Source organism: Anoplolepis gracilipes, chromosome 14, assembly GCF_047496725.1.
Source record: "Anoplolepis gracilipes chromosome 14, ASM4749672v1, whole genome shotgun sequence".
Taxonomy (NCBI): Eukaryota; Metazoa; Arthropoda; class Insecta; order Hymenoptera; family Formicidae; genus Anoplolepis; species Anoplolepis gracilipes.
Window position 1 is genome coordinate 1,898,532 of NC_132983.1, and position 139,860 is coordinate 2,038,391.

The 139,860-nt window shown below is 36.6% G+C and overlaps 15 protein-coding genes and 1 long non-coding RNA gene across 53 annotated transcripts in view; 8 read left to right on the forward strand and 8 right to left on the reverse strand.

The window, feature by feature from the left end:
- Window positions 1-1,248: 1,248 nt before the first annotated feature.
- On the reverse strand, window positions 1,249-13,679 carry Nclb (PWP1 homolog no child left behind). 2 transcript variants are annotated; one of them, XM_072906280.1, is made up of 13 exons: window positions 13,486-13,679; window positions 13,037-13,165; window positions 12,789-12,974; window positions 12,469-12,626; window positions 12,039-12,387; window positions 11,824-11,947; window positions 11,554-11,745; window positions 11,141-11,472; window positions 10,324-10,637; window positions 5,706-6,277; window positions 4,720-5,598; window positions 4,441-4,562; window positions 1,249-3,813 (listed from the first exon to the last, which is right to left on the reverse strand). In XM_072906280.1, the coding sequence occupies exons 1-13, from the start codon at window positions 13,486-13,488 to the stop codon at window positions 2,314-2,316; spliced, it is 4,860 nt and encodes a 1,619-aa protein (XP_072762381.1). In that variant the 5' UTR covers window positions 13,489-13,679; the 3' UTR covers window positions 1,249-2,313. The 2 variants fall into 2 exon arrangements, with proteins under 2 accessions (XP_072762381.1, XP_072762382.1); XM_072906281.1 differs by having other exon boundaries at window positions 12,469-12,623; window positions 13,486-13,678.
- LOC140673401 (uncharacterized) lies at window positions 7,431-9,315 on the forward strand. Its single transcript, XM_072906370.1, has 3 exons — window positions 7,431-7,556; window positions 7,876-7,975; window positions 8,678-9,315. The coding sequence occupies exons 1-3, from the start codon at window positions 7,490-7,492 to the stop codon at window positions 8,781-8,783; spliced, it is 273 nt and encodes a 90-aa protein (XP_072762471.1). The 5' UTR covers window positions 7,431-7,489; the 3' UTR covers window positions 8,784-9,315.
- Window positions 13,680-14,298: 619 nt separating the features above from the next.
- On the forward strand, window positions 14,299-18,981 carry Rybp (ring and YY1 binding protein). 3 transcript variants are annotated; one of them, XM_072906358.1, is made up of 3 exons: window positions 14,299-15,187; window positions 15,638-16,103; window positions 16,806-18,981. In XM_072906358.1, exons 2-3 carry the CDS (start codon window positions 15,927-15,929, stop codon window positions 17,133-17,135), a joined length of 507 nt encoding a protein of 168 aa, XP_072762459.1. In that variant the 5' UTR covers window positions 14,299-15,187; window positions 15,638-15,926; the 3' UTR covers window positions 17,136-18,981. The 3 variants fall into 3 exon arrangements, with proteins under 3 accessions (XP_072762459.1, XP_072762460.1, XP_072762458.1); XM_072906359.1 differs by lacking the exon at window positions 14,299-15,187 and adding an exon at window positions 15,211-15,330; XM_072906357.1 differs by lacking the exon at window positions 14,299-15,187 and adding an exon at window positions 15,223-15,419.
- Window positions 18,697-21,819, reverse strand: LOC140673370 (periodic tryptophan protein 1 homolog). The gene is made up of 11 exons (XM_072906314.1): window positions 21,631-21,819; window positions 21,482-21,540; window positions 21,304-21,416; window positions 21,039-21,218; window positions 20,851-20,958; window positions 20,517-20,691; window positions 20,285-20,443; window positions 20,111-20,219; window positions 19,950-20,040; window positions 19,602-19,838; window positions 18,697-19,526 (listed from the first exon to the last, which is right to left on the reverse strand). Exons 1-11 carry the CDS (start codon window positions 21,691-21,693, stop codon window positions 19,315-19,317), a joined length of 1,506 nt encoding a protein of 501 aa, XP_072762415.1. The 5' UTR covers window positions 21,694-21,819; the 3' UTR covers window positions 18,697-19,314.
- A 46-nt stretch (window positions 21,820-21,865) lies between these two features.
- Window positions 21,866-25,422, forward strand: LOC140673368 (uncharacterized). 3 transcript variants are annotated; one of them, XM_072906309.1, is made up of 10 exons: window positions 21,866-22,009; window positions 22,325-22,585; window positions 22,661-22,971; window positions 23,052-23,283; window positions 23,392-23,489; window positions 23,562-23,753; window positions 23,836-23,963; window positions 24,045-24,288; window positions 24,369-24,649; window positions 24,723-25,422. In XM_072906309.1, the coding sequence occupies exons 3-10, from the start codon at window positions 22,732-22,734 to the stop codon at window positions 24,913-24,915; spliced, it is 1,608 nt and encodes a 535-aa protein (XP_072762410.1). In that variant the 5' UTR covers window positions 21,866-22,009; window positions 22,325-22,585; window positions 22,661-22,731; the 3' UTR covers window positions 24,916-25,422. The 3 variants fall into 3 exon arrangements, with proteins under 3 accessions (XP_072762410.1, XP_072762409.1, XP_072762411.1); XM_072906308.1 differs by having other exon boundaries at window positions 21,956-22,235; XM_072906310.1 differs by having other exon boundaries at window positions 21,956-22,235; window positions 22,325-22,581.
- LOC140673364 (uncharacterized) lies at window positions 25,250-29,897 on the reverse strand. Of its 2 annotated transcripts, none has more exons than XM_072906296.1 (13): window positions 29,576-29,897; window positions 29,230-29,459; window positions 28,807-29,136; window positions 28,455-28,722; window positions 28,053-28,313; window positions 27,740-27,972; window positions 27,147-27,323; window positions 26,815-27,017; window positions 26,602-26,747; window positions 26,336-26,524; window positions 25,623-26,119; window positions 25,465-25,545; window positions 25,250-25,389 (listed from the first exon to the last, which is right to left on the reverse strand). In XM_072906296.1, exons 1-13 carry the CDS (start codon window positions 29,607-29,609, stop codon window positions 25,294-25,296), a joined length of 2,745 nt encoding a protein of 914 aa, XP_072762397.1. In that variant the 5' UTR covers window positions 29,610-29,897; the 3' UTR covers window positions 25,250-25,293. The 2 variants fall into 2 exon arrangements, with proteins under 2 accessions (XP_072762397.1, XP_072762396.1); XM_072906295.1 differs by having other exon boundaries at window positions 29,230-29,465.
- A 122-nt stretch (window positions 29,898-30,019) lies between these two features.
- LOC140673361 (uncharacterized) lies at window positions 30,020-66,264 on the reverse strand. Of its 9 annotated transcripts, none has more exons than XM_072906286.1 (14): window positions 62,736-63,178; window positions 62,078-62,135; window positions 58,927-59,058; window positions 49,070-50,882; window positions 48,672-48,834; window positions 48,332-48,538; window positions 35,984-36,101; window positions 35,759-35,890; window positions 35,471-35,491; window positions 35,093-35,125; window positions 34,780-34,977; window positions 34,493-34,612; window positions 34,197-34,270; window positions 30,020-32,914 (listed from the first exon to the last, which is right to left on the reverse strand). In XM_072906286.1, exons 3-14 carry the CDS (start codon window positions 59,023-59,025, stop codon window positions 32,605-32,607), a joined length of 3,288 nt encoding a protein of 1,095 aa, XP_072762387.1. In that variant the 5' UTR covers window positions 59,026-59,058; window positions 62,078-62,135; window positions 62,736-63,178; the 3' UTR covers window positions 30,020-32,604. The 9 variants fall into 9 exon arrangements, with proteins under 9 accessions (XP_072762387.1, XP_072762388.1, XP_072762385.1 ...); XM_072906292.1 differs by lacking the exon at window positions 62,078-62,135 and adding an exon at window positions 33,882-33,897 and having other exon boundaries at window positions 32,773-32,914; window positions 62,736-63,179; XM_072906287.1 differs by lacking the exons at window positions 62,078-62,135; window positions 62,736-63,178 and adding an exon at window positions 66,246-66,264.
- LOC140673397 (cytochrome c oxidase assembly protein COX20, mitochondrial-like) lies at window positions 63,250-64,269 on the forward strand. Of its 2 annotated transcripts, none has more exons than XM_072906362.1 (2): window positions 63,250-63,351; window positions 63,576-64,269. In XM_072906362.1, the coding sequence occupies exon 2, from the start codon at window positions 63,588-63,590 to the stop codon at window positions 63,936-63,938; it is 351 nt and encodes a 116-aa protein (XP_072762463.1). In that variant the 5' UTR covers window positions 63,250-63,351; window positions 63,576-63,587; the 3' UTR covers window positions 63,939-64,269. The 2 variants fall into 2 exon arrangements, with proteins under 2 accessions (XP_072762463.1, XP_072762462.1); XM_072906361.1 differs by having other exon boundaries at window positions 63,303-63,464.
- Window positions 64,836-69,459, forward strand: LOC140673365 (P protein). 2 transcript variants are annotated; one of them, XM_072906297.1, is made up of 17 exons: window positions 64,836-65,107; window positions 65,201-65,366; window positions 65,426-65,494; window positions 65,572-65,707; window positions 65,795-65,867; window positions 66,005-66,180; window positions 66,372-66,475; window positions 66,554-66,713; window positions 66,802-66,873; window positions 66,956-67,087; window positions 67,177-67,431; window positions 67,508-67,642; window positions 67,760-67,954; window positions 68,087-68,320; window positions 68,460-68,718; window positions 68,975-69,068; window positions 69,160-69,458. In XM_072906297.1, the coding sequence occupies exons 1-17, from the start codon at window positions 65,002-65,004 to the stop codon at window positions 69,248-69,250; spliced, it is 2,457 nt and encodes an 818-aa protein (XP_072762398.1). In that variant the 5' UTR covers window positions 64,836-65,001; the 3' UTR covers window positions 69,251-69,458. The 2 variants fall into 2 exon arrangements, with proteins under 2 accessions (XP_072762398.1, XP_072762399.1); XM_072906298.1 differs by lacking the exon at window positions 65,426-65,494 and having other exon boundaries at window positions 69,160-69,459.
- Art4 (arginine methyltransferase 4) lies at window positions 66,263-79,419 on the reverse strand. Of its 6 annotated transcripts, none has more exons than XR_012048050.1 (9): window positions 79,194-79,418; window positions 78,324-78,464; window positions 77,677-78,171; window positions 77,301-77,567; window positions 76,983-77,205; window positions 76,587-76,873; window positions 75,238-75,278; window positions 74,827-74,963; window positions 66,263-66,281 (listed from the first exon to the last, which is right to left on the reverse strand). XR_012048050.1 is itself a non-coding variant. In XM_072906300.1 (8 exons), exons 1-8 carry the CDS (start codon window positions 79,324-79,326, stop codon window positions 74,471-74,473), a joined length of 1,812 nt encoding a protein of 603 aa, XP_072762401.1. In that variant the 5' UTR covers window positions 79,327-79,419; the 3' UTR covers window positions 69,783-74,470. The 6 variants fall into 6 exon arrangements, 3 of the variants coding, with proteins under 3 accessions (XP_072762401.1, XP_072762402.1, XP_072762403.1); XR_012048048.1 differs by lacking the exon at window positions 66,263-66,281 and adding an exon at window positions 69,783-74,581; XR_012048049.1 differs by lacking the exon at window positions 66,263-66,281 and adding an exon at window positions 74,462-74,599.
- Window positions 79,420-81,750: 2,331 nt separating this feature from the next.
- Glcat-p (Glucuronyltransferase P) lies at window positions 81,751-98,458 on the forward strand. 6 transcript variants are annotated; one of them, XM_072906339.1, is made up of 7 exons: window positions 81,751-81,868; window positions 88,298-89,115; window positions 94,079-94,148; window positions 94,857-95,068; window positions 95,258-95,654; window positions 95,960-96,117; window positions 96,236-98,458. In XM_072906339.1, the coding sequence occupies exons 4-7, from the start codon at window positions 94,868-94,870 to the stop codon at window positions 96,632-96,634; spliced, it is 1,155 nt and encodes a 384-aa protein (XP_072762440.1). In that variant the 5' UTR covers window positions 81,751-81,868; window positions 88,298-89,115; window positions 94,079-94,148; window positions 94,857-94,867; the 3' UTR covers window positions 96,635-98,458. The 6 variants fall into 6 exon arrangements, with proteins under 6 accessions (XP_072762440.1, XP_072762438.1, XP_072762439.1 ...); XM_072906337.1 differs by having other exon boundaries at window positions 88,298-89,096; XM_072906338.1 differs by having other exon boundaries at window positions 88,298-88,933.
- A 1,989-nt stretch (window positions 98,459-100,447) lies between these two features.
- Alg10 (alpha-1,2-glucosyltransferase Alg10) lies at window positions 100,448-103,136 on the reverse strand. The gene is made up of 4 exons (XM_072906319.1): window positions 101,975-103,136; window positions 101,549-101,894; window positions 101,320-101,459; window positions 100,448-101,234 (listed from the first exon to the last, which is right to left on the reverse strand). The coding sequence occupies exons 1-4, from the start codon at window positions 102,164-102,166 to the stop codon at window positions 100,497-100,499; spliced, it is 1,416 nt and encodes a 471-aa protein (XP_072762420.1). The 5' UTR covers window positions 102,167-103,136; the 3' UTR covers window positions 100,448-100,496.
- Window positions 103,137-104,787: 1,651 nt separating this feature from the next.
- LOC140673369 (excitatory amino acid transporter 1) lies at window positions 104,788-113,525 on the reverse strand. 3 transcript variants are annotated; one of them, XM_072906313.1, is made up of 7 exons: window positions 111,337-113,525; window positions 109,061-109,458; window positions 107,827-108,018; window positions 107,505-107,688; window positions 106,877-107,305; window positions 106,652-106,786; window positions 104,788-106,570 (listed from the first exon to the last, which is right to left on the reverse strand). In XM_072906313.1, exons 2-7 carry the CDS (start codon window positions 109,236-109,238, stop codon window positions 106,420-106,422), a joined length of 1,269 nt encoding a protein of 422 aa, XP_072762414.1. In that variant the 5' UTR covers window positions 109,239-109,458; window positions 111,337-113,525; the 3' UTR covers window positions 104,788-106,419. The 3 variants fall into 3 exon arrangements, with proteins under 3 accessions (XP_072762414.1, XP_072762412.1, XP_072762413.1); XM_072906311.1 differs by lacking the exon at window positions 111,337-113,525 and adding an exon at window positions 110,393-111,289; XM_072906312.1 differs by lacking the exon at window positions 111,337-113,525 and adding an exon at window positions 109,714-110,021.
- A 2,858-nt stretch (window positions 113,526-116,383) lies between these two features.
- Atg10 (Autophagy-related 10) lies at window positions 116,384-127,816 on the reverse strand. Of its 3 annotated transcripts, XM_072906353.1 has the most exons (8): window positions 126,057-127,816; window positions 125,336-125,468; window positions 124,762-124,999; window positions 123,992-124,157; window positions 123,651-123,857; window positions 120,875-121,121; window positions 120,599-120,801; window positions 119,847-120,497 (listed from the first exon to the last, which is right to left on the reverse strand). In XM_072906353.1, exons 2-5 carry the CDS (start codon window positions 125,441-125,443, stop codon window positions 123,758-123,760), a joined length of 612 nt encoding a protein of 203 aa, XP_072762454.1. In that variant the 5' UTR covers window positions 125,444-125,468; window positions 126,057-127,816; the 3' UTR covers window positions 119,847-120,497; window positions 120,599-120,801; window positions 120,875-121,121; window positions 123,651-123,757. The 3 variants fall into 3 exon arrangements, with proteins under 3 accessions (XP_072762453.1, XP_072762454.1, XP_072762455.1); XM_072906352.1 differs by lacking the exons at window positions 119,847-120,497; window positions 120,599-120,801; window positions 120,875-121,121 and adding an exon at window positions 116,384-117,099; XM_072906354.1 differs by lacking the exons at window positions 119,847-120,497; window positions 120,599-120,801; window positions 120,875-121,121 and having other exon boundaries at window positions 123,654-123,857; window positions 123,985-124,157.
- A 382-nt stretch (window positions 127,817-128,198) lies between these two features.
- Ssdp (Sequence-specific single-stranded DNA-binding protein) overlaps window positions 128,199-139,860 on the forward strand; it is a 20,997-nt gene continuing 9,335 nt past the window's right edge. Inside the window, exons 1-14 of one of the 8 annotated variants that reach the window (XM_072906326.1) lie at window positions 128,199-129,340; window positions 131,183-131,273; window positions 131,380-131,441; window positions 131,637-131,721; window positions 131,894-131,935; window positions 132,182-132,268; window positions 134,534-134,641; window positions 135,125-135,199; window positions 135,458-135,506; window positions 136,208-136,237; window positions 137,370-137,581; window positions 137,693-137,863; window positions 138,032-138,232; window positions 139,609-139,860. The exon at window positions 139,609-139,860 is cut by the window's right edge and continues 1,231 nt beyond it. In XM_072906326.1, coding sequence (XP_072762427.1) covers window positions 129,285-129,340; window positions 131,183-131,273; window positions 131,380-131,441; window positions 131,637-131,721; window positions 131,894-131,935; window positions 132,182-132,268; window positions 134,534-134,641; window positions 135,125-135,199; window positions 135,458-135,506; window positions 136,208-136,237; window positions 137,370-137,581; window positions 137,693-137,863; window positions 138,032-138,232; window positions 139,609-139,617 — 1,278 coding nt within the window. In that variant the 5' untranslated portion in view covers window positions 128,199-129,284 and the 3' untranslated portion in view covers window positions 139,618-139,860. The remainder of the gene's footprint in view (window positions 129,341-131,182; window positions 131,274-131,379; window positions 131,442-131,636; window positions 131,722-131,893; window positions 131,936-132,181; window positions 132,269-134,533; window positions 134,642-135,124; window positions 135,200-135,457; window positions 135,507-136,207; window positions 136,238-137,369; window positions 137,582-137,692; window positions 137,864-138,031; window positions 138,233-139,608) is intronic. The other 7 variants (XM_072906321.1, XM_072906322.1, XM_072906327.1 and 4 more) reach the window with 7 other exon arrangements.
- On the forward strand, window positions 129,419-130,469 carry LOC140673402 (uncharacterized). The gene is made up of 2 exons (XR_012048054.1): window positions 129,419-130,360; window positions 130,434-130,469. It is a non-coding gene; the product is annotated as an uncharacterized lncRNA (long non-coding RNA).

Sequence of the window (139,860 nt, forward strand, 5' to 3'; positions counted from 1 at the left end):
AATCACCTTGATAATTAACAATCACTTTGGTAATTAAGAACTTTCTTCTCGAGGATGACTCAAGGTGTTAATAAATAAACGTAATCGTAGAGTTTATCATCGTAATATAAGACATTTGTGTAAGTCGTCAAGTTTCGATTACAGAAATGTATCAGAGGATCTTTCTTTCGAAAAATCTTTAGTAAATCGTTCGGCTGAATTAAAGAAGAGATGAGGATAAACGTAGAGGACTATTTCTTCCTGAGGGACCCTCCATACCTTCGTGCGTCCCCGGGGACTCTCATTTTTCACTTTTCGAGAATCCTTTTTCTTTTTATTATACACTATTAATATACACATCTCTTTAATGAAACACGCGTCATCTTGACGATTTTATGGTACAAGTACAAAATATCGAAACTTTCCGATGTCTATTAAAATTTTCTACGGATAAATTTCTATCTTTTTTTTTATGAGTATTTTTTTAGTGATACTTTTTTTTTTTTTTTTTAATTTGGAATACAGTTTTCCAAGCATATATAATCTTAATTTGTGTTGGTCCTCTTTGACAAGTTGTTTATTTCAAGTTGTCACGCGGTTGTAGACTAATTATTACTTTCTTGCATTAGGACTTAATTTGCAGAATGCAATTTTGATTAAATATTGTGTTCGACGAATTGTATAATTATTATTTGCAAGTTATTGTAATATTTTTTATAATTTTCTTTCTATTTTATATTTAATATCGAACGAGATAAGCGAAGAAGAAATGTGAATTTTTTCAGAAGTATTAATATATATTCGTTCTCAAATATTAAACGTCCAGTGAGAAATGCAGATCGAAAAAATCTTTCCGCTTGTCATTTCTCACTGTAATTCTTTGATAATGATTCATTTTAAACGCATAATAACGTAATATGCGTTTACATCTTACTCTCGCAACGAAATATGTTTATATATATATATATATATATATATATATATATATATATAAAATATTATGTATTTATCGAGAACGTCTAATAAATCGAATATGTCTAATGCATATATAGTGATTGATATTTTCCAATTAAATAATTACTTGATCTTCGAAATATATTTGTATGCAGAAAATTGATTTCATTAAATATAAATTATTTCATTTATTTAAAAAATTTTTAAAACAATTTTATTACACAAAAGCTCAAATTATACAATATTTAGGATCTTTAGATATTATTTAGGATTAAAAGGATCACACTGGATTGTCAATGACTAAATTATACGAGAGATCATCAAATAAATTTTATTGTACTAACGTATGACTCATCGGGATGATATATACATGACGTAAATCACAAGCGCGCGCGAGCCTAATTTATTTCACGGGATGAAAAAGAGCGATGATAGAGAGAAAAATATACATCTATTGCACGAATAAAGTGAAGCTTTCTTATTTAATTACGATACGAGTGTAAACTAATTATGTTCGTTGTGTATCGAATTAACATTAAGAATTAGAATACTTGCACATTTTATTGCAATCTTTGACAGTGAATAAAATAAAACAATCTATAATGTGGCACATGTAAAAAAAAAAAAAAAAAAAAAAAAATAATTCAGATCTGGCTAGCAAAATAAATACAGCCGAGAGTGAGAAGCAAAATTCTCCATTTCTCACAAATTGCACGCTACCCATATTTATCAATATAGGGTTCTTTATATTATAGAACAACTTTGATGTAACAAAATATAAATAAAAAAAATATATATGTATATACGTACATGCCTAAGCCACAAAAATCTATTTGATGATTAAAATATTATGCATGTTCGATTCAACACAATTAAAGCGAATAAAATAATTTGAAGATGTAAAGCATTTATCGTTATCAATATCACATCATAATCAGTATCATATTAAGTGTTTATCAAATATATGGCAAGTTATTAAAAATAGCTAAAAAATGAAAATAGAGAATAATTGCTTTGAAGAAATACATTTAAAGTCAATTTCTAAAATGTAATTAATTATACAAAGCATTCCAAGATACGTATTATTCAGGTTAATCAGAACAAGATTTTCTCCCGATTATTTTATCAATTAAATCATTCAATTTCCTAATTAGGAACCTGAATAATATGTATCTTGGAATGCTTTGTATAATTAATTACATTTTAGAAATAGACTTTAAATATATTTCTTCAAAGCAATTATTCTCTATTTTTTTATTTTTTAGCTATTTTTAATAACTTGCCATATATTTGATAAACACATCTAGGAAGATGTGTTTATAAACTTTTGTGGCTGAGCATGTAGGAAATCTCACGGGTATTTATCTCGAGGAAACAGATTTAGTCATCTTGAAGGAGACTCAGTGGATCCTCGACGATCTTCTCGGCCGTTTTCTTCAGGTCTCTAGTGACCGATTTCTTCATGGCCGGTTTTGAACTCTGCGTGATCGTTGTCGTATTTATCTTCGACTCTGTCGACGTAGACGACTGTTTGCCGAAGATATGACCGTCGTCGTCGTCGTTCTCATCATCTGACGCAAACAGGGACTTGACGACTTTCTTAGGAACAACTTTTCTCGTGGCGAAGAGATTGGCATCGTCGTCATCGTTGGACGCCACGTCGCCAAAAATATCCTTCAAGTTCGAGCTCTTGACTTGAGAATCGGCAAGATCGTGTTTGGGCTCCGAAAACGATGTGCTATCCGATTTCTGTGACTGCCCGGACGATTCAACAAACAGACTGGAATCGTCGTCATCGTCGTCATCGAAAATGTTGTTCTTCTTTCGTCCAGGTTGAGCAAGATTTGATTTTTGATTGTCCTGCTTTGTTTTGCTGGATACGCTGCCGAAAAGACTGTTATCCTCGTGACGTGCATCGTCATCGTCACCAAAGAGACCAATCTTTGTGTCTCGCAACGGTTTCTTCACCGTTTTCTTCAGCGGCGCTGAGGAAAACAGATCGCCGCCCACATCGTCGTCCGCGAATAGATCCAAGATCTTTTTCTTCGGCTCACTCGATTTTTTTGCTGAGCCACTAGAGAACAGACTATCGTCCGATTCGGAAAACAACAATCCTTTGCTTTTCTCCGGCGACGGCGTCTTCGTGACAAATGCGAACAATTGACTAGGATCCTTCAGTGGGTCGTGGCTGTTGTCGCGCAGAGGATCGCTCGGCTCTTCGCTGGACTCTCTACTCGTTTCACCTCGCTCTTCGTTGATTGTACTCTTATCATCCTTCTTCTCAGAGTTTTTTAAAGTGTCCGACTTGGTATCAACATCCGATCGCATTAATTCGCTAGAATCTAGTTTAAGACTTTTTTTGTTATTCACAGTGTTTATGTCGATATCGTCGATATTTCTAATCACGGTATCGATTAGAGGTTTGACAGCGACAGGTGTTATGTCGGACTGTCCATCGTCGATCGGCGAAAGTATCGGTGCCCTACCGAACAACGTATCCTCTCTTTGTGGATCCTCTGGCAGATCTGGCGGCACGTCGAACAGATCTTCTTCGTCGGTGGATGGCGACAACAAAGTGTTCTTGTTCACACTCATCGAGCTTTCCTTGCTGATGCTACCTAGTTCGGACTTGTCGTCTGTGGAAGAAGGATCGACTGTCGAGCGTTGAGCGTTGTTGGCAGTTAAACGATCAGCTGCGCTGATTGCCGGAGCGCCAGACAAATCTTTGGTGGACGAGAAGGTACTAGTATGACTTTCGTCCAAAGAGTTATCGTTGTCCGCACTGTCGACTGTGTCGAAATCAATCCCACTGTGTCGTAATGCGGACTTTCGGGCGTGTCGACTCTGAGGACGACGTTTTGCTTGAATCCTTACTCGGCTCTAAAAAAGAAAATTAACAAATTATTCATAATATTTCAAATAAACAGGCATGTCTTAATTAATATTAACGAAACATCTGCTCAGATGTGTTAAAAAAAATATATTGTAAAAGACTTATAGCCGGATAAGCATAGAAATAGTGCCCCGGGTGAGTTTTTAAATAATACTTGGCCGGTCATTTCCTTATTTTTTTACTATGCTGCAACTCGAAAAAATTGAAAAAATTTGAGAGTATTGAAACATATAAAAAATATTCTCTAAAAGTTTGATGACTGAATCTCGAAAAAAACATGTTAAAAAAGCCATTTCTTAATTTCAATCTTTTTTTTCAAATATTTACAGAAAAGAAAAATAAAAACTGAAAATGATGTTTTTCTCGATAACTCAGAAAATAATAGAGTTAGGGAGCTGAAATTTTGAGGAAAATTTTTTTTACAGTGAAAACATGACAGGCTAAATGTTATCTGAAAATTCGTCGGGGGCATTTTTAGTATACTTACCCGGCTATAGCCTTTCATTGAATTTCATTAAAAGCTACTTTTCTTCTTTTTATTCTAAGAAACTTTTGTAAAATATTATGTAAGATTTAACAAATAAATAAAATTTATGTTTCAGTTTAATAAGTACCTTAGACGCGGTAGTAGACAACGTTTCTACTTGAGCTAGATCGTCAAAATTTATAGCCACTTCAACGTTACTAGCAGTGGAGATTGTTGTGGAATAAGAAGACTCTTTGCGCGCGCTACCTTCTGTAAAAGTAATTTCTTAAATTATTTCACAATTCACAAACTTTTAGTTAATTTAATAAATATTAATAATATTATAAATATTAATTTAATAAATATTAAAAACCCAAAGTATATTAAAATTATATTACAAGTAGAAATCTTGTTAAAGAATAATCACCCGATACACTAGGAGGCGAAACGTATCCGCTGGTACCCTGCTCTTCATTGTCTCTATCCACGATGTCTTCATCTTCATCCGCCTTGTCTTCGCTCTTCCTCCATAATGGCGGCGCATCCATCGGCGAGAGTATCTTCAAGTCGCTCATCTTCTCCATTAGATTCTTTATCTTACCAGACACCGATTTTCGGGGAACTTGTTGGCCGTTCTGTTCCTCGGATGGTGGCGAAGAAGTTGTCCGAATGCTCAGTGTCTTCGGCGGTGAATTCTTTTTTGTCCTGCCATCTTCTTCAGCTTTGGAGGACGTTTCTCCGACTTCAGCTTTATTTTTTTCCTCATTTATATTACTCTTTGCGACTACGTTTTTGGATTCCGTAGTCGTTTTGATATCACGATTTGAAGTTGAAAATTCCGCGTCTTTATTTTGCTCAAGTTCCTGCAGCTTCTCGATAATGTTTTTTTTTACTTCTTTGGATTCAGCTTTCAATCGCTCGTCCTCGCGTGGCACTGGGTCCTTTTTGCTGAACAGATCGTCGTAATCGTCGTTCTCAAACAGAAGGTTTCGGTTTTTCGTTGCTTTCGAAAACAACCCATCCGTATAATCCGAAGAATCATTTTTGTTCTTTTCAGCTTCCAGACTAGAAACATTTTTGGAGACATCGATCTTTGGTTCAACTGATGCGCCTTTCTCTACTACCGAAGAGTGTCTGTTATCGCTCGTCTTGTTCGACAAAAACAAATCATCCTCGTCCTCGAAGAGGACATCAGTCTTACGGTCGCTCTTCGGTTTCGTCGGCTTCGCGCCGGTGAACAAATCGCCATCGTCGTCGTCGAAAAGACTGATCCTCTTTGACTCCATTTTCGTGTTTTGTAAATTATCTAACGAATTACAAAAGCAAAAATAATGAAATCGTGAATAAAGTCTTGTCAGAATAAAATGTTATTCGAAGAATCAAAGAAATCAAAAACACGTGGTCTATACTCACCGACGTTACTGCTCTTCGACGTTACTGAATATTGCTCCCGGCCACGACTGTCGAACAAATCATCCGAAGGAGCATCCTTTGACTTTGATGTCACGCCGAATATATCAATATCCGGTGCGTCCTTGCCACCGAATATGTTGTTGTCGTCAAACAGACCGCCACTCCTCGCAGGTGTCTTGGTCGTCCTATCGCTTGACGAGACCGCGGCGAAGAAGTCTGTGCTTTTTTGCGATCTGGAACCGGAACTCGCGGCGGAAAAGAGCTCGTCGCCGGAATCGGAATCATCAAAGAGCAAAGAGATCTTCGATTTTGGACCTCGCTTCGAGTCCGACTTGGTGGGCAACGGCGGGGGCCCGAAAAGATCGTCGTTCTCGAACACGTCGTCCTGCAGCAACGACAAGTTGTCTTGCTGCTCCTGTCGTGATTGCTGCTGATGGTTATTGCCGTTGTTATTCACCGGGTTAGCGGGAGAGCGTGTTTGGGCCGTGAAAAGACTGTCGCTGGTAACACGCTCGCGGTAGATTTCCTCGGACTTGAGCCTCGTCGAGGTCATCTCCGGTTGGAAGTTCATCCTGAGGAAAGAAAAAGATGAGTATTTTAAATTACTTTGGAAAAGCAAGAAATATTAATATTTATCTTTCAACGGCAAAAACCAGAGAAAGAGATATAAGATATAAATAATAATAATAATAAAAGTATATTTAATTAATGCCTGAGATTATTGTGCGAAGGTTGTAAAATTTTATCTTACATGTGTAAAATGTAATGATCTATTAATGCGATCTGTAATCAAATCTCTTACTCCGCATTGAAGCAAACGTATTCGCGCCAACGAAAATTTGTCTTTGCTCAAAAATTCGTCGTCTAAACTTTATCGAGCGTCGCGATAAATAATGACCTATGACTTAGATACTATTTGATGTTAAGTATAATCTGCCTGTGTGAACACATACATTGCGGATAATTGATGAAACGTCTCTATTTAATAGGTGATTTTATCTCGGGATAATTTATTTTACATTTTAAATCAAGCTTTTCTTGCGGATGTTTGTGCTCATTAATGTACATATTTATAAAGCATTTCGATTTACGTCATTTTTTTTTACAAGAATAAAGAGGTAAATGATCATATGATCATGTAAATATTGTTAGCTTATCAACTTATTCGCTGCAAATTGTCTTATAAATATAAATACTTATATCTGTTTGTCGATTAGACATTTGTCGTAATTCTTGTCTCAAAACTATATAATGTTGACGCTTGTTTTTTGTCATAAAAATAAATTACAATATATATATGTAAAAATCCTGTCTTTCTGCGACTTAAATTTCCATCCGGGAAAGATCAACGAGAAACTTTTGCCTTATTACACGCCTATTTCGAAACAAACTAAACACTCGAGTGTATAATTAGCGGAGGTCCTCTCTATCAGACGTGTAAGTCCAAACGTAAACATTCACGAATTTTAATTGACATTTAACGCGCCGTTTGAAACAAAGAGTGATAAACACGGTCAGACGACAAAAATGAGACTACGACGTGGCCGAGTACGTTATCGTTGATTAACGGCTTAGCACTCTGATTCGACACCTTCTTTCCTTTCTTTTTATTTTATCCTGTTGCTATGTCTCTCCGCGTATTGCGTTCTTTCGAGTTGTTCTCTTAGAGGTCACACCGTCGTTTAAGAGAGGAGGGAGAAACGATATATAAAAGAGCTGGAAGAGTATTTTAGCCTAATTGACGTCTCCACTTCCTGGTGTCTTTCTAAGCAAGAGAGAAGACGATGAAGGGTTGTTGCGCGATATTTTTGCTGATGGTATGCGTCTTTGCGCACGCTGCTCGCTTGCCAGGTAAGTTTGCGTAACTTGACTTGATTAGAAGAGTACTTAGGATGCCGAGAGAAAGAGATCCGGATACTGCGAAAAAATAAACACAGTGAAGCGGCTTAAGATCTTGCGAATATATATATATATATATATATATATATATATATATATATGTGAATATATAAATATATATATGAATATATATATTGGAAGCGAGACTCTGTCTTCGATGACAGATCATCTTCGGTGTAAACAAAATAAAATAACTACTCTGAAAACGAATAAAACGTTCAATGCATCAATGAATAAAATTGATCTATATAATATGATTTTATTTACGTAGACAGCTGCTCGTATGAAGACGAAACTCTAAGTGTGGGTGAACATATTCGTCAATGCTTACGGATCACTTGCCACGCGAATGGTAATATTTCAGCGCTCGGGTGAGTCCAAGATTTATTTTTCAAATTAATTAATTTTGCTTAAAATGTATCTCTTCGTTACACCTAAAAAAATTTGCATTTACAATACTGATGCTTGATCGTTTAAATCTCTATTCAAGGAAACCGGTGATTATATAAAGAGTTTTTGATAACCGGTTATCCCGACCTTTGGCTGTAATGCAAATCGATTTTTCGACCAAAATGCACGGTAGTGATAATTGATACACTAGTAATCATTCGAATTAAAAAAATAATTAGAAAAGCCTCCTTGAGATTTTGACCGAGGGATCTTGTCTTTTTTTTTTTTTTTTTTTTTTTTTTTTTTTTGTAACGTTGAATGATTACTTTTTTGTCAAAGCTTTTGAATCCGCAAAATCGGTTACGAGAGAGAAAGAACTATTTATAGTTTTACGTATGTGACTTCCACTCTATTTGCGATGCAGAGAAAGTACGTGATTTCTGGAGCACGATACACTTGCCAACAAATCAAAGAGACTATTGGCTTACTTTAGTTATACTGCAACAAAATATCTATGAAATAAGAATGATATTTTATATTACACATTTAAATTTGTAAATTTCTTTCTTTGTGACAATAAATAATACTTTCGCTAATTAATAATAAATAAAACTTTCTTTGTAAAATTTTATCTTCTGATCTCAGCAATATTTAATTCTTATATATTTTGTTTCTTTTTCCAGATGTCCTCTTGTCCAGTGTCTGGAAGAGAAGCAAATCGGTTATCAAAAGATGGACAATAGCAAGCCTTATCCAGAGTGTTGTGAAAGACCAATTTGCAAGGAGTAGGGAGAATCCTAAAGGAATCGAACCCTTTCTATACCAAGTATTTTCTTAAAAAAAAAAGACAATAAAAAAAAATAATAAAAAGATCGCTCTCATCTAAATCTGAAGAGATCCAAGATCACTTCTTGTCTATTACATATTTATCTGGACCAACTGGATAGAAATCGAGGTGTCTCGCGCGCACGATATCGCCAAAACCGAATTTATCTACTTGCGTCCTGGTTGCTTCTCGTCGCTCATACTATTTTTAGTTCGCATCACCGTCGCATTTCGCGATTCTTTACGTGCGATTCCTTCGTGCGACGAGAAACGCAAAAACACTTTCCTCCCTTAAATTCCGCAAAGTTAACAATAAGTAAAAAATTTCCAAAACGCCATTAATTCAAATAAACGCTTGAACTAAACTTCCGCCCAAATCCCCGCTTTATACGTCTTTCAAAGAAATAAAATAAATTATGACAATAATACTAATAATAATAAAATTATGTTTTCATAACAATAAAAGTTCTTGTCTCTCGCAAAGAGAAAGCAATATTTATTCCATGAATAAATTTTGATTTTAATTCGAATCAGTCGGAGAGTGCGTCGACTTTATTTTTTTTACTTGCCTTTCATTTTTCTCGGAGATGAGTCAGTCAGTTTCTGGAACGACAGTTTGCGTACAATGAGTTCTTTTCATTAAAATCACCTCGGACCGAGTCACTTGGGAATTTTTCTACCCGGTCGTCGTCGTTTCGCGAGATTGGACGGTGAGAGAGTCAACAACTGGCGACAGGCAACGCATATTCGGTCGAACTGAAGAGGCTTGCCTTGGACGCCCGCGTGGTATTTACTCGCCGCGAGATAGCGGCGTAATGGAACGTAACGTAAGGCGAGTGACTAAGGTTCGGGTCATCGATTCAATGACACTGTAAAGTACTTGGCACGCTTAGTTGTCCTGAGAGAGAGAGAGAGAAAGAGAGAGAGAGAATGGGCTGGCACGCACATCCGATTTACCGGTCCGAGGAGAACCGAGAGACTGTCTAAATAAATAATATTCCTCGAAAATCAAGCAGCTTCAGGTGTTGTTGACGCAGTTGACCTCGACGACAATTCTCATTCCGCGTGTATTCTGGACACAACGTTAGCGTCCGTGAATACGCAATAAAGCCGCAATCTCTTTGTTTTAGATGCTGACCTCGACGAACGTCAGTATCATGTGTCATCGGATACAAGTTTCTATGCGTCAAATGTAACTGGAGATTCTCAGAGAATCGTCTAGTTCAGCATTTGATACGAGTAAGTGCACGCGATCGGTGATGATAGTCTAGATCTAATTTGAGATAAAGTTTTCATATCTACGATTTAATTGAAAATTTTAACGCGATAGAAATTAATTTAAGATATGTAACGCAGTTGTTTAGTCAGCTTTTAAGTGAAAAAAAAAAAAAAAAAAAAAAAAAAATTTCTTTCAACGTAATTTTATCGAACGGGATATATTCAGCCAAAAGATGTTTATAAAACGCTGTAAAAAATTATTAAGTAGAAAAGAATGGCAACTTACCACAAACCAGATCCGGCCGTGTTATCGATGCTAAGACTATTATATATCCCGCTACTGTTGGTGTTTTCGATCGCATTCTCCGCGGAATTTTCGGCGGGCGTGATCTGCAAACGGCGGTCCGCGATCGCGGCGTTATCGTTGGAAATGTCTCTCTCCGCAGACGCCAGCTCAGTGTTGTTTTTCGTCGCGTCATCACTGTTTCCTGGCTCACTATCGGACGTTGAGCCAGATGATTCCTGCCGTCGTTGCATTATCCGACTCGACAGTTTGCTCTCGATGTCTGACGACAAAACACTCTTGCCGAGTACCGATTCCTGTAATTTATTTTAAAATAAATTACAACAAATCTCTATCAGTCAAGTGTGTGAATTTTATTGTGATATATAATTGCAATTTTAATTTTAATTATCAGTGTAATCATGTAAAAATATTAATGCGCGCATATAATTAATCCTTAAATCCTTAATTAATACCTCATGTATGAATTATCTTGACCCTATTGATATTTAAAAAAAAAATATTAAAAAATGACTTTTTAACTTTTGTTATATGATCATTTTCTATAGATATTACGGAATATATATAAATTTTGTAGATTTTTTTTTAAATATTCTAAGCAGCTAAAACTGCAACAAGACATTGTGACAAGAGCAAGAAATGTGACCTAGAGGAGTTAACATTATATATAATAACATACATAACTTTGAAAATTAAAATTAAGTAAATTAAATTGCAAAAAAAAAGTTGATGAAAAATCATGTTCGAATATGCATATGAATATTGTCAAAAAGATGTACAAATTATATCAACAACTTACCTTCTTACTCGACTCCTGAATCGTATTTGTAAAAGATGGCATACCCGCAGCTTTATGAGATTCCTTCTTGGGGCTTCCGAACAGATTCGCATCATCGTTTTCATCATCGTTGAACAGACCCGAGGCGTTGACATTAGATTCCGGCGTGCTAGTTGCGATGTTACCGGTAGTCTTCATGACGTTTAAAAATCCCTTCGCTGTGGGACGAATATTATCACCGACGGGCTCTTTCGCGTGTTTCTTGATGATGTTTATCGATGAAAAGATATCCGAATCTTCGTCTGAATCGGCATCGGCAAACAGATCGTCGATCGCTGATTTTGGCTTCGTTGCTGAAAGCATAATTAAAAGAAAAATAAATCTGAATTATGAAACGAGAGAGTTTAACAAAAATAAAAACTAAAAAGCCTTACAAACTATATTAATCGGTGGCGGCACGTCAATACTGGGTGGTATAATATTGCTCCTCTTATAAGATTTGATCGGTTTCTCTTTCCACAAGTTTGCAGACACCTGATCATCGAAAAGGCCCTTCTTGTTGCTGAACAAATTATCTGAACTATCGCTAAATACATTTTCATCCTTCTCCGATGTAAATAAATCACCTATAGAGAGATAAAGATCATTAGAAAGTCATGTAAATAGATTTTATTTTCTTGATAAAGATTGTTAAATACACGTACTTTTAAATCGATTGATCGACGATTCACTGGCCTCATCCACAATGACAGGATTCTGCGCTTGGCGAACAGTACCTAATCGTTTGGCCAATTCCTCTGCAAAATTTGGCTCTGTTTCATTCGATGTCTGCAATAGAAAATAATATTCATAATAGATTCATTTGAAAAGTTTTTGAAGATTAAAATATCTATAGAGAATTTTACAAGCGATCAATTACCTTTGATACATTGTTAGGGGTGACAGATTCAGAGGCAGAATTTATATTATTTTGAGAAATTGTATCCGCCTTATAAGGTGCATTATTTGAATCATTATAATTGTCCGAATCACTAGAGGACGATGACAATCTCGCTATATTTACATCCGGATTATGTCGGCTGTTAAATATCTTTTGTACACTTGTGTCCTCTTTTTCACTTTCTGATTCGTCCCTTTCTTCGTCAGCTTGTTCGGACTCGCTGCTACTGCTTTCCAAACCTATCTTATTCGACGCCATCCACTTGTCAGAACCAATAACGTATGGTAGAGGCCGATCTTGATAGGGATCATTGGGCCCAACAATGACACTGTACACCGATGATATTTTAGAATGGAAGAAAATATAGAATTTTATATGGCAATGAAAATAAAGACACAGCGTGATATACCTGAACACTACTGCACCGCCTTCATCTTCCTCTTCGCTGTCGCTACAAGCTACATCCATTACTTTGTACTTTTCATCCATAATATTTAAACCTTGCTTAACACTCTTGCTTATGCTAGCTAGGAGACTCTCTGGTACTAAATCCTGAGTCTTTGTCTTCTCATGAAAATTAAGAAAAATTTATTTTATTTGAATATATTAAAAAATGGATTTTTCAGATATTTTAGATATTTATCAAAGAGTAGTATTATATATTTATCGTAAAGTATATACTGAAATATATTGATAAATATTAATTCTTTGAAACATACATATACTTACTTCTTGTTTCTCAGAATTTTCCTTAAGTTCTATATCATCTTCTTGAACACGGCTTTCAATAAATTGAGTATTGGCTAAAGCCAAAGATGTATTAGTAACATTGTCTACTAATATCCCTGTTTCTTTTAATTGTGTCGTTAATGTGTCTAAAGCAGCTTGAGTCTTGTTGGTTCTAGTCATCAGATTCTAAAATTTTATACAAAATAATATAAGTACATCATGATAATACATTATAAAATAAACCATACCTCAGAGAATTGTTGAAGATGCTTGAGAAGTCCAACATCACCCGCCAGACTCCACTCCCTCCTCTTCTTCCTCATCTCTTCTGTAGTCCAGGGATAATCCCATGATTTATCTATACCATCTGACGGTTCCTATCACAATAAAATAACTAATCAAAAAGTTCATTCTGTTTACTTCTTGTCACAATAAAAAAAAATCTAAAGAAAAAACAAATTATCAAATACTGAATATAATATGTACCAACAAATAAATGTATATCGATTTATGAATATCAAACTTAGTTCAATTAGAAAAAAAGAGGATTTTTCGACAGTAGAAAAGGAAGCTGTACAATTGGACCGATCTCGCGAAATGAATATAATTTCGCATGAAAGTCGCATACAACACGTCCCTTTATTTATACCTGCTAACCTAAACGAGAGCAAATGTCAGCGTAATATATCTCACTCACCATGTCGAGCAGCTCGCGCCCGCCTATCCAGCACACGGAGAAAGCACAAGAAACTTTCCCTCTCGCGATCACATTTAAGCGGATCGGCGGAAGAAAACCGTGCCCGGAACACTCTCCTTATCGAAATTCGCACTGTACGGGAGGGAGGAAAAAAAAAAAGAAACGCCCGCACCGCGAGCGGATTATCGGAGCAATGTGAGCTTGGCGCTGTCAGACGTCGACGCCAAGGGCGGGTGACAATCTCAAATATAAACATCTTTATCTTGTGATATATATACGTTACGTATACATATACGACGAGAATGTAAATAATACTGTCATCCTGGACGATGGAAAAAAGTAATATATCTACAAGACAGATAATATATACTCTTTTATATAAATGTCGATATATATATATATATATACTACACGTGATCAAATTTAACGCTCTAAAATATTAAATGTAAATTATATTAAATGTAAATCGAAAAATATGTAGAAATTTACTGTGTATAAATACACTTACTGAATATTTATAACTTGATGCTAGTATAGAATATAAATAAATAAATAAATAAATAAATAATATACATTATATAATTGTGGATCTAGCACGGACACGAACCAATCGGTCATCGTTTTACCATGGCATCGAAAAATAAATCCAGCCATGTAGTTCCGCCGGTTATAAAATGGATGTAGTTAGCGCCACTGTCCTGTGGGGAAAAAGCGTCTCGAGAAAAACGGGCTCGTGGCGTCTCTCAGCTTTCTTTCTGCCAGTTTCTGCTGTGCTCTTGTGCAGCGCAAAGGGAGGGCAGGGGGGTGGACATTATTTTGTTCCGCGTTCCGGAAAATGTGACGGCGAGGAACGAGCGGATCGCGAACGGCGCCGCCGTCAACGGGGCAGAGGAGCCGCACGCAATCGACTCCCCCCCCCGTCGGATTGTTTGTCAATATCATCCTCCTCCTCCTCCTCCTCCTCCGCCATCTCCTTCTCTTAGCCGTCTCGGGTACGCGTTGCTTCGAGTACGCCCCGTCGCTCGCCAGGTCGTCGGCGACCTCGGCTGGCAGCAGCAACGGTGACAGTACGGCCTCAACGAGTTCATCTTATTTTCTCTATCACTCTCTCTCTCTCTCTCTCTCTCTCTCTCTCTCTCTTTGTCTCTGTCTTTCCCTTTCGGTCGAGATCCCCGGAATTTTTTCCCCTCGTCGTCGCCGACAGACGCTGGAATGCGCGAACGAATCCTGCGGACGCTCGTCGTGTGCGTGTAATATCCACACATATATATACACACGTGCACGCATATATGTCTGTCCATCTGTTTCGCCGAAGGGAAAAGGATGCGTCCCGTAACCGCGTCACCGGCGTGACTCCGGAATCGAAATCGCTGCTCCGAAGGAGACGTTTCGCATAGTTGGGAGATATTCGGCGTCGGACACGCGCTGGATTATTTCACGCATATCGGACGAAAGTGCGTTCCAAGTTGAGTTACTGGGGACGTGAAACGAAGCGAGAGAGTTTCCTGGTCGAGTGAAAATATAAAAGTGGAATATATAAGACATATATATATATATATATATATATATATATATATATATATATATATATATATATATATATATATATATAATCGTGCTACGACGACTTCAACGGGAGGAGCAAAAAGCGCGCCGTGTGCGCGAGCGAATTCGCTATCAGTGAACGTCAAGTGTAAATAATGTGAGTTGTCGCTCTGGACAGATGACAAGGTCAATTCCGTTATCGATAAATAAAGGCAACGGCGCGTCGATTGTTCAATTATTTAAGTCGAGGAAGTCCTCGAAGAAGTCGATGAATTTTTTTTGTGGAAATAATTTAAGCTGGTTTGAAATTTAATTATATTTTATTAGTTACGTAAATTTGGAGAAAAATAATTATTTCTTGAGGAAGAGATGCATGTTATGTCTCAAAGGTGTTTATTAATTTTTTTTTCTTCCGCCAGTTTGTCATTGCTTTCCTGGTTTTATTGAACAATCTGAATATGTACCGATAAAAATGCTGATGCCTCTACAAACGACACATTTATTGTTAAATAGAACAATTATTTTTATATATATTAATATATATTAAATATAAATTTGTAATGTCGCTAATTCTGTATTACGCACAATGAGAATTTTTCTGTTGCAGATACACTGGAAGAAAATGTGTAATGTCAGAGTGATACAAGGTAGAGACATAGGTGGTCAATACAGAGCAATCGAGCATAACAGACTCTTGTGTATCTCGCTTAGTTGATGTATGGAACACTGTCTTAGAGATTTATCTAGCACTTTTATTGCATATCCTTAGTCTCGCTCTGTCGAAAAATATCCAGTGTTCATAAAACCGCAAAATTTAATGAGGCCAAAGGTGCCTCAAAAGAGGGGAAACTTTCTTTTGAGAAGGTACAGCGTTCTACAATTGACTGCAACGAACAATGAACCATTCGGGAAGCGGAAAACGTCAGGCGAAGGTTTTGGAAGAAAATTATTGGGACTGCAGTGTTTGCACTTTTAGGAATACAGCGGAAGCATTTAAGTGCCTCATGTGTGACGTCCGCAAGGGAACCTCTACGCGGAAACCCCGCATAAACCCCCAATTAGTAGCTCAACAGGTTGGTCTGCAATAATATTTTTATAACATTAATATATTACGTTTATTTTCAAAAGAATTTCTATATAGATAGACATTTTATCTCGGTGCAATTATCTTTTTAACTGGGTGTCTACTTAATCTGGTTAAAAACTCAAATCTTTGAAAAAAATTCCCTGAAAATTCTTTACGAGGTATTTTTGGTCAAAATTCCAGATAAAAAGAATATTTGCAAGATTTTTTGGTGCAATTTTCTAAAATAAGTTTTTTTTTCAAATACTTTTCACTCATACGAAGGAAAAACATTCAAGTTTCAAGTACTAGATTTGCAAATGTATTGAAGAAAATTGAATAGCATTCAAAAGTTAAATATTTTTCAATTAAGTATATATAATTTTTGTTCATTTTTCTTTTCTCACTTAAACTTAAATAAAATGAATATATACTGCTTATATATATTCAATATTTTGTTAAGATATTAAATGTATAAACAAAAGATGAATATGTATATTAATAATATTTTAAACACACATAATTCATAACTTGACTTTTATTAGAGATTGCATGTAATATAAAAGTATTATCAAAAAGAATTTTTTAAAAATTCCACGTTTTCCATGTTTTTCCAGAGACTAGACGCCCTGTTTAATCTTTTTTCTGTCAATTCAAAGTCATTGAAGATATTAGTACAATTAATCAACTTGTACCATGTACATTTGTACAGGTTGCGCAGCAACAATATGTGCCGCTTTTAAAACCAGGCAAGAAGGAAGGGAGCGGTGGTGGTGGCACGACCAGCGGTGTTAAGGAAAAGGAACGCAAAATGGATAAACCGAGACGTAAGAACAGGCATCCGCCACGTCTGAAAAATATCGACCGTAGTACCGCGCAAACGAATGAAGTGACAGTCAACAATGTCACCGTCACGATCACGGAGTACAAGCCCAAGGTGAAGAAGGGCTCGGACCAATCGAGCAACGCTAGTTCCGAAGGCGGGAGCCAGCACGATTCCAGTCAGGACTCGAGAAACCTCGATGTAGGAACCGATGCCTAGTTCAATGTGTTAATGTTACATATGTGTGTACGAATTATTCTAATTAATATATTGTACGACGTATGTATATCAATCTTTATGGTCAACCGTCATCATCCTCTAGATCAAAAGCGACCATTGTTGACTTTCACTTCTCGCTCGTTTGTCGTATGCATCGTCAGATTATCTGATGAACCCAATGAGGTCAGACATTTTATGCTATCAATGGGGAATATTATTGACTACACATGATTTATATATCACTGATCAACAATGAAAGAAAAACAAGAATACATTGTATACATATACATTGTATATTGCACCGATTTGATTGTTTGCGCGAAGTGAATGGATTGAATAATTCGCGTCGTTAGCGAAAAAAAATTGTACTTAAAAGCGCTTATTTTAATCGTAATCCTTTATTTTTTAATATTTATTAAACTTATTTAAAATATATATCAATGTGACATAGATTCTAGATTTATAAATGTAAAAAGGAAGGAAAACGGAAAAACAAAGTGTAAATATCTGACGTAACATTGTCAGTCAAAAGTGGAATTTTACGAGCCATTGTTGACATAATAATGTCCTCGACTGTCATTGAATTTTTACGAGACCACTGCCAGAAAGCGTGTCGTATTATATTCGAAATTCGTTAACAAATCTAACAACAGTGATTGTGTATTTTATTAATTTTGTTTATTAAAATAATTACCAGCGTTACTGGCACTGGTACACATATGTATCTTTTACCCCATTCCAATTTGTCTATGTGAGATAAATTTTCTTTAAATATACATATTTCATCAGGTTCCTCGATTGATTTATTGTGTTTTTCATTTCGCGCAGTTGGATTTGTTAGCTGATTGTCTGAAAACGTTTACTGTTTCTGAAAATGTACAGATTTAATATCAATTTTCAACAATGTAATATACATATACTATCGTATCTTGTACTGAATATCTAAGAAAACGACGCTTCCTGAAAGAAATTATTTAAAATGAGACATCTTGTTTCTAATAAATAAGCGATTTAAAATTGCGATGTAAAAAAAAATGTGTTAACACATCCATTGTTCGAAAATATGGATATATATGTGTGCAGACATAAAAAGGAGCTTTGATTATCATTATATTTGTGTAACTGTCTGAAAACGAAATCGCTCGTAAAAAACTTTTGTTACATTTATTCAAAATTAAATTGCAGTTGCAAAGACCATAAGAAAAGTTTACAGTCCAAATGTATAAAATAAAAAAGGAAGTGTTGTGTAAAAGAATTTGTTAATAATTATATGCCACCGTGATCATTGTAATATGATTCTGCATTAAGAAATGAAAGTAACTATAGGACTTTGTCAGTATCAGATTAAGAGATATAATTAATAGACGAATCCGGAAATTGTGTATATTCGAACGAATAATATCATCTAAAGATACATTGTAAAAAGAATTCTCACGATTGCCCGTTTCCCCTTCGCTGGCCAAACTTGCTTTGAATTCTTAATTAAACAAGTCACGTTACAACTTATAGCTTTTGCAGATATCTAATTGTCAGATAACTACAATAAAAATCAGATAATCACTTTTACAAAGAGAAACTCGCAGCACAAATGATATTTTTACAAATTGTGGATTCATACATGAGTTTTACAGTTTCCATCTTATACATATAACCAGCTTATCTCTATACGCAAATATATTCTGTATTTTAAATGGAACATGAGAGAATTCAAAGTAGAGAGTTGTTTTCCACAAAAAGTTTGTACTAAATTTTTAAATTCTATATAATGTTTTTAAATAATCTTTCAGAATCTCTGTAAGTCTCCCCAAGAGATTAAATAAATGTTTTTGTCTGTATAATCATATATCATATATGGCATCATAAATCAAGGACCTATTTCATTAAAAATAATTTCTTTTAATAAATACGTGAGCTCCATATAATGTTACATCGATTAATCATATTGTATGATATGAAAATTTTGATCAATGGTCGAAAAAAAAGTACTGTCAGTTATTCTCAACAAAATATTACAGTGTACAAGACGTAATATTCTTGAGAAATAATCATCGAGTTAACATTATATCGTTAACAGGAAAACAATAAATCACATTTGTTTTGAGAAACAAACACGAGTTTTTAGTTTTAATAATTAGCTTTAGTGTTTTACCTAACATATATATATATAAATCCTAATATGTTAGGGATATATTTCATATTTTATTTTCGTTTTTTCAGCTTGCGTACTTGACGATCCTAGACTTTCAATTTCCATTTCTTCCACATTGTCGGCAATGTCCATTATTTCCTGTTTGACTTCTATTATCTCCTGTTTGACTTCTGTTATCTCTTGTTTGATTTCCTTTACCAAACTATTCGACGCATGCCCCGCATCCGCGAATTTCTCCCGTACTATCAATCAGTGAATTTATCAATGCTAATAATAATATCCAAAATTTATATCAAAATATTTATATCTATACATACATGCAGGAATTTCCCTGAGATCTAGCACTTGAAAATTGTGTTCTTTATTATCTCCGCCAGCGGCAAATATGAATCCGTTGTCTGGATTTGCCGCGAGGCATTGAATAGCACCTAAATTATTCGTCTGTTCCCATATAAGAGTAGGGCCTGCTTGGTCAAGAAGATCCCATACTTTAGTTACACCGTCGTTTGAACAAGAAACTAACAGACCTCGGCATGATGTGCTGAGAGAAAGACCTGCAAAAAATATTAGATGGCTATATTAGATAAGATTTATGAAACTTATAAAAAACTATATAAAACAAATTTTCTTTTTCTTTTTTTGTAAAACAAGAAAAAATTATTTACCCGTAACTTCTTTTTCGTGAGCCTTGATTTGCCATAATGGCTTGTCTTCTCTCACATCAAAGTATTCTATACAACCATTATCTGTGCTGGCCTACAAACAAATATGATTAAAGATTACAGATGTAAAGAAAATTGTTAAGAGAGACATGTGTAAAACATACAATGCAATAATTTGGATCATAATGATTCCACAACACCCTCTCCACTTCTCCCGATACATTCCAGCTTCGTACAAGCCTTTCCTCTTTGCAATCGAATAATCTTACTAATCTAAAAGAAAATTACATATTGATAATTATATCTAGATAAATATTTATAATAATAATCAAACATACTTGTCTGCACATCCTGTCAATAATTGATGGGTTTCCTGTGGATGCCACTTTAATGTTTGTATTTTTTCATTAAACGAATTCAGTTTAGTCACAGGCTTACAATTTTCCAAGTCCCATAATAAGACCGTTTCGTCAACCGAACCGCTAGCAAGCACATGCCTGGAGCGAGATGTAATTTTTATTATGAAATTAAGAATTTCATTAAATGCATTTTTGAAAATTAAGAACTAACGTGTAATTCTGGTTCCATGCTACATCTAGAACTGCGTCCCTGTGTCCAACGCGCCTTTGCTTCTTCTTTTTATTCGGTTTACAGCCTAATTTGTAAGCTGGCTCTAAACAATCTATCAAATCCAAGTCCCATACCTCGATTATAGGAGTCATGTTGCCAATTGCACATAAATTGCCTGTAAAAAGAAGTTGAATATAATTATATATATTTACATAAATATTAAATAATTATATATATTTATATTGTTAATTAAATATTAATAAATACTTATAGTCTAAATGTTTCTCATGCTTTTTTTTTAATATGTTTAAAGTATTATATTGTTATTACTCGCCTGGTTTTGTATCTGCAGGATCATAATTGAGCCATTCCATACACAATGGAAATGAAGGCAATAATATATCGTGATGGCAATAAAAGGAACCTTCTCTTTCGTTATATACTATAATTATAAATTATCATAAATCAGCAAATCTATGTAAAATTATCTAGCTTCGAAATATTTTATATTTTTATACAAACCAAATACTTCCAAGATGCTAGCATCTCCTTCAACATGACCAATTAGAACTAGATTATCATCAGCTTTGATAATGTCATCTTCTTTTTCCGAATCCTCATCATTATCATTTGTTATAAAAGGATCTTTTCCATCTGCCTCAAAACTGGCTAGAGTGGTGATGTTGCAATACATATTGCCACCTGCAAAACCGAAATGAACATTGTTATTTAATTAATTAACTTAATTATAAGCATTAATCAATGTCTTCTAGTTTTTTATTTTTACTTTCGTCATCATAGGCTTGAAAATTGTATTCGTCAATGCCAGTTGCAAGAAATTCTTCTGTATTTTTTGTACTCGATTGCGGTACAGTTGCATCTTCATCAGAAGCTTCATCTCTGTAAAAATTGTTGTAAATAAATAAATAAAATTTATTATTACGAGATATTATTTGATTACATACTCTAAAGTGGATTGTGTCTCCCTTATAATCTCTTCAAGTTCGTCGGCCTTTAATTCGAGCTAAATAATCGTGCAAAATAAAATTATATTAATATAAAATTTTTACATTAACAAGTGACGTAACCTAAAACATGCTTGAACCATAATAACCTTTTCAGGAACAGCTGCGGCAACACCTTTTTTAACCCACGTGGTACAGGATATAACATTCATTTTTTTTTTTTTTTTTTTTTTTTTTAAATTCTTATCAAATGTTTCTTATCAAATGAAGTATTGTTTAAAATCGAAAGACAAATCTTTTATCGAGCCTTCGTCCGATCCCCACAGATCACATCAGGTTAAGTGACAGCTCGCTTCGCACGCACGTGGTTTTGAGTGGAGGTGGTTCGTGGTCCGTTCGAAAATCTATTTCTCGAGCAGAGTAGCATTTGATTGGTCAAAACAAAATGCAAGGATGCACAGGATGCATTTTCTGTAAAAATCTGTCCAAAAAAATCATCATTACTAAGGGAATGTAATTTGACGAGAGGTAAAGCAAATTGAATGAAGTGAATCTCAAATAAATTTCGCGGCTAAGTTTATGATAATTTGCTTAAAATTCGCGACCCTTTTGATTTGTGGTTCCCTGTTCGCATACTTTCTGTCGAAGTATATTCTCCTGATAATAACTCGGGCGATTTTTCAAAGATACTTACATATCGAAGCAAGCGTATTTCAATCCTTGAGGCCCTCAAGATCGCGGAATTATTTTTATTGTATGTACATGTTACATTGAATATAAATCTTTTTTTCTTCATTTTTAGATTTTAATAAATCGACAATTAATAAATTAAATATTCGACAGGAAATCTAGTTATTCTTCGACGGAAGTCTCTCGCTTGGCTACTTGTCAGAGTTGTCAGCTACCAATCAGTACGCGTTCAACATTCGGCAATGATGTATTGTGACTAAAATATTAATGTGTTTCGAATATCAAGAGGAAAAAATATATTTAAGTTCAACGTTTCTTTTATCAATGTTATTATTGACAATAATTGCCACGATAAATTCAAGCTAGAATAACTTTATTTATACATGAAAATACGTCATCGTGTGTTACGAGTATGTATGTACACAGTTTATAATATTATGTTGCACATTCAGTTTGTATAGTTTGTAAACACTCCACTTTGATTGATAGCTGATGCCAAGACGCACGTTTGATAAACGTGTAAGCCAAGTTATTATATCGACATTGAAAGGGTGTAGATCATGAAAGAGATGTTGGCAAATCAAACCACTATGGGATACAGTAATTCTTTTGTCAATTCTAACAATAAAGATGCAGGCACCAGCAGTATTACAAATGATAATAATTCAAGGAGATATGCCATGCTCAGTATCGAATGGATCTCTACCATCGGTGAGGAATTGGGTATGCATCCATTGCCGGATCCACTGTTAAAGAGATTAGCTGAAGATGCCTCCTATCGCTTGAGAGAAGTCCTACATGTAAGTGAATAATACATTTCTTACTTGTACATTACAACACATGTATATAATTGTAATATCTATTTATTCTGATATTTCAGAAATGTGTTACAAGACTGAGACATAGTAAAAGAAAACGCCTAACATCTATGGATGTTAATGCAGTGATCACCAACTTGTGTGACGCTGATCCGATTCTTGGTGCGCCAGAATCCATGCCAGAGTATCATACAGAAGCTAAGGTGTATGTGCCTAGCGAATCTGTCATTAATCTTGCTCACCAACTAAACGACCCGTTGAATTTTTCTCAACCTAATGTGCCATTTCTGCAAGGTAGACTCTTTAAAAGTTTATACTATTTTTCTAGCCTTTTGTCGCTCTCCAACCTTTAATATTGTACATTTGATGTTGAAAGATAATATTTATTTTTTTTTTCTATAGATAATAAAATATGCAACAAGAAGTTGACAGAAGCACGTGACCATTATGCCAAATGTGCATTGAAAACTTTATTTAATGGCTCGCAGAAAACTTTTCAAGTATATAGAAATAAAACTTATTTTTTAATATTATTATAATTAAATAAATGTAGCACTTTTGATATCTCTTAGGTTTTCCTTAACGATTGCGCTACCAATGTGCATTTAGGTGACGAGGGAGTCATAGATAAATTGATATCTATCGCTAGGTCTACATTAATCTCAAATAATGCACAGTATACGCGCGTTTCTACACGTACCTGCAAGCTCATAATAGCCATTGCTAGTAACAGCGAAGCTGTCTACCCTTATCATCTAATATCGGTAGTTAATCTCAGAAAGATTACACATTTGTACATTTTTCTCGAACGCTTGCAAATATCTCGTTTGATTTGCTTGTTCTCAGGTGGATAAAATGACTGATTTATTATTGGAGTTATTGCTGAGTGAGAGTATTATACATCCGAATTTAAAAGTACTTTTTAAAGAATGCGCGCTCAAATTGATGCTTCGCTGGCCGTCGATCGCTGACAAGTAAGACGAGACCTATAAAATACCCCTTTTTAATTTAAGAAAAAAAGATTGATCTTTTCGAATTGATTTTTATCTCGACAGATATATACCGACATTGCAGAGTGTCCTTTTAAAGAAAGAAGAAAATTATGGGGATGAATACAAAAATCCAGAGAAGAAAAGGAAAAGAGAGGATGTTTGTAAAAGGAAGATAATGGTGACGGAATTATTAATGAACCTCCAACCACTTATATTTTTCCAGCACGAGGCCGAGCACATTCTTTCCATACAAAATATTTTACATTATTACGCTTCATCTGGTTCGATTATTTGGGGACAAATAGCTGTTAGTACTGCCTCTTTTACGTTATTCTAATTCCCCTGATATATGTTGCCTCTATACATTATCCATATTTATAATCATAGCTGGCTGTTTGCGCCCTCGTGAGATCGCAGGGTTACTCTTTTGATCTTGCCCCTTTGCTCGAACATTACGGAGATTCGTTATTACCTTATCTACCTGCTAATAATTTACCCGACAATGATACAAGAGGGAGAAGCAATAAGAAGACTGGCACGTTGCCTATCATCCTCAAAAGCAAGATGAAATACGTCAAAATCAGACCGTTACTTAATAATAAAAAGCTGTGGGATCGACAAACCGCATTTCCGTATTCCACTCTGAGAGGACCGAGACGGGAGATAAGGTAGGCATCTAATAAAAATTTGATAAAGCTAATGTGAGGGCGTAGAATGTATTATATAATTTCAACGTTACAGATTTGCGTTCGCTGGTGGTCGTCCAGTTCCTCCCAGCAACCTGAGACGTGTCTGTCTAAGAGCTAATTATCATATTCTGAGGAGCGATCTTCAAGCCACTCTCGCTCTGGTCGCATCGCACAGACTGCTCGTGGTTAAGGATAGAAAGAAAGATCCCTATAATTTTTATAATTTGGCACATGTTTGTTTATAGATTAATATAAGTTTAATTTATTCAAACATCACTATTATTACATACACAGCAAGAGCTGTCATTGATTATTTCAATATTTTGTATTACATTAATCGTGATTCTAGATTATTTTCGTTAACTACAAGTATCAAAAAATTATTATCATTATGTCTCTTTTATGAAATTTCTGATAGGTTTTTCCAGTCTACAAATTTATATTCTTTATGGCGCGAATTCCTGTTCACGTCATTCAGGATAAAAATTTTTGAAATTTTTGTTTTGTAAATTTTTTAAATCTAATTTTAATTAAGATAAAAATGGGAAATTTATATATTCTTTCTATAAATTATGTATAATGGCCTACTAAATCTTATATATATATATTGTACAAATCTTCTTTTAAAGACAATCCTGTAGACCAAGTGGAAGTTCCGTATGTACCAAACAATGCGAATTAGTTAAACACGTGAGTCGAGTATGTACTCTAACTGGTAGCTGTAAAATAATAATGTTTTTTTAATTTCTTAATTCTTTCCTTTGTAATTTCAATTCCGACATTTATTTATTTACCCTCGCCGGACGACATCGACTCAAAACTCCATTTTTGTAGAATAACGTAAAAGTGCCATATCGTATAACGTGTACATCTTTCTATAAATCGAATTTTTTTTTTTTTTTTAATCAAAGGAAATAGAGACAAAATATATTACATTATTAATATTACATACTTTGTTGTAATCTTCAGGATTGTTCTCATGTCTGTTTTCCGTATAAAGTTTATTGTTATTTGAGCGTTTTGTGTGTCTTACATCTTGTGATTGAATATCGACGAGTTGATTGTGACTTATTGATAGTTGTTTCGATTTTTTTTTATTCATCGCTTTACTCACATCTTTTAACCAATGGATTATATACGTAGTTTTATCATACGATACATTTGGCATAAATGGATGTTTTTCTTGTGTAATGGAATAATCAATTAATTGTACGTGATATTTATTTTCTAATTTATTTTTTTTAGTCGATCTATCTTGAATATTGACGACTGCTTGATCATCACAAGCTGTATTTCTTCTCGTATTTTGCCAATATGTCTCTGCATATACATTTATTCCCATGGATATAATACGTTCCAAGTGAGATTTCTCCATCAACTCATTTTTAATATCAATCGTTTGATCGTTAGCAGTCGTGTTCTCTTTTACATTTTGTCGTCGATTATCCCCTGCATAGATATAGAATAAATCAGTTTGATCTTTTTACCTGTAATTTTCGTTATCGTCTTTCCAAGACGTTGGAATTCAAAATTTATTTTACTGATGTTTAAGCTACTCGATGTATGCGTTCTCTCTATTTTCGACTGCTGAACATTTTCATTTTACTTTTTAAACAATTTGCAAAGTGTTTTAAAATATATATCAATATACAAAGAGATACTTGCTATACTTTATCCAGAAAAATTCTATTTTTCTGACACATTCGACGTGAAATTGCTTTCTAGCAGATTCTAAGTGTAAAAAAGTGTGCTCTGTCAAGAAGATGAAATGTTTCCCATAATATACCGATAAGTCATTGCCATTCACCGTTAAATGAGACTTCAACATATTGAAACGTATGCGAAAGGAGGTTCCTGTAGAGAAGTAAATCGGTAAATGTACAAGCAAGCTTAACGTTAAAAATTGTTGGGACTCTTACAATCAGCCGTACGTTTGTAGTAATAGCGTTTGAAAAACTCCTTGTAGCTAAAGTGTATCGAATATTTACATCTAGCCAGAGGCAGAGCGTCGAAGATGCCCGTATTAGCCAGTTGCCTCCGAAGTTCGTTTCGGTCCCACTCGCGACTGTCAAGCCGCCTATAGGTAATCAATTAATTTCTATTAAAAAATAAATTAAATTGTACGTTATCATTGAATATTATACCGTGGTTTAATGCAGCGAACATAATGCACATCACATTTGTCTAACTCTTGTGTCAGCGAGTTCACGTTATGTCGTAGCTTGGAAAGTATCGTGGGTTTCTTGGCCCTTCCATTCTCGTGATGTAATTTACTCTTGTTAACTAAGCGATACAGAAATGTATTATTCTTACTCGCGCCAAACGTTACAGCTATCTCGTCCGGGATCTGAATCACATTTTTAACATATCCGTTCAGACGGTTGTCAATTTTTCAGGATCACATACGCGATCAGATCAAGCGCATCGTCCTTATCATATATATATATATATATATATATTTATTTATTTGTCATACCTTATCGAGATTTTTGAAAAGCAAATCGTTAAAGGAATATTCCACGGCACCGGCGTAATGTTGTATAATCAAATTTTCGTTCCTCACTTTTAAGAATTGCTTCGTTTTAGGACAACCGTTGGCGCATACTTGCTGTATTAATTTAGACGCATCGCTCGGGACTGTCGATAAACATACCTATACGAAAATTCATTCATTAATTATCGATTAATTATTCTACATCGAACCTACAGATATATATATATATTTATAATATACAGGCGGTTTGGAAATTAAACCGACAAACTTTCAGAGGTTGTCGGGGGCACCAAAAAGGATCATTTTTTACAAATAAACCTAGGGTCGGAAACGTCGCTAAGATCAGGTCGAGATCACTTTGAATTTTTTAAATAAAACCGCCTAGTTTTCATCGCGTATTTTTGTAGCCTTAGGTTCATTTGCGAAAAATGATCTTTTTGGTGCCCCGACAACCTCTGAAAGTTTGTCGGTTTAATTTCCAAACATCCTGTATATTATATATAATTTTATAATAATTATTATATATATATATATATATATATATATATATCGTCTAAAGATTGGAAACACATTACGTCGTTGAGAGTAGAGAACAAATGTTTCTCAATCGTATTCAAGCGATCCTCGTATCGCGCGATATCCAGCGATTTCATATCCTCAACGAGATCCTCTTCCTGCAAAGTCCTCCGACGAAATTCCATATGCTTCTCCATGAAATATTGTTGAAATCTCTCGTTGATGTAGTTAATGCAGAGTTGCTCGATGCCATTCGCGTGGAAGCGCTCGAATCCAAAGACATCCAATATCCCTGAAGGACGAAAAGATTATCACATCGGTATCATGATGTATCGATTTCACAGATACCGAAGAGATTTATTCTGATGATACCCAATCGTTCATTAAACAAACGAGCGGAGAGGATCCTGTTTACGGAGTCGATCAGCCAGTGGAAAAGAAGGTCGTACAAGTGGCGGATGATGCTGTGCAGCCTGTAGCGGCAGGCTTCCTTCGTGTTGAGATTACGTCGATAAATGATATGACGTTGCCAAAAACTTTGCGGATTTATCAGGGTGGACGTAAGCAATTCGGCAAAATCCTCCTTCTGGAGACCAGCCAGCTTGCACGTGTTCTCTAAAGCTTCCTTGGATTCTGCAAATCACACGTAACATCACGTGCTCTCCACCGAGCCGTTCCAATCTCATTACACGATTCAAGTCATCGAGGAAAGTATAAATGAATATGTCAACGCGCGTTATTTTTTGTAGTGGAAATATTATCAGTTACATATACGTTGATCATCGGTATCAATCCTGCAATGATCGTCCTCTTGCGTAAACCGTATGTTGCCCATATGAATGAGCAGGGAAAGAACTTGAAAGATATCTTTCTTCTGATCCTTCGTGAAGCCTAGGATATCCATCGCCCTCAAAGTATCTCGACAGCCGTCGCGAAGCTGTTGCTCTTTCGAAGAATCCAGATCGCTCGACATAAAATATTGCCTGTCCTTCGATAATCCAGTATCGGCGAACTCATCTATATTCATCAACGCAGTCATCATCTAGAATAATACGTATGATGAGCTTGATGATGAGTATATATAATGATTAGCACAAGACATGCTGTACGACTCGGCGAAAATCACCTGACCAAAAATCTGAAAATTGCAACGACCCATCGTAACTCTGTTCCTCTCCAAAAGGTATGAGGATACCATCGCGCCGCAAATGCTGCCCATTTTGTACTCGAGCCACACGAGCTCCACGTGTCTCGAACTGACCTCGTTCCTCTCGGTGGAGGCCACCGTGAAGGCCGACATCAAACGGCAGGCGTCCGTGATTCTCTGCACGATGTTGCAAGCTACGTCTCGTCCTCGATGCTTGTCAGCGGATGCATTTCTGGCGATCAGAAATTCCAATGCCTTCCTCGCGTTGAAGGTCTTTCCCGTGCCAGTTTCGCCATTCAGAACGATCACCTTTACGATGAGGAACGTAGAGGAGTTATTTTTCCAGATGGGAAGATAAGGATCACGCACGAGGATCGGATTAAACCTCCTGGTCGGATTTACCTGATCAGGCTTCCCGAGACCTTCAACTATCCTATAGTGTGCTCTGGTAGCCACGGCACATATATGAGGTGCTACCTCCTTGCGAGTTACATCGCAGATCTTGTCATACGGATTGTGAGTGTGCAACAGGTTGGGACAAGTAGAGATCTCGCCGTTGGGATTGATCACCAGGAGAAGGGTACCGACCCACGTGTAAATCTGACCTCGTTCGAAACGCTCCAGGAGATAATCTACAACTAGAATTAGAGTTAGAGAAGTTCGATTCCGATTTGACGGAGATATTTGCGAGGAGCAGGGGATATTTTCAAAATTATATCAAGCAGAATATAAAATAGAAAGCGTATACTGTTCTCCTGCCGGATCGAGCTCAAGTCGTCCATCACATCCCAGATGTAAGAGCAAACACGTCTCGGTAAATGCACAACGTTAAACGGCAAAAATCCGTTCAATTGACACGTATCTCTACGAATGTACACATTTCGTTCTTATCGCTTATATATATTTATCTATACACATATATATAGAGTTACTATACGAGACTTGTTGTGACACGCGCGTCAGTTTGACAATAGGACCTTCAAGATTCCAATTTTAATTTACAAAGTTGGAAAACATATATAAATACGTGCGCGTTTAATCGAACAATACATATGTTAAAGTATCACATATGTTGTAAACAATAATAGAATTTAAAGAGAATTATTTCTCCAATGTGTAAATAAAGATAGTAAATAAAGACGTACCGATTTGTATTTACAATTCGTGGGTTGAAAGAAAAAAAGACTAAAAGTCGAATAAAATTGCCTTTATTGCGATATTCTGGGACTAGGTGAATGTACGATTGAAAACTGGAGATGAATCGTCCCGACAAGTACGAATTCTTATCATGATTACATAAGAGTGGATTATCTTTCATTAATTAATTATTTATCGATTCACCTAATTAATCCGCTATCACTACGTCGCTAGAGTTAACTTAGAGATATCTGTGTTTTGCGCGTATTATTATTATTATTATATTGGACATTAATGTAGAGTATTTTTCTTCGAAGATATATTATCGTCGTTATATGAGAATTTTTGAAAACTGTGTAGACTTATTAATTAATTAAGTAATTACGATCGAACAATCGTCGGACGTTTTGTCGGAAAATAAATAGGTGTTCGCTATCTTATGTGTATATCGTTTATTTGCCATAACATTTATTATGATGCGACAACACAATTTGCAAACAAATTTGCGTTTTTTTTCGAAATTTTCGCTCTAGATTCAACCAATTCTCGCTCTTCAGAGATGTAATAGCGGATGATAATGTCACTGTCGATTGCTCATCGATAATACCAATGAAATTGTGTCACTTAATTTATTCCGTATCAGATCTATTGATCTATTGTTATTAAATGTTATTAATAATAAGCGGATTTTGCATAAATCTACTCGATACATTTCCACAAATACTTGACTGCGTCTCGCGAAAGTAGCCCTGCGGAAAAACTAAAATTTCCCTAGTCCACATTTTTCTATCATATATTTCTTAAAAAATTAATGAGATTCATCTCTCTCTGTCTCTTTCTTTTTCTCTTCCTCACTCTAGCTCTCTCATTCTCTTCGTTTCTACTTTTACATATAATCACCATATAAATTAAAATATAAACAAATCAATATACAATTATTATATGCTATTTAGTTTTTCCTGACCTTCTCGATTTCTCTATATTACTGAAGAATAATGACAATGTACATCCGTTTCACCTGGACGAGCATTTTATATCTCTAATTCGTTTCGATTTAATTTGAAAGTAAATCTTTTTAAATTAAATTTTTAGCGCACTGTGCGTTCTAATACTTTTGAATCCATCGGTAATATTACGTAAAATATTGATACGTTAATACAGATATAAATAAATATTTTCGCGAAAAGTATGCTGGAATACACTTTATGAAAGACAGGAGAGACTAAATATCATACAGACTTACTAGCACCAAGCTCATACCAAACACGCAATAAATTAAAGCGACAAATGTGGAATTTACATAATAAACCCTTAAACTTTGTTTTCGCTTCTCTTGAAAATTATTCAAATGTATGTAATAATGATATGAATATCATCGACAAACAAATCGTAATATACTTTTGTATATGATGTTATAAACAATAATTATAATTGCATCTAATTTTCATTGAATCACAGCGAGTGACGTAATTATAGAGAGAAAATTCACCTGATAAATTCACAGCAATATATATATATATATGTATGTATAAATAATGTGTATTTAACAAATCATTCTCTCTTTCTAGAGAAAATAAATTTGAATATATATACATAAAAATTATAAAGCTGTAGGTTTTCTGAAACATTCACTTGTGTATGTCTGCGTCGAAAGGAAATATCGAAGATTCTAAACTTGCCTTATCGAAAAATCCGATTAATTTTCTCGATTATAATTGTACGTTATGCTTGAAATTAATTTTGTATTTTCATATTTACAATAAATTATATTACAAAAATCCTTTTCCAATAAATATATATATATATATGTATATCTGCCTCTGATATTTAATTCGAACTAAAAGGCGTAGATAGAGCTTTTATATTTTCGAGATGAAATCGTGCGGGGAAAAAATTCCACATACACATGTATTACTTATTATTTTCTCCTGTTTCTGCCGCAGATCTCAATCGATCGTCGAATAAATATAGCAATTTTTTTGGTAATTTTTTTTTGATACTCTAATAATTTGTTAATCTCTAATTTTGCACTCGAGTTTAGATGAAGAAATGAATTTCATCTTTATAATATCATCTTTAATATTAAGTGTTTTACACACTCGTACGTGCGTGCGACGAATTATATGCTGCTCGAAATATCCGCCCCAGGAATGGACGACTTCTCTCGCGCTCGACACTTTCTACACAAGTACGTCACATAAGTACGGCGGCAAATTATATCAGACGAGCGCGTAACGAGGTCGTTACACGTTGCGAGGAACGTGAACTTTATGATGTGCGCGGTAAAACTAATTACGAACAAGAACAGGTGGAACGAGAGATCGTTTGGGGAATCGATTTTGGACGTCCGAATCGCGGTAGAAAAACGCGACGAATAATAAACTAAACCGCGTTGCTTATATATCGTATTCTATAAATAATTTAATATAATAGATATAATTGAGATACTGGCTTATTGTCGATTTAGATAAGATTCATCGGAAGAAAAATTACAGAGAATTCATGTGAATCGAATGATGCATTCACGATTAATCTGTCTTACTTTTCTGTTCTTCGACAGGGATTCGGACGTCTGAAAGAAACACTAATACACGTAGACAGGATATTACAACCGAGTATCGCCGCGTCCTCCCTCTATCGTTAAACCCGAAGCTTCCTAGGCGTCGGAATAAGGGATTTGATCGTGTTGCCTTCTACCTTGGCGTCGCGTTGTTCCACGTCGTTCGAATCGCAAGGCGACTTTGCGCGGTCCTTCGGCTTGGTGAACGAGCCGGACACGAGTGTTTCCGACGAGTGTCTCCTCGCGTGCGCGTTGGCGCGACGTGTCGGGGTCTGTCCTTGACGGAGTCTTAACGTATGAGGTAAACGTTCGGTTGGCTTGCGATGGCTCCCGGCGGAATTAAGCTCGGAGAGCATCGAGAGTCGCTGACGGTCCGACGAGTCACTCCAACTGCAATCGAGAAGTTGTCATTGTTACAAGTGTGCGTGGAAATAAGTGGTATATAAAATTCAATTCTAGTAAAAAGAAAAAAAAGATACAATATTTGAAATCGATTCAGTAGAAAAGACTCACCGCACATGGCTATTCAAAGCAGCGTGAAACATTACGAATTGTAAATCTAATATATTATCGCAAAATATAATTTTGAGAGAATATCGAGATAAAATAAATTGTCGCGCTAGCATTTAGGCGAAAAACACATTACGTTACATGCCAGGAACATTGGTTTTTATAAATACGGAGTAGCAAGCAAGATTGATTTATAATCTACACGCATTCGCGCGCGCGAACGGATTAAAAATGTCCTCAAAATTTATATATCGACTTTTATGAAGAAGATTTATATATCGACTCTTATGGAGAAACATTAGGCTCTCTTATTGATCACGCAAAATGTAATCGTATGATTATTTTGAAATGAAAAATTCATCGGGAGGACATGATATGAAGCTGAACGTAAAGAATAATTGAAGTACAAAAAACTATAACTGTTTTGTGACTATTCAACCAATCAATTATTAATTTATATATTAATTATTATATTACTATTTATATTATATAATTAATATATAAATTATACATCAATAGTATTAGTCGTTTATAAAATTATATATATATATATATATATATATATATATATATATATATATATATACACAGAAGAAAATGATTATATACTATATATCAAAGTGCACAATAGTTCAAATTTAATTTTACTTTGACAAGATTTGCTTTGGTCGAATAGCTGAAAACTAAAGTCAAATTACTTAATCGCATGCAAAACTGAACACAATCATCAATAACGAACTGTCAAACAAGTGGTACGAAAATAGAAGAGGTGCATGAATATGAGGGCGTTAAATGCAGAGAGGAGTACATATCCCAATAGTAAGTCACACAGACTGACGCACTCTACCTTCCCGATCCTGAAGCTGCTTCGCGTGCAATTACCCGAGTAAAGGGCGGGACCAGAATAACAAAAAAAAAACATTATTTATGATGCACATGATACATAGAAAAAGATATATTTTAGATGCGATTGTCAGTGGCACAAGCGCGTAATAATTTGAATAAATGCAATGTTTATTCGATAGTGTTTGACAGTACTCGATTGATTATAAAATATTTTACGTCAAGTTAAAGATTAAAAAGATTAAACGTATGTGTAGAAGAGTTTAGTTCATATGAATATCATCATCGATTGGACAGAATAAACAAGATAAACTCTCACCTAACGAGAGGCCCCATAACACCATCCTGTGGGAGTGATTGTAGGAGCGAGGGTCCCGCTGATACTGGACGTGTCTAGAGTCGCAAATGAAAAATGTGTTGTTGTCTTTAATCGAGTGCGATAAAGTAACGTTAATAATAATGATAACAATAAACGAAATATATTCGCAAAAGAAATGCGACTATCATAATAATAATCGAAAGTAAGTGACAAGATAAAGACAAAATCGAACGTAAATGATGTAAGATGAAGGGGATTGAATATGTGTCATATGAATTACACGTAGAAAGCAATACCTTTTCCGTTTGCGTAGCGGCGTTACACGTGTGCACGGAGGAAATGTCATTATTGCGCGTCGGTAGGATGCAACTTTGAGCGTCGCCGTTCTTAGGTCCTTGAAGCTTCGACATCTGGAGCTGCGAAAATAAATACGTCACACTCGAGCTATTCAAAAAATTCCCCCCCAAAAAAAGAAGAAAAAAAAATCACTCTGAAAATAATTACCGATTTAGGATTTAAATCTCCGGTCGAGGCGAGCTTTTTTGCACAGAGCAATACGCTTAATCGCGATTGAAGAATTTACCTCGTTATTTACCTCAAGTAGCTCGATGGTTCGATCCCGCGATTGTATGGTACGATCCCGATCCTCCACTTGACCCTGAAGAAACACCACCTGTCTCCTCAAGTCTGTCAATTCGTCCGCGATACTGCTACCACCGCTTCCCGGTGACGTGCTCACGTCGGTAGTACCACCCTCGTTCAGGTTACAGAAGAGGCCATTCTACAAGCGTATCGGTAATCGTTATTTTTATCTTCGATTGAGCAAGCGTTGAAAAATATATATTCTCAATCTATTTTTTTTTAATAAGTTTCTTTATAAAAAATAAAGTACCAACCTTCGGATTATCGAATGGGTTGAGAGTTTCTGCCTAAAAATCAATATCAAATATTAATAACTTGTACGTTTATTTTCAGCATCGCTGATAATAATTTTTATAACTCGTATATATCGTCGGGACTGAGTAAAATAGTTTTGTTACAAAAATTAAATTCAGCTTCGTTTATCTCTTTTTCTCTCTCCTTCTTGCAATTATGATTTTCATGTATATGATTTTTATTCAGTCCCGCACGGATATTTAAATTTTTATATATGTATATATATTACACGTATACAAATACACACACACACACACACACACACACACACACACACGTATGCGAGTGAGGTGATATAAATTAGTAACAAAAATGTAAAGAAAATCAATGCAACGTACCCTCAAATCGTTCTCCCCTGACTTGAGACGTAAAATCGGGAAGGACGACGACAAAAATGAAAAATAAAAAGAATCGTGTTAATAAAAAAGGCAATAAAACACCGCGTGTATACAAGTAACGGAATAACACTTGCGGATAACGTGTAACTGAAAGCAACAATTATAACTGGCTTTGGCGTCGTACAAAAACGCGCGAAACGCATTTTTGTGGGACGCATAAAGTAAAAAAAAAGCAATGTGCAAACGTGAAATGCAAGCGAGCAACGTGACGAGTTGATCATTATATACCTCCTGAAGGACTCGTTTGAGTTTCAAGAGCATCGTCTTTATGGAGACGATGTCCTGGAACATGTACTGATACGTTCCGCGATCTATCCTGAGGCTCGACTCGTCCCCGGAATCGACGCACGAGGATGAAACCTGTGGATCAACGAGACATTACGTGAGCGCGACAAATGCTTAATAAATGAAATCTGTGAGAATGGAAAGACAGGTAGAAAAAAAGTGACTTACACTTCCCGACGTTCTCATAGGACTAGAAACTTGACGATTGCGCATGTTATCTAACGAGCGCGGTGATTCCGTTCCGGATCTGCTGCGTAACAGCCTTGACATCCTGTCACTTCCGATTCTGAAACAAAAAGAGAGAAACTCGTCAGCTCTCGTATCTAATATGTCTACATTTTCGATATTTCTCTATATTCCAGGATTATGCGAGTAGCATTTTTTCCAGCACATTCTCAAAGTATCTTATTTTTCATTCTCTAAGAAAAGAAACGGAATAAAAATAATTCATCGTGCATACAAACACACGTGGAGATAAAATTATAGTATAAACAGTAAGCAGAGAGTGGTGGCTCCTGAAAATATAAATCCAACAGAGGTTCAAGAAAGCAACATAATCGCGCGTTATCTCGTAAAAATTCCTATTCAAAAAAAAAAAAAAAAAAAAAAATAAATAAATAAATAAATAAATAAACCTGAGCAACATCTAATCTCTCCCGCTATAAATTTCACATCTCTCCTATAAATATATATGCTATTCGGAAATATCTGACAGTGGCTTTCTTCTGGTGAGACGAGGGATTCACTACCTTCCGGGGCTATTCTTGGCTAGCGAGGCAGCCGCGGAGGAAGCCGCGGTCGCGCCGACGACGACGAGGCCGCCGGACGGCGCCCTGGGCTGCCGCGGCGGCGGCGATCCGTTCGTCGGCGTCGAACTCTCGGAGGAGAGGCCGGAGTCGTCGCGTCCATCCTCGCCGCCGATTCCGTTCTCCTGGCTCGCGTGGACGCGGACGCGCGTTGGCAGGCCGGTGGTGCGTCGTCGGGCACCCCTCGAGTTCTCGGACGACGGGGTGGCCATCCTCCTCACCTTCGGGCGGACTCCTCGAGCGGGCTATCTTCCGACCGGATTATCGTTGGCCTCGCGACGATGGCGCGGGTATCATCGGTGCTTCAAGTAACTCACTGAACTCACTGGTGAACGGGATACTGTCGAGGGAATTTTAGCATCTCGGGTTTCGAATTTTAATCGCACGTTGAAAGAACGATGCCGTCAGCGACGTTTAGAGAATCGTAGTAATGTGTACGTTGGCGTTTATCGCTAAGCGTGACAGTTCGTCGCTAAGTCTCGTACGCGACAACGACGGCGCAATGTAAATAGAGGATGGACAGGCATATTTAGCCGGACGGAACGGAGTGTCGCGGAGGGTGAAACGCGGTAGGGAAAATTTAACCCGCGAGCTCAGCACTAAGAAATTGCCTAAGAATTCAGACACATTTTTGTCGGAATTTTCAGTTCTGGAATGTCTTAAAGTAATTTCAACCAGTCTCTCATATCATAACAAATTATATGCTAATTTTTTCAATATTTCACTTGTTTTTATATCTTTCTCTCTCTAAAATAAACGCCAAAAGGATCTTCTTTTAGTTTAAGAGAGAAATTTTTTTTCTCTATTATATTATTTAATATTTGGGATTAATTCCAATAATAACGATAAACAGTTTTAAATGAACATTTGCTATTTATTAAAACTTTGACAAGTTAAATATATAGTTTTTATTTCATTTATAAATAAGGTACGCCAAAAAATATATATCACATAAAAAAGAATATATATCCTTATTCATTAAGAATATTTAATAAGAGGGCTTATAAAGTATACATCTCGAGAATACTATTTTTTCATCATTTTTCTGACAGTTTAGGAAAATGTCTGAAAATTCAGGACAGTGTGTCTTTAAGAAAACTTCAAACACTCTGTTTGCAGTTATTTTTTACAGTAAAGAACGAACACCTCGCGATGAGTAATTCGATGGATACGCGGTCACTTTCCCGAAACGCTCGTCGGCCCTAATTACACACACGTTCCGTTGTTGCAATCACGCTGCTAATTACGCAAATTTGATCACAAACGATTACTTGTACGTGGAAAATTTCACCGCGCGTTATATCCTCGATGACACCGCAAATGAAATTATATCGTTGAAAAAACTTATTCGAAATGTTTAAACTTTACAAGCCTTCTTAGTAGATAAATAAATAAGAATATTTTCTTTTTTATACACGATATTTTTTGAAGTATCTTTATTTATAAATTAAGTAAAGACTGTACATTTAACTTGTCAAAGCTTTAATAAATAGTAAAGGTCCATTTGTAAAATTATTCAGTACATAATCTTGACGTAAATGAAAATTCACAGACGGATCGATAGACGGGTAAATAAAGTGCAGTGGAATAAAAGAGACGAGAGAGACAGAAAGTAGATCTGGCGAACACGATATATTGTAGGTAGGTTGATCTAGATCTTCGTTCGGATAACGGTAACGTAATATTTTGCGGGGGCTGACTAACGAGCCTTTTTTTTACCTTAATGCATACCGTGCGAATTATTTATCGAAATTATAAACAGTCGTCGAGTACCGGCAAGTTTCGCTTTTGCTCAATTAGCTTCGAGAAACGCGAAGGTAATTTAGTCGATGTCGCCATTTATTTCACATTTGTCGTCGTCTGTTTGTCTCGCAATTAACGTCTTCAGGGTCTTTTCCCGGATTATTTCGTCCTCACGAGGCCTTCCGTTACCGTTCGTTAACTCTCCCGACTCTTCTCTCTCTCTCTCTTTCTCTACTCTTTTCACTTCATTTTCATAACAATATTAAACTCCGACTCGCGAAGAAGTTGAGTCATTCCGTCAAGTGAAAGTTATCTGGCTGAAATCTTTCGGGATATGTAACTCGCTACATTTTACACTCTTACAGTTCTTATTGTACGAAACAAAGTAAATAGCATTTCGTTATATTTACTTGTTTACATTTTTTCAAAGAGAAAATATTCCAATATACGTATCTCGCACTGCAATGCTGACAATTGATCGTTTCAAAATCGGAGCATCGTCGCAAACTTAATTATAGATTTAATTGAGGACGCACGCGATGCAAATTTTGACATCTTTAAAGTACTAGACGTATCGCGTGAGCGGGAGTATGCTAATAATTTCATCGATTTATCTCGTCAACTTGAAAAATCAATATAATCTTGTGTCTCTACTGAAAGCACTATAAGCAAATCTTAATGTCACGTTAAATATACGACCGCGGCCTCGCATCGTGTAACGCAGTAATGCATGATACCTATCCAGGGTTGGAACGACTCACGCGACAGCGTGATGACGTTCGTACGGGATGTGACAGTCGAGAAGGATAGTTTGAAATAGTCAAAAAAAAAAAAAAAAAAAAAAAAAAAAAAGGAAGAAAAAAAGAAGGCAAAGAAAGTCACGTCATCCTTTAGAGATTTTTAAACGTCACGTCGATGTAACGTCAAATAGTCTTATACGGGTCTCAAATGGAGCAATAAACACTGACCGTCACAACAGGTCATCATCGCTGACATTCAAGACCCAGGTAAGAATATTCGAACGTTACGTTGACACAACGATTACGTATAAATGTAACATCGCCTTTTACCTTAACCGAACGTTTCCTCGCGTAAAGCACTCTCATTAAATATCCATCATCGACACCTATCACGAACGTTCACTGGACACCACAACCCACTGAATCACTCATCGAGAGGAAATATTTTTTCCTCCCCCCCTTTTATTTTCCAAAACAATCAACTACTTCCAAGCGGAAGACTCGTCATCATGCAAGACCGCACGCTGGGCTTCCCGTTCGACGAGCACTCATCGAATCCTTCCGATGCAAAACTGCACGGACGACACACGTGGAATTTCAGGCCAAGTTTTCGACAGACGGACGATGTTCTGCGTATATACATTAACCGGTGCATCCGCCGGAATCCGACCTGTGACGGTCGCCGGCAGGCAGACAGGATCACGAAGGACCCCTCGAGGGGATACACGGGAACGCGTGCGCACCTCGCACTATGACGACGAGCTTGGTTCGATATCGCTCGTGGTGGACGAGCCAGAGGAGAGGAAGAGAAGCGACCGAAGAGAGAGGTAGGGAAAAATAGTAGGAGGGGAAACAGCTGCAGACAGTGTAGGGAGGAGGTGGGGATGATAATGTAAAAAGAGTTGCGGGATATCCAAGTTTACAGTAGCGATTTTCCCCTCCTCCCCCTTGAGGAAATATTTCTTCGATTTCTCGAAATTCAAGATTGAAAGTCTTTGGAAATTTTTGGAAAGTCTATCGAATTTTTTTTTTTCCCTTCTCTTTTTTACACATTTTTTTTATTATATTATTATGTTAACTTATTTTATTATTTATTTATTATATTAAGTAATATTTTATATATTTTTAAAATTATATACATATTTTATTACATTACAATTTTAAATTTTTGACTCACCTAATCGAGATTCTGTCAAGGTTGACAAATGTCGCGAGTTATAAGAGAGTATCTCAAAAAGAATTTATTATATATTATAAAAAGAGTATCATAATAATATAATGAGTTATTAAATTTATGCTATTTTCGTGTAATTAAATTCGGCAATAAATATTTATCAGCTGAACTCTAATTGGATGATCTGATAAAATTAATATCAGTCAGATCACTGACCAACTCTGTTCCATCAATCTCAGTCGATGTGAAAAAAATTGATTCATATGACTCAACTTTATCTAATCACGTCGTGTCGTGTCTTTTTATCTCTTCGAATAAAACTTCTTAGAAACTTATAAATTCACGATAAGACAATTCCGTAAAGTAATATAAGTATGACTAATATATATCAGGCCTATGACTCAAGTACACTCGATCGAATCAAACACGATATCGAGATCGTAATAAACTCTATAAATAGTAATCGTCAAAAGAGACGTTTATTTATTCAAGCATGAAGTTACTTTTCTCCTTTAAAATTCCCCCTTTCGAATTAACATATGTAACGCATCGCGGAATTGCTTCAACTTTTCGAAATTGTCTGGAATAATTTAAAGATTAGACCGACAGAAGAAGAAAAAAAAAAAAAAAAATCTCTCCGCGTCTGCAACGGACTCGTCTCCGCCGAAGTAAACGATCAATACTCCAGCTGCCCGTCCTTTGGCCCTTAACCGCGTTTACGCACAACGTTTCTACCCTCCTTACGGGAATTCTCGTTCTGGCATGGCTTTTCGTCGACCAGACTCCACCGGCGCCGAGAGTCCAGGATTTATGAGGCTCTCGACAGCTGACTCGCTCTTTGCGGTCCTTTTACGAGAGAACAGAGTCTACCGGAATTCCAGCACTCTCTCGGGAAATTTTTCACGGCTCTTATTTCGTCAAGCATCCCCGAGTTCGCCTTTCATAATGTATAATCGCGTCTTTGACGAAAAGATTCACTGACGGAATATTTTCAATAATGTATACCGCTGGTTTTATTAATTATTATTGTTTAAATCATAATTAAATGTTACAATACAGGGTGTCTACTCAAATCTTGTAAGAAAGTTCCCAGAATCTCCGATCTTGCAAGTATTTTTATTTACACTTTTAGGTAATGAGAATATTTTCAGGATTTTTTAGCGCAACACACTTTTTAAAATAAATTTTTTTATTGTACGCGTTTTCTAATACTTTTCATTCACAAAGGAAAAAATTACTCATGTTTCAAGTGCTACAGATTTACAAATATAATGAATTTTTATCACTAAAAATTAAAATAAAGAATATGTACTGCATTCAATATTTTGTTATATTTATAATTTAAAGTATAAGGGCAAAATTATTAAGAGAGAATTTTTTTTAATTCCCCAAAAAATTCCACGAGAATTCTAGATTTCCCATGTTTTTCCAGAGAGTACTCTGTAGTGAAATTAATAAAGATGGATGTTATTGCGCGTGTCATTTACAGCAAAGTTTGCAAGATGTAAGGAGGCTCTTTTGAGGATTATTGACGGCAATATTTTGCGCCGTCGACCACACAGCTAGTTATCGTTGCGAGAGGTTTAGTAAATAGACCGAAAAAGTTCACCGTTACACGGCAAAACCGCGAACGAGGTAGTTTCTTGTAATTTCATCGAGTATTCTATTTCCGCCAAGACAAGCGCGACTCGAACAGAGAGCCCAGCATCTTGGAAAATGAGAATTGTGTGCTATTTTATTTATTTATTTATTTTTTTTTTTTCCAAAAATAACTAGCGATCAATATCATGCATTCTATCAGAATGCAAAGAGAGAAAGTGACAAATATAATAGCGACTCCAGGAGACAAAAATGTTCGTCTTTTTAGCAGCAATTTCGACTCTCTCTCTAATTTCGTCGCGGATCAATAAATAATTAATGAAAGATAATTCACCCTTGTGCAATCATGATAAGAATTCGTACTTGTCAAGACGATTCATCTCCAGTTTTCAATCGTACATTTACCTAGTCCCAGAATATCGCAATAAAGGTAATTTTATTCGACTTGGAGTATTTTTTCTTTCCACCCACGAATTGTAAATACAAATCGGTGCGCGGACTTTCTTTATTTACACATCGGAAAAATAATTTTCGTAAAATTTTCTTTGAATTCTATTATTGTTTTACAACATATGTGATACTTTACATACGTATTGTTCGATTAAACGCCCAGGTATTTGCATACGTTTTCCAACTTTGTAAATTGAATTGTGTGCTCGTCTATTTTATTCATTTTTATTTTATTTTATATTTTTTTTTGCAAAAATGACCAGCGATCAACATCATGCATTCTATCAGAATGCAAAGAGAGAAAGTAAAATATAGACAAATATAATAGCGACTCCAGGAGACAAAAATGTTCGTCTTTTTAGCAGCAATTTCGACTCTCTCTCTAATTTCGTCGCGGATCAATACACGGATGCCTTTTTAAGCGCGATCGATGGTCGTGGGGACTGAAATTTCGACGCGCGAAATGACGAGGGAAGAGAGCAGAGAAACACCGACACGGCCAACTAGTAACGCTCTGATTAACGATAAAATCGTGCTCTTCAGCGTCAGTCAGACCGATCGTCTTCGTCGTCGCTTGGCTTGGCGGTTATCGTCGTCGATTTCCCGTCGTCGACGTAACACGTGGAAAAGCTGGAAACGGACGTGTCTATATTTACACGTAACGTTCCATCAGTTCATCCTCCAACGAATATCGATTGCAATTATATTCGCGACTCGGTGAGTCTCGTTACATCACGAGACGTTCGTTGTTCGTTGTACGAGGTCCGGAGAAACCGGTTTATCGCGGCTTTTTAAACCCGACCTGGCCAAGATTACAGAGGAGGCCGACCCTCGCTCGCGAACGCCAACCCCCTCGATGACCCAAATCTCTAAACTCTAAGATCGATTATTCAGTATTATTATACCGATTATATTATATTATATTATTATTATGCGTTTATCTACTAGATGGATGTATAAATAAGAACAAGTGGTTCTGCGAACGAGAGGAAGTGTGTTTTAATAATGCAATGGAGGATCGTATGCTTATACAGTAGCACGCATATAAGGAAGACAAGAAATATGATATACAATCATGCTTAATAACGTTGTATTAACCGTGTTCTGGAATTATAGTCGGCACCACAACGCCTCTCTCTCTCTCTCTCTCTCTCTCTCTCTCTCTCTCTCTCTCTCTCTCTCTCTCTCTTTCTCTCTCGCCCGTTCTTACAATTTACGGATACAACGAGTACATACACCTGGATAAATATTTGCGTGTACGAGCGTCATGAAAATGTTCGGTTTGACAGCTGCTAATTTCGCTAAATCAATTCTAATACGAATTTATAATTTGTAAAAAAAAATACAAATTCTTTCTCTTGATATTCTTAAGGGTATGGGATGTCTGGAATGCCACTTGATGGATTGACTAAAATCTTTTATAATAACACAAGTGTCGAGATAAACGTCAGAGAGACGAAGAAATTGGAGTTGAAAAAAAATCAAACAAGATTAAAAGAAGAAACTGGGCAGCTCGACGCGAGAAGAAGTAAGAGGGATTAAGTTGTTATATTTCAAGCCCGGAATATGTTTCTCGTACTATTCTACATAAGTATACGTGTTGCGTTAACATGTGTCATTATTGCGTGTCGATAATTGCCATGTTCCGCATATATATCAAGTTTATCAAGAACTAACGCTCCTCAAGCTATATTGCTTCCTGACATTTCCTAAACTCTCTCAGCTTTTATTCTTCAAAATAAAAAAAAAAAAAAAAAAGAAACAGTATACAGTATTTTTAATTCTCCGCAACATCGAGTGTGAAACTTAGATAAAAAAAGACCTGCATCAAAGAAGCATCTATAGGTCATTGGTCTCTGCCTCACTTATGGAAAAACGAGACGATCAGTTTAAACGCGAGGAGAGATTAAACTGTGCTTACGATATAATGATCGTATTTCGTGAATGCTTGTACTAGGAATCGAATGTAAGATAACGGTAAGAGTATCTCATACAGCAGGAAATGAACGATAACGAGAACGTTTTGTGGACGAGGATAGGCACGAAGCTACGAGAGGGTCAGAGAAAATACGCGTTTTATTACAACTTAAGAATTGAAACACTAGGTTAAAGTTTACAAACAACCGCATCGAATATTTTTAAATAATTAAAAAAAAGAATTAAATTGAATAATTAAAAATAAAATGCCTCTAATGGAATGCACGTTTATATATTCATATTTTTTATATTGATAGCAAGCGATCGATTTGTAGCCGCGTCCTTTTCATCTTCTACAATGAAGGAAGGGTGACATCGAATTACTCGTCACGAAGAGAGAAATCACTCTACGAAGCTACTCGTCTACACCTAACAGCAGTCTTCTATAATGCCACGAGAGTATACGATTAATTAATTAATACTTGATAATAACATCTCGAAGTGATTACTCTTCGCGCGCTAATATCTACGTATTTTAAATATAGTACGAATGATTATTATTGTTGAAAGAGACGGTTGTTAGGATACGACTAGGCGGCAACCTACTACAAGGTTGCATTGAAAAAGTTTGGATCGGTGTTTGAATCGCGATAGGACGACAATTTTTGGAAGGATTGGACTTTCGACCACCGTATTGGAAAAATACGAAATTGGAAAAATAATCTCTACCACCCTCGCTACTACATTTCGTCCCCACCGTGTATTCGCTCTGACCTGGTGTAGCGTTCTAAGGAACCATCCATCAAGCGAGTGGTCCTTCAGAGCAGAGCTATTTACCAGGACAAGGCGAATAGACAGTAGATCTCCGGGTGGGTTACTCTTTACTCGCTTTACTATGTTTCAACTACACTTCGACTATACTTGAGAATTAGTAATTTTTTTTTTGCGACTATAATAAAGACGCATTGTAGTCTCGAAAAAGTTCCCTGACTCTTACAAAGTCATGTTAAGCCATATTTTTCCTTAGGTCAAAGAAAGGCGAGTAAATCAACAAGATAATGAATTTTCACGGGGGTGGGTCGGAGGACTAGTATTCTTTGAGGTAGCATCTTTCCCATCCAAGGGCTTAAGAAGTTGGAGTAGGGGATGGGACGTATATATATATATATATATATATATAACTGGTTATTATATATTAGTATATTCCTCAGGAAGAAAAAAATTAATACTTTGAGAACGCACGCAAGAAGAATATGTAACACACAGCACTTTCAAAACCAATGATAATTGTACACGAAGTCTGTCGGGGGATTAAAAAAATTATATCTACAAGTTGACGTTCATGTACAAAATTATCAGACTAGAAATTACGTAATGTAAGAAAAAGTTCTTACATTAAATAACAATAATCGCGCGATACTAGTTTTGTGTAGAAATTATATATGTATACTTTAATCCATTGCAAACTATTCTAATTATACTTTGAAACTATGTACGTATTGGAAATCATAATTTGACGTTACTCCCTTTTCTCTTTTCCATTTAACCATAGCCTGAACAAAAGTCATATACAGGTCAGCATAAAATCACGATTAAAAATTTTTTTGCTTGCGACACCGCGTGTTATCATCGCTCGAATTCTCCCAATCACGCCCGCTTCTCTCTCGCTTCTGGCAATGTCTGTCCGTTTATCTCGCGAGTGATCGCGCTCAGAGAAGGAATTACATATTTCCTCTTCTTACGCGACGAGATACTAAAAATTTATATACCTTTCACCAATATCTTTTATTCATCGTAAAACTTGATGACGCTTTTCACTTTAATGTGACCAACTTTTGGCACACTTTTCCGATTCTTTTTTTTTTTTCTTTCTTTTTTTTTTTAGAAAACGCGATCACTCACGAGTTAAGCCTGAGTCCGTGTGTTATTATAACTGTAATCGGCTTGCGGTTATCAGTTTTTGCTTAGTCGACATTCGAGGGAGGATCGGCGGACCCCGCTCGCTAGTTAGGGTATGTCAGCTGGTAGTAGTCTCCACCCGCGGAGTCCTCATCGGGGATTTGCAATTGCTTCACCCGTTTTATTAGCGCGCTAGAACACAGAATACTGTCGCTGAATTGTGGCGTCTCCTGTGGCGGATGCGGATATGTATTTATTTTGTTTAATTTTGTACAAGCAAGGGAAGGGAAAGATACTATCGCGTACGTCTTGAACGTAAAAAGTCTGACAGGAAAGACTAGATGTAATAGAATACAAGAGAGTACAGTGATTTGTTGTCGAGAATCTGTAATATTTTCAAGAGAAACATTCCTATTTTTAACTTAAATCTCTTCTAACATCTGGTTTTTTTTTTTATCTATTCGATCGCATACATTTATCGCTATTTGATGAAAAACGGAACGAAAACGATTAACAAAATAGACAATGAAAAGTTTACGAAAACTTCAAGGATGTCGATTAAAAGGATTACAGGTGAACAGCTGGAATTCGAGAGAGGATAGAGGTGGAGATGCTCTTTCTCGTTCGCTGAGAGAGTAAAAAAAAAAAAAAATAGAATTAGCGTCACGAAAGAGAGTAGGCTGTTATGCGCTTGTGGCCATGACGCGCTCGAAATTTACGCGACTCGCAATTGTTGATATAACAGTACGATAAACACGAAGTGTTACCTCTAAAGTGCTTCATGCTCCCGATACAGAAGAAATGTTACTTTCCGATTAAAATGCCGAGAGAAGACGGAACTTTATACGAATATATGCGTAACTTTCTGCAATGACCAACTTTTATGATCCTTCGTTGCAATTCAATGTGTTTCACGATGCGGATTAAGGTAATATTTATGTCATCATATCTATTAATAGTAATCAATGATGTAGGATGTATAAAAAGAATCTTCAAAGGATATATTACAACGCTCTTCCTCTCTACAGACACTGTCGCTAAACTATCAGTCAACTGAACGAAAAGATAATTGCGTTCGGAACAAACGATGGAAAATCTGCAATTGTACGGAGCGCGAAAAAAAGGTAATTAATAATTAATCAATTAATATAAGAATATATGTAGATATAGAATATATAAGAATATAAAGATTAAAGGGTAGTATTAAATTTTTACAATATTGCAAAATTGGAAAAAATGCAAAAGATGCAGTTCTTTTCCAAGATAAAACTTACCGGTGACATATTTCGAAGAAATATACAAATAAATATATACAAATATTTAAATTTATATTATTGATTTTTCATCTCTCGACATGAATTTTAGTCTACCTTTGCAGAATTTTTTCTACACAAGAAATAATGTACAAAAAATTAAAAAAAAAAAAAAAAAAAAAAAAATAGAAAAAAAATATTAGTTTAAGAGTTATATAGTTATAGTGGACACAGCAACAAGAAATACACATTAATTACATAATTGGATGACACATTCTTTGTCTCCTTTCCTTCACATAGTATGCACCTCCAACTAACTATATTGCAGCATCGATCAGGTAGTCTTTCAATCTTCCTGCATATGCAACTTATCATCTCTAGATAAAAGCCTGCTACAGTTTCTATCTTCTACATTGTTCTACATTGTTTTACTGCAGTTTTCAGGTTAAAAATTCTGCATAAATGCATGAAAATTAACCCAAATTGTTGCACTCGAAATTAATGCAATCGATATGTTACAACTAAAAAAAGGCATGCATAAAATGACTGATGCAAGTATAACATGTGCAGACATTCGTTTAAAACGCAAAGAGATGAGACGATGATGCGATGAAAAAACTAAACGATAAGCAAAAAACGAAAAAAATATTACAGAAATCTAATAATTGTACTTTGCCGGACTTTATCTACGTAAGGAAATGTAATTGACGCGTACGCAAAAGCTGTATTATTCTACGCCCCCTCTGGAGAAGAGAAACGTATGTTTGCATAATTTACATATCATTTGCAAGTAAAACGTCGTACGTTGTAACTCTAATCGCGGTAACGTCTCGTTTATCATTCCCAAAGAAGCTTCACGTGCATCACGGAGTTTTTGCATTTCGAGCAATGTAAGCGTGAAAAAAAGATTAAGTAAAAAAATTACGAATACACACCCAGGTTCGATGACAGCCTGATTGTTATTGTTGCCCACTGTGTTGTTGACGGAATTGTTGTTGGCGGAATTGGAATTCGCTTCGTCCTGCATATGAGCGGTGCTCAGCAACGAGCTCCACTGCCTCATCACTTCCTCCCCCTGAGCTTCCAGCTCGGAAATTATAGTTGCGTCATCCAGATCGTGCAACGCGGTATTAGAATTTAATCTGAAAAATAATGACAATTATGCGAATTTAATTTGATGGAAAAAAAGAAAAAAAAAAAAAAACTTTCTTTTTATGATCAGAAACCAAAAGTTCATAATTTGCTTATAAAAAATTTATATCGTTTAATGCTAACCGCTGTTGTTCTTCATAAGAGCTCGCGTCACTGCCATCGTAATCCAACATTAAATCATCCGAGGCGATGGATTCGCAGGGGGACAAAGTATCTACGCTTCCCGCTCGATGCAAACGCTGTCCGTGATGAGGACTGTTTATTAAGCCTTTGATGTGCATACCACCTACAAATTAAATGACAAATATATAGTATTAGTGATAAAATACATTTGAAAAATTTCCAGATAAATATATTTATTAGCCTTACACGTTTGTGTGTTGTTACGTTTAAATTTATTGACATTATTAGACTGATTGTGAGAGTTAAACTCAATAAGATCTTAACTACTTAATGTTGATATATACATTTGTGTACATTTGAAGAAGGCTTCCAAGAATAGTATCGTAATCCTTACTCACCCGTCTTAGAGTTCGTCTCGATTAGAGTGTGGCTATTTTCGGTGATTACATGATTCCCCATGGCGGACTGCGTCTCGATTCTGGCCCTCGAATTGCTGTCATCGAAAATCAATCCCGGCTGATCCGCAATCTCGTCGTCGAAGAACTCTCTACCCTCGGACAAGCTGAGCGAGTTGGAGGCGTTCGTCGGCGTGCCGGGACCGTCATCTTCGAGAGTGTTGTCCGAACGTTCCAGAGCGTGCTCTTCATCCCTCTTCGAGGGCTTTCCGTCCGACTGAGTGATGCTGGCGGTAGGACTATCGAACAGACTGTCGACTGGCGAAGTCTCGTCGTCTATCAAAGTAGTCGTGGTAGCAGCGGCGGCAGCAAACGCTGGATCCTCGATGGTAAGCAGTACTGAACGCAGAGCGTTCTTCGATGCCGCGCCGTTCTTCGTAGCGGCGGTGATCGCCTGCGCATGCTGAACGATGATGGAGTTGGAACGCTGGCATTCGTCGCTGGAGCTCAACGAGTACTCGTCCGCCATGGCCTCGCCATGACCGTATTCGGGATCGTCCGAACTCGGCGGGCTAAAGTCCGATTTTATGGACGGGATTTTCTCCGTACGCGAACGATCCTTGTAGACCTTCTCCTCGCTTAAACAACCCTCTTCGTATCCTTCTGAGGACGTGGTGGACATCGATGCGTTCGAGTCGGTATACCTATTATCCTTGTTCACGATACGTTGATATTGCGTAGCCCGCTCTCGCACAAAGCCGGTATTCAGATTGGCCGCGGCGGTCGCGAACGACTTGGGCAACGGTATCACGGAAATTTCCGTGACCGTGCTATCGTCGTCTCGGACGTCTCTCACGTCGAAGCTCTTGCCGTTTACCACCATACGCAAGTTTCTCGGTCTACTGACGCCGCGTCTCCTCAGAGAGCCGTCGTCCATGTAATCCATCGACCTGATCCTGTCATCTTCTGGACCAGCCGGCTGACTGCTTACGCCCGAATCTTCGGTCACCGAGCCCTCCTTCGAACTGGACGAACCCTTAGACGTGGATATTTTCCTGCTCTGATTCGCCGCTGTCTTGGCGATCTTAGAGTTGGAATCATTTACCCGCACAGCGTACTGCGGAAGCGGCAAATGACTGGTGTGCAAAGTGTACCTGCTAATGGGTTCAGGAATGCCTGAGACTCTCTGTCTGTTCACGTCCGCGTACTGCATCATCGTCGTGTTACCGCTGCCGCCGTAAGCCGCGACGTTATTCGATGGCGACGAGCGAGGCTTCGTCGGCGTCGTCGTGCTGCATAGATGTTGTTGCACGCCCCTATTTGGTTGCTGTTGCTTGACAAAGTAATTGTCTGGTTGTTGTTGATAATACTGCTGTTGCTGCTGCTGATGCTGCTGCTGCAGCTGCTGCTGATGTTGCTGCAGCTTCTCCTGATTGTAGTGGCTGATGCTGTGGCTGCTGCAAATGTCACCGACCTTGTTCGTGAACCTCGCCTGGGGCTGTCGATACCCGAAACGGTTGGTCCTAACACCGGTTCCGTTCGAGTCCTTCTTCGGCGGCGCCAGTCGCGGCGTCGATCGACCAGACGACGAATTATGGATCGCATTGCTGTTGTCGTCGTCCATCGCTCGTCTGCGACTCTGTTCTGGGCCAGCTGACTTGGATCGCGGATGCAGCAGGCTCTTCTCGGTGACGGTGCCACCGTAGTTCGTTATCGGCATCGGAATCCCGCTGGCGGGCCTTCGCCGGAAGCCGAAAGACATCGCGGTGCCGCGCGTGTGTGACGTGCCACGCTTCGAAGAGCCCCGTAGGTCGTTCTGAAATGGAAATTCTTTCGTTAGACAGGCTGTTCGTGTCAAAAGGGTGAAGAAAATAGAGGCACGCGACTGGTAGAAATTAAAAGGAAGACGTATGATATTGTATACGACTAAAGTACTAGTAACTAGATTAGTTATAATTAAGTCATTAGATAATCTCGAGTCGAAATTTTCTTCTCATTTTCAACCACATGGTTATTTATAGGGTTCTATTTGCGGATTTTAATGGATTTAATTTATATAAAAATTGATCTCTTATACTTTGTGTTTCAAATACATAGTAAATAGCTTTCGATAAAATATATAAATTAAATAGTTTTAAAAGAGGATAATATGATTGGATATAAGGAATCATAATAATTGCTAAATTAAAAGTTATAGGAAAAAAGGTAGAAAAAAGATTTTCGACTCGAGATGACCTTAAACTTTTCTAAATATAAAACAGTAATTAGCAGTCTCGATTCTTATTACATTTTTTCCTATCAAGATGTAAGGTAAAGTAAATAAGATTATCAGAGAGAGAATAGCGCTAGTCACGCATCAGCTTAATTTTATTCGTGGAAGGAGATCGATTTCTCGTGTAATTGAGTTTTACTAATTAGCCTGAACTTTGTGAACACTATCGATTATATAAGATCTTAGTTGCTTAATCCGAGCTCGATTTCTTTTCTTCAGATATTCACCTGGCGTTACCGTAAAGCATTAAATACGTCGGTGCCGCACGTTCGTGAGGCTTAAGGGCTTGTTCGCCCAACTAGTTACGTGGTCGCCGTCTGAAATATTAATCGATATTCGCACACAGATGCGTGCACGGGGTTATATAACGTCACGAAACCGATAGCGCGTCCCGTCGCGGACGAAACCCTTTGTCCGAAGAAACATACACGCGAGCACCGCATTGTCTGACGGAAGAAGACGGCAAGTTCGATCGACTCTACACGACGCGACAACCCGCGTCTGAATGTGTCGTTTCCGTCTCGGGTCGCCCGAGAACGTCGGCCCAACCTCGTTTGAACTCCAGAAATAGAGTACCGGACGGCAAAATCCCACAATGTGAGATCGCCCTCGCGTCCCGTGAAAGAAGCTCCATAGCTATTTCGTGTTTAATATATAAAAAGGGAAAAAGCGATACGATCGCAAGTCAACCGTGCAAACGTCAATCTCGTCCGAATGGCCGTGTATACATATATATATATATATCGTACTCACATCTTGCAACATGTCACGAAATAATAAATACATGCATAAAAAAATTGTTAAAATTTTTCAAGTCCAAATCTGCCGAGTAATTAAGATTCATCATACATTCGATATACTTTTTCATAACGATAATTAAATACAATAATATATATCAAGTGACAAAAAAATATATCTCATGTATTACACACGTTGCGTCATAAATGGACATTAACTGTCAGAGAACGTTGTAAATGTCAGAAATTTAAATTGATAAAATTTCCGATAGCTGATGTAAGATTTGCCGAGTAAATGGATCTATTAAGTCGCTTGACAGTTCCATAACATTGATGACACAATTTGACATTGAGATTTTTCACACGTATAGCTTCGGGGAGAGGATTCTCCGGCTCCTGTCCGTGGGGGAGAGAATCCATAGGAAAAGAGTTTTATCTCGTGTCCCGGCATCCCTTACCGCAACAGCGATGCCCTTCTCGTTCTCCAGCGAGTCGTCCTCGCATCTCGTGCTGCCGCACCGGTACTCCATGATTGCGCGCCCGGGCCAATGTCACACGGCCGGCCGTCGATCGATCTCTCTCTCTCTCTCACGGGGATTGACGGCCGCCCACGACGGGGCTTCGTGCTCGCGTCTTCATGTCGCGAATATATACGTAACTTTTTAACCGGCGCGAAAAGCGTGCGTTCTTCTCGAGGAGAGGACAGCGGACGAATCTCTCTCTCTCTCTCTCTCTCTCTCTCTTCGGTGGTCCGTCACATCGTAAGGATGGTACGCGACGGTCTCTCGACGGCGCGGAAACGCGCGACGGCGCACCGACGTCGTCGCTGTTTGTCGTCGTCGTCGTCGTCGTCGTCGTCGTCGTCGCCGTCACCCCCGCTGTTCCTCCCGCGCCTCTGTCCTCTCGCTCGCTCCCCCAGCTTATGCGAGGAAAGCGGGATCGATCCAGCCGTCTGCGCCGGCGCCGCGACGTCGCCGACGCGACGCATCAGCCGAGGGGCTGCTGATCTTGCGGATGCGCCCGCGCGGGCCGGGTTTCTCCCGATATACAGGGTGTCTTAAAGTGGGAGGAGCGAGGGAGTGTATCGCGTATATATATATATATATATAATTTTTTTTTTTAAATTTAATTTTGCCTTTGTCAATTATGTTGTCAGATGACACGTATGATGACAGAGACACACTGATGGATCATGTGATCTGTATCGAGTGTTCTCGGCCTTTAAAATCGAGTAAGATAGAAATGATTTTGCGATAATATTTCCCCGCGTTTCGCGGAAGACGAATCGATTCGCAAAGTTGGCGAAGAGAAACGTCCCTGTTTATTATCGACCATTTTTATTCAGGGCGCACCCTGTATAGAAATCGTCTGATTCAGCGATGCCACCGGGTCTACGTCAGATTGTAGCGCATCGTTAGCAGGAGGAACAACGATTCCTGCGAATAAATTGATAAGACGCTGAACTTTTATGCGAAACTGTCGAAGCAAAGTGATCTCTTTCGCGCGAACGATTGCGTGATATCACTTGCGGCACGATTTAATAACGTGACACACGAATCGAGGAATAACATTAATATAAATTTTCCATAAATCGATAATACGAGATTTGATATTGAATATATTTTTATAAATATAGACAGATCCCAGACTAAATGTCTAAATCTTTTAATAATAGATTCTCTGGCCAAGTTGGACTCGACTTTGTCAGCAAAAATGTCGAGGAAGATTATCATTTTTTTTGAGTTTCCATTTTTTCCATCAGATAACTGGATCTTAATTTAAAATTATAATTAAAATTTCACCTAAAATTAATCGAAGAGTTTCGTTAATTTACTTTCACAAAGTTTACTTTCCAAAAAACCTTTCTATAACCAAAATTTATAATTCGAATGTCATTGGTGCTTTCATATTTTCGCTAAGAAAAAATAATTTTGGAATTAGCCAGAGAATCTAATATTTAAAAGACCACAATGATTTTTTAGAGATACCGTGAAACTGTAATTATATCAATTCTTACAAAGCAACAAAGATTGTCTAAAGCAGATGGATTATACGATAAGATTATCGTGACGTACTTCCTAATAAAGATACAATCTCGATCTCCGTCTCTCTTTTTTTTTTTTTTTCTTCCACGTCGGACGTTAGTTATCGACCTTGCTGATAAGACTTCGCGAATAGACTTTTGCATGTCATCTCGCGATAAAGTCGCGCGCATTTCATCGATAAAATCGCGGAAGCCAAAGAGAGTCGCGAGCTTCCTTCTATCCGATCATCAAGGAAATCTCTCTAGGCGAAAGACGACCGAAAGAAAGGCGCTTCCGCTTTACATAGGAAAGAGTCTTTTCCGCAGATTTTCAACCGTTTAAATCACAAAGAAATCATACGAAGGGAAAGACAATGGCGTCGTTCGATCTCGCGGGAGCAGGCGCGATCGCCGTGCGAATCAGACGACGATGAGGCAAGAACAATAGGGAGAAAAGGCGCCTTCTCTCTCCGCCGATTTCTCCTTCTTCGCACCTGAACCGTGCGGACGCCGTGCACGCTGGTTTGTTGCAGCCTCTCGGTTTCCGGTACCCGGACTGCCCGAGACTACCCACGGAACCGACACGCGTGACGACGAACAATGGAAAGCACATTATGTTACTGAAGCAAAATCGGTCGCGTGAATTAATAACACATGTTCCCAGCGAAAAAATTATATTCTCTTCTTAAGGGGTTACATCTAGTCATAACGGAGGAAAAATGATGTTTTTAATGAATTTTTTTTGCAATTTATTTTTTATTTTATAATACAATATTTGGACTTAATTTTTAGTGTATTTACACTTAAAAAAATTTCAAAATATTTTGAATTATAGGCCGCTCTCCCGATGGATCTGTGTTTTGTGCTTTGCGGTGACCAGTGTAGTTTAGAATTGGCTCATTTAAAATAAAATTTTTTTGTGGTTATTAATTAAAAAATATATATTCTATAGAGACTTCTATAGGGACGAAGGGTTTTATGAAAAATAATTTTTTTTTCAAAATGGTGGCTGTCTAGGGAAAAAATTCGATTTTCATCTTAAAAAAAAAAGGATTGTTTTTTGTTGATAAAAAAGGTAAAAAGCAATATAAAAAAAATCTTTCGTCCAGTCTCTGCATAAGTATTAAGTTCACAAAATTTGAAGAGAGTCGATTCAGTAATTTTTGTGTAATCGTGGTCACCGATTTGAAAAATGCACTTTTGAGAAAAACGCGTTTAAAGTTTTGTGTTGTAATTATAGTAAGATACTTATGATTTTTTTAAACACATAGCTTACATAGCATCATCTATTCCAGCATCAAATCAACATAAAATTTTAAACACACATTTTGAGACATTGTACTTTATGAAAATGAAAAAAAAAAGAAAAAGATGCGATTTTTCGAATTTTATGACTAGGTGTAAGCCCTTAAGAATATTTCACTTATCTTTATAACACCTCCGTTTAAAATAAACGTGAAAAGGATCATCTTAGTTTAACAGAGAAATCCTTTAAAGAGAGTACTTCAGATATTCTCAACATAAAAGAATATATACTAAATAGGATATTTTCTTATCATTATATTATTTATTATTTGGGATTATTGATCCCAATGATAAAAAAAAACAATTTTACAAATAAACATTTACTATTTATTAAATCTTTGACAAATTAAATATATAGATAGTTAAAATAAAGTTTCAAAAGATATCACGTATAAGGAAGAAAATATTCTTATTTATTAAGAATATCTACACAGAAAAAAAGAATATTCTTATTTTGACAATATTTTAGTTTCAAAATGTAAATCTTGATATGAGATTATATTGCGTTAAACAAAGAAAATTTGCTTGGATGAAGACATTTTATTTTATATAGTTCAACCATGAAAAATATATTCTCGTTATATAAGAATAATTTTCTTGAATGGAGAGGATAAAATGTTGGATAGAATATAACACATGTTCAAATCAAAGATTATAATTTTCTTAGAGTTAAAATAATTATTTTATTCTTGAAATGACAATTGTAATATTGAAATAAGATTATAATATTGTTGAAATTCAAGATTTTTAAATTTTTTTAACAAGATTAGATAAATTGTTGCGTATATATGAAACAATGAACTTATATGAGTATATAAATTTTTATTTGACACTTACTTTTTTGCTGTGTATTAAGAGGACTTATAAAGTATACATTTCGTGAATATAATTTTTTTGGTTCCCAAATGACTTTCACAAAAGCGCGGAATCTTGTTTCCGGATGAGAATTTAACGGCACGTGTACATACACACGTAGGTACTCGTATATGAGAAACCGTATGCGAGATTAGGTCGGCCGCGACCAACGAATAAATTTAATTAACCAACCATCTACTTGTGTGCGTTGATGTTTATCGCAGAGCCTGGTCGTGTAAACTTCGCGCAAATTAATGGTAACTCGGTCTCGTTAAGAAACGGAGAGCTATAAATTAATTTTGTACTCTACGTTTTACGCGGACTGATTGTTTTCGAAATAAAATACTACGTTATTTCTGTAAAATAAGGATTATAGAGGCGATTCTTCGCAACATTACTGTCGTTAAGTTCGTTTATCTCAGTGCGTTGGCGCGAGTAAAAAAAAAGTGCAAGCTCGAGCAACGGTAATCGCCGACGTAAAGTCATTTACATATCTATTCGCGTCACGTATGGTCGTTCGAAAACGGTTAATTTGTTGCAATTCGTGCATGCGAGAAAGTTAACGCGTGCCGCGAAAGCGGAGATTCATATACTTTGCATTATACATCGATACGTTCGATAGATAATAAAAACATTTCTTGCATTAAACGTGAGTGAAAGTATTCAAGCGTGCGAAATGATTATGATGAAATGATTCCCTTCACGTTCATATACGCGAAAGTGTCGACTTCAAATTGCAAATAATTATATGAAGGAAGGATCAATAATATAATAATTATATGTAAATTTTCCAGAGTTGAAATTTCGCTCCTATTTAGTCTCCATCTCACATTTATGGCTTCTAAAGAATTTCGAGACATTTAATTTATATAGAAATTAAACTTATTTTGTATCTCAAATAATAAATGAACAATTTTTTATTTCAAATCTTTCAATAAAAATGTTAAAGATTAAATAGAGAGAGTTTTTTTTTTATAAAAACAGCTCTTATCAAAATTGTAATTTTTTGAGAATTTGAAAAAATCTAATTATGAAACAAGGCATTTACCAAAATAAACGTATCGAAAAATAAGAAATATTATTGATATTTTAGGACTGAAACATGTAATTTCGAATTAGTTTGAGTTTTGTAATAAAAAAAAAATTTGATTGACAAGGGAAAGATTTTCCGAATTTTTGACAAAAACTGTTTTTTTTTTTTTTTTTATAAAAAAATAGAAAAAAATTTAGACTCAGCTCGTTTTGAGTATGTAAAATAAAACAATAGTGCTTGTGGTACCTACTTTTAACCTCGACAACGAGGAATATAGTGTAATTCAACGCGTTCGACGTAAAACGACGTAATACTTCAACACAATATTCGGTCACGCGTCGTCGATCGCGAGGATTTTCACCGAACGAATTGATGCAGTCGTGTAGACATGACAGATGCGCGCGAATGATATATTCACAGGTGGTAGCGATACCGTTGCAGGTGGAAACGTTGTTGAGAAAGGGCATTGAACTTCAACGTGGCCTTCAGTCAGTCGTCCGTGCAATCAACTGGATTTTTCATATTACATACGTGCGTTATTTGCGATCGCGATGCGATATACCTACGGTGCGTTTGTATATTATTGTATATGTATACGCGGACAGTATCCGATGGGTATTATGTAAACGCAACGATGACGAAAAAGAGGGACAGAGTTGACTGAACGCGATCTGGCGAGCGAAACTCGACGTCATCGCTGCGGCGAACGCGAATCTCGAAGTTCAATGTCCATAGACCATAGACGATAGAATGAACAATGTTTTTACGGCTTCGTGGCTTCTTACGAGTCGTGAAGAAATCGAATCTAGGGATCCGGAGTTGTTCTCCTATTTTCCATTTCAATTTTCAATTTAATTTCTACTGATATTTTAAATATATAAGCTTTTTTAAAATTATTTAATCTAGTTTCTTAAATCGGTAAAAAGCTGATGAACAAGATTTCGCTGAATATTAAAGAGTGTTTCATTAATTATGGAAAGATTTTACTGAAAAGTTAACCGCCATTAAAACTGATTCCTATCAGAGGGATAATACCATTCATTTCATTTAATAAAACAATTTTGTTGAAAATTCTTCTTTTATCTCTCTAAATGAAAAATTCCTTATTCGAAGTAGGAGATGAATGAATGTCTACTTAAATCTGGTGAAAAAATCCCCAGATCTTCTAGATATTTTTGTTCGAAATTTTAACTAGAGAATATTTTGAAGATTTTTTGATGTAATTTTTTAAAATAATTTTTTTACTGTACCCGTCTAATCCTTTTCATTCTATAAAAAAAAAACTGAATGGTTTTCGTTAAAATAAAATTTTTAACTTTTATAACCTTTTTATTTTTTATCATTAAAAATTAAAATAAAGAATATATACTTCATATTCAATATTTTATTAAAATATTAAATATATAAACAAGTATATTATTATATTTCTAATTTATATAACAATATAAGAGCAAAATATTTACAATTATAAGAGTAAAATTATCAGAGAGGATTTTAAAAAATTCTAGATTTTTTCAGAGAGTACTCTGTCAATTCTTACGTAAATTAAATCTGTCAAAATCCTGTAGAATCCATAAACGTGAGAAAATTGGGATTGAAAATAGGAGGAAAATCTCGATTCTGAGAGAGACTCACCTGTTTCTGGGCCTTGTCCATGATACGGTACGAAGGCGAATTGTGATGACCGGATGCTGCGACGACGGCGCCCGCCTTACGAGACACGCATTGCCCCATATAGATCCGCCAACCTTGTCCCAGCACCGAATGCTGTCAACGTGAAAAGCACGTGTATTAGATTCGCGCGAAATTCCACACCAGTCTGTGATCTGTTCTACATTTATTAAAGCCGAATTTAGAAGAGAGCGCGAAAAGTCAGTTCAGAGCTCACAGAGTACATTTTCACTTAGAGATTAGTAGGCAAATTTCCATCCTTTCTTATACACCCACGTACCCTCGTACCATACAGCGGAAGGAGTTAAACTATGCGTGTAATAATAATCATCCTGATTGCACACCTCTGCCTCTCCCATTCATCCTTCGTTAATATTTCACTGACGCAGCCGACGCGAGGAATATCTTTATTCCCCTCATCGAACGAAGGAAAAAAACGTAAGAGTTTTTTTTTTTGCAGCCGAAAGAAAGATATGCGCCAAGAAATAGAAAAAGTACCACCACCGACAGGCATAAATAAGTCCATGCTGATCGATACGTAGAGGCCTATTTCGGTCGAAGGGAGAAAATGCGCGATTTAATGCAAGCACGTATTCAGGTGCATTGTCTGTGATTATCTTTCACGTTACACGGTCCCGGTTCTCGATCTGCAGGTCACGATCCAAACTCACGTTCCCATTAGATGCGCCAACGTTGCGATATATGGAGAAGAAACGTTAGACGCGATAGAGGACATTCTCCAAGAAATTTGAAACACGATCTTGCTCAATACCGGATTTCTTCGAGACAGCTCCGTATATCGTTAAAGATATCCGTTGTTTATTAATATCATTTTATAATAAAATAATAAAAATAACAAGCTGCTAATGTGATAACAATTAAATAATATATCATCTAATTTTAATAATTAATAATTCAGGAAAATATATTTTTATATTGCATTAAAATATAATTTTAATGCAATATAAAAAAATATATTTAAGATCAAATATTCCGTCCTTAAATTCATCAGGCTATACTAAATTGAAAATATAGCGACAGGATAAATCGCGCGAGGGGGGTAAAATCAGAAAGTGGGACGAAGATTTTAAAGATTCGACCGGGGATACCGTTCGCATCTAAAATTCGATCGCAAACGTCGACGGATATTGACCCACGGGCGGAATGTAATGATTCACTCGTGTATTCAATCTTTGGCTAGATGAGTATCGTGAGTACCGTTATCGAATATCTGGAATAGCGTTGTTAGAATGTGCGAAAATATTCGCCGCGACGGATGCGTTATCTAATATGTATTTATTTCGCGTCCCCAACTATTCTCCTTGGGATAACATATGTTTGGCTGTCAATTAAAAAGAAAACCGCACGCGTAGGTAGGTGGGAGTGTTTCGAGGAATTTGATTTCAAATGCATCGCATAGATGGTGAAAGGTGACCGGCGCGTGTTAAGATCTCCGAATGTAGGACAATAAATGGCACTGGCCCGATTTTTTTTATCGCTTAGAGAGCGATGATTACGGAAACATATGTTTGCGTTTCGTACAATAAATCCTTCGCGACGCATAAATATGGAAGAATAATTCTGCAATTCAAAAATTCCAACGAGTCAAAAGGATTTCTCCCAGTCGATCTCAATTTTCAATAATTTATTAACATCTACTCTAGTATTTTAAATAAAATTATTCTCTTTTAAAATTATTTATAATTTTGTCAAAAGTTTTTTTTTTTCAATTTATTATTTTAAATACAAAGTAATCTCTTAAATGAGAGCAATGTATTATCACTATGCTAAGCAGTGAACAGTTATTAATGGTTTTAATTATAAATATTAGCATCTCTCTTTCTCTTATTAAAAGAATCAGTAATAATGATTGTTTAAATATTAGTAATATTTAAAAATACGTTTGATATTGTAATATTATATATAAGATAAATTTATAGCAATATATTCTGTTAAAGGAATATTTGAATTTCTGACCAAGACTTTTGTTCATAAGTGTAATTTGCATACTATTTAAATATATATGTGAAAATTTCTTCTAAATAATAATTCAAAATAAATAGAAAAACTATATCTTGCAAATATATGCAATCATCACTCTCTGATTTTCAGTATAACTTTACTAACCATAACTAAATTTTCACTGAAGATGAGTGAGAAAATACACTGATCTCTGATGAAATTCTATCACTGCTTTAATCAATAAAATTTTCACTGATTTAATTCAAGAGAGTAGGAACTTAATTCTTATGCAAATTAAATTTATCTAGAAATCCCTGCTTTTCAAATTGTAAGAAAATTGAAATTGAAAATAGGATTAAAATTTCGATAGAGGTGTCTCGAAGTCTAAAATCAACGAGTGTGAAATATATCGCAGTAACGATAGACCATCTTGTGTACACTTCGTTTTATACACCGCTTATTTCCCATGTCGTGGAAGATGCATGGTCGGTCACTTTTAATACAGATCCAAGGTGATTTACGAGCGACAGGTAATTGTGTCTGCAAGTCGGTGCTTCGCGCTGCGCCGCATAAATGCATAAAATCTGACCTTTCTTGCCGTGCGAAATCTCCGCTTACCGTTAGCAAGCATCGCAAAGTACTGCGAGATATTCTACGCCATCGTAGGTGTAATTTTCTAATATCGAGCCGAGTCGTTTTACTGTACTATTTTCTTGCAAGTAAAATGGTCTTCGCGATCTTTGTCGTTTGTATTTGCAAAAAAAAAAAAAAAAAAAAGTAGAAATTTCGAGAAGATAATTGCTATCAATTTAACGAATGATTTATGCATTTCACTTTACTCACGAGTCTTCAATTTCTCATGACAATCATCTACGTACAATTGACGAATAAATGATCATCTGAATTAAAAATGTCGAATCTTGGAATTCATTTCCTTAATTCGTGGAATAATATGTTTTCGTGAAAACCGAGAGTAAAAGAAAAAGGAAGAATGCGAGACAAAAGATAGAGATAGCGAGATGTGATTAGTAGTGCACGAGATAGCAGCGAGAAAATTGCGTGCATGCACCTTTCCCCCTTAATAAAAGTTAACACGCGTCTTGGTATATCCCGAATGGACATCGCAACCGCGTTTTCGCGATTCCGTACTCACAGAAATGAAAATCCCTGTGGTTTTATGTCTGGCCTGCCGGAGAGTAATCTCGAATACACTGGAAAAAAATTAAGTCGTCCACTGTCATGCGAGAGTTTCAGAAAATCCGCCGCCAAATCTCGTCCAAGGATATTTTTCGATGATTATTTCTTGTCGTCGACACAGTAAATCAAATAAAATGTCACGAAAATTAAAAGTCATGAATATGTAAACTGAAATGTAATAAATAATACTTTCTGGAATGCAAAATGTCAAATTGTGAATGCAAGATGCACATTGTGCGTTTCATTTCTATTCTCGTTAATTATAAATTATTATTTCTCTTATTCGGAGAACGCGCTCCGCGCATCACATGATGACGTAACGCCTCGATAAATGTCTCCAACGTACATTACGTTTATTTACGATGAGACGTACCTGTATCGTGGATCAAAACGGACAGTCGTTGGAAAAATCGAATTTTAATATCGAAATACACAATATTATATATAATGATGAGAATTAGAAATTTCAATTCACACATACATCAGCGAGAATCGCTGCGCGTGAAATCGTTCACTCACGATTAGTCACGATACTGTCTTCCTGAATATAAGGTTAAAGAGCCACGATACAGGCAATCAGGTAGATAAAAGGATAATACATGAACGCCGTTCACCTCTTCTGCAGCTGAATCTCCCGGGTAAGTCGTCGCACGAATACGTGGTATACATCGTAGGACCTGACACACGGGGCACCAGCTAGGAACAGCTACGCACCGATCGTGCGTGCATGTCACGATTGCGATTTGGACGGGTGTTCGCGGGAGTTCGTATATATACGTGCGAGTCGGGCTAACGACTTGCGGCTTTATTCAAGGCGCGACGACGTTCCTGCTCCTCTTCGCTTCAGGACCTGCCTGTCCCTTCCCGTAAGACGTCACACCGCACTTTACACTTCGGACCCGACGACGTGTGTCTTCCCGCGGAATCGCGTTCCTCGCGCGCGAGCGACTAATAAAAAGCGTACGGATTGGAGCACCACCTGTCACTCGGGCTCGATAGCACGCAGCACGCGTCGCGCTCTACGATGTCAAGCAATGTCAACCGGCGCGGCGCCCCGCACGCAACTGAAACACCGAGAAGGCCGGCGAGAGCCGAACCGGGCCGAACGTAACCGAACCGAGCGCTCGAGTCGCGGCCGCTCTGACATTTTGCACTCGCAGCGCCCTCCTGCGGAGAGCTCGGATACCCTCTTGACAGAGAACAGCTGATTCTCCGAGGATAAACGATAAGGTCCGTTTCTTTCAATCTCATCATATTCTCATTTCTTCGTATTTTTTAAACGTGAGCTGATAGCGTGTTTATTCATGCTCTCGTGAGAAAAGAAGAGGCAGAGTACAGTCAAAGTGAATATCTTATGATTTAACCTCTAAATAGTTTATAACCTCACTTTTTATAACCTAAAGCTACGTTAGATTTTTATATTATTGTATAACGATATTTTCTTTTTCTAACAGAAACACAAGGCGATGGACACTGAAAATGTAGACGACCCATCCAAGGCGGTGATGCTGTTTGGCCGAGACATCAGGAAGATTCCCTGTTTTAAAAGCAGCATGTTGTACGGCATCTACAGCGGCTTCGCCACCGGTCTGGCCACCTTCATGTTTACGAGTCGTATAAAGCTGTCGACGAATATGGCCCTGGGATCCTACATGGGTGTCTCCGTAGTTTATTGGTGCTATTGTCGATACGATCATGTGATGCAAAAGTACGCGGTAAACGATATACAGAATATGATACGGAATAGATCAGCTAGTATCCAGAAAGAAGATAATGAAGCCTTCCAAGAGCAACAGGGAAAACTAGTTGATGCTTAAGACACCCTGTGTATCTTCTTTTAAAAACTTATAAAATTATTTGTAACAAGAGATACATTATGCAATGTTTTGTTGCACAGAATAGCATAATGCAATGTATAATATGTAGTTAAGATTACTGTATTATTTATGAAATGCATGTAAAAGGATGTTTAAAGTGTCTTGTTGAGTTTTTTTAACAAACTGTATATACATAATATTTATGAATATAATTTGATATTTGTGCAACTGTTAATATGTATGAATTAAATGTATGTATGTATGTATGTGTGTATATATATATATAGATACAAAAATTCATATATCAGAAATAAATAGTTTTATATCAATCCAATACAATTTTCTAGATTTGAATACTGTACAGCTGAACTGTCATATAAGTTTTAATCAATGTATGATTATTATTACACATGATTGTGTAACAATAATTGATAGTATGTACATATATATTAATCTAAAAATATTTTTAATTTGTATAACACATGAGGATACTACATATATAAATTGTAGAATAAAATTATTTTGCAATTGATTATTAAATAATATTATTTTCCATCTATGTATATAAATATATATATATATATTTTTTTTTCTTTTAATTTTTCCTAAATATTCAATATTTTAGGTAATAATAAAGCCTTCTAAAAATAAAAAAAATAGAAATTCTTCAATTTATATGTTAAAAAAATAGATTCAAATTTATATAAAATACGTGATTTTTCATATATAAACATTCTTACATATGTTTTTTGCTATTATGTGAAAATTTCTATTTATATCCGATAAATAATTTAATATATCGTTCTGTAATCATCATGTAGAGATTTTGTAAACTCGATGATTATATTTCCGTATGAGAAAAATAAACAATAAATAGAATGACCTCTGAGGATTTCGCTGATAAAATTTGGTCCGTAGTGGGAATGTGTCTTCGAAGATACAAACACAATGTGCGCGGCTGCGGTTTAACGTAGATAAGATGTCAAAATTAAATGAAACTATTAACATCTTAATATAGGAAGAAAGTTACGCACAATAACGAGAGACTTTAAAAACAGTTGTAATGTCACAAAACGATACGAGCGATGATGAAACGGATCTGCAAACACCTCAGGTGTTCGTCAAGACAGATTCAGGACGGATCTCTCACTGCAGTTGTAGCAACTCAGGTAGATATACAAAAAGTGTTATAAAAAAAAAATAATTAAAATAGGTCAGTCATAATTTTGAAATATAAATTTATAACGAGTATCCTCTCAAAGTTATGCGCAGTCCGATCAGTCCTTGCTCATCTGTCTCGAGTTCCATGCTGTTCGGACAGATCTCCGACGATGTGCTTCGTGCTTGGAGTCAGTTGCCGGAGGCGATCCGCCTGGATCCAAGATTGGCGGTTTTCCAGAGGGAATGCGACCGGATAGCGGAGACAAGGTAAGATAAAATGCAAATACGGTGAAAACGATGCTTCTAACGATAACGCGTATTCCCAGATCTATAGAGCGCGTGAAGAGAGACTGTCTGGTTGTCAACATGTGTCCGCAGCTCGTGACGCAAACTAAGTAGATTTTACATGGTTAATAAAACGGATGATTTCGAGAAAAACATAAACGTAATAATTCCCGTAATAATTTTGCAGCCTCCAAAGTCAAATTCAAACGATTCAGAGCAACGTCGACGAAGATGGGCAAGATATACACATGCAAGAGAAGCAGAAGCCGGTTTTGCGCTACTTGAGATTGATCACGCTCACCTGTTGTTGGCTACTATTTACGGTAAAGAAAAAAAAAAAATTATCGCACGTTAATTGTTGATTGACAATCTTTACTTATTATATACTTTGATTGCTTATTATGTTGCAGATAACACTCATGTTGAAGAGCGAAAGGGTCGAGACGATGTATCGGTTTTCTATCTTTGACGAACAACCTAAGAGTATCCTTCCGACCAAAAATTCGTCTCGTCTAAATTCGAGCGAAATATGATTTAACAAAATTAAAATTCACACGTAAATTCACCGAATGAAAAATTATTTTCCTTTTTACGTGGAATATCCTTAATGATATTGTCAGATTATCAAATCAGCGAATGTGTCACGAGCAAGTTGATTAGCATAAAGGTAGAAGGGCTATTGCTGCCCGTGGACAAACTCGAGCAGCATGTAAATTTATCTACGCGCCACTTAATGATATGGCTAGAATTTTATACACACGAGAATACGTCCTATGTCAACTTTGAGGGCTCAAAGGTATTTACATACATCATTTAAAAAAAATTAGCGATTATATAAAAATTATTACATTACGTACTCACGTTTTACGACGGTAGAATACGCCAATCCGGCCAATTCTGAAACAGAAAAAGACGAAAAAAAGAGATCAGTCATCTGGCAATGAGTGAACTATCATTTAATTTGCGCGCAATTTTTGTCAATTTCAGAACGTAAGTGACGTGTGGACCTTGCCATTACTGCCCGAAAACTTGATCAACATCTTTCCCGAACAGAGGCAGGAAAGAACTTTTAAAATAAATGTCAATAGCGAGTAATTATTTGTTATTTTTTAATTTTCTTATATAATATATATTTTTATGTCAACTGAAATATTTAATTTTATTCGTAGGGCATTGTCGCACGACGTAATGTTTATCATGTTCCGTACAAATTCGGAGTCGAGCCTTTCGTTTTCTTTAGCCTACAATCTGTCACCGATGAATAACGACGTTGCCATAATATACGCCGCTTTCGTTTTAATTAGCCTTTATGTTATGATCATTTTCGAGGTAATTAATATCGCGAAATATTTGCTATAGTTCCTGTAGACTCTACATATATTATCAATATTACATTTATTATATTCAACTATATCAGGTTGTACACAGAACTTTGGCTGCTATATTAGCGTCCACGATGTCTATTGCAATATTGGCGATTTTAAACGAGGTAATATATAAAAGATATAGTCCCCTTTCTGTGAATAATAAACTGTTGAATAACTGTTTAAAAAACAATATATTTGCTTTAGCGACCAAGTATGAATGAACTAATTTCTTGGATAGATATGGATACGTTGCTGCTATTGTTCTCTATGATGGTGCTGGTAGCCGTCATTGCTGAAACCGGGATATTCGACTGGTTTGCAGTCTACGCCTTCAAGGCGAGAAAAAAATGACATATATATATTTAATATCTAAAATAAAATGTTCGAAGCAATGACTTTAAATTCGCCATTTCCATTTGTTATAGATAACCGCCGGTAGATTATGGCCATTGATTATGGCTCTCTGCTTCTTCACCGCCTTTATGTCATCGATACTGGACAACGTGACAACCGTGCTCCTAATGACACCAGTGACTATTCGACTGTGCGAAGTGATGGAATTAAATCCGGTTCCAATCTTGACCTCCATGGTGGTTTATTCCAATATCGGAGGCGCGATGACGCCGGTTGGCGACCCGCCGAATGTTATCATCACTTCCAATAGAGACGTCCAGAACGCTGTGAGTGTTTGCTGCGATACTCTGTTTGAGAATAAATTGTCTCCTTGATTGAACCTTGATCATTATATCGTGGCAGGAAATCGACTTTGGCACATTCTCGTTACACATGAGTATCGGGGTGATACTGGTGTTGATCGTGGTTTCCGCGCAAATCCGTTACATTTTCCGAGACGTTGCGGTCCTCAGATTCAACGAGCCGCAAGATGTGCAGGTATGTACATCAGTGAAGAGAAAATCGAAGATTCCAATCATAATTAATTAATTTGTTATATAATTTAAATAGAGCGAATTAAGATTTCACAAATCTTACTTATCCGTCTACTCGTAGGATCTGAGACACATGATCGCTGTCTGGCAACGAGCAGCGGCGAGTCTCTCCAGTTATAGCAAGGACGAGAATCTGGTGAGGGAGACGTTGTTGAAGAAAGTGCAGCGTTTACTGTCGCAGCTAAAGAGGAAGTTGATAACAGGAAGCGCAGCGTTAGAAAAGTACAAGACCACACTCGAGGAATTACAGGAAAAGGTGAGCTTCCAAACATATCGCATATATATATATATATATATATATATATTAGAAGCTGTCAGTGTCTCAATTTATCTTGCTAGCTGGTAGACAATTTATGCATTTTTCTCGACAAGTGTCTTTCGTTTTCAGTATCCCATTAGGGATAAGTGGTTGCTGGTAAAGTCAGGATTTGTGCTGGCTTTAATCATCACCCTCTTCTTCCTGCACAGCTTGCCTCAAATGCATCTATCTCTGGGCTGGATCACCCTGATCGGCGTTTCGCTGCTTCTAATATTGGCCGACGGCGAGGATTTCGACGGTCTCATGGCGCGCGTCGAATGGAGCACGTTACTATTCTTCGCATCATTGTTTATTCTAATGGAGGTAACGTCAGAGTAAAATCTCTAGAAAAAAATGTCCACGTTAATTTCAATATGTATGTAAGTTTCCTCGAATCGCATACCTCGAGGTCACGTCGGAGTAAAAGATATTTTGACAGGAGACGTATTGAAATATTCCGTAGGCTCTCTCGCGTATGGGTCTCATCACTTGGATCGGCAAGCAAACCGAGTACTTAATTCTATCGGTTAACGAAGAGTCTCGATTAGCGGTTGCGATCCTGTTGTTGCTCTGGGTGTCGGCTATCGCGAGCTCCTTCGTCGACAACGTACCACTTGCTACCATGATGGTGAGAATCGCGTCGAATCTCGCGCAAAATCGCGAGCTCGCTTTGCCTATGCAACCCTTAATATGGGCATTGACATTTGGCGCTTGTATGGGAGGTAAGTAAAGTTAATCCAATGAGAATTGAAATAATTCAGTTTCAAGATCCCCATTTTAAATGTAAAAGCTTGAATAGAAAAAAAAATCTTTAGCTTTTCGTAAAGTATTTATTACGTTCCGATTAGTTCAATTATCATTGTGTTAGAAAAAACAAAGGCCATGCAAGTTGGTGTTCTTTAACACGAGCGCCAGCTTTTTTTAGTCTTTATATAAATGAATTAATAGTGTTGTTTAGCTCAATAGTTATGTTTAAAGGAAATGGAACTTTGATTGGAGCTACTGCCAACGTTGTTTGCATGGGTGTCGCGGAACAACACGGCTACAGATTTAGTTTCATTCAATTCTTCAAGTAAGATCGTGTTTCTTTCACAAAATTTGTGTCATTAAAATCACAATTAAAATCACAACTAAAGGTACGTTATTATCCTGATATATTGCAGGGTAGGATTTCCCATCATGATAACAAGCACCTTAACAATAACAGTATATCTGATGGTTGCCCACGTAGTCTTCAGCTGGAATGGAAAGTAAATATAAATGGAAAATGATATGAGAATAAAGATTTGTGTTCGGTGCACAAGAAACAATAAACTTGTAACGTATATTCGTAAAAATACTTATCGTGTAATTTTTTAGAAACAAATTAATATAATTACGTAACATTATCAAATAATCTCAATGAATTATTATGATACAAGTTTAACAAAATTGTTCACTTATAGCGTGCGACATAAAATCTTGAAAATCTACGTATTATAATTTTATTACATATTTATCATAATTTAAATATATATTTATATACTCTTTTATATATATATATATATATATATATATATATATATATATATATATATATGTTTTTTAAACATAATAGTATTTGTGTAAAAAAATTGTGAAGATATGATATCAGACATATATAATAATATAGTCATTTTATATATACATATATGTTTCACTTGTAATAAATATTTTTTAATTATTTATATCCCGATACAAAACACAATTATCTCAATATTATAAATAACAATATGTATAAACATAAAAGAATTGTAATTCAAATCTCTTTTCTAATTGTAAAAGAGTATTTAATGATCACATAAAATACATTTATATATGCTAAACAATTCGTTGAAATATTTTTATTAAAAATGAGGCTCTGTGAGAGAAGAGAAAAAAATACTCGAAGCTTGTCACTTCTTCAAAATCAAATAATTTATCACGCAAACTTATATTATTTGTAATATAAGTGTTGTGTGTTTCGCAATACAATCGCATTTGGATAGAAAAAAATTATTGAAACTTAAATATCTCATTTTACTATCTCTTACACGTAAAATCTGTATTCTAATAATTGACGATAAATTATTGTAATTGAAAAAGAAATTTATTAAAATTATTGTTATAAATATAAGCGTTATGAGTTCGCTGAACTCGTTTGCATTAAATCAGAAACTATCTTAGAGTTGTGTACATAGCACGGAAAAAAAATTTCTTACAAAGAAGCAGTAGGAGAGTCACAGATAGCTGCTGCAAAAATATATAGTCGTATTTACAATAAATATAACATATTAATGATGTGATGTTTAGAACAATGTTATTTTTTTGCTTTACTGCAATCCTGTTATTCGTAAGTACTACAATTTCTGATGTGTCAATTATTTGTCTTTCCACCTGCATTATAGAACTTTTTTTTTTTTTAAATATACGACATATCTCTTAATAAACATTTATAAAAGATTAAATAATTTGTAAATGTAAAAAAATAAAATTAAAATAGCTGCTTTTCAAATTTTGATTAAAATTGTTTAGAAATATTCAGAAAAGATATTCGTTAATTGCTGAAAAAATTAATAATGCGTTAAAAAAGTGTCACGTAAATGAAAAGTTTTACACAGGTTTGGCAAAGGAAACAATCAATTCGAGAAAAATTTATCTTAAACATATTACCGATCAATTTTACTACACAGTTACACTATAGATTATAGTTGTATAATTCTGATTTTATGCGATTACAATGTTTTTCGTAAAACCATGCTCTTATACGCTTTACCGGGATATGAATCGTAAACGTAAAATGTATTTTCGTCGTGATGCCGAATAGCGAAGTAACTTCGTCAAATAAAATCCAGACTGTAGCGCGCAGTAAAGGCATCCTTTGAGAGCTCGTTAATAACTACCTGAGATATCTTTTATATAGTTTTCAGTCGTTGAAACGCACAGATTTCTATATAACACTGCTGAACTATTTAATACTCGAACATACCGCCCGAAAACACACGCATGAATGAGAAAGAGAGATAACAAAGTATACCCCAGCTTAGCGATCGACGAAATGTACGAAATCCGATTACGACTCTTTGAGGCTTGAAAAGAGAAGACACTTCTCGGCGGAAGAAGATTGCGAGTGAGACATTGAAAACTTGAGCCGGTATAAAAAATGACATTAAAAAACACGAGACGACGAAAATCGTGACACAGACATATAACTGGGATGAGATATGTAATATCGCGTCAGTATGCTTTTCCGAGCGGCGGTGTAGCAGTCTTATATATTCGATATTCTAACGATACGATACGAAAAGAAAAACGCACACATTCACATTAATGTAAAATTGCATCGAAAACAACATCTAGAAACGATATTTTTAACATTATGATCATCTTCGATTTTTCCTCTGGTAAAATGTAAAAAAGAACAAAATTCAATTACATTCTAAATGTTGCTTTCGACGCTATTATCTCAAAGAAACGATTAGCGGAAGAAGCAGGCCCTTATATTAATTACAACAAATCATGCAATATTAGTAGCACTTGTGGAATGCCTGTCACAAGATTGGCTTGTGTATGTGTCGAGGCGCGCATTTAACAAGCGTATACGATACATCTCTTCCAGAAATACTTCATCGAGAAATAGCTGCGCGTTTATTTACATCTTTTACAAGTACGCGCGCAGAGTAAGAAAGAATCCTGTAGGGAAAGTAAGTACAAATTACCTAGCTTTGATTCAAAGTGCGTTACTCGTATCGTGGAGTTTCGAAGGAGAGGCTGTGAAGGTAATACGCAAGAAGCTGCTGCAAAAATAATCGTAATACATATTCACCACGATGAGGCGATGAGGTAACTAGGCGGTGTTATTGAAATCAGATGGCAAGTATGTGTGCAGATAACAAATAAAATATAACTTGCTTAAAATCTAATAAGACTTGAAAGAGTTGTCTTGAGATCTACGGTAGTGTTATTACAAGGTAATTCACACCAGAAACAGAATATACCTGTGAGAATAATCATTCTACATTTGAAGAAAAACATGTATAATTACACGATTTAGATACAATTTCAAATATTTCTATTCATTCGAAAATATATTTCATCTAAATGAAAAAAGAAACTTTTAACACGTTAGTAGTACAAACAGATGTTCTGCTTCTAATGAATCATCTTGTATATAATTAAACAATACATATGTAAAAATTATTCGAGGATGTATATGTATGTACAGCAGAGTCCATACACGTTTTCATGATTAATTGAATATCTTTCATACATACTCACTGAAATCTTTAATATATTATATAATATATATATATGTACATATACAATATATTACATAATATATAATATATTAATATATATATATTAATATATATATGTATATATTACGTATATATATAAAATATATATGTATATATAAACATACATATAATTCCAACAGATTTGACTTTGTATGCGAGATATTGTAATTAAATAGTTCAATATCTTTACAATTTAACTCTTTACACTCAAATTTCTGTTACCATATTAGCTTAATAAGAAAAGAAAATTGTAATATAAAAACAATCAATAATAATTTTCTCAAACAATTCTAACAAAAATAAATGAAATCACCTCGTCACGTATTATGCAAAATATAAAACCTACATTTATCAATAATTAAATTTTATATCGCTCTGTATCAATGTACGGAGTGCAAAAAGTTAAAAATGATAAAAAGCCATTATATGGCCGCATATGTCTCATTTCATAATATTATGAGTATAGAGAACACACATATACAAGTTTCCAAGCATCACTTATTACGTGTACAGATCATCCAAGCAAAAAGTGTCTATTTTCAAAGATTTTGACATCTGTTACTTTATCAATATATCATAATATACGTAAAAGTGATGCAAAACTTAATACAAAAATGGCATTGCCAATTTTTTTTATTACATAATTTGATATAGAAATTATAGCTGTAGTAAGAAGAAAGAATAGAAATCTCTGATATATATCTGTTTTAATTTCTGAATAATGTAACTTTAAACGCATGTAACAGTATTATCTGTGCAATGCACTTTTGATAAGAAGCTTGATGAGAATCTTTTAAAACAGACATTTTTCGCGACTACAATATATATATATCTAAAAAAAAAAAAAAAAAAAAAAAATTAAGTGTAACGCAAAATTATACCTTAGGAATTACACACATAGATCATCTTATATAAAACTATAAGATTCGAGCGCGATTCTTGCTTAATACATTTGTAACAAATCTGCAATTACACATTTACACACTATGGCAACGTAACTCGTTACATTTATAATTTAGGACGTTTTCATGATCGATCAGTTGCCGTTGTTTCTTTTTCTAGATGAAGTATCCCTATCTGTTTGCCTTCACATACATTCTCAGATATATACAATTTACCTATAAAAACGTAATCAATAGATGAGTAGTTGTTGCACACACATACCTATCAAACAATTAAAACATCTTGATATGAATTATTAGAGGGTGACTGAAATGTAATAGCTAATACTCATAAAAAGTTGTACTTTCTCATATATTGTCATGCTAACGTAATAAAGACACGTCGATTAAAAACAAGAGCAAGAAACAGCTGAATAACAGGTAATGCCACAGAGTGCTCTACAACATATGCCTAATGTATTATTGCTCTTTGCACTTCTCAAAATGTTCTCGAAACGCTGTTTGCCTATTCTAAAAACTCGTGTAAAAGTCGCTTGATATCGAAACTCAACCAAGCCAACGTCGCAGCTTAGTAAAATATGCCCCTATGTGTCTTTGAATACATAGTCGATTTTATAAATCATCATCGTTTCAATTATCAAATTAAACAAAGAAATCGCAACAATTCGCGATCAATTCATTCTCTCTTTCATCATAAATTATTCGCATTTCGCATTTTGTGTCAAAAACTTTGTCAAATATAGTGATGCCTATACTACAGAGCGACGACACTGTATTGTCATTAAAAAATATTATATTTTCACGTGGGTATATTTGGCAAGCATGCACGTCGATCTGGAAGATCCTTTCTCTTTTTTTTTTTCTAATTTTTCTCGAATAATAAATGACTAAATGGGACAGCCAATGAATCTAACCGTATAATCAATTAATGACAACTACGAGAGGACGGCTCGCAGTCTTTTCCAACGTGCCTCCCATTGAAACCTATTATTTTTTGCGGAATTCCAATCGAACGCAAACCCATGTCCAACAGTACTTTTGTTTAAATAAGCGACGTTATTGTAACCAAAGTCTGGATTAAAATTGGCCAAGTCGACGGTACTTAAAATCCGTACGGCAGACGAGAGTCGAAGTTTACTGGCCGGAGAGCTAAATACCAGTTTGCGGCTTTGCTTACTGTTGTTGCCACTGTCTCCAATACTGTTACAACTATTACGATCGTTTTGTAACTGTTTTACTTTGCGGGAATATTCGACGAGAAACGATTTCGCCGTAGATCATTGCCGATATACCTGCGGCGATAAACCGTTCCCAGGAGTCACATAGTCACCAATCATCAGGCTGGGATTCACTGGATAATGAGAAGAGTTGCCGAGGACCAGCGATTGCTGGAAAGTAACACCAAGCTGTAGCGCGAAAGTCACGCAAGCAGACGTATTGCTTTAGTTTCCGTCTCTTACGTTAATAATTAATATATAGCAAACTAGATTGTAAAAATTTTCAACGCAACAGTCGTTTCATGCTTGTGTGTCATTTTGTCCAGAGCGTTATTTTTATTAAAATAGAAAATACGCTCTTTGTTGTTCATAATAAATCACTGCGGATAAAATGTCAATATTCAAACGATACTTACAGTAGCGGGTGATGTAAACATGTTTGGAGTTATTCCACCGCCTATCAATTGTGCCGCTTGTGTGCTTGTGGCTGTACCTCCTACACGACCTCGTCCTGTACTCGAAATAGAACCAGGATGAATGTTTGGTTGTCCTCCTGTTACATAACAAATCATACATTATATATATATATATATATGTATATATATATGTATAAATAAGTTTTAACTATTAATAATAAAAGAATAAAAATATGTATACACATAAATATGTAAATCTTACTAATTTACTGAAACAATTGAGAAAAATATCATTTATTAAGTACTTAAAATAAAGACTCATATACTTCTCTTATTGAACGTTTACTCAGTAAAGATTGTTATTTAAAAAAACAATGTGTCAAAAAAAAAAAAAGGAATGTATGCGTTTACATCAGGCTCAAATGAAAAACTTGAATTCGGTTGAGGTACATCTAGAAATAAATAAAACATATTTATTTAAGAAGATTCTATAAGACATTTCTATAAATCAATATTAAAATACTTTATTATTAGTACTCAACAACAAAGTATTCTTATTCTGTTACTTGTATAGGTTTATTAACTGTACTAAATAAATAAAATAATTGTAGTTCTTTTATATATATCTAAAAAGTAGAAGAAAAAAAAAAAAAAAAAAAAAAAAAAAGAATATAAAACTCAATTTTTATAGATGGGATTAGAGTCGATAATTGAATATTTATATAAACCCATACTACTAAAAACAAGTTTATTTACATGAGTCAAATTCTACAAAATGTGTATAAATTAGAACAATCACAAGGAACTTTTTCTTCTTTGTACAAAGGTCTCCCATGATGTACAGTAATAAAATATGTGAGTCCATTCTGTAAGTACCATTACAATAAAAAGATCCGACAAATAATTTGACATTTATGTAGTTAACAATTATACTAACATCTGTAATTAAAACAATATTAGCGTATAAAAATCAAAAGTGATTTTTATTCATTGTCAGTTTTTTTTTTTCTCTAAATGTTTCGCTCCACTTCAAACTATAATTGTAACTATTATTCAAAGGGCTTTACAATTCCCAATTATGTATATACAATACATAAAAAAAGATTTATCAAACAATTAATCTAATAAAAATAGCCTGTATAACATTTTCATGTGTATCACTACATAAAAGTTTTACCAAAATTTTTTACAACCAACTATATTTCATGCCAATTTTTATTTAATGGTACATTTATATAGAAGGAGCCATTAAAATAATAGAAAATTTCAATCAAATGAACTTTAATCATAGAACAGTTTTTAAGAACAAAAATTATAACATTCTTGTGTTACAAGATGTTACATAAAATCTGATACGATGTAATATGATATAATACAATACAGTAAACGAAAAATATTACACAACTTGAGCAATATTAAATTTTAGAAATGTCCAATTGTAAAGAGCATTATTTATTATTTCTAAAATGTTTTTTGTTTAAATATTCTCTATGCTTTAAATATGTAGTAAATACATATATTAGAATATACTGGCCGAGAGAAGCAATCATTCAACGTGTGCGATCATGTAGGCATCCTTCATATATTTGTGACACAAGACTTTATAAATATATTTTCTACAAAAATCGGATGTTGGAGGATCAAAATTTCTTGGGCGTGATGCATGTGACAAATACGTCGATTACAATATTATATATTTCACACACGGCACGTAATTCAATACATGTAATGATACACTGAAGAGTCAAACCAAACCTTACCTATTGCCAGCAAATTATTTGGATTTACGGTCGCACTTGTGTCCATTGAGACCTCGCCGAGTCCATTAACGGACATTCCGTTGACCATATTCACCGCTTGTCGAGCACCTTGGGCATCCAAGGTTGTCCAATAAGATTCACTAGGCGAAGTATTATTTAAACCAGGAGGTGGTTGCGCTGCAGCGCCTGTATATCGGAAGTAAGGATTTTTCAAGTCTAAGGTGTTGCTACTGCTTTCCATATTCGTTCCTTCTAGCTTCAGTTCTATTGTTACATCGTAGGATTGTCTGAAATGTAATATACATAACAATAGCAGAATGTATAGAAGGAAATTTGCAACATATTGAAACTGAAGAGGATGGAACTAGAGAGGGAATCACAATAGCAGATATTTACCTTTTATTCGCTATAAGAATGACTTTCCCAGAAAGTAGTTGTCCACTTTTACAAAACAATGGATTTTCTAGGAGGCAACGTACTTGATACCAATGCGTGAGCGGTTCTGTAGGAGCTGTACTTAACCAAACTTGTTGCGTTGATCCAATAAATGCTACATCGAACCAGAAAGCTAGACCGTGGCATGTACCACTCTCCAGTATATGAAAATCGACATCTATTTCTATAGGAAATACAATTTTACAAAACGTTAGCACAGTGTGTTGAATTCTTTGTATAATTTATTTTTTCGACTTTCCAATTTTTTTAATTCCATACCTATTTTATGTAAATCAGTCTCATCAGCTGTTTGGAAGTCTACTATGTGTCTCACCGATTTCGCCATACATATTCTAATATCAAAAGTATCGACGATCGGCTGCCTAAAGTATTCTTTAATAGCGTTATTTCTCATAGCGGAGAGATCTACTCCATGGAAACATGTCTGATACCAAAAATTGGCTTTATTGAATTGTTCCATATAGAGATTCTCATCGGAGAAAGGCGCGATGTGCAAATCACCTCTAGAGGGAAACATTCTCCCGCCTGTGCATAAAAATAATTTAATTAAAAAAAGAAAACGAAAAAAAAAAAAAAAAAAAAAAAAGAAAAAGAAGAAAAACATATAAATTATGATACATCTTCAAATGCTTACCTGGAGCCAACCACTTCTTTGCATGCAAATAAGTTTCAAGCATTCTTTCGTTATATAACATGTATCCCATAGGCTCACTCACTATACAGTCCACACGTTCGGGTAAATCGATCTCTTCTATTTTTCCAGCTATGACTATTATTTTATCCGATAAATTATTAGCTGCAACTAACAGCTCGGCGTGGTTTGCCATGTTACTAGCTTCCACCGCATACACTTTCTTAGCACCAGCTTGTATGGCAAAAAATGATAATATACCAGAACCAGCGCCTACATCTAGTACAACCTTATTCTTAAAATCAGCCAAGTTTCCAAGGATCGCTCGTTGGTATGTACTAGTCCTAATATAATCCTGCATCATGTTTTGTTGTTGCGAGAGATAGCCATAAAATTGAAAATATTGCATCGCCGAGGATTCTTCTGTTCTCTCATTGAATGCCGATATACCTTTTCCTATTTTGAGTTTAGCTATGTGCGAATGAAAGTTGCGAAAATCTGTGAATCAAATGTATCTGCTGAAATTATCTTTCTTACAAGTATATACTTTTGTAAAAAGTATTATTGGAGCAAAAATGTACATTTTCACAATTTTTCAGATTTGAAAGTTTAATACAAGATGCGAGGTGTAAGAAGAATTATTGCCTCACCTGCTTCATTAGCAAATGTAATGAGTAAGCTATCTGTATCGAGTGTAAAAACATAACTTCGAGATGATACGCGAGAACATTCGGTACTAGGAGTCACTGGAAATTCCAACAGGCTTGTCTTTTCCTTGCTGTTAACGTCTCCTAAAAAGGATGTTGAACATATTAAATATTTGTTGACACACATATAAGAGAGATATGTTTTTATCCTGTTTTTATATCATATAAAAAAAAAAAAAAAAATACAAAAGAGACTTATTTACAAAATAAGAATATACTTGTACATACAGAGAGAAATATCATTAAAGTAGATTAATATATCTGATTAAAGTAATTGCAAATCAATAATTTGTACATTTCAACCTTCATCTGCCTATTTAAATAATGTCATCTCTCTCTCATCAAGTACAACATATATAATAGCATTGGATAGTGTGTGAATGATAGAATTTGATCCATTATTGTAATGATTCTTCACCGAGAGACTTTGTTATCGGCAAAAGCAATAAATATACACATTACTTCAAAAAAAAAGAAAAAAAAAAAAAAAACGAGGGAAAACAAGGAAAAAAAAAAAAAAAAGAAAAGTACACGAGTGGGAAGCTCGCCCGCGCTTCGACAGGCGACCTCGCGATACCCGAAAGAGATGTCGGCCGGCGATCGACCGGGGCCGCGAGGCCCGGCTGGGCGCGATCTTCCCGTGAGGGAGGGGAAAAAAAAAAGAGCAGTCGACGCGACAGGAAGTGTGGTTATGTCGCCCGGACGGCCGGATCGCGTGATCGATCAGCCGCGTCGCCGACGACGGTGCGGCCCCCGTCGACGACGACGACAATCCGGGGTCGACGACGTCCCCTGTATCAGCCGCGTCCGTACCTGAGACAAGCTCGACGCTGAGGCCCTGCGGGTCGTAATTGATATTGAGCGTGACCGGTTTGTTGTACTTCGGCGTGGACTGGCCATTGTTTGACAGAGTCGAGACCGCCACCGCGCGAAACGTCTTCGCCATTTTTCGCGACACCGCGTGTGTCAGCGCTTCCCGACGCGGTACCCTCTCTCTCTCTCTCTCTCTCTCTCTCTCTCTCTCTCGACTCTTCCACCTCTTCCTCCTCTTCCTCCTCCTCCTCCTCCTCCTCCTCCTCCTCCTCCTCCTTCTCCTCCTCCTCTTTCTGCCGACAGTGATGGCTCGCTCAAAACGTTGCACGTTACGCCGCTCCTGTCTCGCGTCTGTTGCCGCACTCGCGCGTGAGGAACAAAAGCGTGCCGCCGCACGCACGTACGGTATACGTACGTATATCCGACACCACGGGACAGGAGAAACCAACCCCCGGCCCTGCCGTCCCTACAAAATCGCGCGATTCTTGCTGTTCGCCGCCGGACGCCGCGAGGTGTCGCGAGAACCCGCTTACGGCGCCGTCGCCGTCGCCGTCGCCGCCGCCGCCGCCGCCGCCGCCGCCGCCGCCGCCGCCGCCTTCGCCTCCGCCTCCACACGCTGGCCACACGGATTAGCCGAGGATACGTAAAACGTGCGAATTTCACGTCTCTCGCTGCCGACTACCGACTACCGACTACCGACCCGCCGCCAAGTTTTCCCCTGATCAGCATGAGATCCGTTTTCCGCACCACCGGAAAATACGTATTTCAGGCGCCAATTTCAGCTTGTCCCGTCCTTAATTCCGTTTGCGTCCCTCTTGAAATAATTACATTTTCATTATTTCCATCCGGAGGCTCGAGTCGCTGAAAATAAAACGTGTCTCATTCTCTACAAATTTGATTTTATGAAATAATCATACTCTTGGCTTATTTTTATCCGTGATTTTTCCCGAAAACGAATAATTGTAAAAATTATATTTCAAATTTATTATTCCACTTTTTTTTTTATTTAAAAGGATCAAAAGAGGTATCTAAGTTTTTTTTAGATTTTTTTTTAAACGCTTTTACATATTAATAAGTTACAGTTCGAAAGTACACTGTACCGACCTGTACGGTCAGAGAAGATGCCAAAAATAAGAGTACACAGTATACAAGGATTAAAAATATAAATAATTCGCTTGCATAATTTAATATTATGAAATCTGATCTAATCTTTTGATTAAATTAGTCACCGAAATAAAGATAACGGAATTTCTATTTATAAATAAACATAATAAATGCTACACATAAATGAATGTACGAGATACCTTTATCAAATACATAATTGTGTTGTTACCATCTACGTTTCGATATTATCGCGATATCCAATTAATTATAGATATGACCTGCAAAATGCATGACAATTATCTTTGTATGTATATGTATGCGGTTGATAAAGAATGGATCAAATGAGTCGCTATTATCGTTATATCGGAGGAGAAGGACGGTATGTTTTGCACGTTATATATAATTTGAAAATCATCAATAAAATCTATGCAAGCTCAGAATAATTTTCTAAACACGACCGTTAAATATTATATCTTGTTTATTTAAATAATTTATTATTAGATATGCTTAAACATTTGAATGCCGTAATTCCTTTTACATATATCAGCTATACATACATATATGTACATTGTTGAAAATAAATACATTATACACGAAGAATCGTTAATGGATTTACTTGGTACGCTGATACTTTCGCAACATCTTGAATACAACAGCGGTCATCGACGAACAATATACATGTATAAACATATAATACCGACGTATCAATTTACGCGCAAAATGCAAGCAGTTTTATTTAGAGAGTAACCCAATAGAGAGCAGATTAAACATAATAACGAATATATGTGTTGAGAGTGTATCTACTGTATCAAATATACGATTTTCAATTAGGCTTTTATGAAGTTAAACCCGCGCGACCCCCATTAATCCCCTTTACGCTCCGTGCTCTCAACAAATAAACCAATATCAAATATTTCATTTTAATCTCATATATATATATATATATATATATATATAAAATATGATAAAATAATTTTTGTTAGCAAAAAAAGATAAAAAAACGATTGTAGTTTTCCAATCAGTTTTCCTGACTGCCCCTCAGACTGTTCGGAAAACTTGCTTTAGGATTATCGCGAAGCTCCGCGTCTCGAGGGAGGATATCCCCGCCTCGATACAGAATCGCAAAGGGCTGAAGTGGAGCGTCCGTGACGCCGAAGGGTCGCGAGCAGCTCTTTCGATCAGCCAGCCAGCCAGCCGGCCGCGTGAACGAACGGGTGGCCGAAATGTCGGGCTGTATGCGTTGCGTGCGTATGCGTATGCGGTGCATATGTATATCTGCGCGCCGTCGACGGCGTCGGGACGCCAGAGTACATGCGCGCGAATCTCGCGTGCCGCAGCATGGCAAGTCGTCGTCGTCGGCGGCGACGGCGGCGGCGACGGCGGCGGCGGCAGCGGATCTGCCCCCGCTTTTTCCGGAGAACAGCGGTGTAGCATTCTCCCGTTGGCGCTATCCTCCGCAGTGTGGTGGCCGCCGCGATTGCCGATCGTTGGCTCGACTGGCTGACTGCTGCTGGACTTGGAGCTTGAGGCGCGTACCCGGAGGCGGACGACGGGACACCCTCGTTACTATGGTGAGTATACCGCAATGACGTCGACGACATCGTCGTTGTCGAAGGGGGAGATTCGCTCTTCCGACGACGCGACCGATTTTCCTTCGGCGGGGAAAAAGAAAAAAAAAAAAAAGAAAAAAAATTCCGCACACATACGTACCCGCACACGCACACACAAATGTCACGAGCGCGAATATCCCTCTAACGCGCGTCCGTTTTATCGCAAAGCTCCATTTTTTTCCCCTCGCCGGGATGTAGATATCCGCGATTGTGATCTCGAATGTGGAAAATTTCGCATTTTTTTTTTTTTTTTTTTTTTTTTTTACCCGCGACGATAATGACAAGGTGCATCATCTGACGGATATGCGGATTAATACCAGATTCGAGAAACATCTGCTCGCGATTTAGCGACGCGACGCAGATTATTATATTGTCGGGACGTCTCGCAGAGACAAAGCACGGCATTCACACGTTTCTCGCTAAATGTGAACATGTGCATACCGCAGTCGTGTTATTTTATGACTTGCGGATCACATGGTCACATTTAGCGCCACGCAAAATCGCAATCTTAAATTGTCAGTTATTTAATATATATATATATATATATATATATATATATATTTTAATGTTAAATATAATTCGTATAAATTCATGTGAATTATATTTAACATTAAATTGCGAATTTTTCCGATTTAAATGAAAATTCATATTTTCCCCGAAATATGTGTCAAAGACACACGCACACACTTTCGCACGCGATAAAAGCATTTTAAACGTCATTTTAAAGGGAGAGACGTTGAGCAAGAGAGCGAGGAGAGTCACGCCGACGCCTTGTGCCTCTCGGCGGTTGATTACTCTGACAGACTACCAGGATTAATTCGGGATTAATGATCCGATAGCTTAACCTCAACTACGTTTCCTAGGAGTGAAACTCTGTTCTCAGTTTAAATATTTGCATCGCTCAAACCTTAGCGTGTAAAGAGGGCCAATGGACGATAGCTTGGTGTATTTGGTGACCGCATTTGGGATACCACGTTTCGTGGGATACCTTTAATATTTATTTAAATCCACATACATGCATACGCACATAGACGCATACACATACATACGCACACATAAACCTCGTTTACGTCGCGCGATAGTCTTCGACCGCTACCGTGGCGCTACCTTTACGGTGTGCCGATTATCGAGAGAGCCGGGGGAGGTTGGGGGGTTGCTTGATACCGGAAGGTCAATAAGGGAAGTGGAAATGTATTTAGCCGGCTTAAGCTATCGGGAAGTTGTCCTGGAGAGTGCAACGGTAAGAACCCTGTCGCAAGACCCGAGGATCGCTATCGCAGTTTGTCTCACGCCAATTAAAGATTCACAGCGGATTTACAGCGCAGATAAATAGAAGAGTTACGCGATTCCTTAGCGAGAATAATTCTCCTATCGCTATACGATAGCAATTAGCGAAATTAACGACGATTATACTATAGAGGTGACCATTTTTTTTGGTTCTTCGCTACGAATGGCAATTTAACCCGAAACAGAAATTTCCCTGGAAAATTACAAGGCTCACGTAACAGGAAACGCGTTGTTGCTCTGACATTTCGAGAGGTATATTAAAAGTAATTGGATTGGATTAAGTAAATTACAAAAAAAAAATAATACTATGCGTGTTCCATTACGGAATACATAAAGTAAAATGGCATAAAACTATCTCGTTACTATTGATCCACAGAGACTTTCATTAATAAAAAGAAAGAAAAAAAAAAAAAAAAAAAATGTCAATAAAAAATCAATCAGTTGCAGATAGACTATCTACATGTGTATATATTTGCTGAATATGTTTCCGCGAAAAGAAGCTCTTCCCGTGGAAAAGTTAACAAGATAAAGAGTAACGTAACGTTGACTTTCGATCGAATTACCAGATAGAACATAATCGACCGCGACCTTGATCGATCCCTAGCTAGTTTATCTGAACATTTTTCTGGGCAGCACGCCAACTGTTCCTTATTGATAATCCCGTGTAATCTCTCTATCTACGTGAGATCGGTCACGGAATGTCTCTGTCGGGAGATAGTAGACGAGAGATTTTCCCCTTTCGATTTACAACATTATACATCATACGTTGGTATTATAAGTCACGATCAATATGACGGCGGAGAGGGGAGATGGAAATGGATGGAAAACGAGAGAGAAAGAGAGAGAGAGAGAGAGAGAGAGAGAGAGAGAGAAGAGGAGGAGGAGAGGGAGATAGACGACGAGCCCGCGAGGGGAGTCCCAACGAGATGCATCTGCACCTCTCTACCTTTTCGCGCGAAAGGGGTGGAAAAAAGTTTCATTACGAGATTCTTGGGTGCTGTTTCGTTAGATAGACTGCACGAAAGCTACCAATCAATACTTAAACAATACATAGAAACGAAGTTTCGCCCATATCTTTCATACTTTTTTCCACCTTCTCTCCTTCCCTTTTAAAATTCTCGCTGCAATGTACATTGTCGTCCTGATTTTATTTAATTTTTACGTTATTAATACATCATTATTACATCATTATTTTTATTATAAAAGACTTGAGAGTGACGTTGTAAAATCATATCGCAAAATTACCTATTTTTATGTTTATTTTTTTTTTTAACATTGTGAATCAACATATTCAAATCATTTTTTTATATGTTTGGCTTCATTTTAATGATGTTGTTTGCTGAATACATTCGAATTTTAATTATAATTTGAATAAAATCAACCTCTGAATTTTAATTTTAATTTGAATAAAATCAACCTTTTGGCAATAATTGATTGTATATAATTTTTGATAAAATTACAATTTTTTAACCGAACAATGGAATCATAATTTATTTATTTTAAACAGATTAAAAAAAAGTTTTGTATTCAACATCCTTTTTTAAGCACTTAAATATGTCGAAAAACAATTTTACACAATTTGACATGTTTAGAAAATTCTACTGCTTTTTTAAAAATAAAAGAAATTTTGACATTTTAGTAATTTTCAAGTGCATTTGCTCCTTTAACGATATGTTTGTACAAAACTACACCGTCTCGTTTTATTCTCTTTTTTTTATTGGACAAGCCAAGCGCTAATTTTTCGGTATTTCATTTATTCGGTGCACCCGATAAAAGGTTTCCATTATTATCAGCTCGCGCGCGAAACATTTTACCGGCGCCCATGGGGGCGGCTATAGGTGAAGGGTCTCGAGGGAAGGTAAAAGGGGTATCGAAAACGAAAGAGAGGGAAGAAAGAGAGAGAATCACATGGTGTCTGTGCCGAGCGTTGGTTATCGACCCACGGCGCGGTCGCCATGTGCCCTCCGAAACCAAAAGGGCGCCATAGGGTGCAACACAGGTCGGCCGGGAAACGAACTTCTTATTAGTTGCGCGAGGGGGGAGGGTAGGGTGGGGCCCTTCTCTCTCGATAGCAAAAGTTACGTTACAAATTACGCGACCTCGCGAAATTGCGCCCCCGAGAATCCCGTCTGGACGGGCAACGTGCTCAGAAAGTAAACGCAGAGGGGGAGCTTACACAAATATCCGCCCCGTCCGTCTGGAGATTCCACCCGGCTTGAATGCGAATCGATCAAACTTCCGCGTTACATCCTTCCTCGCACGGCCCTCGTTATCCTGCGGCGCGACTGTTGTTTACGTAGTAGGGAATTACCGGTAGGGAAGGCCAATAAATATCCCTCGAACATTTCTATTGTAATATTACAGAATATCTACTCGATTCTTGTAAAAAAAATTCCCCCGAAAATTTCCTGAGCATTCAGGTCTTTTTGTTCAAAATTCCAGAAAAGAAAGATTTTTTTTTTTATGTAATTTCCTATATAAATTAAATTTTTTTCCTAATGCTTTTCACTCACACGAAGGTAAAAACACAAAGTCACTTTTAAGTGTTGGATAGATTTACAAATGTAACTGCTTTTGTTAAAATAAAAATCTTTAAAACTTTTATAGCATTTTCATTTTTTATTAAAATTAAAATAAAAAATATGCATTGTATATTCAATATTTTGTTAAAACATAAAATATATAAACAGAGATAGATATATATTTATAATTTACAGTATAAAAGCAAAATTATCAGAGAGAGAGAGAATTTTTTTAAAAATTTCTCGAGTCTTAATAAAATTCCCTGAGAAGTCCAGGTTTTCCATGTTTTTCCAGAGAATATACACTCTGTTCATAATGCAATTAAGTTGCTTCGGAAAAAAAAAAACAACGATACTTTCTTGCGTGCAATTAACTAATGTATACCCAAAAGTCTGCTATTATATTATAGAATAAAATTACCTATTTTACATCAAACATGACGAATGCTTATATCTTTGTTTATCGATCTTCGTGTAAAGTTACTTGTTGTATACGTTGATACCGCAGCGCGAATATTTGTTGCGATATCAAGTATTTGTCATTCACTTTATGCGCTTCGGAAATTTTAATGAAATTAAACCGCCCTCGTTACACAAGTTCCGCGGCACAGGTGGTGCCAATATTTAATCAATCGATCGCGATCAATCGACGAAAGGGACGTTGTCGCGAAATTGATTCCATGTCGGACTAATTACTTATATACGGCTCACGTTTCGAGACCACGATTGCCCGATAAGCGACAACTCGGGGCTTCATCTATTTGAGACCGCTTCTCTTCGCCGTCCATCGACTATTCTCTCTGTTCCTCATTTCGCTTCGTGTTATTGATCATTACACAGCCCTATGCTGTGTGCCTCTCTCTCTCTCTCTCTCTCTCTCTCTCTCTCTCTCTCTCTCTCTTTCTCTCTTGGCAATCGTGAGCACGTGCTGTCGTGCACGACATATCGTATGCTATCATTTTCACCGCTAGCGTAAGCTTTCGGGAACACGATGAATGCAAGAGTTACAATGTGATCCGATAACAGTGCACGCGAGGCGCGAATAGAATGCGTAATTATAGAACTAATTGGAATATTAATAATGCGAGAAATTGATAAGTTTTTTTTCCCCTGACATGACTCGTACAATTTCTGACCAACTGTCAGTCTATTTTTTTTTTTTTTTTTTTGCCTCTCTTTCATTTTTCTTCTTTTAATCGCGACAAAAATTCTCTGGCTTCCGCCAGAGTTACTCGTGTTCCGACGTATTTGTATTCGCATTCCTCTCGAGATCCTGCTGACAGCGGGTTTTTACACGTCACGATGTGAAAAATGCGGCACGCACGATTTCGCCATATTGAGAATTTACGGCGTTGCAACATTTTTCGCTCGCGATATTTCTTTCATGTAAAGGGAAAGTTGCGCTAGCTTTACGTGTATTAGGATAGTAAAGCTTGCTTTATAAAATGAAGACACAGGAGCGTTTCTTATATGCTTTATTTGCCGGCGACGTGTAAGCGATATACAATATTACATTTGACAGAGAGCTGCCAGATAAAAAGCTCAACCTGACATATTCTTGAAATATCTTTAAATTTCATTTTTGCTGACGCAGACAAGAAAGAAATTAATATTAGAGTAGCCTCATCCTCAAGTCAATTCTTTATTACAGAAAATGCGATGGATAAAAATAATTTCCAGAATAAATAATTCATTCGCTGTCATTATGTGTGACATACTTCCAATATTACGTGTCGTACATGTAAACGGTGGTTTATTTTTGAGAGGGTAATCATACACATCGGAAACACTAATATGCGAGTGAGTTGCATAAATTATTCGTCGAGTTTTCCAGAGTTGTTCGATCTGGATTCTATTGTGATACGCTCAAAAATATCCCGACTTCTACGAATGAAACAGACAGGGAATAACGTAATGTCACCTTATATTTTTACGAAGCTTCGCACGGCAAGTGAATATAAATATTTCGCAAGCGTATTTCTCACTGCACAATGAAAATCGTACGTATTGTGCACGCGATATGTATGTATGTGTACGTTCTCTCTCCTATATTTATTATTTATCGCCCCTAATTATCTCGCGCGTATCTTTTAAACAAGGCGAACATTGCACTTTTCTTTCAAGGTGTCTTCAAATCTTGTAAAAAAAAATTCTTTCATCTTTCAGATATTTTTGTTCAAAATTGTAACCAAGTAAACAGAATATTTTAAAGATGTTTTTGGTGCAATTTTCTAAGATAAATTTTTTATTTATTTTTTAATCCGCTTCACTTTTCACGAGAGAAAAATACACAGCTTGGTTTCTTAATTCATTCAAGTTTCAAGAACTAGATTTATAAATAAACTGAAAAACTAAATAACTTTCGTTAAGATACAAATTTTTAATTTTCATAATATTTTCATTTTTTAACCATTAAAAATCAAAGTAAAATAAATCGTTGAAAACTAAATTAAAATAAAGAATATGTACAAAATATATCTTTTAATGTATTATAAATTTTTTTTTTTAAATTCCATGAAAATTGCCCAACTTCTCTAAGTACAAAAACTATGAGAATTGCAGATTTTCCATGTTTTTCCAGAGAGTTTCCCTGTTTTTCTCTTCGAGGCAAACCATGATCGATGAGTTAAACGTTCGCCGACCTAAAAACGCGCCGCTGCACTTCTCAAGTACCGAATTACCGCAATCTGCTAATAGATTCTGCCACGTGACCCATGGACCGTGCGCAGCACGCACACGTGAAACACGTCTGTCTCTCTCTTTCTCGGTCACGCGGTCTTCCAAGTAGTGGGGCATATTACGAACGACGTTACAAAAGTGGCCACGCGAGTAGGAGGAAACCGGAGGAAACGATTCAGTGTCGAGCGAGCCGTGATTGCATTCCGTTTTATCAATGGTGGTCGTCGTCGTGATTCTGATGGGACGACATAAACAAGACACGTCTCGACGGAGATGTCTTCCGATTACGCAAGATCTCCCGTAGGACGAGTACTAACGGGACAGATTGACCTGATTAATACTCGAGAAGAGAACGACCTCGAAAACGTGTCGCGGGAGCGATTAGAACGTGATGGTGAAAAATTGATTCGCGGCTCTCGACCATGAACGCATTAATTTGTCTGATTCTACGCGCAAGTTTACGGGCGATAAGTGTTTCTGTTGAAGGAAACTGCGATTAATCGCGACGCGTTTATCGTCCTCAGTTTCCGCTTAGTTGGTTGGTATATAAATGACTAACGCACTTTATATTTATATACGCGAGCGAAATGGGAGAGAATCAGTATTCTATTATTAATTCCTTTGACAAGAGCTTGTAATGTGTACAGATATGTCAAACTACAAATATGACGGTGATTCAACATCTTGGGAACATATTTGAAGTAACTCACGAAAACTCATGTTATTATCTCTATTATTATCTCTAAGGTCACACTCATATAACGCATGTAACACACATGTTGATCGTGAGGAACCGATCCTCAGACTTATTATCAGACTCGCATGTGTATAAAAATATTTTCATTCGCAAGGGAATATAACGTAACATGTGAATGCCAAATTGCAGATAGTCGATTCTCCTTGAATCGAAAAAGTTTACGTCGCAAAACACAATAAACTATAGATATGTAAAACGTACGTTTTTTTTTACACACATTTCCAATTTTTAAATTGGAAATAGAGGCGAGATAAAATCGTTTTAATGGAAGAAACTTGCTGGGAAAGCACGGACTGCGAAAAAGATTTTCAACTCATCGATAAGGAGCGTTTTCGTTCTCGCGCTGAAATTGGGCGAAATTTCAACGGCGAGTTCGGCTTTCGATTCGGGTAAGGAGAGAAAATTTAATTAATCGGAGTTGCGGAACGACCCGTTTAGCGCGAGCCGCTGAAAAGTGCGCGGTATAAAAGTTCTTGGCGATAAAGTCTGACGATATCGTGGAGTTTCTACTATTGGCATATACACCAACAATCACGCCGTATGCGGTTTGTATCGGCTGCATGTACCTAGAATGGCACATAATAATCGCCCGTGAGTTGAATTTAAACGTGGGATTTGCCGATTATTACGTTCGTTTCGCATTAATAACGCCAACTTAATAACGAAACAGCTTGCGCGGCCGATATATATAACACATATATTATTATCAAACTTACTTTCTCTCTCTCTCTCTCTCTCTCGGTCTAATTTAAAAAAACAATAAATCCGTCACTAATTACCATATATATACACTAGCGTTTAAAAAGTTTGTCGCAAGCAGTTAACTATCACTATTATTAATTTCTGCGTGAAACGATTTTGTTTTCTACAAAGTTATAGCAAAATATATAATATAATAAACTTTTATTACAGGTTTCTTTAAACATATTAATAAAAATGTTCAACTAAAAAATTGACTGTTTCCAAACTGTCAAACAGTAATGTACATGTCACTTTTTTAATATCCTTGATCTCACGTCAGAAATATGATAAATTTCGTTTTTAGATATATGTGGATCTAAAAATAAACACATTACTACTCACGAGAAATGATCTCGGTAATCGATACAGCTCCGTTTCTGATTTAAATTAAAGACCGACGCGATTCTATTTAAATTATCGGCAGACATATTTAATTAATGCAAGAGCTGATCAATGAAATTCTCGTACAAAGCGTAGCACGAAAGCAGAAAAATTACTGGCCAAGCTACTCGTTTCCGCGCATTCTAATTAGTAATTTATGCGATTTCTCCTTCACTCCTTCCAGCTGCTATCACCGCCCGTGATTTCGCAAGCTCGCGAAATTTCTGCCATGCAAGAGAGGCTGCTGTAATTATTAACCGACGAGGCCACCGATGAACAATTAACAACAATCTCGGACGGGATCGATCGATCGTGTAATTTCTAGTATCGTGATTCCATATATATAGAAAACAGATCGTTAAAATCCAACAAATGTATTATTTATTTAATTACTTGATAAATTTATTTTTCTTTTTTTCGAATTTATCGATTTTTACATGATTACAATTTTAGTGAGAGATTCTCTTTCTCTCTCAAAGAAAATTAAAACCTATACATTAGTTTTTTATTAAAATCAGCAGAAATTTTTTAACCTGTACATACTTTTCACCGAGAAAAGATATATCGATTTCGTTCGAAAAATATATACAGATGAAATATGACGACAATATTTCTTTTATTGCATGAAGTGCAATCGATAGAATTCCTTATCGAGTTTGTCACCTTAAGTACTTGGTTCTTGCGATACAATGGAAAATTTTTCAAAACATTCAATGGATAGTCAATAATCTCAGACACACATCTGTTATCGCAAATGATTTATACACTTCTAAAACTCTTAACACACAGTTGTAAACAAAATTTTAATACAATGCATTTCACGAGATCGTCTATTCGATGATCGATTGCTGTATCTACGATGAAACGTGCTTCCGAAAAAACCATATTTAGTGTCTCGCGATTTATCGGAGGAAGCCGCGTCGTCTTGAATTAGGCGTATTTATGTCGCGGGGTTTAATTACAAAGATCGATCGAAACCAAATCACTGTCTTTTTTCGTTCTTCAATCAAACCGAAACGAACGTTCAATTTATTATGCTTTTTCCATCTGGTTGTGCAAATGGATTATTACCAGCGTTATCGATTCAAATCTTTAATTCCAATTACAATTATTTTCTCATCCGTATAATCTATGTTTCCTATGAAGAAGATTAATAGATAAATAATAAAGACTAAGATTAAAGAGTATTTCCGCTATTTTCCAACAAGTCAGAGATCTATATCATAAACTTGGAAGATAAGAGTACTACCTATAAATTTGATTAATTAAATTTTCAACGTTAATAATATACTTACGTAATGAAAGAAAGAAAAGGCAGGAGACCCGAGAGCGTCATATATTATTTTTATAATTATTATCGCGTTACCTACGACGCACTTATCTCATGGAGACCTTCATCTGTCAACTCCTGCGCTTTGACAAACTCTGACATTTCTAGAATAGGCTAGATTGAACGAAATTGATCGCGGAGAGTCGTGATGTGAGTATGAATCCGACCTCTAACCGGCGTCAGCGTTAATTTTCCGCGACTTTTTTTTTTTTTTTACCATAAAATACCTGCTTGTTGCAGTGAGAGAGAAGCAAGGATGAAACTCGTAGATCTTATCCTTGCTGTCGGCTTGTATGTATATTTTTCCTGCTGTTGACATTGTGCGAGACGCAAAACAGTGCGTTCGCGGTGTGCTATGTAAGCGAGAGAGACGGCGTTAAATTCTCAGCGTGGCGTAATTTAGAGCGGTCGTTCTGCACATGACGCAGCTTATATAAGATCGTTACGATATAGTGTTGAAAGTAAATTAGAAGAGAACGTTCTCTCTCGGGCGTGCGCGAGGTACGAGGCGTTTAAGAATCTCATTATAGGCGGACGCTTTCGAAAAGTATGCTCGCGCACTCGTATCCTTTTAGCTTAACAAAATGATGAATATGGAAAAGACGATAAAGAGACACAGAGAGAGTAGGGGAGATAAGACTTATTTGACATTGTAACACGAGTGCAACGAGGACGTTATAAAAAGCAGTAGATTATATGACGTAGCATTAGTCTTTAGTAAAGTGACACATTAACACTTTGCAAACATCGTAAATATCGTTGAAGATCTATTGTTGTTCTTTCAAGTGAGAGATAATAAAATCGCGAGAGGTCGGACGAAAAACGACGGTAATTAACCTTTTGAGCTACGAATTTTTGTATTATATTGATTTTTTAAAACTTTATATCTAAAGGTTTTATGAATTAACGAATCTAAAGTCAAATTTTTATAATTAAAAAAAATTCTAATTTTTTAATCCAGTGACCTAAACCCCCTCGCCTTCTGATCACCATTACGAGAGATTCAAACTATTTATTTGGATTTACAGTAGAAAATATTGATTTTTCCATATTTTCTGATGATTAAATCTACAAAAATTCCGAAAAATATTTCAGGGTGTGAAATGTCCTGAATAAGTACCTACTCAAATTGCCATTTTGATGTTGATAATAGTTTAGTAGAAAATGAATTTTTTTCATATAAAGTACAAATTTTAACTATTTATTTGTTTATAATAATTACACAAATAAAATGTCCGGTTGTTTATTTTTTTTACACTTATTTATATACTAAGAGCTCTATGAAAAAAATAAAGTTACAGTAGAAAATATTGATTTTTCCATATTTTCTAATGATTAAATCTAAAAAAAATTCTGAAAAATATTTCAGGTTGTGAAATGTCTTGAATAAGTACTTAAATTGCCATTTGATGTTGATAATAGTTTGGTAGAAAATGAATTTTTTTCATATAAAGTACAAATTTTGATTATTTATTTATAATAATTATGCAAAAATAAAATGTCCAGTTGTCTATTTTTTTTTTTTTGACACTTGTTCATATACTAAGAATTCTACGAAAAAATAAGCGGTACTTGATATTAAGAAATTCGCTAAAATAATTAAAAACCGTTATAAAAAAAAGGTGTCTCTCATCGATGAGACATCTTAGCTCAAAGGATTAATGCTAGACGGCTAACTCACATGTGACTTTCCCTGATATCAAGGAGAAGAAATAATCACGCAAAGGCAGAAGTCGTGAGAGTATCGAATTCAATCGAGAAAAAAAAAAAAAAAAAAAAAACAAACGGGAGTAAAATTAAATGACGGATCGTCCAGGCGGGAGTAAGAAGTGGAGAGGAGGAGAAGGGGAGCTCACGCATCCTGCGGGAGTCATGAACTCCCGGCATCGCCGTCGTATCGTTCGTTAGATAAATCCCGGGCGTTATCACGCTCGTTAGCGACGACGACAGGATCTCGCATTAAACGTCGTTCGCGTTTATCGCCCACGAGTCAGCGATCCTGACGGATGTTCTTCCGGCGCGCGCTATCGGGCCGACACGCCTGCGCCCGCCGAACAAATCCGGACCCTGGGGAAGAGGAACCCGGATGCCGACCCGCGAAAATAATTAGACCCGAGAGGACCGAGTCCTCCTTCGATCGCGCGAGAACGGACCGCGTTGCGCATGTTTGCGATGCCTTAAAGAATCGTTAATTAAGCCCGTATAGATGTATCTTACATCACGAATATATTATGTCTGGTGAGCTTCGTAATACTTATTGTTAGCTAATAATTGGTAGTAATAATTGAACATTTTATTGCGCGCAAGAAAACTTCCATTTTCCGAGAATTTTCGCAAAGAAGTCTAATAAATTACTGTCGTCATTATGTTTCTCTCTCTTTCTCTCTCTCTCTCTCTCTCTCTGTCTCTTTAATAATGTAAACTTTGCGGCGAGATATTATGAACATTACGAAAGATAATTACTTTGATGACAGAGCAAGAAGCAGCTCGCGATTCAGGAGAGGCAGAGGAAACGACGGAACAGCCGACACATGTAGCATTCGGGTGAGTGAACGTCTTTGTTTTAATCTTTTGAACTCGATGAGCTATTACAGCAGTCCGACGTTTTTCGTCGTATAGAAGCGGGATGTAATCTACATAATCAATGTTAATTCTAATACATAGAACATAAGAGAAATATGTTTCAATGCAACGTCGAGTTTTAATTCATGGATCCCCCGGTCGTTAATCTTCGCGTATACTTTTATTCGTTATTAAATTTACATTTTATAATTTGCACGAGATATATTCTATAATGTTTGCGAATGAGGTGCTTTTCCTCTCCTCGGAATGGGATTAAAACGTGAATTAGATTAAAATTGGAATCTCATGCTCCGGAGAAGATACGAGAACAGAACGCAAAAGTATTAACTACTTCCTACCAAGTACAGAAAAGTTGGTGAAGTAAAAGTTGAAGCGGTAAATTCTTAAATTATGAACTCCGATTCATCTTCCAGTCTCATTCCCCATTATTAAACCATTATAAATATGAAAAGAGCCATTATAGTAAGAAAAATATTAAATAACTCATATGACGGGCATTAAACAAAATTTAAATACATCATCCGCGTTCTTTCATCGCATCGCTCTATTAAAATTTATAATATATATATATATATATATATATATATATATATATATATATATATACACATATTATATACTATCCTTGCTATTTATCATTTTCTCGGACATTTAATTTTCCACACTCAGGCATCGGTATAATGAAGCCGTCCATGAAGATGGGAGTGATCGCTTTGATAGGGATCTGCGTAGTTTTTTATCAGTATCACCTGTCCACCGGCGTTACTTTCGATCAAGTAACGGCCTTCAACGCGGACACTTCCGCGGATGACGCCGGGGATTTGCCGATCGGTGAAGAGGGCGATAACTACAGCAAAACCCCGAGGATCTCCGAGGACATGGTAAAGAAAAAAAAAAAATAACGATTAATAATTGTAACCGTGTAATTTACGAGAGATTAATTTCTCATTTCCCGATGCTAACTCGTTCCTCTCGCCTGACGTGGAACAGATTAATTATTGTTATCATATAATCAATCAATCAATTAATTACATTACTATAATATATCTACAATAATTTTTTTCATGCAGATTCGGTACGCCGTGTATCGAGTACAAATCACCAACGGCCTGAGTCCGGAGATTAGCTCGTTGCTCGTACAAGAGCTTATCAGTCAGTTAAGCAAAAACGTCTCGGTGGCCTCCAGAAATAATTCGAAACTTTCGCCTTTGCAATCGCAACCGCCCGCGACAGTGACACATAAGACGGTACCGCCGAATCCTTTCGAAGAATCCCCCGAGGAAACCCTCTATATTATCACGCCGACATATCGAAGACCCGAACAAATTCCCGAACTCACGAGGATGGCGCACACCTTGATGTTGGTCAAGAATGTGCACTGGCTCGTTATCGAAGACGCTACCGTCGCTACCAAACAAGTTACCAAGTTATTGGAACGGACGGGCTTAAAGTTCGATCATTTAATCGGTAATATAATAGCTTATACGATATGAGCGGCTCAGATGACAAGATATTCCAAAAACAACAGTTTGGGAAATTAAGACTTTTGCCTTCGCTTTTGCCATAAGGATCTATATAAATAATTTAACTGTACAATTTATTTGATGGTAGATCGCATTGTCTATAAAACTTTAAGTCTTCTAATAACCCAAACTCGAGTTTGAACGGACCTCTTGACATCTGGATCACTCATATAAATATATATATATATATATATATAAATCTGTCGCAAGTTGAGTATCTGCAGTATAAACGATTTTATGTTATCGCAGCTCCGATGCCGGAGAAATATAAACTCAAGAAGGGTGCGAAGCCGCGAGGAGTGTCCAACAGAAATCGCGGTTTGCAGTGGATCAGGGCGAACGCCACGAGAGGCGTTTTCTACTTCGCCGACGACGACAATACTTACGATATTGAGCTTTTCGACGAGGTAAGTTAAGATCAGTGTATTTTTGCTGCGAGAAAGACTGACTTGCTATTTCTATCTGATGAAAATCTTTCTTGAGGATATTTAAGGAATTCGTTCTACATATGACACGTTTATTCAGATCCGTAAGACAAAGACGGTGTCGATGTTCCCGGTGGGTTTGTGCACCAAGTTCGGTCTGAGCTCGCCCATCCTGAAGAACGGCAAGTTTGCCGGGTTTTACGACGGTTGGGTAGCTGGCCGGAAATTCCCGGTGGACATGGCTGGGTTCGCTGTGAACGTCAAGTTCCTGCATCAGCGGCCCAACGCCAGCATGCCGTTTCGCGCGGGTTACGAGGAGGACGGCTTCCTGAAGAGTCTGGCGCCATTTGAACCGCGGGAAGCCCAACTTTTGGCGGACAATTGCACCAAGGTGCTCGCCTGGCATACGCAGACGAAGAAGAACGAGCCGAGCGCGACGTTGGACATGAAGCTGTACGGCTCGACGAATCTGGTGAAGCTCAAGCAGCAGATAGTATGATGCCGTCGACGAAGAACGCGAGAAGAACGCGAAATCTGAATCTCTTGTGTGATCCCGCCGCCCCTCCTTCGCACTAGTTCATCGAATATCACACTCCAAGGGAATTCCTAGGTGCGGAAAACTGTGCGATTCAGTGCCTAAAGTATCTACCCTCTCTCTCTCCGTCGGAGAGAGCGGGACCGTTATTATTACCTTTAAGCGTAGCCGGTAAAACGATCGTTTTTTTATCAGCTTTTACACATCCGCAACAAGTAGTTCGCCCCTTGAAGAAGATCCGCCCTTAGTTTGAGAAAGAAAACCACGGGGGAGGGGGAAATATAGAATCCGGAGTAACGCTTCAGCCGCAGGGTAATGATAGAAATTTACACCTACAGAGTTCGAAATCGTTTCTCTTTTCTTTTTTCATTATTTTCTAATATTTTTGTTTTCGTAAACGTGAAAAGAGAGTCGAATATCTTTGTTGGGACAAATAATCGATAAAAATACAAGGTAGTTGTACTGACGGAAGGTCGTGCGGTTTAGAATAATTTCTAACGTGTATAAATATGAGAAGTCGCACACTCTGAACTAGATGAACGACCAAAGAAAGCAAACGGGTTACTCGCTGTAGCGCTAAGCTCTTATTATCTTTATTCTACCTGAGAGATTCGTTCCGCGAATTCTACAAAAATAGATTCTCTATTCTATTCTATTCTATTCCATTCTATTCTATTCTATTCCAATTAGCCAAGTTCCATTCCTAAACTTGCTCTCATATGAGACGCGAGGTCAACGACGATTTGACCAAAAAAAGAAAAAGAGTGAAAATATCTCAAGCAATCACGTGATTCTACTTTCAGGTGATTTCACGCTCCTCAAATTCACGATTAACTGGTCTCTCAACTCGTGAACCTTGACACCACTCGTTAATGTAGTTACCACGATGTTTAACAATCGTTAGATCGTCGTCTAATCCTGCCCCATCTCTTTACACGATTAGCAATAGACGATTATGAGGTAGAGAATTAGAGCAAGTCCTTTAATAAGAATTCCTCGTATCTTCAAAAGATTACAAAAGAACAAATTCAAACTGTGAAAAATGTATGTACATGAAAACCAAAGTTTAATGCTTTAACTTTAAAGTTTACTGAAAGTGATTAGGAATTCACTTACGAGGACTTCTGATTAAAAAAAAATTTCTTCGATAGATATTTCCAATTGGAAAATGTGAAGTTTGGAATGCATGATATATATATATATTTCGTTAAATATCTTTGATTTACTTACTTGATTTAATAACTTTAATTTAATTATATATAATTTAGGCTTATATTTTCTTGTATTTTTTAGAAATCGCGATTATAATATAAATTTAAAAAAAGATTGCAGAATTTGCAACAGGCATATCGTTATCATGACTTGATCCGAATGAGATCAAAAGAATCTAAAAAGTTAATTTATACGACTGAAGAAGAATACTTGTATATGTAAGAAATGTTATTTGCTTCAAGTATTCTCGCTTGTATTTGACTGAATAGGAATACTTTTAATTACTGCAATCACGTTCTTCGAGTCGCTCTTTCATTTTCATTATTGATTATAATTTGTTTATTATAACGTATTGTATGAGATTATACGCAAAATAACGAAGAATTATAATCAAACAGATGAGCGTTGCGTTATCGACATGTGTGCGTGTGCGTGTGTAGGAAATATGTACTTCCTAGAAAAACATAATATTTAAAGCTACATTTGACTCTTCTTGCACAATATAGTTCGCGCGAATCGCGCTTTTAAAGACCCGATCTCTTTTAGGATTAAAAAAAAAAAAAAAAAAAAAAAAAACTAGGAAATAAGAAAGTTGTGCATCGAGTGCAAAATCCAAAGAATCGCGTATTAATCGTCTGAGTGACGAGGATCGAGGTATCGAATCACGACGTACAGTGGAACTTTGATATACATCTCCCTCTCTCTGTGAATACTTCTGTTACTATAACATATCGCTATAAAAAAAAAAAAAAAATTCGACCAATATTGGATCAAATATACAACTTGTCTAATTTCCTATATAACTTTTTTCTCATATATACAAATATTTTAAATATATTACATTATTACAATTTATTCATTTAAAAGTAGAATAGCATAGTTATTTTAAACGAGACAATTCTCATTTAAAATAACTCGTGTTCAGAATTTAGTTGTACTTTTAAAATAATTGATTAGAGTATTAATCATTGGCTTTAATTATAATTATAATCTTGAATAATAGAAGTGTTCTGCTGTACAAACGCTCGAAAAGCTACAAAAAGATGAAAAGAAGAGGTTCATTTTTTATTACATATCCCCTCTCTTATAATATTATTTAGTATTATTTATTTAGTAGTATCCTCGATCGTATGTCTTTGAAACTGACATCGAAAAATTTCATGTCATTTAGTTAAATCAAAGTGCCCATGATTTAGATTTAATAAACCACACCTTTTGAAACGAGCCGATACTTTTCTCATGACACTTTGATTTTACGATATGGCGCAATCTACTTTATATATTCTATCTAACGTGTGACGCTTTATAGCGATAGACTCCAGCGCGTGGATAATAATAATTTATCGCTAAAGCGTGAACTATATCGTGTCGTTATGACACCAAACTCGAGAAACTATATACATATATCTATGCGTTAAAATTGCACTATATAGAAATCGATTAAATGTCGAAAGCGGAATGCGGTAAGATTACTCCCAATCACATATCCTGCTGGAATGTGCGGAGGTTTGTGTACAGAAGATATTTACGTTCCAGAATGATTTATACGGATAGGATTCGTGCAATAAACTCACGACAAGCAATACGTGCGATATTTCGCGCGATTAGATTGTAGAAAGAGAGTGAGAAATAGAAAGAGAGATGAATGATCTTCGTTTTACTGGAAGGCTCGAAATATGTAAAGGGAGTAAAGCGTCTTAGTTTTAATTTCGAGAAAATTCTAGAGAGTACTTAGCACGTTGATTCGAGACTGTTTGTGATATACGATTGTATCGTTTTAAAAAGCATCGATTAAAACGGCAGAGAGGCGAGCCGCCGAGGATGGTCGCTAGTAATGCTCAAAGTTCCGGCAATTCAGACGCCGAGTGGTACAATGTATATGCGTGAGTCAGAAAAAAATGTACATATAATTCTTTATTTCTAAAAAAAATTATTAATTTTTCGTTATATATATATCCGTTTATTCTACGCAGATCCGAAAAAATTGGTCACCGCCTTTTCGAGAAACAAAATCTGTGTTACATGTATATTTAAAATTTATTATGTTTTTTCTCCCCAATTTAATATATGTATATAAATTCGGAGAATAAGTTGGCTCAAAATTGTGTTTTAATAATATTATTTTTTCTACTTTTAAAAATATTTGTATCGCCTGTTTTTCTGTTGTTTCAAGATTACGTAATCCTTTACTGCGAATAAAAAAATTTCCTATAAAATGAAAATATTCGGTATCTTTTACTATACCGTCGCGCGTAACATTTATATTCGCTGAGAAAATGATATTATAACAAAAAGGGTGATTTTACGAAGGAGCATAATAAAAATAGGGGATACAAAAAGTTTTGAGTCAGCGAGATACATTTAATATACATATTGTATGCTGACGACACGTGTCGCGAAACTGGTGACAAACTGTTACTGTACAAAAACATTTAGCAGTATTGCCATAAGTTTCATCTATGAACAATAAATTATTGTTCGTCGAAATATAATCGTCTTTCATGATTTACTATCCTCCTTTAAGTTAAATATCCAGAAAAAGGTAAAGTAGGAAGATACACAAAATAGTAAAAATAAATTTTTTTATTATGCGCATTCGTTTCCATGTTAAATATCACCAGGAAATTCGCTGGGCATAGGGCTGATCCTCCCAGTAGAATACTTTATTGGAAAAAATAAAAAATTGCAAACAATTGATTGTACAGGTCGTAAGTGATTCTAAATAAATCTGCCATTTTTCTGGCCTTTTCATACTTAAGCGATAAAAGATGTAAGGAAGAATAAAGTAACGCGGTTCTACCAGTAACTGAGGTATCAGAATCATGCATACGCAAATAATATAATTGACTTGTGTAAGAAATCTCAAGTGACTGATATTTCGCGATATGGCATACAGGTTCGCGCAGTAAATCGGTATCAGCAGATATTTGAATATCGCGTATCGGCCCATGAATCGATTCCACACGTAGAAGAAATAATGCCGATTATCGGCCAAAACGTACGGATGAACGAGCGTGTTGAAACGAATCACCACGGCCATTAACGTCACGACACAGCTAGCGAAAATCCAGTATCGACGAAGAAAACGCAAATATGATCGCCAATGTGTTATCACGTACGGCCACGAGAATAGAGAGGCGAAGGCCGAAAAATACAATATCTGACAAACGTGAATCGTTGCCACGTGGGCAGTACGGTCGCCGATTACTATGCCTTTGTTCCACACGACGAAGGCGACAAACATCAAGCATACCATTACATAAGGAAATAAACTATTGCATATTTGTGCGATAAACTTGATAAATGATAGTGGGCCTTTGCGTAACTCGTACATTACCTGCTTCCAAATTAACTAGAAATGATTTAGAAAGAAATTTGCAAGATTAATTCTCCTAACGTTTATGATATGTCCATTAAAATTTTCCAATCTTACTTACACGAAAGTGCAATGGAGTATTTAGTACTCGTGGTGAGATTGGTCGTTCCATTTTGTTATCAAATATATCTAAGGCATATTCAATAGTCAAAAAGCCAAGCCAAATAATGTTTGTTTGACGAACAAGTACAGCTATTAAACCTGTATAATATTACTTTTTAATTTGCTTAATTGCTTCAACTTTAATTTTATATTTCCTTCCTTATGATTTATATAAATAGTATAATTACCTGCAAACGGTGTCATTTTTGTGCGCTTACGTTGGTGCAAACATAACATTACAAGTACTATATTTACAGACACAACATCTGTGTAATAAAAAAAGCACCAAAAATACAATGGTGGAAAGAGAGTAATATTGTAAGCCAATGTAAGTATCAACCAATTATTCCACCGTTCTGTTTCATTGCTCGATTTGCAGTTCTCTTTTATAATGTTATAAATAAGATAAAGATTTAGCCATGTTCCAAGTAAATTTATACATCTTATATATGTAATACTGCACATATTAAAAGGTGATAATATCGCAGTAGTAACAAGGTACAATCCTGGAAATGTAGTGATTTTTGGATCCCACTGAAAATAATTTAATTTAATTTATTTTTTAGAATACTATGCGATACTTAAAACCAAATTGTTTTTGTGGCATATATTACCTGAGTAAAATTCCATGCGCAGTATCGTAATGTCTGCGGTATATGAAAAGCCTCATCGATGAAATAATGTGGTTGAATACGATTGAGATAGAGAAAAAGTAATATAGTATTTGTAATGAATAACGTTAATGTGGAATACATAAATATCTTGTAATTTAGTTTTATATAATTGAGACGAGATGCCAGACTCATGATTATATTTTTTTAGAATATATTCCACAAATGTCATTAAATTTCAATAGCTACGCGCGCGTAAAATTAATAATATTAAATACATCATCACAGCAGCAGTTTTGATTAATTTAATCTAACCTAACAATTATATTTGTTCCTTATTGTAATGTATAAAAATATCACTATCACATCGTACATTTAATACGATTAATATATCGTGTATTAATAAAACATATTGCACTGATAATTAAATATTATTATCAAAAGCCGGTAAAATCCACGCAACATATACTCGTGTTTACCATCTATCTGAAGAGATACGTATTGGAAGGCGATTAGGTTAGGTCGAAAAAGTTATCATTTGACAGTTGGCATCCCTAGAAAGTAGAATGCGCAAGCACTGCGCGCGTATAAAGATAAACTTCAAATCGTTTTCAACCTAAACCATCTTCACGCCACCGACCTTGCTTGAATTGTATCGCGTCATATCAAGTCTGATACGGCGCCGATTTGTCCGAAATCATAAATCGAAACGGTATTATAGACTAAATAAGCGCGAGCTGTCGTGCAAATGTGATAAATCATATGATCGCTCACCGTTCGCCGGCTCCTTCACAGGCCGCGATCGCTCCTCCGCTCAGCTCGAAATGTCCCATTTCCACCTTGATTTCGCACATTAATTATCACGATATCACTAACGCGAATGCGCGACACTTTACTCGGCACTCCCGACATTCGTTCGCGTCCGATAATCGTCGTCGAGAGCGCGAATAACGCGACGCGACTTCGCTCCGTCTCCCGATGACGCATCAACTGACAGAACGTTGGCGAAAAGTCACGTGCTTCGATTAACTCGCTTAACCCGCGCGATCGTCTCTGGACACTTTTGACACTCGCTTCGCACGCGGTATTCGTTCGTTCACGGTTGAAAGACGCCAAGGATGCGGAGCGATATCGCGACCTGTCCGACTCGCGTATGATCGTGCGACGAAATGGCGCGGAACCAATATGGCGCCCGTATTAATACGGCGCGCATGTTGCTTCTGCGCATGGCGACTGCGCGTGACGTATGTGCATGGTTATTTGATTGACAGGGTAATAATAATATATAAAGATAGAATCAGTATTGTTATACATGTAGATTTGCTCGATGAAAGAGAGAGAAAAAATTGCGAATTAATTTTCAATCGTATTTTCTTTATATTAATAAAGGATGGAAATACCCAGTCACGGAGTCTTGCCTCTCTTTCTCTCCTTCGTACGATCTCGATTCAATATTGTAGCGTAAAAATGTACAGTAATATTGGATTTATTTTTATATATCTACGGTTATAATATTCGCGCGATCGTTCTTTGATCATTATGATATTAATATATTCTATAAATTGTTCTTGATATGCACTTTTTACCGCTAAAAGACGCGAATAAAGGGTAGCGACTACAATCTTTTCGATTGCGTGAAAACCGGCGTTTTGGCGCGCTTTTCATTTCACGATAAGTCTAATCGTCGTGAATGTAAATCGACGAGAAACAAAATTAATTAATATTACGTAGCTCGACGAATATTGTCGCAAAATTATTTTCGTAATCGTTTACTCAATATTTTCGATGTTTATTTGAACGCGATATTTGCTGTTGACGATTAAAAAAATGTAAATAACGCGAATTTCCAACTCGAGTACATTACCGCGCATGCGCGTTTCTTGTCGCGCGGTTTAAAAGTTTGCGCTCTGCGAAATTTACATTTTATATACCGGAATTTATATTTTAATTATTAATTGAAATTTATATTTTAATTATTAATTGAGATTTATTCAAAGATTCATATTTTTATACAGATATCTAATACTTACGAATGAAATACATCGAAAAATGAGAATCAAAATCGATTAGAGAATTGCCTAATAAAGTGTCACGCGTTTGTGTGAATTGATGCGAGGATCCTAGCCAAGTTGTTAATAAATTATTAATGAAGCAAAATTAATACAAACGGTGAGTGAGTTTATTCATCATATGTGACAATGTTTTTATTCGCGGCGATATGTCGATATTCCGATCTTTGAACAAATCGCCACGTTATGTCATCCTCGATACACAACACAAAACCCAAGTAAATCAGTTGCAAAATAATTAAGATTGAAACGATGATATGTTTTCGACGTTCAGACGCAATAAAGCCTTTTCTATTATACATATTTCCATGAACAATTACAATGAACATTTGCATTTGAAAATATCTTGTTAAACGATTCATTAATCATGTAAATGTTTTCAATTTGCGCTTACATTTTGATTATACATAGTCGATTTGCATATTGATTATATATTATGCGAATAATGTTTAATAAATTACATCTGCAAGCAAAATAATCACCACATATTTTCATTTATTATTGCATGCATAAATGACGATAAATGCGTTTATATTTTTAATTTTACCTGCATATTTTATTTTTGTTACTGATAAGATGCAATAGAGTTTCAAAAAGCATATTAATTGCTCTTGATAATAAAATAAATAACAACTAAAGTATTTAGTTGCCAATGAAATATTTTTTACAAATAAATTTAAAAGAATTTCTGCGTAAAAGATGATAAAAGAATTTTTTCACACACAACAAAGAATTTAATTTACATGGTAAAATCAGGCAATATATATTTATTAATTATTTTGTTATTTTTCCACATAATTTTACATATCATGTGAAAATAATTTAGCATGATATTTTTGTTGTGCCAATAAAAAAGTTATTTCAACCCTTAAGTACGGATTTTACTTTTCGTCATTATGTGTTGAGCATCTCTAAATGTATGCTTTTTTTAAGCTATACATTACATTCTCTTGTTCTACATATTACGACTTATCGGATTTTTCTTTCGCATACAGAAACCTATAAAATGCAACAACTTGCATGTTTTCTTCTCGTTCAAGAACACAAAAAGAAACGAAATGACCAACCTTACTTCATACTTAAGGGTTAAGTCCCATAGCTATTCGCTAGTAATATATGGCGTTGAAGTTATTGAATTAAGTCTGCTTGTTTCACTGGGTATTAAATAAATGTAAAATCTACTTTCGATATATATTATGGCACAAGCTGCCTAATCGCGGAATAATATACGAGTAAAATTTACATTTTTCCATTTTTAATTTCATGTAAAAAATAATAATAAAGACTTTGATATTCCTTCTCAGATAACAAAGTCGATTTTTCAAAAACTAAAAAACACTAAAAATATTTCCTTCTTTGTGAAATTTATTTGAGCACCGCAACCTTATAAATGCACTTCAAGAAGGAACATGTATAATTTGCAAAAAACTAGATTTTTAGCCCAAATAAAATGTAACGTGCAACATACGTTTTATATCAAGCGTAATTATCATTAAACGCGAAAATGGAAGACAAATATATATTTTACAAGCAATATCGCTTAGTGGGGTCTACGATTACTAGAGTTAAAAAGTATTTTAGTATTTCAAGCACATCTTTATATTCCGAAATTATTTGAAGAACGCTCGTTGCTCGCACCGCGAGCTATGCGTTGATAACTCGTATCTGATTGCCCTATCATTACGTATATACATATATATGTCTATATATCTTATACACGGAATGGGCATCAATTAGCGACTACTAAAAATAATCTTGTTTATAATACTTGTATATAAAGATAATTGAAAAAGAGATTACACGTCGCATTCGCGTACATTTATCATAAAATGTGGCGTTATAATAGAGTATAGGTTTATTGTTCCCTTTGTTCATATTATTTGTGTGATTTGTGGGATAATTAATACTAACTGATTATTTGATGCTAAAAACGGAACACTTATTGAGTACGCAAGAACACTTCATCAAGATCGTATCTTGCGATCATCGACCATCGTCGTATTGTACATTTATAAAGATGTATACACACTCATCTTTCTAAATATATTGCGCTATATATATATTTATATTATATATTCTTCGAAATATTTTCCATAGAATAACTTATAAAAATTTGGAAATTAAAAATCATACATGGCATGGCAACAAGTAATATATATATCCACAAATTTGTTTGTTTTTTTAATTTTAAAATTTTAATCTATTTACTCGTTATATTTTTAAAACTGGACTCCTTTTAAAGTTCGCTTAGGGCAACTTTCCTATATAGACAATAAACCGCGCGATAAATGTCGATATGTTTTCCAGGAGTGGTCGATCGCGATACGATTTCGTAATCGTCAGTCAAGGAGACGCAGGCCGCGATTGGCGAACGACAGCTCATATCGACGTGGTCGCGTGACAATCGGCACCGTTTTGTGTCTGTTGTGTATTGTGCGGCAATGCTGCGAGTTCATTCCTACTCAGATGCTGCACGATCCCCGCGCCAAGCGAATCGCCGATAACGTTTACCGTCGTTCTACATCGATCTCTGAAAATGGGAGGAAGATACATTGAAGACACTCTTTAAAATTTCATTTATAAGATAAATAAACACAAGCATAATATTTACAGTAACCAGTCAACCGCTATGATTAAGAAGACATCATTGGCCGGAAGTCGGACTGTATCCAACACCATTACCATTGTTACTAATCCGGCTTGTGGAATTCCAGCCGCGCCGATACTGGCAGCGGTTGCCGTGATACTAAAACGACGCGTTAGATATAATCAAGTTAGGATAGCAATATATTTTTGTCTGTAAAACGAAAAAGAAAATTTAAACTAAAAAACTCACCTTACCGCTACCAGCTGCCCAAAGGAAAGACTGACTTTACGCACTTGCGAGATAAAAATGGCAGCAACAGCTTCGTACAAAGCGGTACCGTCCATGTTGACGGTAGCGCCTATTGGCATGACGAATCTGGTAACACGCGGATCGATGCCATTTCTCTCTTCGAGACAGTTGATGGCGATTGGCAACGTCGCCGAACTCGAGGACGTGCCAAAGGCAGTGACGAGCGCCTGTGCCATGTTCGATATATAGCTGTAAGGATTCCTTTTCGTGAGAAGAAAATACATTCCTGGCAGCACTAGGAGGCCGTGTATGAGTAGGGCGATCAACACGGTCAAGAAATACATTCCAAGCTGGCCGACCACTTCATCCAGCGACTTCATCTCCGTGATCTTAGAGGCGACTAGGAAGAGCACACCGATCGGCGATAACCTGCGTACATAAAAATGCACAAGGATAATCGTGAGGTTCTTAATCCTTTGAAAAAGTGAAAGGCACGGGATAAAGATGGAGATATCGAATTGTCACAACAATGACGATTAATTGCAATAATGTTATGCAATTAATATGTGAATTTTCCTCGAGCAACTTGAGGTATTTCAAGAAGTGCATGTTTATTTGCGAGTCTTACCATATGACCCAGTTAGTGATCAACATCATGGCGCCGGAAAGTGACTCGAAGAAGTTCAACAGCGGTTTAGCCTGCGGTCCCATTTTACCGAGGGTGATGCCCATCACTGTCGCGAACACGACGAGTCCGAGTATGTTGGAGCCGGACACCTCTTTCTCCGTCAGTTCCCATTCATCCAGGGGGACTAATAGAGAACTAACGTTAATTAAGACGCAAAGTTACATTATGAAAGAACGCAAGAATCACTCATTCCGTCTAAGCTTAAAATCGGATATTCCAACTTTATATTAAGATATTGTTTTACCACTGAAGAAATGATTACCATTGGTAGAGTTTTCTGGTTCCTTGGGCTCGGTCCGATGTTGGGAGATGCAAGCCTGCACAAGATTCGGCGGAAACATATTTCTTACTAGGTCCATCAACGTATCGATGGTGGAAACATTTTGCGCTGGCTTCTTGCTTTCCGAGGCGGAGCTGCCAACTCCAGGTTGGATCGAAATAACGAGAATTATACCTAAAATCAGATTTAAATTAATAATCGTCACTAGCTCTACAAGCGTTCGATTTCGCATTATTTCCGTTTACTTTATCGAGAGGAAAGACGAGCGATAAGATAACGGCAGCATCTGCCACGTTGAAGAATCGGCGAGATAAGAGTGTGATGACGAGAAATAGAACCGGCTGGGATGTGTCGCAAAAAAGACGATTGACGCGAGAGGAAAAGTTGAGCGATACGCGCGTAAGCAAAGTTTCGAGTTATAACCGGTTTAATCTCTAGCTCTAGATTAACGCAATAAAAGGCCGATTGGCGGTTGCAAAATAAAATCATTCGAGATAATTATCTCCGAGTAATTTTTCGGCCATGTCGGACGCGTCGTTTTTTGTCTTGTTGCGCTCTGTTAATTAACCGAGATGAGTCATAAGAATTCAGGGCTATCGCACGCATTTTGACCATCAGAGATATGTAAATCGCGCGGGGATTGTGACATCTGCTGTTTGTTGCAACGTTTCCAAGAAATGTGATCATTGTCCGCGCGCAATGCTGAGCGAGAGATGCTCGGCGAGATTCTTTGATCGCGATTCGCGCGTCGTCGTTGACGTCGTTAACCTCGGTAATACGCTGGGTTGTTTAAAAACATTAAACGGCATTCAGCTGTCCGCAAGAATAAGATACATAATCATATATAATAAGCACATTCCTCTCCTTCAACATTCACGGTATTAATTATATCAAATTTACTAAATTTCAAATTAAGTAAATAATTTTCCTTAATTTATACTTCATTTTTATTGCAACGAAACTTTTGCAACATCTCATATATGGTAGTTAATATAATTCAGTAAAACAAACAGCTCCTTTTCTAAAAGATTTACAGGCAATTAGAGCATCAAAAAATGAACAGCAAATAATCATTCTTTTTCTTGATTTAAAAAAAAAATTCTTCTTGAACTGTCATTACTTGTTTTCAAAATATAATACGAAACTTTGCATTTGTCACGATATAAACAATTGTGGGAAATAGGATATGCAAGAAGTTAAATTAGGCTTCACTGACCTAATATGACCGCGCAGATGGTCGTGGCCATGTAATAACAGATCGCACGTGCGCCGATCTTGCCACTGAGTGACAGATCGAGCGACCCAATGGCCGACACCAGACTCGAAATGATCAACGGCAGAATCAAGCTCTTGAGCATCCGTAGGAACAGATCGCCGAGATAATTGATGTACATAATCTCCCGTGGGGTCCATTTCTCCCGCGAATTTCGCAGGATGATGCCAAGTATCACACCACCGATCACGCCGCTGACAGTCAGTATAGTCAGCGCGTTATGGCTCAGGCATGCTCGCACCTTCTCCCCTTTTGTTCGCGGCCTCTTGTTGGGTTCTTGGGGATAATACGAGCTCCTCTCCTTAATCTTGCCTTGATTCTCCGTCCCTGACAACGGCGACCTGAAAAAAAAAAAAACGTGTCACTGAACTCCTCTTGTATATTCATTAACTCGCCAATGAAATATTTTCTCATTTGGAAGTTTTGATTCTTTCATGATGATGAGTAATGTTTTAAAAATTTCTCATTACGAACAACTCGTTTGATGACGCGTTGAAATATATAAAAGATACGATTGAACGATTCTTAATCTTAGGCCCATAAAATAAAATAAATGTTGTTTTAATGACATTATATTAATTTTCAATTTTAATTACATTATAATAATTATATTAATTAAGTTTTGATTCTTTTGTCGGAATAATAAAAACACAATTAGTCGTTAAAGAATTTAATGTCGGAAGAGGCACTCTCTGTGATTGGATTGCGAAACGACTACTACTGTCACATGTATCAGCAAGTTCTTGGAGATTAATCTTCCTAGTCGTGAACGTGACTTTTGTGTATTTTCCATAAACCTTGAAAAATGTAGGCAGCGACATCAAACTTTCCGTAACATATGTGCCGACATTCTGTGTATACGTTGACAGACAATAAATAAGTATATGTATAATGACAATAATATCGGAATAAATTCATCAGAGAGAGAGAGAGAGAGGTAATATCTACCAAGATATATGGCAACTTGTAAAATGTCATCAACTTACAATTTCAATCTCAAAAATATCAGTTATTTTGAAGAACATATTTTTTCTATCATATTTTTAAATCGTTATTTGTGATACACAAAGACATAAAATAAAATAAATCAGTGAGTTTTTTATTATCTCGCAATGCTATAAAAACTAAGACAAACATCTGTGTTAAAATTTAAAATTTGTCACTTCAGAGTTTCTTACATAGAAAATTTAATTATTATTTCATTTATCGATTTTATTACGGATCGTCGGATAAAAATATTTGTTCTCATGTCTCGAGATAATAGATTTTGCTTACCTTATTTCGTTGGCAACCATAGTACTCGTGCAATCAAAATTGTAAAAAAAACGTAAATTTGAAAATTTATTTTGTAAAATTAATATCTTAAAATTGTTAAAAAAATTAAATTCTGGAAATATTTTTTTTTCTATTTCTATAAACAACTTATTTTAATAATTAACACTTGTTTACTCTAACATTAACACTCGATTTATACTCCATTTTCCCAAGCAGTTCGTGCAAAGTTGCTGCCGTAAACAATTCTTTAAAGATGAGATTTCTCGAGCGTAAGCATTTTTTAAAGATCTCCGTTCTTCTTCGCGTTTAGCCGCAGACTGTTTTAAACCATCTATTATTTGAAACTGAGACAAGCTTAGCACTCTCTGATTCTCTGAACTGCAAAATAAATCTCGACGGTATACGCGGAAAAACAAAAAATAATTACATGAAAATGTGCGGGAAAATAACATAATCACATCAAGAAAAAAAAAAAAAAAAAAAAAAAAAAAGATGCGACGTTTCCAATTCGAAATTAGACACAAATCATGATGATGGCAATCGCGATCAAGACTCTATATTAAATTAGATAACAGAAAAAAAAAATTGTCGAAACGGGTTGTTTTTTTTTCTTCCGCGATCCATTACGCGATAATGCACAAAAGTATCGACAACACCCACGCGTGCTATACTTGGATGTGTAGTTGGCAAGAGACAAGAAATTACACTGCTACGAATTATTATCGGATCAACTGTTATATTAACGCCACGCGATAACGATCTGTCGAACGCTGCTATATTTGAGTCAATTACACGAGAACGCATTTTTACCATTATTACATTTACTGATATGACTTTATTGCGGAGATACTTTAGTTTCTCTCGCTTATCGTTTAATTCGATTAATACAGTAGATGCAGGTGCATCTCTGAAAATTACTATGAAAAGCTCAAGAAGCAAATTACCTTCTTATTGCCTTGAAGCATTAGATGCTTCTTCACCGTCGTTCTTTATTACAAGCCAACGCTTTAATTTGCATCTCTACTAGACTTCACATGCTCGTCAGTAGTCGCTTTCCGAGATGCTTTGACTAAAGAGAGAGAGCACAAAAGAATCTCTGATTATTAATAGATGATTACGTGCTCTCTGTATTCAGCGTACATGTGGCGTAAATAAATGTACTTCACATGTCGCCCAACAATCATTAAAATAATCTTGAATTCTTATCGCGAGTTACGAGATCGGGGTAATTCAAACGTAAAATTCCCGTCCCACGCGATCGACACCAACTTGTAACGCCACAAGGAAATACGGAAAAGGCAATAGGCAAAAGAAGTGTAATAATCGGCGTGTGTAGGTTTTTCAAAGAAAATTTGTTAGAAAACAAACACATAGTCTGTAGGTCGTCTGCCTTAAATTTATGCAAATCCCTGCGAGACTCCGTCGAATAAAAAGCTGGATCACACGTGTCGCTCCGAAAACCGGTCAGGGATATCCACTTGCGTAAATTTTTCAGCTACGATTACATCATCAAGCTAAAACGTAGTTTATCTGTATCCAATGCTTATTCATACGAAAGCGCGCCATCACATCCTGGCGTTAATGCTAATGATTATTGTAATGTCATCAACATTAACATTTGATAATATTGATAGTTCCGTTCCAACTCATTCTGCCCATAAAAAATATCACGGATAATTAAAAAAAAAAAAAAATCCGCATCCAAGCCAACGTGTATAAATTGTCAAACTTTTATATTCGACCTTTGCCAAGTTTTTTTTTTACGAGCTACCTCGTATATTTCGAGATTATTCCCGGTAATCGCGAGGATAGAACATTCGCAGAAGCGAACAATCAGTATATGTATTGTACGCGTCTATCGAAATAAATCTCGCGTTAATAACGATGTAGAAGGGACAAGAAAGGGACATCTCGATCACAATTCCCGGATTTGACGAAGGTAACGATAAAAAATATGATAGAAGCGCGCGCGTGCGTGCTTGTCATGGATCATCGTTTCGGATGACGCTAATGTGTTTCCGTCTCGCATCAGAGTTCCGGATGAATTCTGATACTTAATGTAGGGCGGAAGACCGCGCCCTACTTTCGTGCCCTACTGACATCGACCGGCATTTTTATCTTATCGTTCATTCTAAATAATTACAAATCATAGTCGGATTAAACTAAACAAGAGACTCCTGGAGATGACCGGACGCTGCGATAAATTTCGCAACGCGATATTTCTCACGAAGCGTTTTAAATTCCTGCGATGAGAATTTTGGATCTAATGATAGATGAATGGGAAACAACGAGGTCAACGAGCGCGAGATGACTTTGAAACCATGTTAATCCGTTGATGGCGTGACGAAACTTCGCGCGATTTGTTATTTGTGTTATGAAGAGCGACACGTGTGTCTCACGCGACTACTGACAACCCCGTGTCGCGGACAGATGAGAAAAAAATTCGTCCCTGAGAATTAACGTTGAGCTTTAACGATGTTTCCGGTGTGCGAATCGCCTTTTTTTTCTCTCTCTCTCTCTCTCTCTCTCTCTCTTGTAGTTTTACATTACACTTAATAGACCGCGTTCACGAATTGTGTTGAATGCCGAGTTAAATGGTATCATCTTGATATGTTCAATAGTCTCGCATAACGGTTAATTGGAATTGTTTTTTTTTTTTTTTTCGTTAAGATGACGTGTCGGGAAATAAAAATTTTTACGGCTTTTGAGCCACGTCAAGTGGAATCATGTGCACTTTGTGGAAGTAAAAAAAATAATTTGTCGGGCAACTATATGTTTTTTATACAAACGAGCAACGCGGAAAGATTAATGATGCAATTAGAAATATTATTCATATTTCTTGCTCGTATCATCTTTCAGACGCTCGAATTTTTAATGTTTCCGCCAATAAATCAATGACAAATAAATTAGATACGGTTACAGTAAACGTTAATTAATGTCGTTGTAGAGTAAAATAATAGTGACACGTGCCGTATGAACGTTCAATGTCATGTCATATATATATATGTATATATATATATATATACAACGTTGGCTTCGATTAAAGTTCCAAAATTATACCTCCGTCAACAAACTTGTTGAATACACTTATGTAAGAAGTTGCACTTGACACTAATGTAAAATTTACGCAATGTGTCTCTCCTTCATATATATATATATATATATATATATGTATATATTGTATATAAGATTCTCTTCCCGCTACCGAGTAATTTCATTGACACTTAATATTTCATTGTCTCAAAATTTGACGTTGTAATTACGATTTTACTTCGTAAATATCGTATAAAAAATTGCATCCATGTTCGAGTATCTGGTTTCTAATTTCAAACATAACAGACAAAAATTTTGACCTAACACGCGGTTAATTTTCCTATTTTTTTGCCTGTAAACAGTAACCGATTCTACACGTCTTACACGTATCAATCACGTTGTAATCATTGTAATCTTAGGCTTCGATGAAAAAGAAAGATTAATGAAAGTTGCGAAGACGAAAGAAGCGACAGTGTGAAATCGAAGAGTATCTCATCGTCGGCAATCAAGAAATGACGGGCAAACGTTCATTATTCCGGGTCGATACGTCGCATAGCTCGTTAAGAGCAGATACATAGATTTTCTCTGCTAATAGGATCTGCTGGTAAAATCGCTATGCGACAAGACAGCGCACGCCTATCCCGCTAATTCAAATTTCATCGATCGTAGAGATCGTACGAGATACAAGATAAATTTGTAGTTGTAGCTCCGAACGATAATAATTCGAGGTAAATCATTGTATTTCCTTATCAGGAATAAGGACAAATGTGCGCAATGGCTACGATATACGTATACGACGATATATTTCATTGGCACACTTTCATCGAATGCGTTTCGATCTTATCTCGTTTATAATTAAAACCTCTTTTAATCAAATATTTTACTGACGTGACAATCTTTTTGTATAAATCTGATAAAGAGTTATCTCCACGTTTTTCTCACTCTAAAAAGCCGGAACACTCTGTAACTTGTAATGGAATTCTTATGATTCGGTTTAATTTGGAAAAAAAAAAAAAGAAAATATCAGAAAACCGAGGGACGTTGATTCGCAGACAGAGCGGAGGCTGCATCTGCGCACAGTCTAATCGCGCAATTAACAATGATTTTTCTTATGCGCAACCGTCGTCTTCTCCCTCCGTTCCTTATCACAAAGAACGAGTCTGACAATGATTTAATGAGTAGCCGGCAAGTACCGCTGTTGCCATTATGGAATTCTGTGCCAATGAATCCCGTTGCCGCTGAATACGATATACGACGAGGCACATAATGGATCACAACTGCATATATATGCACACATATATATATATATATATATATATATATACACAGAGTAACTTCCATTCACGACGTCCGTCGTTAAAGTGCGATATGCATTTGCATTTCTAATGGGCGCAAATCGCAATAAATTTTGAGATCACCGTGTATATAAAGTTGCATCGTCTTTTAATTTTCGCAGACTTCGTGGAGCAAACTATCGACATGTTATGTATTTCTTTTCATATCACGACGCGCGATATAATGCAAGATAAACTCCTTCTGTAATGTTCATATGTGTATATATATATATATATATATATGTTTTAATCTCTGCGATATTTTTTTCGTTACATCTGACATGCGCAATAAACGATTACAACAAGTTCAAGTGCGTCATACTACTGTTGTAAAATATATGCGCCAAATTACCAGACAATATCTCAAAAGTGTAGAATGTTTGTGCTTTTCAGAGATTATTAAGTTAAATTGATATGCCATTAACTTCTACCGCACGAATAAATCACTCAGCTCTTTATTTATATGACTCGATAACAACAATGGGTCGCCGAGAAAAAGATTGAAGTCGAGTCTCTTGTACAAGCTGTCAACAGAATTAAAATCCACTTTATTCAAGAATAAGAGACGATATGAAATTCAACATGTCGATAGAGACGTTTTATAATTTACCGTGCGATTATTTTAATAAATAAATTGTAAATCATGTCAAGATATGTGCGATAATAATCACTTATTTAAACTAAAGAAATATGTTACAAAAAAATTAATTGCTACTGCAAAATAATTTAAGATGAATAAAATACAATATTTCGAATTAAGAAGTATGTTTAAATCAAGTATTATACGAGATAAGGTTATTTTTAAATTGTGGATTTCCTTGAAATTGGGTCGTTATCAAACGTAGCGTCACGTAATTATTTTCTTTTTCTTTCTTTTTTTTTTTTTTTTTTTTAGGTCCAGGCAACAAATTCCGAAGGAAACTGGGTCACGTAAGATTCAAATGGCAGAAGGCAAAGTTTATTCGATACACGTGTCACGTATGGTTATCAGCAGTCTGGCGATGATAGCTCATCATAATAATCCAATACAATCCAAACAAATGGGCAAGTAATTGCATCATTAGAAATAGAAATGCATCGCTCCTCGAGAAAGATACAAGGACGAATATGTCGTAATAAGCGCATAGATTTATGCTCGAACGAAATTTTGCTATTCAAGTCGAATCATTTGTATGACAGTTGTTAAGAAAAATACTAATAGTTCGCAAGCGGAGATCGTACTTACAGCTCGCTCGCTACTTCCATGATGCGCTTCCTGTGTCCTGTGCGTTCCAATGAGAGCCGCTCTGCAAAACCGTTTACATAGAGCGTCACTTCCAGTTAGCCGGAAGCGGCGAGTGTCCCGGTGGGGAAGAAGATCACCGGAGCTGTGGATCGTCGAGGGGCACTAAGAGCGAATCTCTGTATCTCCCTCTCTCTCCCTCTTTTTATCCCTCACACGTCGTTGTTTCTTTGGAAGTAAACGCACGTTGTGGTAGTGATGTACAACGGAGGGATTAAGCTGGGAGGGATGAGAAGCGATGAAGGACGATAAGAAAAAAAAGAGGTCGAGGACGCGCGCAGATGAGGCGCTCCAACGTCGATTAAAACGCTATAATCCTGATCGATTTCTTCTCTCTCTCTCTCTCTCTCTCTCTCTCTTTCTCCTTTTTTATTCCCACTACAATTACAAACGGAATGCAATTTAACAATTCGCGAATATAGGATTCGCTGAATCGGATTAAATCGCAAATCGATTGTCCGAGGAACGCTTCCGGGAAAGTTGATACGCACGGAAACACCGTGTCGTCGATGCGACGTAACGATGCGCGTACAAACTGGATGGACGCTGGGTATCTCGTTAGCTAGGAGAGGATGTATGCTGATGGGGCTCTCAATCTGTGCCACCTTGGGTGGTACAGATTAGCTATGGCGATCTCCCCCTACGACGATCTCTTCCTGCCGCTACCGGCTAGCCTATCATCGCGATATATATACGAATACGCGCGTTGTACGGCGGTTACGACCCCATCGGAAGCCGCTACCAGGTCTCCCTATTGTTTGTCGGCGGCTTGTCCACTCGATTACGATGATCCGCCGCTGACGCGATGCGATTCTTCTCTCGTTTCGGCTACGTCCGATCTCGTTGCGAAAACGAGCCGATCCTCATCCGAATGAATTCTCTTCTCTTTCTCTCACCTTTTCTTCCGGAGCGAAACTCGCTCTTATTGTCTGTCACTTTTGACGATACAATTTATTCGAGCTATTTTGGCGAATTTGAACAGAGGCAGAGATGTGGCGAGAAACTTGGAAATGCAACTCCTCAAGTTGTCAATCAGTGAGCAGTCGTTTTGTTGTTATCTGCAACACAGGAGATTAACAACGTATTATAATGATTGAATCTTGATATTTCGAGGTTTTTAACCAACTTTTTGTACACTCTATACTTATCGATGTTTTTTTTTGCATTTATTTTCAACGCTTGTAATACGGCTGGTGATCAAACGCGCACGACGTTAATAAACAATAATCGCTGTTATGGTTTTTATGTAACGCGTGTCAAGAACAAGTACTTTTCGCATGTGCAAAAAAAAAAAAAAAAAATCCGCACAAATACATAATCCGATTTCGTAGCTCTTTGCTCTTTCGACGTAACGCGTCAGCAACAGATGTCGGTCGTTACGCTATGACACTTGTCAACTTGTCAACAAAATTGCGCGCTGTCAGATGTGACATCTCTCTTTTTTTACACAGTTTCTCCCTCTCCTTCTTTTAATGCATACATCTAATATCAATCCTTGTAATAAGAATCCTTGAACGAGCCGTGTGATAAATGGTGAGCAACGCAATTAATGCAACACGTGTACGACGTGTCATCTATTACATAATATGTTATGTTTATCGACAGGATGAAAAGATAAACAGCTGTTAATTTTAATAGAATGTATCGAGTAAATCAATCATAACAAAAATTATCTCTCTTGTAATTAACAGCCTAATTTGTGATATTTGCACTACAAAATTATACAGTAGCCAATTCCAGTACGATATAATTTATTCGTGATCTGTTATTAAGCAAATTTGCGTATAACACGCATCCGATTCCATTAGCATCGCTACAGAAGAGACGGTAGAGACGGAAGAAGAGGCTTGGATGCGTTACGAGGTGCGTAAGCGGTTTGACAGCTTTAATTATAATACAAGAAAAGATCGACTCGTGAGCTAATCGTGCGGAATAGCCGGCGATACGTTTCACGCTTCGTTGACCGTCGATTATTTCGGCGTACACCTTAACGTGCAATCAAGCGCGAGACGACCGGTAATGGAAGGTCCTAAAATGTCCCTTTACGGTCCCCTCGCTTTAAATGTAAGCTCCCTGATTTTGTTACCTCGTTTGCGATTAATTTCGTATAACCTTCGAGTCCATAATTATTCGCATAAGCATTCGTTAATCAAGATCTGTACACAACATTCGCATGGCCTTCGTGCACGTTTATCTTTTTTTTTTTTTTTTTTTTTACAACCTTTTTTGTTTACGTTTTGTCTTAAGTGAAAAAATAAGATAAATATAAAAAAGAGTTTAATTATGAAAAATAGATAATAAATCAAGTTAAAAAATTAAAGATTTTTTTTTATCGTTACGTCGACATCTTTTTCTATATAAATGTAAGATGGATTTATTTTAGAATATACGAGATAAAATACTGTATTGGGATTTATTTAGATAAAAAAATGGATAGTTTTTATTTTAAGGTAGAATACAAGTTACGTAAGATGTGCTGTATTTCGCGATAAAAAAAAGCCTTTTTTATGCAAAATCATGAATGTAAGTCCAAATAAATTAAAGCCACACGAATGATAATTTAATCTAAACAGACATGTACTTAGTCTTCCCGCATATTGCCAAGTCATATATTACTAAGCCTGTACAAGGAGAACATGCACTTAATGTTTGCTTCAAGATAAAAATAAACACGTCGCACTTTCAGTTCCCCAAAGAATACAACTCCCAAATTTTGTTCGCGATTTCGCGTAACTTCCAGAGCTACGTCAGAACTTTTAGTCTATTCTTTCAGCGCTTCGTGTATATATATATTTAATATTTCTATTCGCGTAGACAATAATTTCATTCATCAAAGTGCTCGCGTACCGTTGAGACAACACACCAAGGATTCCTAGGAGCGTCGCGATAACCAACCGCGATTTTTCACGCTGAAGGTGCGTGTCTCGCGATTACGCGCGCTCCCCGATAACGTGGACTCGGTTGCGCGCGACGCGACGACGATCGCGGGACTGTGGCGGTGCGGCATAAAGTTGCTTCTTTATAGCATGGTGTGTCGGACAGTTAGGAGAGCCGCGCGCGTGTGACGTTTATGCCACGCGTTCGAAAAGCGCGCGAGAGAAGGGTGGAGCGAGAATAAGGCAGAAAGGAGGGGGGGGGAGAGAGAGAGAGAGAGAGAGGAGGTAGACTATGATTAGGTGGATGAAGCAAAAAATCGGAGCGAGCCTGTGTGCGTATCGTCGAATATCCTCAATAAAATCGCGCGGAGGTCATGCTTTTCTCTCTTTCTTTCTCCCGTAGAAGTATTTTAGATTTTAGATCATTAGATCTAGCTCTTCGCTTTGCTCTACTTGTCTCGATTTGATCTTCGATATTGTTCGATAAAAACCGGCGGGGCAAGGATGCGAGAGTAGACGAAAAAAAGCGATTGACTTTTGCGAACGATCGCTATTCGCGATGGGAGTAGCGTCCTCAGGAACAGAGAGTAGATATCCCGCGCTCGCGCTCTGCCCTCTTTCACCTTCTCCTTTCTGTCCTCCTCCACCGACTTTGCGCGGTCGCCATGGCAAATTCATTGTCACCCGGATTCTATCTGCGCGCTTCTATTTCCGTCTGACGAACGCAACGAATCAGATGTCAGGAGGTACTGCCCACGCGACGCATCGCGAGGGATCGATACAACGCCTCCTCCTAAAATTCGGATAATGAGCGAGGTGTCGGAAATGCGTTTCCCCGCCTTCGCGTATCTTCAATTATCGTTTAAATTTTACCACACTGTTGCTCATGCGGCAGGAAAAATCGATGGAAATCTCTGTCGACGATAACATACTCGATAGAGAAAGAGGTGAAAAACGTATTGCTGTTCTCTTCAGGAAGTCGGCGCCGTTGTTGACAATGAGTCAAATTCGGAGTACTAGTATCCAGCATCCGTTTTGGCGCGCGATCTGCCTCGGCCTCGCGTTCTTCATCCCCTGTTGATTCCGAACCCTCTCTCCCTCTCTCCTTTTTTTATCGATTTTCAGGACACAGCGTTGCAATGGGAGGCTCCAGTCTCTTTCCTACGTCCGTCTACGGCTTTATGGAAACGCGACACCTAGACTTGCCGTTCGTTCTCCTCCGGACAGGTATTCGCGGCGATTCACCGTGACACACCGAGAGAGAGAGAACGCCGTTATCCGGCGGCTGGCGAGACGCGGGATTACTTGCGACACGCGTGCGCTACGCGACGACCAGCCGCGCCTGTTGCGTGGAGACGGTCGTGAGAGCACATGCGAGATTGAGCCGTACGATACTCGCGGGGTAATTTGAGCCAAGCTTCGAGTTCGAAAAGCGCGCGCGGGCGACGGGGAATCGGGCCTTTCTACCCGACCGCGTGGCTCCGTCGCCTTTATAGGTGGAGCCAGTGGCTGCTGCCTCGACAGATCACTTGCTTCGCTATATTTGTATCACGGAGAGCATATAGTGTAATGTAAATCAACTAAAACAAGAATTTGGAATTTCACACATGCGTCATTGCATTGTAAGACGTTTATCTTGCAAATGTACATTTATATGCATTTAGGATGATATTATACATACTTTTATTATCCGTCGCATTTCTAATCCTAGCTCCTGCCATTGCCGTAAATATATAATACACGCATTTAGCTGCTACTGGAAATTTTATAATGAATAATTCAAGCTGTTTACTGTTATATTATATAACAGATAAGACGCTGATTTAGATAGAAATAATTAATATTGATTACATAATGTAGTATACTGTATTTCCTTTTGTTTTCCTGCAATTGCAAAAGAACAATTTAAAATGTCACGATTAAAGAGTTAATGAAAAGAGGTAATCAAAATACATACACAAATGTTGTATAAATATCAACGCAACCAGCATAGCGAGTAGTTGTCAATTACGCATTCATTTAGTAACTAAAGAAGAGAGAAGAGAAGGGGAATATTGCCGTTTTTTCTAACGGCAATAATCCGATCTTTCAGCCCGCGCCAGCGGAAATACACGGTCAACGTTAATCAGTGTTATCCGAGCTTGATAAATGGGAAGTCGGTGCTCTCTCTTTCTCTCTGTCTCTCTCCGACTCGTGAGAGAGATCTATATGCAAAAATAATTTCAATTATTTATTCTTTCTCGGGACATGTATCACATGAACAAATACTTCTATTCAGTCAAAAAACCACGTCTGTCGACCTAGCCCCCCCACCTTGTAAAAATAAAAAAACAAATACTGCAAATTTACGAGCTATTTATGAGCTTTCATATCCCGCAAATTAAAAATTTTGAGCTCGTCACACTAGGCAGGAATTTAATAATTTTGGTAGGGGGGCTGAGTCGACGTCGACTCAGCCCCCCCGCCCCTTAAAAATAAAAATATTCAATCGTTCTTTGCGGCAGAATTAGGAGCTATTTATGAGCTTTTAAAATAATATAATTTCGATTTTTGAGCTCACCGTTTTAACCCCAAAACAACCCTTTCATTATTTAACTCAAGAGAGAACTATGCTTAAAATGAAAAAATTTAACACTTTTGCGGGTAAATATTGTTTATTGATTTATGAGCTCTCAAAATACGTGTATTTTGATTATTGAGCCGCAACCCCTTTATAGAAAAACCACCCTTCGTCTCCTCGGCACAAGAGAAAACTATACTTAAAATGAAAAAATTTAACACTTTTGCGGATAAATATTGTTTATTGATTTATGAGCTCTCAAAATACGTGTATTTTGATTATTGAGCCGCAACCCCTTTATAGAAAAACCACCCCTCGTCTCCCCGGCACAAGAGAGGACTATACTTAAAATGAAAGAAATTAAATATTTCGTATTAACTGTTTTATAATTAAATATTTTATATTATTAATGCTTCTTATAGGTTCGCAAAATAATAATTTTTTTTCATTTTAAATTTACAGTTCTCTCTTATGTGAAGGAGATGCGTGGTGATTATTTTTGTAAAAAGGTTGTAACTTAATAATCAAAATCGCTCGTATTTTTGGAGCTGATAAATCGATAAACAATATTTAATCGTAAAATAAATTCTTTTATTTTAAGTATAGTTTCTTTTGTGCTGGAAAGATTTGGGAGTAGTTTCATTGTAAAGGAGTCGTAGCTCAATAATCAAAATACACGTATTTTGAGAGCTCATAAATCAATAAACAATATTTATCCGCAAAAGTGTTAAATTTTTTTATTTTAAGTATAGTTTTCTCTTATGCCGGGGAGACGAAGGGTGGTTTTTCTATAAAGGGGTTGCGGCTCAATAATCAAAATACACGTATTTTGAGAGCTCATAAATCAATAAACAATATTTACCCGCAAAAGTGTTAAATTTTTTCATTTTAAGCATAGTTCTCTCTTGAGTTTTAATAATGAAAGGGTTGTTTTGGGGTTAAAACGGTGAGCTCAAAAATCGAAATTATATTATTTTAAAAGCTCATAAATAGCTCCTAATTCTGCCGCAAAGAACGATTGAATATTTTTATTTTTAAGGGGCGGGGGGGCTGAGTCGACGTCGACTCAGCCCCCCCACCAAAATTATTAAATTCCTGCCTAGTGTGACGAGCTCAAAATTTTTAATTTGCGGGATATGAAAGCTCATAAATAGCTCGTAAATTTGCAGTATTTGTTTTTTTATTTTTACAAGGTGGGGGGGCTAGGTCGACAGACGTCAAAAAACCGCGCTCTTTTTCCGCTTCTTCTCATCTCTGAGAATAAAAAACAGCCTTCTCAATATTTTTTGCGTGACATGTCCATAAAGTACAAGCCCACGAGAGGATCCGAATGGAGGTCGTATATGAATAACGTCGTACATTTGTTATTGTAATTTAAAATGGCACGTGTGGTGGACGCTCACGAAAGAGACTAACGGTATTATTGTCTCTGTCGTTAGTTATGTCAAAGTTGAGAGCCACTGGCGCGCGTGCTACGCGAATGCGCGAACACAAGTTTGCGAGACGAGAGGACGGGAGAGCGTGTAGTCGGCTACGTTTTAACATCACTCTTCGATGCGCTTACATTCAATCGCGCGATCAAAGTTCTCCGTAAATATCCGAGGAAAATTCATTTTCATAATTACATAATTAATCGTACGCGGTTCTGTTTCTCTCTGTCCGTCCGTTCCCAAGGAACGTGGAAGATCGGAAAAGTACGTCCGCGCGATTGCGGGCGTAGGAGGGTGTCATTGATACACCCGATTGGTACACGCGGCGTATACGCACAAAAATTGCGTCGGGAATGAATATTCCGGGGCCCCGCACGCAAATTGTCCTTGCGTGAATTAATTGTCGCGCGCGACCGCATTAATTACCGCGCTCTCTTTTCCACGCCCCGGTCTCTTTTGCCTGGGCGTCCAATTGCGAGCAATTCACCCGGTGCTGCCGTGGGTCAATGCTAGATCTGCCGTCGTTGTACGCCAACTATTTGAATTGTCGCCATCGAATACACTCGTGACCGGAATTATTTATTCGCACACGCTCGCGAGCGATGAGATTAAGTTTCTCGCAAATAGTCTCGCGAAACTTAAAGCAGATACTATGTATAAGTATGTTAGGTACGGATGAATGACCGGTCATCGGTAAATGGCCACTTAACTAGTATCTATATCTGACGTTATTAAAATAATACCTTTTTCTCTTCTGTCGTTAAATGAAGATGGACATTGATGAAGAATATTCTTGCTTTGGCACATCTGTGATTTAAATATATGCTATTTCTTTGACAATTTGATACGATTAGACTTCACAATAAGTCAGCTTGTAATATTCCGGATGTATTTTGAGATTTAGGGCCGCGGGTGCTACGCAGCTCAGCCAACTGACGAGTTTATTCTTGCTGCAACATTTATAAAATCCCCGATAAAGAAACATTTAAGTGTAAAATTTTTTATTAGAATAATCTCTTTATTTTATTTTTATTTTTCTATTATTCTTTTTCCCTGAATGCGCGCGTCGCATCTCACCTCTCACCTCTTTGACATGCTTCGTAGCAATTCTTGCGAGAGACACGGATGTAATTGCAAGAACGGAGTACCGACGATAGGATGAATCGCTTGTGATAATTCCATGTAATTTAATTTGGAATCGTGAACCGTTTGAGCTTCATTTACGCTCATTGGGTTAATACCAGGGAAATCTAAAAAAGAAAAAAAAGGAATAACGTCAGACTTTTTTCTCTCTCACGACAATTTCCTCTCGTTAACGAATATATGTAAAAGATGATCAGCGTTAATAATTAATCTAAACGATATGACGCATTTCCGCGCTGTTAAAATGCGTTATCGAGATTAATTATACCGTCAGAATATCTGCGCGAATATCGAAATAGGCGAACACGTTTGCGTTTATAATCAATAAACGATGCGTACGACACAGGGGAGGCACGAATGTGTCAACAACCGCGCAAACTATGTGTTTATTTCTATAATTCTCAAAATTCTTAAATGCATCCCATTGTGTTTTTTTTTTCTCGGCAACAGATTCATAAAAGTTCTTTCCACGAAAATCACGTGATACGTGAGTGACACGTGTTTTTTTTCTCATACATTTTTGTAAAGTAAAATTACATTTTTCTTTTTTTTGCAATCTACGATGAATTATCTTCATCTATTTATATATTTTTCATAAAAGTTCTTTTCACAAAAATCACGTGATATGTAAATAACACGTGTTTTTTTCCTCTAGATTTTTGCCAAGTAAATTATGGTTTTCGTTTGTTGTAATCAATGTCGATGAGTTACCTGATCTCCATCTATTGAAAAAGAGAACTGGAACACCGTAATTCATGGACCACAAAATGTGATGCTCGGTGATGAAAGGCGTTTCGAGCGTAGAACGAGCCTCGTGCGGATCCTCCTGAAATTTCACGTGGAATTCCTCGTCGTCGATTCCGGTCGATTCGTCGTCATTTCTCATAATGGATTCGTTCGGCACGAAACACTTGGTTCTTCTAAATAAATACGCTTGTCCAGGAATACCCTAAACGTATACATATATCATTGAGATAATAAAAAAACGATGTTTCGTAGGAAATTTACGAAATTTCGTGCGATGAACACATCGCCGAAACAATAAATCTATTTCTTGAATCTTGGCCTCTGTTCAAGCACCCGTGGCTTCGACATCCGCCTGAGGTGCTGCGCATGAGTAAGATCATTTTGAATACGTCAAGTATGTATTATGAAATATTATTCGCTTAATTTTTAACGAACAAAACGCGATGTGTGTTTCGCCGATGTAGCGAATGCTCGTATTTAGTACGATTCAATTTGCATATTTTACAATCGATAAATAAAATAATGTAGAATTATATACCTTATCCCCGCGAAACTCCCATCCATCCGATATCCTGTCCGAGACAACGAGAAACTTCTCTGCATCCTCGAGAAATTCCTCCCATGTAATTGTGCCCGGCCCGTCCATATTATACGTGTGTATGCGAAAGTGGCTAAACATCGAGAAATTTATTCATATAGTCGCGAAAAATCATCAGGTAGATCGAACACGACGTGTACAAAGCGCATCTTCCGACATCGATGAAACCAATGCAAAAAATTTATTTTCATATTTACATATTATATATATATATATAATATGTATTCTCTTACTATATAGTTCTCCAAGTCAGTCTCTCGGGTAATTCTATTATAGAGCTTGGATTAACGTTACCATGTGATTTATCACGTTCGCCTTTTTGAATCGATTCGCGCTGTGAGGGGGGAGGGGAGGAAGCAGAAATATATCGCGGAGAAGTTTCGTCTAATTTCGCATAATAACGACGTCTCGATCCGACATGTAACTTGCGTCGATCGTATGATAAAATTGAAAAAGGGGAAGCGGTTCACCCGAGAGAACAGCGTGCCTCGTCCCTCGTCCCGCCCGTTGCCCCTCGCCAAACTCTCTATCGCGTCAATTGTCGACTATTTCGCGTCGGTCGCGTCCGCCGGGCTTCGGGCGTGTTCGGCCGTCCCGGCTCTTCGTCTCTCCCCCCCGCCGCCCCGCACCCTGCTCCTCCCTGCCGTTTCTACCAACCTACCTCGTCCCGTCGCCCGGTTTCCTCTCTGACAGCCGTCCTCGTCCTCATCCCCCCCCCCCGCCCCGTTTTCACAGTCCTCTTTCTGTGTGTCGACGTACGCACGCAGATAGTACTCGACGCTCGACGGTGTGTATCTCTGACACACCGTGTATATTATATGCTCCGATGTGTATGCAGCGCGGCTCGTCCTCCAATCAGGCGCCGAGTTGCAGCCAGTGACGTATCGGGAGAGAGAGCGAGCCCGAGAGAGCCCGGGCGCCGGCCCTCTTCGTCCCTCATTAAGGGCAGGGTCCTTTTTGGGACAACTTCGTCCTTTATTCAACAATGTACCGCGTCGACGTGTTTCGCGTATAATTTCTCGCTTGTTTTACGCCTGCGCCTTTATTGCAATATCGAAATATCGACCTATCCCAATATCGGTGCATTTTTTGTGAACGACGGTATCATCCCATGATATATCCCGTGTCATGTCGCCAGGCATATATTTTCGCGGAGTATCCTTGCGCGCCGAAAGCCGAAAACGCATTCGGCTTAGCCAAATAACAGTAAAATAATCCTCCAGCGATCTTGTTATAGCTATAAATGAAAAAATTATATTAAGCCAAGACTGGCAGGAAATTAAATATATTTTTTAATTATTGTATATATTTATATCTTAATTATATTTAATTATATTAAATTAATTATTATATTATATTGTTTAAATATTTCCCGTAATTTGACGTATATATTTATGGCTACTACAATGATATATATTACAAACGCGTCAAACATAAAGAGATTATTCAACGCGAGATTCGAGAAAATGCAATAAATGCTCGTAAATAATTTAATATTTAATTATTAAATTAATTTACCATAGTTTCAGGTAGAAACGTGTATAATGATTTTTCTGTTGTAAAATATTTTCTATGATTTTGCGAAGCTTTCTCTTTCCCTCTTTTTCTACGAATGAAAACCCAGTTGATCTTTTCAATTGCACTTCAGGTATCGTCGACCCTAATTTTACTTTGTGTGTGTGTGTACAGATTGAAAGAAATTTGTTTAAGTAGTTTTATTATATGGATCTCTTGCTATAACAATGCAAGCCGAGTGGGCAACGTTTCTTTTCCAGAACATATTTTGTGATAGATATGAAAAATTAAAATTTCTTTTTATAATGGTGCAGAACCAGCTAATAATGAATTATTAAAACAAAATAATCAAATAACCAATAGATTATAAAAACAAAAGACACATTCTGTTCAAGTAATCTAGAAATTCGAGTCTCTAATGCATTGCTGACGAAATAATTTAGGAGAAAGATATACATAGGTATGTATTTTCCTGTAAAGATAAGACGGGAATTTGAGCTTTATTTTATATTTGCCCTGTGTAGATGAAAATATAAGTTTATATACAACTTTTTATGGATATTCTAAGGTCCGAGCATTAATATCAATATACTTCATATGTAATTATTTATACACTTAATTTCAACTGATGGATTATTGTTATCGGTAAAAGCCAGTCTCGTATTAAGGATAAGAAACTGAAGAAAATTCCTTTGCGTGAAAACAAAAAGATGTCTGTTTCGAGGAATCGTAGAATGAGCGTAGAATTATCTCGAGCTACCTGCTCGATATTCGACCTAATTCACATCAATGAAAGAAAATAAAAGAAAAAAAATCGCGCTTTTCAAGAGGAGCCACGCTTTCTGTCAGCGCCCTTTTTCTTCAACGTGTGTACGATCCTGGCATAACAAACGGCGATGCGCGCGCATCAGATGCGAGGGACGAGGACGGCGCGCGTCGATATGGCAGTGAGCGCGAGCGAGAGGGAAGAGCGGGAGCGAGCGAGACCGGAGAGCGTCGAGCGGAGTCGAAGGGTGGGGAGGGAGAGGGGAGGAACGCGTATCTACCAGTCTACTTATCTGCGTGTTAGTCGTGCAGCGCGTGCGAAATCTACGAGTTATACTTCCGAACTTGCCCGTGTTTACACGACGGTGTATAAGTTCAACCCGCTCTTACTTCTCCGTCTCTTCCCTCTCTCTCTCTCTTTCCCGTAACTCGCGTGTGCGTGTCGTTGCGTGCGTACGTGCGCACGCGCGCGTGAGCGAGCGAGCGAGCGTCAGACGTGTGTCCGTGTGCGTATGCACACCACGATTGCGGTTACACAGTGACAGCGCACCGTTTCTCGAGACGCTTTCGGGCAGCGCGCGCGACAAAACGAGACTCGTCGAGGACGAAGACCGCGTCTGAGACGACCACCGGGTCTGAGTCTAGTGCGTACGATCCCCGGTGCGACGATGTGGCGAGAGGAGACGAGGCCGACGATAGTGGTTGACCAGGAGTGAAAAGTGCAACGACGGTGAAGTGAGAGAGCGACCGGACGACGACGACGACGCCGCCGCCGCGAGTGACGATATCGAAGGCGATCGAAGACGAGAGACGCGCGTAAGCGTCATATATACATATATATATATATAATACGCAATACCGTAATACACAGTGTGTCCCGGAAGGAAGTGCAGTGGAAGGATGAGGACGTCGACGGCGGTTGCGGCGACGAGGCGCCGCCAGCGACGCACCTGAATCGACGGTGATGACGACGCCGTGGATACGTCGCACCGTGTCGTTCCAATATCGCGCAGTAGGAACCTCCTCGCTCCGATTGTGAGTCGACGGCTGTTCGTGACACGACGAAAGCGTGAGGGAGAAGACCTTCGTCTTATCTGTGTGCTGGCGAGAGGTGAAGGAAGAGAGAAAAAGAGAGAGACAACTTACCTCCCGAGTGTAAAAGAGAAAGAGAGAAAGAAGAGAGATAGAGAAAGAGACAGCGCGTCGAACGACGAGTGATTGCAGCTTTTCTCGGTTCGCGTTTATAGTTTGACACGAGTCTCACGTTGTCGCAAGCGACCAACAACAACAGCAGCAGCAGCAGCAACGACGACGACGACGACGAAGACGACGACGGCAGCGGCACGTCGGAGGGATTACCATCGCTCGTACGAGCGAGCGAGACAGACGCCGACCGCGCGCACACACACGGACGCCACGCACGACGGCCGCGCACACGGACGGTGCGCGCGCGCGCGCCACAGTCCCCGATCTCCCGTTCTTTTCACTCCGGCTGTCCGAGCCGAGCCGAGCCGAACGCGGCGATTTCCAGCGGCGGGCATCGGAGGATATACACGGCGGCGCACTTGTGTGTTTACGCTGGAAGGATTGACCGGCCACCACGGCGACCATGTACGCGAAGGGAAAAGGGTCGTCCGTGCCTTCGGACTCTCAGGCGAGAGAAAAGTACGTATCATGTATGCGGAGAGGCAGATGAGCACGAGCTGGAAGAGAGAGAGAGAGAGAGAGAGAGAGAGAGAGAGACAGAGAGTATGGGAAATTGTGAAAACTCTACGCCGGCCATTGATCGCTCCGACACGGCAACTCCATTTTTCTCGAGCATCCTCCTGGCGGCTCCCCTCCTTCCCCCCGCCCCTCCGCCTGTTCCCCTCTCCCGCGCTCGTCCGTGCGGTTCTCACCCCCTTCCCCTCCCCTCTCTCTCTTTCTCTCTCTCTGTCTGTCTGTCTGTCTGTGTCTCTGTCTCTTTCTTACCGTCACTCGGTTCTTTTTGCTAGAAGAAGCGCGCGTACACCGATGAGTCGCGCGTACGTCTCGAGGAGAACCCGGTTCGTCGGGTTATAATCCAGTTTACCGATGCGACGAGCTCTGCCGATTTGTTTCGTCCTTTGTCCGTTCTCTTGTTCAAACGTCACGACGCTTCCCGCCCTCGCCCCGCTCGAGATCGATTCGAGTTCTTGACGTGCGAAAGGATGATATTTGATCGTTCGCGCGACAGGCGTTTTATCGCGAGATAAAAGTCCGAAAGGAGATTCGCGATACGACGCTGTCAAGCGAATAATCTCGATTTCAAAATTTCGACTCTCTTTCAATCAAGAAGCTTATTCTTAAATGGCGCGAAACAAACCTTAGCGCGAGTAAACTTTCAAAGTTTAATCGACGTTGGAATTTTAGCATGGATTAAATTTTTTTTTTTTTTTTTTTTTTAAGTAACGATAGATAATTCAGATTATAGCTATTTTTGACATCTAATTTTTTTTTTTTTTTTTTTTTTTTTTTTTTTTGTAACAAAGGTTTTTCCTTTTTAATTGCATTTCTTACGCAAATTTGTTGCCTCTCTTTCCTGCCAAAGATTGAAGATGCATTAATTTTATATTGAAAAAGTGAAACTAAAAGGACAAACTTGTAGAATAAGCTCGGGAATTCGTTAAAAATGGACGCAAAACTGTTGACACGACCAAATGCAGGGTAGGCAATTAATTCTAAATTTAAATTACGATTTTATTTGTAAGGTAATCTCTTGATTAATTTTTTTATTTAGTTGCAGTAAAAATTCAAAAAGTTATAATTCAACTAATCAATTGGCAAAACTAATCTCTATTTATGGTTGGACTTGCAGTTACTGTGTTAACGAAAACAAAAATAAAGAAAGAAACAGTAACGCCAAAAAAAAAAAAAATTGGAGGAGAAAGAAATTTCGGAGCCCGAAGAGCGAAAAGGAAATAAGAAGAGAATGGATGATATGATGATCCGGAGTCGACCGGCTGTGAAAATTGTTTAGCCGAGATTCTTCTCGCGCGTAACCCGCTTTCTCGTAAAAGGCGATTGATCTGCTCGCGCTGTCAGTCACTTTAAACGAGCACGCGCCCCGATTCGCGAATCGGCGTAATTCCCGCGCCATGTTCGCATATCGCTCGCGAAGCCGGTCTCGCCGCGAAATGCATTTCGCTCAGATGCGCGTCATGTGCGTATCTACCTGCCTACCCACCTACGTGGGGAAAGTCGGCGTTAAAACTTTACGTTTTAACGGACGACCCCATAAGGAAATGCAATTTCGTCGGCGTAGAGAGGCGGCCTCGCCGAGTAAAATACGGGCTTTCTAAAACGATAATAAAGAAAAAGAATGCCAGGTTGCATCGTCATTTTCATAAGCCCAAGTTTATCCTTTTTCTATTGCGTTTCACTTCCAAATTTTTTTATTTTTTTTTTTTTTATTTTTACCTGAATATTAATTATTCGAAATTGAAAAGTTTTCAATTTAAAGGTCTCTAACTAGATGCATTGTTGCAGATTGGCACTCTACGTGTATGAATACTTGCTACATGTAGGTGCACAAAAAGCAGCACAAACATTCCTGTCAGAGGTAATAATCAGTCCACAGGTAATAATGTAATAAGGGTAAACTTTTTTTAATTATTTTTATATCTGTATTATATATTCTGTAATAACGTGTTTATCCTCTAATATCGTTTGTTATGTTATTGTAGATTCGATGGGAAAAAAATATTACACTTGGAGAACCACCTGGGTTTTTACACTCTTGGTGGTGGTAAGTACAAGTGCTTACTGCGCTTGATGGCTGGCACATTGACCGAAGCATCCTCGCTAAGAAAAAGCCAATATTTTTTTTTTCATTTGTTTTTTTTCATATATTACTAAATATAAATGCTTATCATGCTATTATCCGCTTATCATACAGAATATCTTAATATAATATAAAATAACTGTTGTGAAATTATTTCAGTGTCTTTTGGGATCTGTACTGTGCGGCGCCCGAAAGAAGAGATTCCTGTGAACATAGCAGTGAAGCCAAAGCATTTCATGACTATGTAACTATATCAAGAATAATAAAATGTTTTTTTTTTTTTTTTTTTTTTAATCTAGAAAATTATTACTAATTATTTAAATATTAAAACTTGAGTTTTAATATTTAAATATAAAAAGTATACAAGTATACAAGTATTTGTAACGTATTGCTTACATTGTGTATTATTGTTACAGGGATTTGTGAACAGTGCTTACAACGTCAATGGTATTGCACATGTAAGTTGAAAAATTTATATCAAGTTATCAATTTATATTAAATTAAGCATATAACTTTTTAAACTCTTTCTATTTTAATACATATATTTATGTAGTTATATTAATATAATTATATTTAATAATTATAGTAGTCAGAGAGGAAGCAATCTTATTCTTTTTTATAAACTAGATATTTTTTTCCAAGCTAAATAAATGCTTATATTAGGTAGATTATACATTAACACTTACAAAATTCTTAATTTACAGAACGCTGGGCCAGCTCCATCTCCAATTAGTCAGATGCCACCAAATGATGGAATGCCTGGTGGTCCCATGCCTCCCGCTTTCTTCCCAGTGAGTCTTCATTCATTTTACAACATCAAACTGTCTTAATACCATTTGTTTTCCTCAATCTTTACTTTACAGAGTATGAAGTGAAAAAAAAACCACCGTTACTTAATTAAGTTGACTTAATTAAGTCATCACATAATTGCATTTATTAATCTTACCGTTAAAATGGATTCTAATATTTGGTGAACAGAAAAGATTCATTCAATTTTAATTTTAATAATTAAATTATATTTATTATTATTATAATAATTGATATTATAACCGTCTTAATATCTTTTCTAAGATATTCTCTCGATATATATATATATATATATATATATATAGGTTTTGCACGAGAATTATTAGATATTTTGGAGAGAAAAAGAAAATATTAAAATACATTATTAGCGAGTATCAAGTAAAACTTAAACTAATTTCTTACATACGTACATCTAGTCTCATAGATATATAATATTTATATGTATATATTATACATAGTCACATATATCTGTCATCATTGTTATGCATACATATAGTCCTGATTTAAAATTTACACTTGATTCAAAGCATCACACAATTAGGCTAAATGAAAATTAAGAAAGTGTAACATAATTTAGTAGTAGGTCAAAAGAAAACATTCTTAATTTACATAGTAGATAATGAGAAAGGAAAAAGAAAGAAATTAATATTTCATTTAGATATTGTTTAAAATAACAGTTGTTAATTAATATTAGAATTTTTAAATATGTTATATCTAGATGGACGATAGAACCGATTTTTGTACTTATAATCATCTTCTTTAAGTTTGATACAAACAAACTAGTTATGCATTTTTACATAATGCATATTTATTCAACTAAGCATATTGATGTATCCCTACATTATTGATAAATGTACACGCAGCTGTAGTCGTCATCAACTCGTTTTGAAACAAGTGTACATTCAAAAGACGTTCTTATGTCATGCTTGTCTATACTGTATATATGTTACTTACTTTCTCTCTGCTCTCTATCTAATACTTGTATGTGCGTTCTTGTACCATTTTCACTGTTTCATCTCCTTGGCTCATAAGGCAAATCTAGAAGTTTTATATGACGCGAACAGGATTATATAGATGTTAGAATACATTTATAGCACAATATTGTAATACTGTAAGCTGTATTACGACGAGTGTACTGCTTTGTGCTGGTCGTGTCCCATAATGTATGAAAATATTATAGACAAATTGTTGTTTTTGATTCGTTATATCTGCAAAGTATAAATTTCAATATTTTTACATGGCCAGCCAAAGTTATACTCTTTAGAATGTATGAGATAACTAACATGGAAGCCTGCTTAGAGTGTAGTCTAGTCTCTTTTACAAGTGGTCCGCAATTGATTCACGCTACTTTTGAAAGGCGCGTTAATTTTATATAAAAATTAATTATTACGAGATTAATTATACATATTGATCTATAAAAAGAAATTTAAAGCATATATGAGATTTATAACGATGTGTATATAACTTTATGATATAATAATAGCTATATAAAATATTCGTAATTGTACACAAGCAGAAAGTAGAAACTTTTCATTATTTGTGATCACTTTTATTAATATTTTATGTACAGATCTTTTTAAGAATGTAAATACGATTTTATAATTTATAATTTATATAATTAGTGATTTAATAATAGCCATAATATTTATTGATTATATTAAAGTATAAATTATAATATACAATATAAAAAAGAAAATTGAAATATTATATAAATATGCAATATAAAGATATAAAATTATGGAAAAGGGGAATAATATGACGCATTTATTGCTTGTCAAAGTAGCCACTCTCGTACTAAATTAGACAAAGATAAAATATTACATAGTATATAAATGAAAGGGAGATGGAATTTCTCTCTTTAGATCTTTCTAACTTAATAGGTATTTTGTAATGCTTAGGAGTCATCATTTCCCCTACAACGTTCGTTTTTTACATTCATTGCTGTACATTTTACAATTGATTGGCATCCTTTCGTACTCTTGTATGTCTCATTTCACTCAATTTAGTGTTAGAAGCGATCTCTCACATACGAGTTGTAATTACGAAAAGGAGAAGTACAGAAGGACAGACGAGGAAACGTCATGATTTGAATGAATGATTTTCCTAATTACAACTTTTTTTTCGGGTAACTCTTAAGATGCTGAGACCGATCATAGTATTAACACAATCATCCCCAAAAGCCTTCTAGTCTAGCTGTTGCCTGGATCGCAGTGTTGCTACATGTCTGTCGTTTGCGTTGCTTGTTGCAGAACAACTCGACAATGCGACCATCTCCGCCCACACACCCCTCATCACAGCCATCCCCCCAGCACCCCCAGCCACCCCCGCCCCCACACTCGCAGATGATGCCCAATCAGGTAAGCCTCATTCAACACATACACTCTCACTCATGAAGAATCACTTGTTCCGCTGTGTCATCGCACCATATCATGGCATAACCGAAACTCATAACTGTCATAATTGCTATAACTGTTTCCTTCTTGATGTCCGAATATATATTACAGAAATATATCGCATAAGGTTTTTCTATGATAATGTGAACATATATTTACGATATACAATCAATGTGACTCATATTCAGAAAATGCTTAAAAAATACATGTAATGATATAACCAACTCATGTGCTGCGATGAACTTGACTGAACTTGCATATTTTATGGCCTATCATCTCACGGATTGCTTATTGTGGCTGCCTGGTATTTATACTATATCTAGCCAGTTCTGTGTATAGAAAGTAATCATGACTGACACTTTATACGAATATTTTTAATTTACACCTTCAAATTATGACTATGATTGTTACAAAATCAACGTGATAAGAATTCATTTTCTGTTACAGTTTATGGGCCCCAGATATCCAGCAGGGCCACGTCCCGGAGTACGTATGCCACAAATGGGCAATGACTTCAATGGGGTAAGTGTATGAGAAAACTTATTATTCATATGTCATGATTGATGTTTAGAGATATTTTTGTTATTATTTAAAAATATCTTGAAAATATCTCGTTAAAGTATATAAATAAACGAGAGAATATATTACTGTGCTATACATTCATGATTTTCGATTTTAATAATTTATTTTTATGTTTTAAATTTATATAAAAAATATAGAAATGTATTTTCATACAGAATATTGTAAATTTATAACGTTATATTTTTATTTTTCTTACAGCCGCCAGGACAACCAATGATGTCAAATAGTATGGATCCTACTAGGCAAGGTAAGAGATCATTTACATGCCGGTATTATATTACTTTTTTTCTGGCATTGACGAGAATTGCGAGAGGAGAATGGCATAGACGCATGCATACCAAAAACCACACAGCAATAAACGAATAAGTAATATTTTAAATTGGATTGGATTGCTGTGATGTGGAGTGGATTGGTTTTTGAATTGTCTAGTTACAAGCAGTGGTGTAGTTTGCGTTCGATTGTTACTGCTATACAGTTTTGTGTAATTAGTATGCAAATATGTATCTCTCTCAATGGTTCTCTTTACCAAATATTTAATTTGATATGCTTTTATATGATTTTTTTTCCTTAACAAATAATTTGTGCTGTTACGTGATATTGTGTCTTCCAAAAAATAGTTGGTCATCTCACAAAATCCAGATGCGAGAAAATAAAGTTTATTAAAGATTAAAGAATACTTTCTTAAAGTATTATGAATTTTTTAACTGGTAAATGGGTTGTACACTCAATGTACGTTTAGTAATTACAGTCGCGTCAACATAATTTATCCCAAACTTTTTCCAAGAATTGTTTTTGAATAATTGATCATAGAGATTGTATAGTTATTAGAGATTTTATACCTAGAAATATAATTATATCTACTATACCACTGCAAAATAACTAGGCTCTACTACCATGAACCTGACCTTACCTACCTGCCGTACTAATGTGTGCTCTTGTGTTCCTCAGGCGAAGCTGGAGAATTTGTAGGGTGGCAAGGTAGGAAGCAACCCAGCAACCAAAACACATTCACATAATTTAATCAAGCCTAACTTTTATTTTTTTCTCCTCCTTGCCTTTATTTTTTTTTTAATTTCCAATTTAATAAAGATAATTGCACCGGCTTTGCTCTCTTGCAAAAATTATTCGCGCATTCAAATTAGCATTTAGCATGTGACAATTGTAATTAAATATATTAGACAAATATTTTAGTTATGTGTATAACAAATGACTAAATGTGTATAATTTAGAAAAAAAATTATTTTGACGTAATGCAATAATTGCCTGATACTTTTATGTGCGTCTTTGATTTAAAAAGAAACCATAATATATGTATATATACATTAGATTGAAATACTTTATATATATATATATATATATATATATATATATATATATATATACATATATGGATATTTTTAAATTAAGAGACATATTTGAATGTGTCTAATATCAGCTAAAAATTCTTTGTGAGATTATGCTACATGCAGGTGGAAAAGATAGACTGACCATGTTTGTGTTTAACAATATAATTAAGACAATATTAATGCCACATTTTGTACATGTGCTCTCCTTATAAGATTAAATTACGATCCAAATATTATCTAATAATTATATATTGTATAAAGCGAAGAATTGCTTTTTACATCTAAAATAACTTTTTGGAATTTAATGGTACAACTAAATTTCGGTTTTCTTTTTTTTTCTTTTTTTAAATTGTGGAATATATTAAATATATTAAATTATATTTAAATAATTGTAATATCCTTTGCCTCCCCAAAATACCACGTTGCATTTGCTGTTTCTGTTTACAGCATGAGCTTTTCATTGTTAATTTGTGTGGTGACAATTGTTTGACTAGCATGTCATCTAACGGCTTTTTACTTTGAGCTCGACTTTGCTAAAGCATGACTCTTGATTTCGCACTTTGAGTCCACACTTAATATATCTTTCACACGATAAAGCACACACAATCTCATACACAATTTATTATATCGTAGAATTTACAAGTTCACGAAAAGTTTAGTCTACAAGATCGTAATTAGCATTTAGTATTAACATAGAGCTAGAACAAACGTTAACAGTTTCATATTTAGCTATCAAATATACCGAACTTTACCTACTATCCTAGGTCCACCGGGAATGAGCCCCATGAATCCAAGAATGAATCCTCCACGTGGGCCGGGTATGGGTCCGATGGGTCCTGGCAGTTATGGTCCAAACATGAGAGGCCCGCCACCCAATAGTACCTTGGGGCCTGGTGGACCAGGAGGTCCCGGAATGCCACCAATGAGTATGGCTGCTCCGGGTGGTAGACAACAATGGCAGCCAAACACATCTACGGTAGGGTATAAACATATAAATTTTTATCTTTTCATTTAAATTTAGTTTTAACTACGACTTTAAAGAACGCAAAATTTCTAATACGTATCTTTCTATATCTACGATGAGCAGCCGATGAATTATTCGTCGTCATCACCGGGTAATTACGGAGGACCACCTGGATCAACAGGTCCACCAGGACCTGGCACACCTATTATGCCTAGCCCCCAGGACAGCAGCAATAGTGGAGGAGAAAATATGTACACCATGATGAAGCCTGTACCTGGAGGAAATATGCCGGGTGTAAGTATAATTAACTAAATACATATGTCGGTATATATTAAATTCTCTCATTATAATTACTATTATATTCAGCAAGTTAGAAAAAAATTGGAAATTTTATTGCAACTTAAAAAATAGCGAATGTAATGTTTAAAATATTTACATAGAAAGATGGACGATATATTTTAGGATTTTCCAATGAGCGGCGGACCAGAGGGCGGTCCAATGGGACCCATGGGTCCTAATACAATGGGTCCGGTCTTAAACGGCGACGGTCTCGACGGGATGAAAAACAGTCCAGCGAATGGCGGTCCTGGAACACCGCGGGAAGATAGCGGCAGTGGAATGGGTGATTATAATCTGGGAGGATTCGGAGCTCCTGGAGAGAATGTGAGTATACACAGGTTCTTTAACAAGTTCTTTAACAGGTGACTCGATGTGTTGTTGGGAATTTGTATGCCGATATTTTTGCTCGATAAATCATTCCTCTTCCTATCCATTCACTTTATTGAAGAGAGTGAGAGAGAAAGATTAAATTTGAAAGAAATAATTTTCAATTATTATTGTTTTTATATATACTATATGGCATACAAATTCATGTTACAACTTTTGTCGCCCTCCTAATCATCTTAATTAACAGCCACAAGTGCTTCTATCAGTACGGCGGATATTTCACATATTTTGCTAAAATAATATGGGTTCAGTGACACGTTCAAAGGGATTTACCTTCAGCCTTGCTCCAACAGGCTTGTTTGTTAATGCTTTCTTACAAAATATTATTTGTCCCTAAAAATTTTTCGAAAGGTGTTTTGTTTAATCACGCGTTATATATGGTATTTTGGCAAATTTAATCAGCCAGTCACATTTGATCGCATCTAATATGTCATATAACCGTATTCGCTGAAACTACGTCTAACTACTATCGCACTAACAGTTATGTCTAACGATACAGTTATAAAGTAAGCAGAAAGATAAAGAAACTTAACGTAACGTTAATCTAAACATGTGTTTTATTTTATATAAGATAACAAGATCGCGGATATAACTATTAAATTAAATTAAAAAAAAAAAAAAAAAAAGTATCTCTAGCATAAGATAAAATTTCGTTCTTTTCAATATGATATTTATTCGATTTATATTAAGTATGATAGTTTTAATTTCATTACTTGAATTTGATTTCTCTTATTTTAGGTATCTTGAATTTTTTCTGCGTACTTTATAAAATGAGATATAAAATTACTTTCGTGCGACAAAGTAACCGAATTTTTGATTGAATCGCGTGAACAATTGTTTACATGCTAATCTTATATGCTGTTGTATAAGATTATCGGTAGGATATGACAAGGAACAGTCACGACGCTTTCATCTCTGATTATGTTGAAACTTTGTCGATTTACATGATAATGGAAAATGAAGATTCTTTTGCCAAAACAAAGATTCGTTAAGAGATTGAAATCGTTACAACGATCGAAAAATATACTTGTGTCAAAAATGATATTTATATGCATATACTCAAACATTTTTTCTAATTATTATTTAGAATAATAGTTTTTATATTTTAAAGAAATTTTTAAACGCAATTTTTAATCTCACATACTTTAATTTAAAATTTTTTTCCAAGCCATTCATTGTTTATACGCGTGTTTTATCTCGAAAACGGAAACGTGTTGTATAAAAGAAAATGTGGCGGCGTCGCGGACGTTCCTTGCGAGCCGAAGAGAGTTATCAGTAATCACGTACGTGCACCTTCTCTGTATTCTCGACAGTTTTTTTAAAAAGTCAAGTCGCCTTGGAGCCAGCCCCGAGTTCGTAGATGCCGTAGACTCTACACGTGGTGCCGGTATATATATAATATACCGTAATGTGCGGAAAAAAAGCATCGTACTCGCTGCGTATTCACGTGTTCCATGATGCGTTCCGGCTAGTTTCGTTATAGTCCGGCATATGTAGTTTCGTCAATGGGCTCTTACACAACGCTCGTACAACGAGCTGTAGAGCGAAAGAACAGAAAGGGATAT

Excerpts from the sequence above, each read along its gene's own strand:
- LOC140673397 (XM_072906362.1), top strand. The coding sequence starts at position 63,588 with ATGGACACTGAAAATGTAGACGACCCATCCAAGGCGGTGATGCTGTTT.
- Art4 (XM_072906300.1), bottom strand. The coding sequence starts at position 79,326 with ATGGCGAAGACGTTTCGCGCGGTGGCGGTCTCGACTCTGTCAAACAAT. Across the intron at positions 78,465-79,193 it reads CAGCGTCGAGCTTGTCTCAG|GAGACGTTAACAGCAAGGAA; the intron begins GTACGGACGCGG and ends CATCCTTTTTAG. Across the intron at positions 74,964-76,586 it reads AAATAATTTGCTGGCAATAG|GAGGACAACCAAACATTCAT; the intron begins GTAAGGTTTGGT and ends GTTATGTAACAG.
- LOC140673364 (XM_072906295.1), bottom strand. The coding sequence starts at position 29,609 with ATGGACGACTTGAGCTCGATCCGGCAGGAGAACA. Across the intron at positions 29,466-29,575 it reads CTCGATCCGGCAGGAGAACA|TTGTAGATTATCTCCTGGAG; the intron begins GTATACGCTTTC and ends CTCTAATTCTAG. Across the intron at positions 27,018-27,146 it reads TTTTCAAAAATCTCGATAAG|ATCCCGGACGAGATAGCTGT; the intron begins GTATGACAAATA and ends AATGTGATTCAG.
- LOC140673365 (XM_072906297.1), top strand. The coding sequence starts at position 65,002 with ATGTCACAAAACGATACGAGCGATGATGAAACGGATCTGCAAACACCT. Across the intron at positions 65,108-65,200 it reads CTGCAGTTGTAGCAACTCAG|TTATGCGCAGTCCGATCAGT; the intron begins GTAGATATACAA and ends ATCCTCTCAAAG. Across the intron at positions 65,495-65,571 it reads CAGCTCGTGACGCAAACTAA|CCTCCAAAGTCAAATTCAAA; the intron begins GTAGATTTTACA and ends ATAATTTTGCAG.
- Alg10 (XM_072906319.1), bottom strand. The coding sequence starts at position 102,166 with ATGAGTCTGGCATCTCGTCTCAATTATATAAAACTAAATTACAAGATA. Across the intron at positions 101,895-101,974 it reads GCGCATGGAATTTTACTCAG|TGGGATCCAAAAATCACTAC; the intron begins GTAATATATGCC and ends AATTATTTTCAG. Across the intron at positions 101,460-101,548 it reads AAAAATGACACCGTTTGCAG|GTTTAATAGCTGTACTTGTT; the intron begins GTAATTATACTA and ends AATATTATACAG.
- Nclb (XM_072906280.1), bottom strand. Across the intron at positions 10,638-11,140 it reads TTCAGGAGTCGAGTAAGAAG|GAATCGGTACTCGGCAAGAG; the intron begins GTAAGTTGTTGA and ends AATAAATTACAG. Across the intron at positions 6,278-10,323 it reads ACGGCCGGATCTGGTTTGTG|GATGAACTTCCAACCGGAGA; the intron begins GTAAGTTGCCAT and ends TTCTTTCCTCAG.
- LOC140673368 (XM_072906309.1), top strand. The coding sequence starts at position 22,732 with ATGAAAGAGATGTTGGCAAATCAAACCACTATGGGATACAGTAATTCT. Across the intron at positions 22,972-23,051 it reads GCTTGAGAGAAGTCCTACAT|AAATGTGTTACAAGACTGAG; the intron begins GTAAGTGAATAA and ends CTGATATTTCAG. Across the intron at positions 24,289-24,368 it reads TTATTTGGGGACAAATAGCT|CTGGCTGTTTGCGCCCTCGT; the intron begins GTTAGTACTGCC and ends TTATAATCATAG.
- LOC140673401 (XM_072906370.1), top strand. The coding sequence starts at position 7,490 with ATGAAGGGTTGTTGCGCGATATTTTTGCTGATGGTATGCGTCTTTGCG. Across the intron at positions 7,557-7,875 it reads GCACGCTGCTCGCTTGCCAG|ACAGCTGCTCGTATGAAGAC; the intron begins GTAAGTTTGCGT and ends TTATTTACGTAG. Across the intron at positions 7,976-8,677 it reads GGTAATATTTCAGCGCTCGG|ATGTCCTCTTGTCCAGTGTC; the intron begins GTGAGTCCAAGA and ends TTCTTTTTCCAG.
- LOC140673361 (XM_072906287.1), bottom strand. The coding sequence starts at position 59,025 with ATGGGGCAATGCGTGTCTCGTAAGGCGGGCGCCGTCGTCGCAGCATCC. Across the intron at positions 48,539-48,671 it reads TCTTATGAAGAACAACAGCG|ATTAAATTCTAATACCGCGT; the intron begins GTTAGCATTAAA and ends ATTATTTTTCAG. Across the intron at positions 34,978-35,092 it reads ACCCATTCGATAATCCGAAG|AATGGCCTCTTCTGTAACCT; the intron begins GTTGGTACTTTA and ends ATACGCTTGTAG.
- Rybp (XM_072906358.1), top strand. The coding sequence starts at position 15,927 with ATGAACCATTCGGGAAGCGGAAAACGTCAGGCGAAGGTTTTGGAAGAA. Across the intron at positions 16,104-16,805 it reads CCCAATTAGTAGCTCAACAG|GTTGCGCAGCAACAATATGT; the intron begins GTTGGTCTGCAA and ends ACATTTGTACAG.
- Glcat-p (XM_072906339.1), top strand. The coding sequence starts at position 94,868 with ATGAAGCCGTCCATGAAGATGGGAGTGATCGCTTTGATAGGGATCTGC. Across the intron at positions 95,069-95,257 it reads CGAGGATCTCCGAGGACATG|ATTCGGTACGCCGTGTATCG; the intron begins GTAAAGAAAAAA and ends TTTTTCATGCAG. Across the intron at positions 96,118-96,235 it reads ATATTGAGCTTTTCGACGAG|ATCCGTAAGACAAAGACGGT; the intron begins GTAAGTTAAGAT and ends ACGTTTATTCAG.
- LOC140673370 (XM_072906314.1), bottom strand. The coding sequence starts at position 21,693 with ATGAATGTTATATCCTGTACCACGTGGGTTAAAAAAGGTGTTGCCGCA. Across the intron at positions 21,417-21,481 it reads GAGACACAATCCACTTTAGA|AGATGAAGCTTCTGATGAAG; the intron begins GTATGTAATCAA and ends CAATTTTTACAG. Across the intron at positions 20,692-20,850 it reads TCCTGCAGATACAAAACCAG|GCAATTTATGTGCAATTGGC; the intron begins GCGAGTAATAAC and ends TTCTTTTTACAG.
- Atg10 (XM_072906352.1), bottom strand. The coding sequence starts at position 125,443 with ATGGACGGGCCGGGCACAATTACATGGGAGGAATTTCTCGAGGATGCA. Across the intron at positions 125,000-125,335 it reads GGGAGTTTCGCGGGGATAAG|GGTATTCCTGGACAAGCGTA; the intron begins GTATATAATTCT and ends GTATACGTTTAG. Across the intron at positions 124,158-124,761 it reads TTTCAATAGATGGAGATCAG|ATTTCCCTGGTATTAACCCA; the intron begins GTAACTCATCGA and ends TTTCTTTTTTAG.
- LOC140673369 (XM_072906311.1), bottom strand. The coding sequence starts at position 110,412 with ATGGTTGCCAACGAAATAAG. Across the intron at positions 109,459-110,392 it reads ATGGTTGCCAACGAAATAAG|GTCGCCGTTGTCAGGGACGG; the intron begins GTAAGCAAAATC and ends TTTTTTTTTCAG. Across the intron at positions 108,019-109,060 it reads CATCTGCGCGGTCATATTAG|GTATAATTCTCGTTATTTCG; the intron begins GTCAGTGAAGCC and ends ATCTGATTTTAG.